At 35.5% G+C, this 120,480-nt stretch overlaps 2 protein-coding genes across 5 annotated transcripts; both read left to right on the plus strand.

The window, feature by feature from the left end:
* Window positions 1-12,547: 12,547 nt before the first annotated feature.
* On the plus strand, window positions 12,548-66,773 carry Ranbp3l (RAN binding protein 3 like). The gene is made up of 15 exons (XM_046422265.2): window positions 12,548-13,136; window positions 46,089-46,147; window positions 47,048-47,087; window positions 47,545-47,622; window positions 48,440-48,514; window positions 50,152-50,223; window positions 50,577-50,719; window positions 51,752-51,855; window positions 53,472-53,553; window positions 56,217-56,319; window positions 56,617-56,747; window positions 58,227-58,347; window positions 60,567-60,709; window positions 63,910-64,102; window positions 65,973-66,773. Exons 1-15 carry the CDS (start codon window positions 13,052-13,054, stop codon window positions 66,014-66,016), a joined length of 1,473 nt encoding a protein of 490 aa, XP_046278221.1. The 5' UTR covers window positions 12,548-13,051; the 3' UTR covers window positions 66,017-66,773.
* A 6,047-nt stretch (window positions 66,774-72,820) lies between these two features.
* On the plus strand, window positions 72,821-119,555 carry Nadk2 (NAD kinase 2, mitochondrial). 4 transcript variants are annotated; one of them, XM_046422346.2, is made up of 13 exons: window positions 72,831-73,307; window positions 86,137-86,225; window positions 87,113-87,201; window positions 88,434-88,515; window positions 94,314-94,397; window positions 96,003-96,139; window positions 100,924-101,002; window positions 104,821-104,886; window positions 106,160-106,255; window positions 112,947-113,002; window positions 113,135-113,188; window positions 115,388-115,511; window positions 117,472-119,138. In XM_046422346.2, exons 1-13 carry the CDS (start codon window positions 73,014-73,016, stop codon window positions 117,608-117,610), a joined length of 1,389 nt encoding a protein of 462 aa, XP_046278302.1. In that variant the 5' UTR covers window positions 72,831-73,013; the 3' UTR covers window positions 117,611-119,138. The 4 variants fall into 4 exon arrangements, with proteins under 4 accessions (XP_046278303.1, XP_046278305.1, XP_046278302.1 ...); XM_046422347.2 differs by lacking the exon at window positions 113,135-113,188 and having other exon boundaries at window positions 72,821-73,307; window positions 117,472-119,555; XM_046422348.2 differs by lacking the exon at window positions 104,821-104,886 and having other exon boundaries at window positions 72,834-73,307.
* Window positions 119,556-120,480: the final 925 nt, after the last annotated feature.

Genomic DNA, 120,480 nt, shown 5'->3' on the forward strand with positions numbered 1-120,480 from the left:
ACCACAACACTTTAGCAACTGACCTTATTGACACGACTGTAGAAGAAATGTTGGAGAAAGAATTTAGAAAGTTCTTAGTAAAAATTTTCAGTGAGCTAAAATAAAGGAGGAATGAAAATACAGGCAGTAAAAGATCATTTTGATAAAAAAGAGATTCTGAAAGAGAAACAAATAGAAATCCTGGAAGTGAAAGATTTAATAAATCACATTAAAAATTCAATGGACAATATCACCATTAGATTAGACCACTTTGAAGGCAGATTCTCAGGGCTTGAAGACAGAGTGTATAATCTTGAAAATAAAATCAAGATAAAGATGTTAAAGACAATGACCAGACTATTCAGGAAATCTGGGATAACATTGAGAAATTAAATCTAAGAATCATGGGCATAGATAAAGGCTCTGAAATACAATCTAAAGGAATGCACAAACTCTTCAATGAAATAATATCAGGAAATTTTCCAAACCTTGGGAACTAGATAGAAATTCAAAAACAAGATGCATATAGAACCCAAATAAACAAAAACAAAAAAGATCCTCCCCAAGACACATTATAATTAAAATACCAAATAGAATAAAGATAGGATTTTTAAAACCTCAAGAGAAAACAGCAGGTTACATTTAAAAGTAAGCCAACTGAATTTCAACTGGTTTCTCAACCCAAACCCTAAAAGCAAGGAGGGATTGGAATAATACATGCCAAGCCCTAAAAGAAATATGGGTGTCAACCAAGATTACTTATTTAGCAAAGTTCTCCTTTAGAATTGAATGTTAAATTTAAAAAACTTCCATGATAAGCAGAAACTAAAAGAATTCATGACCACTAAACCTGCACTATAAAACAGACTCAATGAAATATTTCATGCAGAAGAAATGAAAATTACCATAAGGATGAGTTGCACTACTAGAATAGCCAATAAGGAGAATTGACTCTGAATTAAGCATTAGAAATAAATCAAATTGGCAGGAAATAGAAGTTATCTCTCTATAATAACATTGAATGTAAATGGTCTAAAGTCTCCAACTGAGAGACGGAGATTGCCAGATTAGATTAGAAAAAAAGACCCTAACCATATGTTGCTTACAAGAGACTCACCCTACAGGCAAGTAAGAATGGAAAAAGATACCATGCAAATGGAAACCCAAGGCAAACAGCAATGGCTACTCTTACATCAGACAAAGTATACTTCAAGCCAGAATTAATCAGAAGAGGCAAAGAAGGTCACTTTCTACTGGTTAAGGGAATCATACAACAAGAAGATGTAATTGTAAATATTTTATGCCCCACACAATGGTGCACCTACAAACATAAAACAAACATTTCTCAATATAAAGAATTAAACAGACCACAATACAATAATATTAGATAATTTCAGCACACCTCTCTCACCATTAAATAGGTCATACAGACATAAACTAAGTAAAGACTTTCACAACTAATAAATACCACTAATAAAATGTACCTAAAAGAATTTACAAAATATTTCACCTATTGACAACTGAATTCACTTCCTTCCCAGCAGCACATGGAACTTTGTCTAAAATAAATTGTACTGTAGAGTACAAAACAAATCAGTGTATATATATATATATATATGTATATATATATATATATATATATATATATATATATATATATATATATATATATAGAGAGAGAGAGAGAGAGAGAGAGAGAGAGACTTTTATCTCATCAGATCATAATAGAATGAAATTAGAAACCTATGACAAGATGAAAAACCAAAACCATTTTAACATTTGGAGATTAAATAATACACTTTTAATGAGAAATGGATCACAGAATAAATCATAAGAGAAATAAAAAGTCTTAGAAACTAATAAGAGAGAGAAAGTATACCAAAGTCTCTGGGACAGTAAGAAGCAGTCCTAAGAGGAAAGTTTCTATATTTAAAAAAAATACAAAGACACCAAATAAATAATCTAACATTACACAAAAAGCAGCCTGGTATTTGCATCAACAGACATAGAGATCAATGGAATAGAATAGAACACATAGAAAAAAATCCACATAGAAATCAGATACTTGACAAAGGTGCCAAAAACATTGGAGAAAAGTTGGCCTTTTTAACAAATGGTGCTGGGAAAACTAGATATCCATATGTAGAAAAATGAAACTAGATCTCTATCTCTCACCCTGCACAAAAGTCAACTCAAAGTGTATCGTAGACCCAAGAATTAGACAAGAAATTTTCAAACTGCTAGAAGAAAACATAATATCAACACTTGAACACATTGGTGTAGGCACCAACTTCCTAAATAAGACTCCAAAATGCAAGAAATAAAACCAAGAATCAATATGTGGGGTAACATCAAATTTAGAAGTTTCCTTTTTTTTTTTTAATTTAGAAGTTTCTATACAGCAAAGAAAACAAGTAAGAGCATGAAGAGAGAGCCTACAGAGTAGTAGAAAATCTTTGTCACCTGCTCTTCAGACAAGAAATTAATATCCAAAATATGTAAAGAACTCAGAAAACTGAACACCAAATAAATAAATAACCCAATTGATAAATGGGCAAAAGACCTAAACAGACACTGTTCAGAAGAAGAGATACAAATGGCCAACAGATACATGAAAAATTGTTCAACATTCCTAGCAATCAGAGAAACGCAAATAAAAACTACACTGAGATCTCATCTCACTATAGCAAGAATGGCATTTATCAAGAATAAAAATAATAATAAATACTGGCAAGGATGCAACAAAATCTCCCACATTCTTGGTGAGAAAGCAGTGTGGAAATTCCTCAAAAAACTAAGACTGGAACCATATGACCCAGCTATCCCACTCCTTAATATTTATCAAAAAGAACTAAAATCGGCATACTATAGTGATACAGCCACATCAATGTTTAGCAGTGCCAAGTTATGGAACCAGCCCAGAGGCCCATTAACAGATGAATGGATAAAGAAAACGTGGTAGAGATAAAAATGGAATTTTACTCAGTCATAAAGAAGAATGAGATTATGACATTTTCTGGTAAATGGATGAAACTGGAGAACATAATCCTAAGTGAAACAAGCAAGACTCAAGAAGTCAAGGGTTGAATTTTTTTCTCTCATATGCAGAAACTAAACCAAAATAAGGGGGAATAAAGGTGGAGTGGATGGGAATCCCATGAACATAGAAGAGAGATCAGTGGAGTAGAGGAAAGGGATTGAGGGGGAGGGAGGAGGGATAGGAAACGGGAGGAATGATACAATGAAATTGACTCAACCATCCCAGGTATATATATGAGTATGCCACAGTGAACTTCACCTTTAGGTGTATCTGTAGAGCATTAATTTTTAAAAAATCTATAAATAAATAGAAGGAAGACAAACAGAGTAGAGGAAAAGGATCCGGAGAAGGAAGAAGGGAAGGAATGAGGAAGTACTGGGGACTGAATTGGATCAAATTATATTCCATGCTTGTGTGATTATGTCAAAATGAACCCCAATATTATGTATAACTGTAATGGACGATCACAGAGCTTTCTGACAAGGTTTATTTTGACTGAAAGAAAATGGGAATGTGAAAAGTCCAGAAGAATGAAGCCATTTCTTTCTTGTTTCAGTTAATGCAGATTTTTGAAATGTGCCATCAAAGAAAAATTGTACAAGGTGTTCTGAATCTTGCTGTTGTAAACTCCAGAAGTTTGGCTCAGACATTGTCTTGAATATAATTTCATGGATCCTTCTTCCAGTGAAACTCATTCATCCCCTGTGATGTTTCAGTCTCTGTGCTTCACACTGGAGTCCTAAAGTTTAACTGGACAAATTCCCTATTCTCAGAGAATCTTCATGTCCTCTTTCTGAGGCCCCTATAATCCTAGGACTTCAAATTAGGTGGATCAGAAACTCGGTTTTATCAATTTTTCCCAGGAATATTTACCGTATGAAGAATAGATTTATCGTAAACAAAATCTCACAACAGATGGCTGATATTTCAGAATATGTCTGAGCTGGCACAATACCAAAAGCAACTCCTCAATAATTACCACCCAGGCTGTCTTCTTACCCTGGGCTTATATCTCCACTTGCAACATGGGTCTTCCCTGGATCCACAGGGAGCAAATAAATACATGCATATATCTATGAATATATGTGTATTTGTTCTAAATATAAGTATTTATATATACATTTGAAGTCAGTCCTTGTTACAGATGGAAATAAGCTCACATCAAACCATCTAAATGACCTGTGCTTAGCATTTAACTAGGTTTGGTTACCTCACCTGAGGCAGATTATATAATAACTATATAATACTATTTCGTTTTATGTGATTCGGGAACAGAACCTCACATTGGCTAAGTTGCCCAAGGTCATTCAGCTAGGAAGGGATAAAGACCAGATTCCAGTAGACCTTGTCTGATTTCAGAACTTTTCCAATTCAAGATCTTGACCTCATTTTAATAACATTAAGTCCATCTTTATCTTTTAGTTCAGTTCTATTTCATGCTTTCTCTTGATTCAAGGTGCCAACCATTTAAGATGACCTAATCTACCTGCCCTAAATGACTTTTCAAAAAAAAAATATATATATATATAGATAGATAGATAGATAGATAGATTTCTTCTATTTTGCTACCTTTATGATGGAAGGAACAAAAATTTCCCAATTTGGAGCATATCTTCAATACTTAGATCAAGCATCTTCTCTATGAAATATTTGCTGGCTCCACTTTCTCGAGGATAGTTAACCATACCTTCTTCTAGACTAGAACTATATTTTGAGTGTACAGTTGGTCCTCCAACCCTCATGTTTGTGGGTCTACATCTGCAGATTGAACCAACTACAGAATGGAAATATTTTTTAAAAAATTGCATCTCTACTGAATATGTAGATTGTTTTCTTGTCATTATTCCCTAAGCAATTTGCCTAGTATTTACATTGTATTTGGTATTGTAAGCAATATGGAGATTAGAAAGTACACAGGTCATGTGAAAAATTTTGCCATTTTACATAAGACACTTGAGCATCTGTGGATTTGGGTATCCTGGAACCAACCCTTCAAGGATACCAAGGGGTCCTGGAACTAACCCCCTAAGGACTATTTTGCTAGCACTAGAAATAGTAATTAAGGTAATTATGATTAATATGTTCAATAATTAGAAAATGTGATACAGAATTTCAGAAGGCAAATTTTGAAAAAAAAATTCATGGGAGATTGTAGTTGTGAAAATATGAGAATCTTTAAACCAAAAAAATAGTAATGGAAAGTAAGAACTTAATGAGAGGCATAACAGCAGATTGTACAGGGCTGAATAAAGCATTAGTAAATTGGAATAGGGCCAGATGATTATATCCAGATTGAAGCACAGAGAGAAGAGAACAGAAATAAGTGTACAAGACATTGTTTCATATAAAATTTTCGGTACAGTTTGTGTCAGAAAGAAAATAGATAAAACATAAGAAAATATTTGAAGTAGTGTTTTCCAAATTGATGAAAGATATCAAATCATTGGTTCATAAGTGCTGTGAACCTTAAGCAGAATGAGATGAAGAAAATCATACTTATTTACATTTTCATTAAACTGATGAAAATCAAAGAGAAAGAGAAAATCTTAAAAGATTCCAGAAAAAAAATGAGAGATTGCCTTCAAAGGTGCAACAATAAAGCAGACATTTTTTTCCCCCTCAGAAATATTGGGAGCCAGAAGCAATGTAGCGGCTTCTTCAAAGCCATAATTTTTTTTTTTTTTAAAAAGTGTCAACCAAAAATTTTCCATGTGGCTAAAAAATATTCCAAAGTAAATATAAATAGATATATTTTCAAAAAACTATGTATCAGGAAATAGGTGTTGGGCAGACACTCCACAATGTCTGCTTCAGAATGAATAAGTCTTGGAAAGTAACATCTGATAGATATTTGTAATGAATATGAACATACACATGTGTCTGAAGATGAATATAAGGGGTCCCATTTTCTCTCTCTTCTTTAACATGATTCAGGTCATTACAGGTGATCTGTGCGGCCTTGCAGATAACTTATATGGAGGAGCTTGGAGCAGTGCATATCAAGTAGCAAACTTGCATATTACTGTCATGCAAATTGCCCAAGGTCCCAGCTGGTCAGTGAAGAAGCAGGTAGACCTTCTTAGACTGACCTTTCATGCTTCACCTTGTTCACACACCTTTGCTTTTTTTCTCTGATTTCTTTGAGATTTTCTTGAGACCGATGGCCCAACACCTTTATTGGGGTTCAGGGCATTACCCAGATTTCCCACGGGGAGTTCTAGTTGACGAGTTTAAAGTAAGCAGATATGAGTCCCAGGAGGTCATTCTGGGACTGAAAGATGATTACTGGTTATGTGACATACCTGCACAGTCCGCATGGGAGGTGTGGCGGGGGTATCCATAGGGCCAGTCAAGTAGGTTGTGTCTAGGTGTTCTATAGCGAAGTGGTTACCAGAGAGCAGTTGTATAAGGCAGATGGGTTGATTGAGCACATTGAGGAACCAGAGGGTGAAGGATTGGTATGGAGTTGTAAATTGTGTCAACTGGGCCCTGCTTCTGATACAAAAAGGTTAAACTTATATTCAAAATAGATGCTCAGGTAACATAAACCTACAAGAAGTCACTATAGTCTTTTTAAAGTTTCTATTTAAGATTCAAATCTACACACATTTACTTTTTTTTTTAATGCTGACAATGAAAAAGTACTTGTTTGATGATGTTGCTGGTGTTTGTAATATACAGAATAGGGCAGCAGAAAAACGTACTGGTAGTGTTATCTAATTTTGCTAATAATACAGTTTTAGGTTTCAGAGTTCCTGGGAGAGCTTTACGCTTCCATTATTTAAAAGGGAACTTAAAGGTGCAGAAGTGAACAGTTGACTTTTTTCCTTGAATTTATCCTCCACCACTATGGTTACTACAGCTGGATCCCTGAAACCATGAGAGGATGGCTATATTCTGACCCTTCCACCTTCTTTAAGCTCAGTCACTCTGGGTCCACACTGAGCAAGGAGTAGCTTCAATGGCTGGTATTGCTGCCACTGCTCAGAGAGCCTCCACACAGTCCCAGGATTTCCCACCTGCAGCTCACTAGGTGCTCTTGTTATTTAAAGCTGAAGATCATTGTCTAAGCAGCAACAACACATTCTCCCATGCCAATAGTGAATGCCAGGGAGATGAGTGGTGTGTGTGTGTGTGTGTGTGTGTGTACACATTTATATATCTCTAGGCTAGGAGGCAAAAAGTACTGAAGTAGCCAATATTTATTGAGAGTTGTGGTCAGCCTCCAAAGTAACAAGTGGCATTACAGAGTTTATAGGTATCTGTCTTTAATGCTCCACCACGAAACTAAATTTGGATTAAAAATTCTTCCATCATTGAAAAAGCAACCTCTTCTGATCTGAATTTTTGTTGAAATCCTCACAGTGTGATGGTATTAGGAGGTAGGGCCTTTGGGAGGTCACAAGGGTGGATCCCCATGGATGGGATTAGTGTCCTCATACAAGGAACTCAGGGATACCTCTTTTCACTATGTGAGGATATGATGAGAACACAGTAGTCTGCCACCTAGAAGAGAGCCCTTAATCAGAACTTGACCATGCTGTTACCCTGATCTCAGACTTCCAGTGTCTAGCACTGTGAAAAAAAAAAAATTGTTGTTGTTGTTGTTTAAAAACCACAGTATATGGATGTTTGTTATAGAAGCCCAAACTAAGACACAATCTAATTACATTTTAGAAATAGAATTGACAAAATAGTAATAAAATCAGAAACATAATGTGTAAAAAAAATATTCATGCAATTGAGAGGTGAAACTACTGCTTTGTTCTCTTCAAATGAGTGTGACATCTTCATGTAAGATTCGGCGATGGATGTCTCTGAACTTGATGGCCATATACTTTTGCCAGCAATAAATGTTTGAGAAGTATCCTGGATGGGTTTTTATTGTTGTTGTTGCTTATAAATCATACTCACATATTGCCATAGTAATGTATTTTGAATTATGACACTTTCTATCTTTGTATGAAAAACACAGGGAGTAAAAAGCTATATTTTAAAAAGGAAATTTTAAGAGTTTCTCTCCACACTCTAAAAAATAATCTAGTATTTTGTCATATCCTTTCAATCAGATTCATTAAGAGTAATTAAATTTTAAATTCTTTATTATAAATTTATTATAGAAATTTCAAAAATATAAAAAGTAGATATGAAAGTATAATAAAACCCACTATACTCATTACTTACGTGTATTTACTGCTGTATGGTCCGTCTTATTTCTCCTATACCTCCATATCTCCCTTTCCAATATTATTTTGAAGCAAACACTAGATATGGAATTATTTTATTTTCAATACATTAAAGTTATATTATACTCCATCTAGTTACAAAAAAACGAATATGAGTGAAAGAAGACATAGAGAAGGAAGGGAGAAGAGAAATGGTAGGAACAAAGACCCAACTAAGGATGCAGGGTATGAGAAAGGGAAGAAGTAACACAGGTTGGTTATTGTTTTATTCTTTTAAATATAAATTCAAATAAAGTAGCAAGTTTGACTTTGTGCAAGTTTATTTGCTCTAATTTTAAAAAGACCCCAGTTAGTGCATATTTACCTTCAGAGAGTTCTGTTCTGCCTCAAACCCATGGGTCCTGATGACTGTGCATTTCAAACACTTCTAGATGCTATTCAGAGCCAGGATTATTTGATCCTTCCCAGATGGTGAATATTTTGGAATCAGAACCATTATACTCTGGGTTTCCTTGCCACTAAAACAAAGTAAAAGGGCATTTTTCTGAACTTAGGTGTTATTTTGTTTAAACTCTGGCTAAAAGACTTCAATAAATGTAGAAAGAATGTAAAGCTGTGGAAGAGTAAATACCACCATACAGCAACAAGTTTCAACCATAGGAGGATAATTGGGTAAATTTCCTACCTCCTCAAAAAAAAGCTCCCTTACTAACTGACCCTGGACTCTGCTGACCTCCAGGGGGAGCCCTGTGGCAACAGAATCTAAGACTCCTCAGCAGAAGGGTCAAAATTAGTTTGAATTGCAACTGCATTATTTACTGAATGGGGCAATGTTTCTGATAACTGAAACACAAATGTTGATATTCAATGGATTAAAGACCAATGTTAGCAATTACAGATGATGATAATGGGAATTGAGTCAATTGTATTACCTGGGAAACTCTATAAGCTAATAACTTACAGTAACGTGACTACTGCAGCACAGAAGTCTACCTTTATGGGCGCATTATGATATACATGTTACATAAAGCCAATTGAGATCCTAAAGCCCAACATCCTCATCCACGATGTCTTTGGTTGCTGTATTAAGGAAGAGTGATTTGTGGGGGAGAAAAAAACAAACAAACACTACCTACTATTGTTTGACACAAAGGATCAAGGGATCTGTTACTTAAAATCAACAGAAAATGCCATCTTGACACTAAATCATCAGACTTCGACGACAATAATCATTTAGTAATGCTAATTGCACTTTGGGAATCATATTAAGGCTCAGCCCAAGGGCTCCGGTATTCTAATCTACATTCTGTTGTGTGTCTTTTATTTTATTCTTTGAGCATAAAAGTGAAAGATGCAATTCTACTGCTTTTTACTAATATAGCACCTGTTATTCAAAATAGTCCAAAGGTTTTCAAAGAATAGATGTGCTTATAGACTATATATCATGAATATGTTCAAAACAGGCAGGTTACTAAGCAAGCAAAATTACTTGTTTACTAGAGTCAAATGCATATGTTCTCCTTTTGTAAATATGATTCAACTGAGTCAAAACCATCCTATGAACTCATTACCATTTAGATTATTAAGCCAAATACTATGATGTTTGATATAAATTCTAATCATAAAATAGCATTTTCAAGTTCTACCCTCAAAGTGCTAGCTGCTAAGATTGATTATCTGTGACATGTCATGTCCCTGTACACTTTTGGGAATACAAAGACACAGGTTGAACAGATAGGATATGGCAAAGAAGGAAGAACTCAGATTAAGGAAAGCAGTGGTGTCCTTTGGAAAGGGGCTGGTCACAGAGTGTTGATGTGGGAACAAGGTTTGCTTTATAGGATTCTAATTTAGTTTTAGTCAAATTATGAGTTAAAAAATATTGATGGTTATTGACATGTTTCTTGATCCAACCAGACTTCTGCATTCTGACTTCTTTTTTTAAATTTTTTTTTAGTATTTATTTTTTAGTTGTACTTGAACACAATACCTTCTATTTTATTTATTTATTTTTATGTGGTGCTGAGGATCAAACCCAGAGCCTTGCACATGCTAGGTGATCATCCTACTGGTGAGCCACAACTCCAGCCCCACATTCTGACTTCTTTACAGGTGAAAAAGTAACGCACAGTAGGCCCATTGTGATCTAACTTGGTGGTGTTTCTGAAGGTAAGTAGAGGAAGAGGGAGGAAGTGGGAGTAACCACCCACCCCGCTGTGACTGATACACTGAATGTCACTTTACACACTCCTGCGACACATAGGCACACAGTGCACTATTGAGAGCAGGATTGCAGGGGAGATGGGTGTTTTAGCCTGAGTCAGTTGACTGTTCCTTCCCCTCTCCCTTCTTCCCCCAGCTTTACATACATGAATGAATAAGAAAAATGGAGGCAGCAAGCTGGGGTTGTGATTCAGTGGCAGAGCACCTGCCTAGCTCATGTGAGGCACTGGGTTCCATTCTCAGCACCACGAAAAATAAGTAAATAAAGCAAAGGTATTGTAACCATCTATAACTAAAAAAAAAACAAAAAGCATTTTTTTGTGAAATGGAGGCACCTAAGGGTTCTTCCTTGAAAAATCAGACACGAATTAGGGTATATAGAAAGTAGTTCCCAAGCAAGATTCTTTCAAAGAGGAAACTAGATTGGAAAGGGTTAAAAAAATCAAATCAAGTATATTGTGTGGATGGATTTTTGAGTCCCAATTTGAAGAGGAAGGGAAAAAAACAAAAAACCTATGAAAGTAAATCTCTTAGACACTAAAGAAATAAGAACACTGCCTGGATATTTAATCACATTGAAGAACCATGTTAAACTATGACAGTCTTATTGTGATTATGTTTTTTTAATATTTTTTTTATTTATAGGTGGACACAATATCTTTTTTTAAATTTTTATGTGGTCCTGAGGATTGAACCCAGTGCCTCACGCATGCTAGGCGAGCGCTCTATCTCTAAGCTACAATCCCAGTCATGATTATGTTTTTTAAAGTCTTCTTGTCTTAAAAATACATACTGAAATATTTATGAATTTGGTGATGTCTGGTTGCTTCTAGTCCTGTGGTGCAGTGAAGAGGGAGAGGAAAACGCCCAGATTTGAGACAGGATTGTGAGTTGGCAATTATTGAATCCCAGTAATGGGTGCACAGGGCTTATTATGCTATTCTGTTTATATGTTTTAACAATCTTTCACTAGCTAACATTTTTTTTCAATCCTTTTCTCTCAAGGACTGGCTTATAGTTCTGTGGGCTCTTTACCTATATAATAATATGCTTATTAGTGACGTCCAAAACAATCAACAAAAAATTGATTGCTTTATGTTATTCAGGAAGAAAATACCCTCAGCTTCCACCATGACTTTTTGTACAGGACGAGATGAATATCAGTCATTTAAAGTGGAAACTCTGGGTCTCTAATAAATAACGGGATTCTTTCCAAGTAGCAACACACTTCTATAACTTGTTACACTGTGATGGAGTTAAAACTGCAGTGGATAGGTTCTTAAAACAATAAAAGCATTTTGATAAATCATAGGCACCATAAAAAAAAAACAGTCACACATTTCATAAAGTATCCTTGGGGAATTGTTAATCATCTCAAAGTAAAATGAGGGCACCTACCCAGATCTGGCTTGGACATAACCTTCTCAGAGAGTGTCAAGTTTTGCACCCATTTCCAAATATGCATGGGAAGCTGCAGGGTACAGACTTTGAGGCTAAACAGCTCTGTCATTATTACTGCCTACTACCTCCTTGCTGGCTTCACAAAGAGCTGTGAATCCTAAAGGCCAGGATCTACCAGCATTCATTACAACTTCAGTTCAATTAAAGGTGTTTGGGTTTATGTTTTGCAACAGTAATGAAACAGCAAGCACAAGAAAACACTTGTCTTATGACCTAGAAATAGCAATAGAGAGTCTAAGGGGCAAACAAAGATAAGTTTCTGGAAAAATCGTGTTTTGTGTGTTTATTTTTCTTCCAGAACTCCAAATAGTTGCGTTGGCAGGGAGTCTGCCCTCTCCTGAAGACTAGGAGGTGTTTACAGAAATCGAAAGTTCCAGCAGTATATTTCCATGAGCTCATTACGAGTTCCAGTTGTACCTTTTAGGTTTCACATGTAGAAAAGAATATCCATGCAAGATAAACCCTGTTTTCAGCTTGTGTTTTAATTACAAACAAAGGACTGGAAGTCAGAGATTTAATTACTGTAACAGCAGTAATCACCAAATTCATAATTAGAATCCCTGCTCTGGTCACCATTATTCAAAGCAGGCCACTTCTGGCCTGCCTCTCTATGCTAATCAGCCTAGTCCCTTGGCTCCTCCTCCTTCCAGTCTCCTTTAAGAACTGTACAAGTCCAGCTGTCACTGAGGGCAACTCAGACTAGGCACAGGCTTAGGAATCCCACTTGATTTAACACTGCACCACTTTTTACCTTACTCTAGCAGTCATCTCTAAGTACCGAAGAAATTGGATTTCACATCAGCAGACAAGAATTACCAAACTTACCAAAACTGTAATCTGTTAGAAATAGTGACTTTGCAGGATTTTAGACTACAAGAGAAGAAAGTTTCATTTTGCTTTGAAGTGAAGGGACTAAGTCTCATTTTTAGCCAAATGAACTGGCACCATTTTATGTAGAGAAGTAACATTGGTAAATATTTATTTCAGGAGTCATGACTTGGAAAAACTTGGAAGTTTATTAGCAGAGTAAATGTTTTACACACAAGCCAGGATCTGCGTGTACCTGTGGTTCTGGGTGCCTTCTGGGGACCAGTGTAGGTGACGGGCTGGGGGAAGGAAATGCCCTAGGCAATTCTCCAGCCACAGCTAGACTGCTGGTACCATGTCTACCACACAAAGGAAGGGCAGCAGCCACCTGTTCACCAGTCCGAGCACCTGTCACCTGCAGGAGGATCAGCGACAGCAAGGTGAGTCTGTCTGGCTAATGAGTTCTATGCTCTGTGACTTTCTGTCCATTTTCATTTCCAGAAGAATGGTGGGCTGATGCAGTATCTGTACAGTCTTGTAAAATGATGTACAATCTTGCATCTTTCAACTCGCAGAGAAGGTATAATGATGAGGCATAATCATGGGTTAACTTGGATTCTCTATTGAGTTTCAAAGTATCATCATGAACTGGGAGACCATGAGATCGCATGTTCCTTGGAAACTTATGTGCTTCTATTCACTGTCAGTTTTTAAAAGTCTGCTAGTTTTCTTTTTGTTTGTTTGTTTGTTTTTTAATTCAAAATACCCATGCAGGCAAGGCTCAATTGGCTCCAGGATGGTTTTATCTGAGAGTAGGTTTAAAGTTAGCTTGGAACTGTCTCCCTGTGTCATCACAGTGCACACAGTGGACAAAGTGGCACACTTGTGAGCTTTAAGACTAACTTTTTCTGGATCTCTGACTGATTCATATGTAAAAACTATATATGAATACATAAATATTGTCGATTCTTTCCTTTTTATGGTGCAGAAACAGCTGGAAATGAACTGGGAAAAGTGTTATGTTTCACTTGATGGGCACTTATTCAGAACTAAACTACCCCACCTCTCAGCCATTTTCACCAACAGTCTTTTTAAAATTTCAAATCCATTGCCCACCCAGCTGCACTAGTTAGTGGCAGAGGATTGACATGAATAGACAAGATGATTCTTCCAATCCACTCTATCAGAAACATCAAGGACACTTGTGGGAAGGCTGGGTGCTCCCAGGGGTGACATCATCGTCTCCCAGAGGTGAAGGATATACCAGACATTTCTAACTTCTCCTCAGAAGCTGTGATGGATCTGTTTACATATGGATCCGGGCTAGGAGCTCTTCATTTATTTTCCTCTAGATACAGTTTTAGATTTCGGTGAGATAAAGAATGGTGATTGATGGCCAAAACCTCCCCCTTCCAAGGTGGTGTCTGTGTGCTAACATTTATGTGACAGTGTCCAGCCACCTCTGTGTATGAATGCTGGAGCTGTACAGAGTGACTTCATCACACTGTGCGAGGCTTAGCACAGTGTGGGTAGGAAATATTTCATGTTAAATGAAGATAATGTGAAGTTTTTAGGTCACGCTAGACCATTAAGCCTAAATTAAATTATTTTGAACAAAGTGCCTTAGAGTGTGAAGCCCTGAAGTGCACTGGGGTTTAGGCATGGCTCTGTAAAAAGTTTTTCTTCTTCTATTAGTAGATAACCCTAGTTTATCACAGGCTTTTTGTTTGTTTATTTGCTATTCATTTTGTTCAAAATGTTTAAAACTACCCCACCCCTGGCAATTGCTGATTGAATTTTTATTTTATAAGATTTGGTGAGGGGAGAATAAAGCATCTGATAAAAAAAAATCCCCTGTCACCCCACCACCTGAAGATATGTTATTCTCAACATTTTAATGTCTACTCTTCTAGCTTTTTCTTTTATGCACATGTATAAATCTATATTGCTTGTTTTTTAAAAATAAAAATAGACATTTTGTACACAGTGCTTTGTAGACTGCTTTTTCTTTTAACAACATGATGACCAAATTCCCAATTGCCTGCACCAGGCTCAATTGGCTCCAGGATAGTTTTATCTGAGAGTAGGTTTAAAGTTTTTCTTCTTCAACCTTATTTTTAATGGTTGCATACTATTCCTTCACATGGATGAAGCAAAAATCCCTTAGGCGATTCCCTACTGTTAGACATTGCATTTATTTCTAATTCTTCACTATTATAATTAACACAGCATTGAACCTGAATGAGTGACTAGAAATTTGTTTTGATATAGGATTATTTTCTTGGGTGAAAGTCTTAGAGGTAGAATTGTATCTTCAAAGTATTGAGCTTTCTTTAAACTTTTCTTTTTTTCTTAATTATTTTAATTAATGAACTTATTTTTGGTCAAATAGTTTTCCAATAAGCAGTGAAGGGATATGCTTTCAGTAATACTGGGCAATGTTTTACAAATTCTTTCCCAATTTTGTAAGTGGAAACTAATATCTGTCCTGTTGTTTTAATTTAAGGCAGTCTGTCTTGGTAGGTTCTCTTTTACTCCCATATCCAGAGAAACCTGGAAATATCATTATGAAGACACAGTTCCAAAAATACCAACAAGACTAGAAGTCTGGTTTTCTTTTTCAGACTGAAACTTTTTGCTTAGAATGTTTTGAAAGCAACCATGTTCTTCTACGGCTGAGCCTCAAAAATATCTGCCCACATAAACCACAATTCATGGAGTTGTGAAGCATTGACTGCTACACAAAAAGTCATCTGGAGATCTGAGTTGTCAAGTGACGCTGGGTAGTGTTTGCTCTGCTGTTAAATAGCTTTCCAGTGACTGGAATTTAAAGTTTACATTTATTTCAGTCCTGGAGTTTAAAAGTAGTCATTCAGTGCAGTAACCCTGATTTTTTCTCCAAGTTATATTTACACCTTGCTATTATGCAGAGGTCAGCAAAGGTCCATGGAAGCAAAGCCATTTTGTTTGAGAAGGAGGTCTGGCTGTAGGTTTGATCAAGGAAGCACCCTGGGGTCCTGGCTTTGGCTTCTCCTAGTTAAATCTTCCAGCCCCCTTATTTGGCACACAGACTATGATCAACTGACAGTTAACTCTTCTGAAGAGCTTCTATACATACGTGTTTTCTAACCCTCCATGCTGTATGTCAAAGTGCCTATGTTAATTCCAAGGTATTTGACAATTTCCACCTAGTTATTCACAAAAGTGTACTTTTTTGATTGGCCACATAAATAAAAGTCATTTATTCTCCAGCAATTATGTGACAACAACTATGTGCAAAGAATTGTGCCTATTGCTGGTTGTGTAAATGGAACTACGTCTGCTAAGCCATGATTTCCTGTCTTCAATACATTGACATTTCATGGCCACAGATGCTGTATTTGTCCAGAATAGAAATCTAGGAAGTGCCTTTCCTACTGGTTGCTGTCTTGTAGCTTCTTCTGTAATATTCCAAACCCATTTACCTAGGATGTTGATCCTGTGATCTCCTTTGACTATTAATATGTATGTCTACAAACCTCAGCAAAGCTCTTTACACAGTTCATGTACTAGGCAGGCAACTACCCTCATGCTTTACAGTGCTTTATTTTTTTAAAGTGGTTTCAAATACATTATCTCATTTAATTCTTGCAACAACCAGATGAAATGTGTGTCACAGTTCTCTAGAGAAACAGAACTAATCGTGAGTGTGTGTGGCAGGGGAGGAATTTATTTTATGGGATTGATTGACACAATTACGGAGGTGGCAAGTCCATACGCTGCAGTATGGGCTAACAGGCTGGGGAGATCCAGGCAGAGCCAATATTACGGTTAGACAATGTTACAATTGAAGCATAGTCTTCATTACTCTGGAAGGTCAGTTAGACAATGTTACAATTGAAGCATAGTCTTCATTACTCTGGAAGGTCAGTCTTCTAGTTCTATTCAGGCCTTCAACTGATACATGAGGTCCATTCACATTGTGGAGGGCAATCTGCTTGACTCAAAGTTTACCAATTTAAATATGAATCTTATCCCAAACACCTTCACTGAAACATCCAAAATGTAGATTAACTCTCTAGGTAATGTGGCCCAGACGAGTGGACACATAAAATCAACCATTCCAGATAGGTATCATTAGCCTCACTTTTAAGGATGTAGATACTAGGGATCTTCAAGATCAAGTGAATTTTCCAAGATTTGGCAGTTATTAAGATTTGGTTACAATGTTCATTCTGCTATACACAGCTATTTCATAAAATCTATGATCCTAAGTTTACAATGTGTTTTTGTTTGTTTGTTTGTTTGTTTGTTTTATATCAGAGAAACTCAAGCAGGTACTCAAGCTGCCTTGGAATTCTTCCTGATTTTCTTTGCTCTGATACCAATTCTCTGACACTAATTCTCTGAGTGTCCTATAATTCAGCTTAATTTGACACTATCCAGAATCAGGCAAGACCCCCTGCAACTTAAGGACTCAGTCTCAAAACACTGCCCCATTTTAGACATGACACCAGCCACAAACTTCAGGTGTCCCAAGCCACCTGCACTTCTGCCAGGGCAAACACAAAAAGGCTTCCCACAAGCCCCTCAGATTTGATAATTCTCTAGAATGATTCACAGAATTCAGGAATGTTCTGTACTTAATGATTAGCATTTATTATAAAGGATACAGATGAACAGCCAGATGAAGAGATGTGTAGCACAAGATCTGGAAGGTTCAGAGCAAAGAAGGTTCTGTCTCCCTGGAGTCAGGGCTCGCCACGCTCCCAGCGCATTGATGTGTTCACCTACCAGAGAGCTCCACTGAGCACAAGGTCTAAAGTTTTTATCTGGGTCTCATTTTGCAGGCATGATTGATTAAATCATTCGCCATGTGATTGAACTCAATCCCAATCCTTTTCCCCATCCCGGAGGTTGCGGGGCTGAGGCTGAAAGTTCCAACCTCTAATGGTATATGTTTGGTCTTCTTGATGTGGCAGGGCCTTCTCTTATAAAAATCTAAAGGTCCCTGTGGGTTCGCTCATTAGCATAACAAAGACACACCTATCACTGCAAAAATTCAGAGTTTCTGAAGAACTGTGCTGGGAGTGGGGATCAGGACCAAATATATTATTCATTATATCACACTTTGGCTGTGATTTTATGTATGTGCTTTGATCTGAACAAGCTTTGTTTAAGGCAGTTTCCTAAAAATCACAAATTTGGAAGACAAGAAATAAAGATTAATGTCATCAGCCATTGATTTATTCAACATGTTTCTAATGAATACCTACTATGTACCAGATGCTCTATGAGACACTGGGAATGCAAACATGATCCCTGTCCAGGTTGTTTTCTCTTTTATTACTATATAAATGTTTTTATTAGTATATGATAATTATACATAATAATAGAATTCATGGCTACATATTTGTACATGCACATGACACAACAATATAATTTGGTCACTTTCATTCCCCAGTGCTGCCCCTTTCTCTCTCTTCCTCCTGCCCCTTGGTCCCTTTACTCTACTGGTCTCCCTTCTGTTTTCATGACATCTCCCCCCAACATCCCCCAACACACACACTTCTCTCCCCTGCACCCCAGCTTCCATATATCAGAGATAACATAACCCTTGGCTTTCTGAGTTTGTCTTATTTCACTTAACATGATGCTCTCAAGTTCCATCAATTTTCCTGCAATGAGAAAATTTCATTCTTTACGGTTGAATACAACTCTGTTGTGTATACATGGCACATTTTCTTTATCCATTCATCCATTAATAGTCACCTAGGCTGGTTCCATTGTTTGGCTATTGTTAATTGTGCTTCTATAAACATGGGTATGCATGTATTACTACAGTATGTTGACTTTAATTCTTTAGGATAAATACAAAACGTAGTATAGCTGGGTCACATGGTGGTTCTATTTCTAGTCTTGAGGAATCTCCATACTGATTTCCGTAGAGGTTGCATTAATTTACAATGCCACCAACAAAATAAAAGTGATCTTTTTTTCTCCATATCTTCTCCAGCATTTATGATTGTTTTTATTCTTTTTAAATTTTTTTTTTAGTTGTTGATAGACCTTTAGTTTTTATATGCAGTGCTGAGAATTGAACCCAGTGCCTCACACATGCCAGGTGAATGTGCTACCATTGATCCACAGCTCCAGCCCTTGTTTGTATTCTTGAGTGTTGCCATTCTGATTAAAGTGAGATGAAATGTCAAGGTAGCTTTGATCTTCATTTCCATAATTGCTGAATACTGAACATTTCTTCATATATTTATTGGTCCTTTGTTTTTCTTCTTTTGAGAAATATCTGTTTAGCTCATTGTCCATTTATTGATTGGGTTATTTCTTTTTATGTAAATTTTTTTAATTCTTTACATACCCTGGATATTAATCTTCTGACAGAAAAGTAGCAAGCAAAAGTCTTCCCCCATTCTAAGGCTATCTCTTGACATTTTTGTTTCTTTTTCTGTGCAGAAGCATTTATTAATTCTTGGTATTATTTCCTGAACTTTAGAAGTCCTATTGAGAAAAGCATTGCCTAGGCCTGCCTGTATGTTGAAGTATTGATCCTACATGTTCTTACAGCACTTGATAATTCTGGATCTTTTTTTTTTTCTTCCTGGTACTAGGGATTGAACTCAGGGGCAGTTGACCACTAAGCCATATCCCCAGCCCTATTTTGTATTTTATCTAGAGACAGGATCTCACTAAGTTGGTTAATGCCTCAATGTTGCTGAGGCTGGCTTTGAACTCCGGATCCTCCTGCCTCAGCCTTTGGAGTTGCTGGGATTACAGACATGCGCCACCATGCCTGGCAATATCTGGATCACTGATCCATTTTGAATTGACTTTTGTGCAGGATGATCTAGTTTCATTTTCTATGAATGGATTTGTTTAAATTTTTTATACCATTTGTTTAAAAGACTCTTTTTTTTTTCCAGAGTGTTTTTTGCACCTTTGTCAAAGATCAGATGACCGTATCTTTATGGGTTTGTCTCTGTGTCTTCTGTTCTGCTCCATTGGTTTATATGTCTGGTTTGGCCAGTATCACATAAACCATAAAGCTGTTCCTATAGCTCTGTAGTATAATTTAAAGTTGGATATTGTGATGCCTCCAGCATTTCTTTTTCTTTTTTGGCTTAGAATTACTTTGACTATTCTAGATCTTTTATTCTTCCAAATAAATTTTAGTACTTTTTTTTAGTTCTGTAAAGAATATTGATTCTGCCTATAGATAAATATGGGAAGTCTTTCCATCTTCTAGTGTTTTCTTCAATTTATTTCTTTGGTGTTCCATCATTTTCATTGTAGAAGTCGTTCACCTCCTCAGATTTATTTTAGTTTTTTTTTTTTTGAAGCTATGGTAATAGAATTGTTTTCCTTATTTATGTTTCACTGAATTCATTAGTGCTGTATAGGAAAGCTATTGATTTTTGCATGTTGATTTTGTATACTTCAAGGTATTTTCTAGTATGTGTTTGCTGAGGTATTCAGTAATAAGAAATGAGGTACTAATTCTCTTTGAACTCTTTGGGTGGAATAAAATTTCATTTGATTCCATAAACCTCTAGCTTTGCTGTATTTATTATCATTCTTCATGTTTTAGTCACTGCTTTTGAGGAGTTTGCAAGGCACTACACCTAGCTTAGAACTATGTAAACATGAATTTAAAGTATAAGTAGTGCCCATGTTCTATGTCATCAAATTTGCTTGAATCTAAACCACAAAACACAAACTATACTTAGATTGTTGTGAGTGCATAATTTCCTTAAGTGTTTTCTGTGGATATTCATGAATACATTTAATTTCAAATATGTAGAAAATGTAAGCACCGAGGAATAAATATATAGGCATGAAAATAGGAATCTAATAGTTATTATAAAAATAATGCATTTTATATGAAAAATAACAAGAAAAACTGTTTTACTTTTCAAAATAGATTTGTATTAGATTTCACTTCTGTGATCCTAAACTAGTGTTGCTGAGTATACAACCTGACATCTTTGGGGTGACACATAATTAAAATGGACTGGGATTATATTTCCGTTTTTCTTTCACTAAAAGGGAGCCTCAATGAGGTGCCAATGAGTTTTGGTCTATCTACAAAGTCATTATTGGCATTTATGGAGTAATTGGTAGAGACAAATATAGAACAATTAGAAAAAGGAGAAATCATATCTCTAAACTATTAGACTTGATCATATTCAAGCTCATACACAGTAGAGAAATTCTTTCCATAATAAGCTTCCTTAACAGATGGTACATATGTGAGGATTTAATGTTACAGACTTCAGTTTTTCAAGGTGAAAAGAGTTCTGCAGAAAGGTTGTACAACCATGGGAATATAGTTAATGCTACTAAATTGTACACTTAAAAATGATCAGGATGGTAAATTTTATATACATGTATTTTTATCAGACTTAAAAAAATATTAATGTTTCCTAAGGCCATCCTAATTACAGTTTTGAAGCTAAATTTAACAAACGCAAACCAAAGTATTTCATTCTCCTATTCCTGAAAACAAGCATAGTCTGTTCATCAGTCTGGTTCCCAAAGCTATTTCTTTGAAAATATTAACAAAATTAATAAATTATCTTAATTAATAAAAATATACAAAGTATGTTACCAATATCAAGAGTGTTATAAAGGGTCTCATTACAGATCCTATAGATATCAAAGGAGTAAAATTATTGCTATTACTCCTTAAATAATAATAGTAACCCTTTAATATCTGTAGAATCTGTAATGCGGAAACATGCAGAGAAACCACAAACAAAATTCAACACTAGTTGATACACAAACCCAAAGAATTTGTAATAGAAATGAGTTTCCTCAACCTGATAAAAAATGTTTACAAAAAGGCAAGAGCTAACATCCCTTGATAATAAAAACTGAACACTTCTAAAGACAATAAGAATGTCCACTATTACCACTTATATTCAACATCATACTGGAGATCCTAGCCAGTGTACTAAGTTAAGAAAAAAAAAAAAACTGACATATTGGAAAGAGAAGAAAAACTGTCTTTATTGACATATAATTGATAGTCTATGTTGAAAAATCATAAGGAATCTATTTTAAAAAGATACTAGAACTAATAAATGCATTACCTTGTCAATATACAAAAACAATTATATTTCTATATACTAGTAAAGAAATGGAAAATTTTGAAGTGTTCTTTATAGTAAGAAAAATAAAAGAAAATGCTTATTGGTTAAGACAACAAAATATGTGCAAAGGAGAAAAAAAAACCTGTACACTTGAAACAAACATTGCAGACAGATGCTAAAGATGATTAGATTACAGAAAAGATATACTTCAAATTTATGAATGGGAAGACCAAATTGGTCTATAGTGTCAAGGCCACCGTAACAAAAATTTCAACAGACTTCCTTAAAAAAATGACAAGTGGACTTAAATTTTATAAGGAAATGCAAATAAATTAGAATAATTAATCAACCTTGAAATAAAGATCAAAGTTGATAACTTAAACATCTGTATTTCAAGCTGTAATAATCAAGAGTGTATAATATTAGTGTAAGGATGGAAAAATTGTTTATGGAACAGAGCAGGGAGTCTACAAATTGACCTATTTACAGATGATCGTACATGGTTAATTCATTCATGATTTTTGATACCTTAGTCAAAATAGGAGAATTCATTCATGGTTTTTGACTAAGGTATCAATATATCTCAGAGAGAGAAAAGGCAATCTTTTCTATTATAATACTCAGTCAAATAAACAAACATCACAAAAAAATGTACCTCAATACTAAACTCTCACAAAACTAATTTGAGATGTAATATAACACAAAAATAAATATATAAAGTTTCTAGAAGAAAACATAGGAAAATATCTTTGCCATCAGAATAGGCAGCTTTTGGTACAGACACAAAAAGCTAACCATAAAAATGAATCAATTATACTATCAATATTAAAAATATTTGCTCTTCAAAAGATATCACTAAGAAAAGACTGGGAGGAAATATTTGTGGCAAATATTAGGAAAAAGACTTGTAACCAGAATATGTTAAGAACTCTTACAACTCAATAAAAACAATTTGATTTAAAATGGGCAAATGAGGCCGGGATTGTGGTCTCAGTGGTAAAGCATTTGCCTAGCATGCATGAGGCACTGGGTTTGATTTCTGGCACCACATAAAAATAAATAAACAAATAAAGATATTGTATCCACCCACAACTAAAAAAAATATTTTTTAAAAAAGTGGCAAATGTAGATACTTCAATAAGAAGGTATACAAATGGTCAATAAGTCCATTAAAAGATACTCGACAAAATTAGTCTTCAAAGAAATGCAAAATACAACTACCATTAAGTATCAATTCATATCCACCAGAAATGGTAAAACTTAACATACTGATAATATGATGATTGGAGAAAGATGTGGTGTAGCCAGACTCAATGTTACACTAAGTGAAAAGAAGTCAAAACCAAAAGAGTACATTATGTATTATTCTATTTATATGAAAGTATAGAACAGATAAAACTAGATCAGTGATAGAAATCAGAATGCTGATTGCCCAGAGTTGGAGGAATAACTGGAACAGGATACTAAGGAACTCAGTGGGATAATGGAAATGTTCTATATCTTGACAGAGAGGTTTTGATTACATGAATACATACTTTGTGAAAATCCACCTGTGCATTTCATTGCATGTAATTTATACCTCATTTTTTAAAACGTGAGATTGCCTGGGAGACCTCATATTCTAAAGCTTTCTGGAGATCTTTATTGGCAACTGCACTGAATTAGTGAAGAATGTCTCAGTGAATTTTTGTAACTTCCCAAGAACGTCACAGTGTCCTACTGCAGAATATCCACAGCATAATTCAGGAAATATCAAGCCTTCAAGATGAAATGTTAGTCATTACCACAGACACGCTTAATAATTAGTGGTAATATACTGCTTCATTGGTCCCTGAACCTTAGAACTTCTCTATTAATAACATAGCAACCTAAAATTACCAAACTGATAAGATTAACACAGAATATATATTTAAGCATGATTTTAAAAACAATGGTCTAAAAGCTAGGGCTGATATATTGCTCAGTGGTACAGCATGTGCTTAACATGTGTGAGGACCTGGGTTTGATCCCTTGCACCTCCATTTTATACACACACACATACACACACACACACACACACACATATATATACACATATATATGTATATATATAATGATATAATGGAGGGTGCTAGGGATCAAACCCACATACACACACACACACATATGTATATATAGATATATATATATTTAATATATATTATATATAATGTAATATGTAATATATATATACATGATATAGTGTGTGTGTGTGTGTGTGTATATATATATATATATATATATATATATATATATATATATCCAGGGTTAGACCTCAGTATGTTTTTATTTTAGGCATCTGTCTTTTTATTACTCAACATCCTTTAGAACCAATGATTTTTCTTACATTTCAGAATTCAGTGTTTTATTATTTTAGTCATGACTGACTCATAACTTATTTTTTAATAAACAGCAAAATGGACTATTTCATAAAAATTTTTCTCACCCAACCTTTTTATCTTCCTTTTGCTTGAACTTATGTTCATTCTTACTTCATTTTATTCAACAAATATTTACTGAGTGTTTGCCATTTATCAGGCACTATTCTAGGTTCTAGTGAGCAAAGTCGTCAAAACTCCCTGTCCATGTGGAGCTTCTTTCTGACAGTCAGATGGCAGACAATAAATAAGAAATATATGCAGTGTAAATGGTAATAAAGGAGATGGTGAATATGGAGAAAAATAAAGTAGGAAGAATGGAGAGTGTCATAGTTGGGGTCCCATCTAAACTGCATGTTCAGGGAACACCTCATTAAGAAGAAGAAACTTGAGTAAAGACAAAGAAGAGCAATAGAAATTGAGGGTGAGAGTTGACCAAATCTGGGGAAAGAGCAGTCCAGTCCAGTAAAGATAAGTGCACAGAATGAGATTTAGAAGTCAGTCTCAGCGTATATTTGTTTCATCTTTGTTCTTGATTCGCTTGTGTTAGTGCATTTTTACCACAGCTGTCCACCCTCTTCTGCAGGAAATGCATTCCAAGACCCCAGTGGATGCCTAAAACTGCTGATAGTAAAGAACCCTAAATATCTGTGCTTGTTCCTATACAGTCAATCCATCTTACCCATAATTTCTGTATCTGAGGATTCAATCAACCTTGGATTGAAAACATTGGGGTGGGGATTGAGGGGTTTACATCTGTACTGAACATGTACAACCTTTTCCTTGTCATTATTCCCTAAAGGATATCATATAATATCTATTTACATAACATTTATATTTTATTAGGTACCCTATGTAATCTATAAATTATTTAAATCATACAGGAGGATGTGCTTACATTATGTGTAAATACAACCCCACTTAATAATATAAGGGCATTGAGCATCTGTGGATTTTGGTATCCACCAGGGGTCCTGGAACTGATTTCCAACAGATACCAAAGAATGGCAATATAAACATACCTATGATAAATTTAATTTATAAATTAGACATAGTAAGAGATTAACAACAGTAATCAATAGTAAAATAGAATAATAAAAATATACTGTAATCAATGTTATTTAGAAATTCTGAATTGTTTATTTCTAAAATTTTCCATTTAATATTTTTGGATGGAGGTCGGCTATGGTGACAAATTGGAAAGTTAAATCATAGATGCTTTAGTCAGCCTTGCATTGCTTTGATCAAACTACCTGATAAGAGCAACTTAGAGGAGGACACGTTTTGGGGGTGCTCGCTGTTTTAGGCATCTCAGTCCATAGTGGCCAACTCCATTGCTGTAGGCTCAAGTGAATTAACACATAATGGCAGAAGGTTGTGGTAGAAGAGTGCTTCTACATTCATGACAGTCAGGAAGCAGAAAGAGAGAGAGGAAGGGGTCACTAGGAAGAAGGACCCTTCCAAGTAACTCCCCCAGTGACTCATCTCCTCTAGCCACACCCCACCTATATACTAGTTATCACCTTAGTCAGTCTATTCACACTAGGATGGATTCATTAGGTTAGAACTCTCGTAGTACTATCATTGGAGGACACTTCATATCCAAACCATAACATTCTACCTCTGGCTCCTAAAAGTTCATGTCCATCTCAAAATACAAAAATGCATTTTGTTCATCTCCGAGAGTCTCATAGCCTTAACAGTTATATCATTTCCCAAAAGTCTAAATCTAAAGTCTATTCTGAGACTCAAAGCAAACTCTTGGCTGTGAGCCCCTGTAAAAATCTAAAGCAAATTACACACATATCTAATATACATTGGCACAGAGTAAACATTCACATTCCAAAAGGAAGGCATAGGGAGGGGCATTGAAATAAGGGTTGGAGCCAAAGTGGGACTGAGATCCAGTTGGTCCTAGAACACCATATACAGCATCTAGGACACTTGGCTGTGAGATATTATTTCCAAAGGGCTTGGATGGCCCTGCCCCTTTTGCCTTGCTGGTTGCAGTACACATGGGTTCCTTTTTAGCCTGACTCTTTCCTCAATCTACTATTGACAAAAACTGCTGCTTGTCTTGGAAGAGTGTCTATGTTACTAGCATCTCTTGATTCCTGGATTCTCTATTCCCCTTCAGCTCCACATTTACAGCTTCATGCATCACCCTCTCAGGGGTAATCTGCAGGGACTCCAACCCTGCTACTCTTTATCTGGTCTCATGGGCTTCCTTTGAAATCTCATGGAAACCTTAATGTCCTCTTAACTCCAACATCCTGAATTTCTACAGAACCAGCACCATGTGAATGATACCAAGTTTGCTGCCAGCTCATGCAATAGCTGAGCCCTCTGGAATCATGGCCTCAGTGGCCTGGAAGTGCCTGAGTGGCTGATCATGGTGAAAGGACTTCCTAGGCCCTCTATATGCAAGAAGGGCAGCCCTGTGATCTCTTCTCAAGCAATTTTTGGTTCTAGACTCTTGAGCCTACAGTGGGTGTGGTCTTGTAAATTCCTGGGATTCCTTCAAGCCATTTTTCCTATTTTCTCTGTATAAAATACTTAGCATCCCGTTAGTGGCTATAATTTCTTCAATGACCAGTCTTCCTTGGGCCTCAGTTCTACACTCACTTTTCTGGCCAAACTCCAAATTTTTTAAATCCTTAAGTTCTGATTTCTGCTCCTGATTCTCACAGTAAACCTGGCTAAAAGCTTCCAGCAATACCCATGCCACTGCTTGAATGCTGTTCTGCTTTGAGATTTCCTCTGCCAGTTGAATTAGTCCATCACTTTTAAATTCAGCTTCTCACAAAGTCTCAGGACATGATAAAATGTAGACAAGTATTTTGCCCCTGTAAAAATCTAAAGCAAATTACACATATCCAATATATACATTGGCACAGAGTAAACATTCCCATTCCAAAAGGAAGGAACAGGGAGGGGCATTGGAATAAGGATTGGAGCCAAAGTAGGACAGAGACCCAGTTGGTCCTAGAACGCCATATATGGCATCCACAGCATCTAACATGGGTGGCCTCTAGTTCACTTCGCAATAAAGTTTTCATTTCCCTCTGAAATCTCATAAGCACAGTCCACATTCCTACAGGTATTCTGGTCCTCTGAGTTCCCATCAGGATTGCTTATGAAGCTCTCATTATACTCTAAAGCTTTACATCTCCATACTATCCCAAATGTATCCTGTAAACAATTTTCACAGGTTTCTGAACCACATAGTCAAGTTAGTCAGGTTAGACCCCATTCCTGTTACCAACTTCTGTATGGGTCAGTTTTGCATCACTGAGACAAATACACCTGACAAGAACAACTTGGTGGAGGAAAAAATTTTTTTGGCCCATGTTTTCAGAGGTTCAATCTATGGTCAGCCAACTCAATTGCTCTGGTCTTGATGTGAAGCAAGCATCATGGTAGAAGGGTGGAGAGTGCTCTTCTCACCTAGGAATCAGAGAGAGATAGGAGAAGGGACATCAGAGAATAAAAACCCTTCCAAAGCATGTCCCCAGTGACCCACCTCCTTTAGCCATGCCCCATCTGCCTAGAGATATTACCTAGTTATTCAAATAAGGATGGATTATTTAGGTTGTGGCTCTCATTATCCAATCATTTCACCTCCAAACATTCTTACATTAACATAGGAGCTTTCTGGTGAATACCTCATATCCAAACCATAACAGTAGGTAAGAGGGGACTCCTATATAATAACTTAAGCATTACCTGGAGAATCCCTGCAGAACTTACTGAAGCATAGTTCCCAGGTTTCATACCGACTTTCTATTCAGAAATTCAGGGTTGGAGAAGGAGAGGAAGCTAATTTTTCATTTCCAGTAAGTTCATAGTTGTGCTGATGCAGAGATCACACTTTAAAAAACTCCTGTATTGGAGGGACAAATGAGACCAGAGTTACTGAGTTAGATTAAGTGAGCATCAGGAACTTCGTTGAACAATCAGGGGAAGAGGAAGGAAAAGGCATTGAAATAATGTTATGCCCACTATGGTAAAATCTTTGGCTTTGACTGTGAGTGGAATGGGAGATGTTTCATATCAACTTAAGCTTATTTGTTCATTCACAACCTTTTGGGAGGTAGCAGCCACCAAAAAGTTAAAGATAGGGTAAGTTATTCCTCCACAACTCATTATCATGTTAAAATTAATCAAGTCTTAGATGAAATCCTTTTAGATAGATATTGACCAAATGATCTATTAATAAACAAGCATAAAATTGTTCATATGATGTGCTGAACTCTGTTTTTTAAGTAATCTAATTACATCTTGCCTAAAAGTTTTGCTGAGACAAAACTGCACTCCACAGGCAATATTCTGTGTAGTCAGTCAGTAACCAGAAATTCCTCTGTCCACAAATGGACACTGAACCTGCAGTATAAGCCTTTGGGCGCTGGGTTTAAGAGTATGGGCTACAGGACTTGCCAGATTCTTCTGTCTAGTTTATGTAAGACCAGGCAGTATTCCTAAGATATTTTAGGCCATCTGAAGGTCTTGAATGCCATTGATTGCACTGGTGAAAATTTCTCATGTTCATTATGCTAATTCTTACAGTCTTTGATATTGATTGAGATAGAAAAATGAGGAGCTAGTAATGAAAAGCCTCTGAGATGTGGGTTTCCTGGTGCTGGCATCTACTATTGGGGTATAAATACCCCAGTGAGTCAACAGATACCACCAAAAGTAGTGAAATTTAACTTAGCATATAGATCATACTGTCTTTGTTGGAGCCTTCTAAAGTCAATTCAACTGTCATAACAAGAAGCAGGGTTTTCTCACATTTTTTATAGTAAGGCATATTAAATAAAATAATTAGACGGTATATAGCACATTAAGGTAAAGTCGGAGGTTGACCCAGGGGATGAAGGGCCAACATCTGGGCACATATGCAGCATACACCAGTGTGCTGCCACAGGTGGGCTCAAGAGCTGGCATTAGCACAATTTTAAACATCTTTTGCTATTCTTGTTGTGAAGGGCTATGTACTGAGCATGTCCCAGACACTGTATACAGCAACTTCCAGTAGAGGACCTACAAAATTCCTTTCAAAATTAAGATTCTGACTGGGGTTGTGGCTCAGTGATAGAGCACTTACCTAACATGTGTGAGGCACTGGGTTCAATCCTCAGCACCACAAAAAATAAATAAATAAACAAACAAACAAACAAATAAAGATATTGCATCCACCTACAAATAAAAATATTTTTTTAAAAAAATTAAGATTCTGTGATATGGAGAGACAATGTCAGAAGGAATGAAAGAACTCACGTTGTCCAAGCTTTGAGAACAGAAAAATGGGTTTCTGTCCTAGCCATACCACAGTGTTCATACTTTACTCATAAACAAATCAAGTTTATGGATTGTTTGTTATAAGCTAGACACTATTTTAAGCACTTTTCATATATTTGCTCATTTCTTCAAAAAGTCCCAGAACCTCAGAGCTGGGGTCTTGGACCAACCTCCTAATCCAAAAGCCCTTACTCCAGAGCCCGTACTTCAATCCCTGCTCACTGCCTCTTATGTTGGCACAAACCCTCAGCGAAGCAAGTATAAAGGAACTGACTGGTAGCTGGCCCTTGAACTCGTTTTGTGGTTTGGTTGTTCAAAACAGGATGCTATTAAATCATCAAATAAATTCTATGTAATATATATATGTGTGTGTGTATGTATGTATGTACATATAACTTGGCTTTGTGAGTAGAATGGGATATATATATATATATATATATATATATATATATATATATATCATAATGTAGAAAAAAATATATATATGTATACTATATTATGAAACACATCCAACCATCCTCAGAAGGGTATATTTGACTCTAAAAGAAACAGGTGAGAATGCGCAGATGTATCAATTCTAACCTATCAGTCCAAAGCAAGTATCTTGCTGACTAGGTTAGTGTTTTTGCTAAGTAACTGCTCAGGCTGTATTTCTCACACTGCATGAAGCATATAAGGCAGCAATGTACCATCTTTGGAATTGAGTTGATATGGCCTTAGAGAGATGGTTGGGTTTTTGACAAAATAAACAAACAGGATCCAAAACTTCTAATTAAAAAAGGCTCATAAGTAGTCATATTATAATTAACTTTTTTAATTTAAGCTGGGAACTCTATTTCAAGTGCTGGCATGACTGTTATGTTAAATCATTAACTTGACTTGAAATTTTAATCAACATTTAAGCAAGGTAAGTTTCACACCTGAGTTGCGTTTTAATGAAGTCTGTGGGCAAATCTGGCAAAATATTGAAAAGTCAGGATTTAAAGCAGTAAATGTCTGTATTCAGTTAGAATCTGCATTCCTTGTATTCAATGATCAGACTCCTTGCTCACTGTGGCTGGCAGTAAACAAACAAAAGGTCACAGGATGACACCTAGAGTTTTAACCCCTGTCTGAAGGTGTTGGTGTAATGACCTGTTTAAGCAATTGGCATTAAATCTTTTCTCACTGTTATAAAATTCATAAGGAGGGATATTGCCATTTAGAGAGAGAGAGTAACGTAAAGTGAAGAGAAAGTCTGAAAATGTTGGAAATGGACCATTTTAAAAGGTCTTGGGATGACTGTGTTAGACTTTAGTTGACTTCAGAGGAATGAAGTTGCAGATAAAAATTTGTGTGTGCATGTATATTTATTTTTATAAGTAGAGTATGGGTAAGACACATACCAGTGCTACCGATTATGAAGTTCTGTTTATTTAACAAGACTGACTTTTATTAAAAGGAGGTTCATTCTCAAATAAGGATTAAAGTTTTAGTGTTTTCACCATTTTTTCCCTGAAAACTTTATAAACTAAAATTAAGTAGTAGATTAATTTTAATTGATTGCTTTGATAGTAGGATGAAGCACAGAAGGTTTGAAAGAATTTTTTTAGAAAACAATCCTAGCTACAAACTCAAATATGAAGAAAAAACATAACAATAAAGAAAACAAATCTAAAATATGTCATAACGTACCAAACTTCTTTTACAGTTTCAGTGTTAAGCTCGAAATACTGTTTTTGTCCTTGCTCATGGTAGGCAATTAAATTTTATTAAATGAATCAATACTGTTTTTCCTAAATAGTTCATCCAAGTGATTGACATTTGTAAATTACTGAATGTTAAGAGCTTCAAAGACCACTTAGTTCAACTGATTTTACGTATCACAAATATGAAACCAAAAGAGAAATTAGTACTCAAAGTCAGCGGTTAATGCAGAGCCCGAATTATACTTGTATTTTCTTCTAAGAATTTTATGATATGATGGCCATGATAAGCATGTAAAATGGATAGAAAAATTAGGGAGAGATAACTTTATCTTATTTAAAAATACACATAATAGAGTAGTTTCTTGATTTTTAATAATTATAACATTAGGTTATATAGAGAAAAATCATGAGTATATAAGGGAGAAGGAAAAGAAGAAGAAATGAGGGAGGAGAAGGTGAGAACTACCTGTGAGGAAAAGGGTGTCATAAATATGGGGTCAAATAAAAGCAAATAAAGGAGGAGGAGGAAAATGGGGAAATGCTGAAACTAAACAGATGTATTAAAACGTGTTTTATACAAACAATGGGATATTATTCATTATTCAGCTTTTTAAATGGAATTCTGATACACTTGTGTGAGGTACCCAGAAGAGTCAGATTCAGTTAGAAAACAGAATCATGGTTCCTAAGGGCTGAGGGGAGAGTGGAAGGGGAACTTATTGTTTGATGGTGCAGAGTTCAGTTTGGGGTGATGAAAAATTTTTGAAGACAGTGGGGATAGTTGCACAATCATGTGAATTTACATAATGCTACTTTGCATACTTACAAGTAGTTACAGTGGCAAATGTTTTATATTATTTTATCACCATTTAAACAATTTTTAAAAGTCATCACTTAATTCAAATATTTCTCTCATCTTGTAATCTTGGCTTGTCTTAATTCTTCATAATCATGAAAGCTCAAAGGAAGAAATTTATAGAATTAAAAGATTGTTTTCAGCTTTCCTGAGAATTTTAAAAAATCACATAAATTTTAAGAGTGAAAAATATTTCTTTTGTAATTTTCTTTAGCATGACAAGCAAAATGTTTATTTCATGTATATAAATTACTATCTGGCCTTTACTTCTCCAAACTTGTTCTAGTACAATGTGATAAGATACCTGTGCAGAACCACCTGTGGCAGCCATCACATTCTGCCCATTCTGTTCCTGTCCCTGAGGCCTGGTAGGGTAGCTCCTTCTTCAGACAGAGGAGTAGCTGAGCGAAGCCCTCAGGGCCTTTGCAGGTTTCTAGAGGAGAAGGGACACAGGCCTTCTGGATGCATGCGAGGGCTTGGCTGGCAGCTTGGCTTCTTTTTTTCTGACTAGGACTTCAAAGACTAGTTCTCAGTGGAACAACATCCATTTATTCCTATGAAAATGGGCAAGCAAAAAACCTTTTTCCTTCCTTGCTCAAAGTTCAAGACAAGGAGAAATAAGTTTCAGGAAAAGGGCTCTGGAATTGGAAGACGTTGCAATCCTTTTTCCATCTGGTCTGTGTTTTGGGAATCCATGGAGAGATTTAAAAATAGAGTGTTTCTCCACTGAAGAAGAGTTTAAATTTATCTGCGTTCAATACACAAAGATATTAAATAGTGATTTAATTCTTATTAATATGATATTTTGTGTCAAAATCACCTCTTCAGCTTTCGCAGTAAACACTACTAGGGAACTATATAAAATCAACTTTAAGAATATACCATTCTGAACATGCATCTGTGTCTGCTTAATATATATTTTCAACATCCCTTGGAACCTAGGGTTTATTTCTATTCTCCCATCCCTCAGCAAAATGGAGAGACCCACTTCTAACATATGGGAGCATTTTCACACTGCAATATATTCTGAGGAGAATGTGATTACAAGGGCTGTCAAATGAAATATGCATTTTCAAATGGTACTGGTTGACCACGCCCATTTTAGGACACATTCTTCACCTTTGTTAGCCCTTGGACCTGAATGAGGGAATGATGTAGAGATCTTCCTGGCATTAACAATTCAGAAGTCCCAAATTTTGCTTGATAAAACAAATTCAAATAAAGATGATAAGTACCCTTATCACAAAAACAAACAACAGGGTTATTTACAGACAAAATAACACCTGAAATTATAGATAAATGGATGTGCTCTGTCAAGGGTAATATATTTTTTTGTCATTTTTGCCAGTGGCTAAAAATAAATATTGATATGGAGATTTCAAATTGCTAGAATCACCATGCCATTTGCCTACAGACATTCCTGAACGAACCTCATTGGAGTCAGATTATGAACAAATAATGGCAAGAATAAGAGAAGCATCTTGCATGTTTACAGATGGCGATATGAAAGGGTAGGAAGACCCATATAGATTGGGACCGCAGCTCCACCAGGTCTGCACAGAACCATGGGAGCAGGAGAGAGCCATCATACCCTCACCATGTCACCCCTTAGAACAGAAGAAGCTGAGCTCACAATGAACTCACAGTGGAAGCCCTGAGGGAGGCTAACTTAAAGGAAAAGCCATGAGAGTTGGAGTCATCTCTCATGAGGTGTTTCAGTGTCAGATCCCTAACATTCATGTGACCTGGGGCACATCTTGTCATTTCAGAGCTTTAGTTCCCTCTTGAGTAAAAGGGTTTAATAACTTACCTCTGGAGGATCATATCATGTAATAAGAGCTGCAGCTTACTAAGCATTTCTTACAGCCAGGCTCTGTGCTAAGCATTTGACATGAGTAACCTGGCTTAATCATTACAGTAACTCTGGGAGGTAGACCATATGCTCCCCATTTCACAGACGAGGAAACCTGGCCTCACTCATGCAGCAAATTAAGGGGAGAGGGACTTGAATCCAGGTCCATTTTTTTTTCCAAAACCTAAGTTTTTAAAACTATATTTTCTGGTTCCTAGTAACCATTCATTTATTCACCAAATATTAATATATTTAAATGTTTCATAATAGGTAAAATATGATGCTAATTATAAGTTGTCCTATTATGCCAGCCCATAAAAGAAACATCCTGGGAGATCAGCAAGATTTAATATTTTTAAGCACTTGTTAAGATTATACTAATATTTCAAGAGGCAAAAGTCCTAAGAGTAGTCATAACCTTCACAAGCATCTCATATGCTAGCTACTGTCTTTTAAAAGGCAGAAAAAGAAATAATTCGAAAGTAATGTTTTGACACTGAAACAACTGCGAAATGTAATGGAGCATGTTGGGATATCATTGAAAATGCTCTGCTGAAATACAAAGAAGGTCTCATGAAATCATTCTAGTCCTGATCACTCTCAATACTGAGCACATGCACACAATGACTATGTCTTTGGGGATCAATTACAGAATATTCTCAAAAATTATAAAGCCAATTTCTTCTGACATTATGGTATTTGACAGGGTACTTCTGCCAGATATTCTGTATGGAATGATATAATTAAAATTCTTTGGATTTAAGAACCCGTAAACCTCTATAAAGACATTAGTGAAGGAAATGACTTTAAGAAATGAGAATAATTTTTCTTCAATTGAATTGTTACTGCTGCAACCTCAAGGTTCTACAATGAAAATGAAATTAAGAACCAGGCTATAGCCTTCTACCATGTCTGACTGGATTATAAATGAGGCAGTGCAGTTTGGAGTCAAGATGGGGGTGAGAAGTCATTCAATAGAACTTTCAGGAGTTGGTTCTATTTCCAGAATGGCAAAACAGCATGTGTTTAACATGGCCTCTGAGGTTTCTTGTTCTTGAGCACATTAGATATTTTCTTAACTCTGTGCCTTGGTTTTTCAAAATTGGTCTCTGTCTAGATCTAGACCAATGCACAAATCAGTAAGGAAAAAGTTGAGTCTTTGGAACTTACATGAATGGATCTCTTGATGATTATCAGCAGAAGGTAAGTTGGGGAAATGGGATGGATCAGACAAAGGTCTGGCCAGTGGGACTGAGAGTTCCTTCTGTCCTTTCTAACTTCCTCTTGTGAGATGATTCCCATTCTGAAATGAATGCTTTCTTCATCAACTTGGGATTGACAAGAAGAGTAGCTATTTTCCTCACTTTATTCTCATGTTGATTCTGTTTTCCTCTAGTGTGTGCTTCTCATAAATGAATCCAAACTAAGAAATGGTCGATTTCTTAAAGTTGGCACTTTATAACTTCACTTCCAATAAATACTTAAAGCATTTTTTAAAACTTCAGAATTTGATGAAAAGAAATAAGGGCTTCCCCCTTTTATTTCCTATATGTCTATGGCTTTTTTTTTTTTTTTTTAACAAATAGCTGTTATTGACAGTACATGAAATTGGTCTGAGCTTCAGCAGGGGGGAGCCGGCTGCGGTCATTGCAGGAGGTCCATTCATATGGGGTCTTAAACAGAGCTAGTGCTTTGAGTGTACCTGGAAACTTGCTGTGTAAACTGCCCCCTGGGATCCTGATTATTTTACCTTCAAGTCAGTACAAAGTATCTCATAAAATAGAACCCAGAGAGTCCCATCACAATTAAGAATGTCACCCTATGGTCCCAACACCACCTCTGTAAAGACATATTTTTTTAAAAAATAGTTTTATGGGTAATTTGTTGTTTATTACAATCCTTTTGCATTTTTATAGGACTCCCCATATATGGCTAGAAATAAGTAGAGAATACCTTGTGCTTGTGATTCTTTTGTGAATTGGCACAGGTCCCTTTTTCTCCTGGGGCTACACTTTGTCCTTTGTCCAAACACCTTTAGCAGATTTTAATATAGCTTTGGGCTTTTGTTTGTTCTTTAAAAAAAAAAAAATCAAGATTGTGATGCAAACCCTCTGTTTTTCTTCTTCCCTGGGTTCCATACAAAGATTGAGAGCACATCCTATGATTTGTCTATTTTTTTCCCTACAGATAATGTCATTTTTCACATTTAAGAATTCAGATGTTTCAAATTCTTGTTGAAGAATCTTAGAACTATGACAAATGCTTTTGATGTAATTTATGCTTCCAGGTTAAATTTTTGCTTTGCAAAAACATTGTAATTAACATTTAATAATCTCACACAGTGGCATTTTCTTTTTTTTTTCACTTAAAAAGCCAGATTTCAGGCATATTATTACAACAGAAAACAAACTTTTGCATCTGAGAGGAAATCATTCATGACTTCAAGTGGAAAATCTGAATGGTTAATTTCAATATCAATACAGATATTTTAATATCCTTACTGTAGGGATTTCTTTTTAAGTCATCAGAGTAGCCTTTGGCTTTATCTTACATTAAATTATAATAGTCATAGTATATGGTTTGAATAGAAATTATTTTCTATTTGGGAACACTAGAGTCAGTTTCTATTTCTGCCAGGTTACTCAGAACATCCTCCAGGTTTAGGGTTAGTAAATAACCCCACTAGTCTCCACTACTGTCTTTCTGGATTTGATCTCACTTGACAGAAACCTGGGTATGTATTTGAGGACTCCTTCAAAAATATTTATACGTCCCTAACTCACCCAGGGAATTTGTAGAGTGCATATTCTGACTCAGAAGGCCGGGGCAGAGCCTGAGATTCTGCATCTCTAACAAATTCCCCATCGGTGCTGCTGTCTGTCCGGACCACACTTTGAGAAGCAAGGCTTTCTAAGACTACTTATGGGCCACTGCCTGAGTTAAGAAATTTCCTAATATTAAAAAATAAAAAAAGTGGGTTATGAACTCCCATTTTTACCCCGTATACAGATTCAAATGTATGAAATATAATATGTCAAGAACTATGTAATGTTTTGAACAACCAATAATAAAAATTAAAAAAAATAAAAAATAAAAAAAAGTAAGAAAGGTAGGGGAACAAAAGGGAGAAATGAAGAGGAAACTAGGGGTAAGAATGAGGTAGTGAGTGAAAAGTAAAAGAAAGACTTGAGGAACAATGAGGTATTTCCACCAGAGCTGGGTGAGGGCACACAACACAGGACTAGAGGGCACAAGGGAAAGGCATCCAAGTTTACTGAGTGTCTTCTGTGCACCCTGTAGCCTGACATATTGCTTTGTGCTTCTGGATGTGTATTATGTATAGAGATGCCACATCTGGATATGTAGGGAGATAAGTGCATATGTGGGAGATAGCGAGATATATATAATATATGTATATAAGTAGTCTGCTTTGCTCCAAAAAGGATTGAAGAGAAAGCTGCGCTCACATGCTTCCATTGCTTTAATCTTCATAACAACCCTTTAAAAATACATTCAGAAAGAGAAATTAAAAAGCTAAGACTGGAGTAGTTTTATTAAAACACAGCTCTAGGACTATCTTACTTAAAAGCTCCTCAAAGCTTTGCTTTGACCATCCAGAAAGCCAGATGCAAGCGACAGAGGTTGAAGAAGACACGGACCTAGGAAAAAGTATTGGGGAATAGAGCGTGACAGCACCCAAGAAGAAATTAGAGAAGAGGATGTGGCAGAGACATGTGGAAAGGTCCAAGAAGAAAGGGAAAGGAATGTGCAGAGCTACCAGGGATATAGTCCAAGTGGATCATTTCCAGTCTTGGTAGAAGTTACAAGTGGCCCATTAGATAGGAATTACTGCCATCCTTTTTCTACAAAGACTTTTTCCATAACCTTTTTTGAGCGCTGGCTTGAATACCACGGTTCTATCTAGGGTGGATACCTTCGTTTCCATCTTCCCTAAACTACCAAGCAGCAATACAATGTCTGCCATTCTCAGAGTGGGAGAAGCTGTGTAGCAGATAGTTTGGGGAGTTTTCAAAGTTGCCTGTCTCCCTGTCCACTGGGACTCTGGGCCACAGGTACTCCACTCTTAATGTCTTCTTCAGGTTTTGGGATCTTCTTTTAGTTCACTAGATCTTTGCAAACCCCCTCTTCTGCAATAATTCGTAAACAAAATCCTCCAATTACTTTCTTAGTTGAAATAGTTTCATCAGAGACTTAGTGGCAATCAAAATATAGAAATAAAGGGTAGGAACAACATCTTACTATCCACCTGAAATTTGGAAGGGGGGATTGTGGTACATATTAAAAGTGGGAAAAATAAGTTCATATTTACTAAGAGCACTGACTGGGATGACACCTGGGAATCCAGAAAAACAAAACTATTACATATATGCATAATATTCAGCTAAATTCTTATGTAGTGATTTGATTGAATGTTTTGAGTGAAGATGAAAGCCAGAACACAACATGCTTTCCCAGGGTTTAGATGGCATTATAAAAGAGCAGATCTACAATTATTCTGAGCCAGTAGCAATTGCTTTCTAAATTCAACGATTCCATCTTGCTCACGCCTTTATTTCCATGTATTTTAATGCAAAGAAAAGTAAAACCTAAGAAATAAGGTAATAGATGCTTGCTAGATAGTATAACTCAGTAAGAGGTCTATCCTCGGCAGAGAGCATGAGATTTGTCCTCTAATTATGGACATCTGACATTATGATAGAAAAGGAATATTTTCAAATTTTGATTTTAGTTTTCAAATTTTTTGCATATACATGTGGTTTAAGAAATAAAAATGATTCTATACGACTTTTTTTTTTGGAAAAATAGCAATCTTCTTGTCCTTTTCTTTACTTTCACTTTTCTTTTTTTATATATTTATTTATTTTTTAGGTGTAGATGGACACAACACAATGCCTTTATTTTTATGTGGTGCTGAGGATGGAAGCCAGGTCCCGCCCCTACTAGGCGAGTGCTCTACTGCTGAGCCACAATCCTAGCCCCTTACTTTCACTTTTCTTGATCTCTAGACTCAAGAGCATTCAACCCTCATAGCTATTTCTTTAGATATTTATCTCTGCATCTCCAAATATCATGCATATAGGCTGTTTATCTTATGTCTAGGCATTCTTGATTCATTACTATGAAGAAATTTGACCCCCTTTTATAGATTTGACTGGACCCTGCGATCACTACCACTGCTACCACACACATGCATACCTTCGACTTCCCCATCTTCTCAAAATTGCTCTAAGTTTGATCCCCAGGTCAGTATTTCATATTGACACTGTTGTGACTATGTGGACGCTATGTAACTGAGTCTCGTAATGTATTACAATTACTTTTCCTTTCTTGCCCAACTTTTTGTTTTCTCTGGAGTTTATAGTTGTATCATATTTTTTGTTGTTTTCTTAGTCCTTCATTTACATATCACCAGTCAATCCCCAAATTTTCCTCCAGTTTCCTAAATATCCTTTCAAAATATTCAATCACTTGAGATATGCAACTAGTTTTATCCCTTCTTCTTGAAGGTTTCTATCTTGAAGTCTCCCCCTTTCTGGCCTGGTTGCCTATGTTTGGTATACTGCTGTCATTCTGGGACATTCCCTCACTGTCACCAGGGAGACTGCCTTCATCTCCCTTGAGTGGTGTCTCCTGTTTCTGGGATCCTTAGTCTGCCAGCTCTTTCAGTAGAGCACCTTCTCCAGAAGGATCCTGACAATGGGTAGGTGTGAGGGACATATGTTGAGACCTTGAAGTCTGGAAATGTTTTTATCACATCATCACACTTAACAGTTAATATTAGTATATAATTTTAGGGTGGAAATCATTTCCCCTCAGAGTGCTGAAAACATTGTCCCTTTGATTTCTATTCCCAGTGTTGTTGAGAAACCTAAAGCCATTCTGATTCCTGGCCCATGTATATGTGACCTATTTTATTCCCTTCTGGATGCCATTAGGACCTTTTCATCGTCCACAGTGTTCTAGGATTTCATAATATGCATTGATGTGGTTCATTTTCGCGTCCTCATCACTGAATGGGCTCTTACAATCTAGAAACTTATGCCCTTCAACTGGGGGAATTTTAATGATCTACTTGTTGATAATTTCATTCCCTCTGTTTTCTATATTCTTTTTCCTACAGCTCCTATTAGGCAGGTGTTTAAGTGACTCTTGAGCTGACTATCTGGGTTTTCTCATATCTTTATTCTATTTTCTATTTCCATTCATTTGCTCTGCTTTTTGTGATATTTATTTAACTTTATTTTTTAAATCTTCTATTAATTGTTTTGATCAATATTGATTCTTTTGTGGAATTTACTATTCTATTGTTAAATATAATTTCTAAGGGCTTATTCTTACTCTCTTTTTAAAAAATAGAGCTCTGTGTTTACGTCATGGCTATTAAATATTTGTGAGAGTACTCATGATATATCTGTATTTACATGTGTAAAATCCTACGTAGTCTTTTTCATTCAATTTACTCTTATCCTGTTTGGTTCTTTAATCCCGTGTCCTATGTCTAGTTGTTCTTGACAACCTGCTTGTATTTAAGAGAGGGGCACTGAAAAGCTGTCTGGCAGCTGTGTGTATCTGAAACGGGGACTCAATATCTGGCTGGACCATTCCTTGGGGAACCTTTTTGTCAATAGCTTTAGGAAATCTTCCAGTTCCCTGCTTAGAGGAAATAGACCTGGCTGCCAGCATTCTGTGAGCTGAGAAGAATCAGGGCTGCACATTCTGCATACATCACGGACAGAATGATGTCTCCTTTATGAGTCCTCATGCTAAACTCCCAAACCTGTGAAAATGTGCCCTTCCATGGCAAACAAAAGCTTATGGATGTGATTAAGTTAAATATCTTGAGATGGGAAGATTCTTTTAGATTATTTGGGTGGGCCCAGGGCAAGGATAAGCGTTGTTGAAAAACAAAGAAGGAAGCCAAAGAGTCAGAGTGAAGGAGGTCAAGGCAGAAGCAGAGGTTGGAGTGATGTGGGCCACACTTCTAGGGACAAGAGCAGCGTTAGAAGCTGGCAAAGGTGAGAGGTGAGTCCCCAGCCCTGCCAGCTCGTTTTAGATGTCTGACATCCAGAACTGTAACATATTTAATTGTATGGTTTCAACCACTAAACTTGGGAAAATGTGTTTATAGCAACATTAGGGAACTAATACGGCAGGTAAACTTTCACCTAATTGCACCCTTTTCATTATAGAACCACCACTTTAGTTTGTATCTGAGGCTGATGTTTTATATTTTCTAGGGAATAACCTTCCTATCTTTTTCTAGGTTAGGAGAGGTACAGCTGCTTTGCTGCTGAATAGACAAAACATCTTCCTATGTTCAGCCACACTTCATCCTTCTTCCCAGAGCCCTGAGTGGTACCGATTCCTGAGCTTTGGTGTTTTTGTCGGGGTAAACCAGGTTGCTCTCTGGCATGCCCAATGCTGTCCTGAGTTTGCAGTTCAGCTTTTCTAGTTTGCTAAATCAGTAACTCCTAGCCTTCCACCTCAGCTTCCAAAGTCTGGTTGCTATTAATTGTGTTTCCTTGTCTTTGTAGTGTCCCCATTCCCAAAAGTACTTTATTATTGTATGAGTTCTGATTTCTGGAAGAAATGCAAGTACCTGTGTGTCAATCAACTCTGACAAAGTTGAAAAAGTATATATGCTACTATTTTATACTTATTTTTCCTTGGCATGATGCATATTATACATTTAGAATATGACTTGTTCTGGCAGAGCTGTGTTGGATATGATGTATGTCAATGCTGTAGTTTTGATCTTGAATATGCCCCAAAGGCCATGTGTTAGAAGATTTTTCCCTCAGGAGATGCTATTGAGAGATGGTGGAATCTTTAAGAAGTAGAGCCCAGAGGGAGGTCTTTAAGTGATTGGAAGCAGGCCCTTGAAGAGAAGCTGTGGTACTCAAGCTCCCTCCTTTTTCTCTTTTGCTCCCTGGCAATGAGGTGACTGGCTTTGCTCCACCATGCTTTTCCACTATAGTCTACTGCCTCACCACAGGCCCAAAACAACAGGCCAATCAATCATGGTCTAGAACCTCCCAAACCATAAGGCAAAATAAACCTTTTCTCTTTAGTTAATTATCTCAGGTATTTTGTTATAGCGACAGAAATCTGACTAACACAGTCAGTACGACATGTTGAATTTAAGACCAATAGTTTTGGAGGAGGCAGGACTGGGTTTGATTAAAGGATTTGCCATTGCCAGTGGTATGACTTTGAGCAAGTCACTTAAGGAAGACTTGGTCTTCTTATCTATAAGTTGCAGAAAACAGATTGGATCCACAAAATGATTTAAATTATTATGTTAAATAAGATGACTGAAAGCACTTGACCCACAAGGTACCTCCATTATGGAGCATGTAAACCAAGATTGAGTCATACAGACAGCACTTTATGTGATTTCTTTTACCAGGTACTCAAGGTGATTTTTTGTGGGTCATGTGAATATCTTCTCTTAATAAAGTATTCAGAAAACAGCAACGAATATAGGGATTCACTGAATGCTACATGAACCTTAAAACAGTCAAAACAAAAAAATTAGTCCTCAGGTGTTGAAGTATTTCTTTCCATCCTTTTATTATTAATTCTTATAATAAGACCGTATTTTAAACTTTTAGTTATTTCTGTTGGGATAAAGACAAGTCAGCACCTAGGGAGTCTTGTTCTTCCTGATGGGATAAGAAGGACTCCAAAGACTGTGATAACAGGGAAATGGTGGAGGGGAACCACCTATCCTGGCCTTCCCCCTGCTTGAAGGCATGCTGTGGCCCTCCGTGTTGTCTCCCTGCTGCCACCAGGGAGTGTGTGACTAATAAAATACCCAAGCCTTTTCTGTTGGGTCCTCAAAGTTCTTTCTTTGGGATTGATAAACAGTACACCGAGGCTTTTGTAGCCTGAAGTTGGCCATTTCTTTTCCCTTAAAAAATTACAGATGCAAGATTTTAAGCAAAGAAACAAAGCACCACTACATCCGCTCCCCTCTAGAACGTGGAGCAGCCTTATAATTAGATTGCTTATTTCCTTTCCCTCAGCCCCATCCCCTCTTATCCATTTTCCACACAGTAAGCAGAATGATCGAAGAAGAAGGAGAACAACAACAACAGAGCAACTTCTGTCTTACTAGATTCCCATTCTTCTTAAAAACAAAAAACAAACAAGAAAACCTCCACGGCAGAACTTCAAGTCCTGACAAAGCTCCCACCTCATCTCCAGCCCCATGTTGTAGCATTTGCCCTCTCTCCTCTGTGGGTATCAGCCACACAGGTTCCTGTCATTACTGGGATTTGCCAAGTTCTATTCATCCTTAGAGACGTTCTTCTTGCTTCTCCCTCTGCTTGGATGGCCCCTTTGCTGGCCTCTTCCTGGCTAGCTGTACTTACCCTACGACGACACTTGCCTTTATATCACCTTTCCTGGGAACCCGATCATGATTCCCCAAACAGACAGCTCTGCTGTTGGTCACTCACTGGGAACCTGGTACCTCTCTTTTATAGGCTTTATCCCAGTGGAATTTAAATTGTCGTGCCATGGCTTAGTTCTGTTTCCACTGCTTGAGACCTGTGAGGCAGAGACAACATCTCTATTCTACTGCTTCATTCAAAATACCTTGAAAATGTTTGTACATATTCACTCCTCAAGGCCTATTTGTTGAATAAATGGCTTTAATGACCTTATTAGAAAGAAAAAAAAGGCCAAATAAAACATGATTTTAAGAGCCATGTTTGTATTTTCAAATTCTGCTACTGGTACAGGTAAGAAGTCTGCTATGTTCCCAAAGACTTAATAAATGCTTACTTTGGACACTGTCCTTGGAGCCATGTGAATTACTCTGGAGAAGGGGAGAGAATCAAAGCGGAAGAGGAAGAGTGGAGATCATCTGTTTTGTAACCAGTGTGCTGGGCAACGTCAAGGAGAGAAGGTGGCTTCAGTGAAATTAATACACTGTCAATCAGATCATGTATCAGTGCAGGCACATTTAGCAGTTTAACAAGACCCTGTTTCAAATTTAAAAAAATAAAAAGAAACAGGGATGTAGCTTAGTAGTAAAGTACCCCTGGGTTCAATAACCCAGACTAGGGAAAACAAAAACAAAAAAATGCTCAATAAATATTTTTGGTGGCCTTCTTATATTACCATATATCATCCAAACTATGAGCTGCTATTGAAGATTACTTTTGCATATTTTTAGCCATGTGTTTAATGAAGGGAAAGTCAGCATGTTATTTTTCTAGGCTGAGGCCAAGTCATGCTATTTGAAGGATGACTGTCCCAAACCCAATTCATAAAAGCCCAACTTTTTTATTCTAATTTATATTGCACATTCACACACACACACACACACACAAATAAAACACACGATAACTTTTCAAAGTCACTAAGAATCTCTTGTTTAAATCAAATGTATTTGCTGGATAAGGAGCTTGCTATGAGAAAGAATAATGGATTAAACTGTAGTTTCCTATGAGAATGCCCAGATGTTATTGAGCATTTTTTGCTGGGGTTCTGAGGTCTGATAGTATGGGAAGCGTTTACATTAGGAACCTGCTGGGCATGATGGCACACACCTGTAATCCCATTGACTTGGATGGCTGAGGAGGAAGATTGTAATTTCGTAGCCAGTCTTAACATTTTAGCTGAGACTCTCAGCAATTTGGCAAGACCCTGTTCCAAATTTAAAAAGCAAAAAATAAATGGGGATGTGGTAAAGCACCTGGTACCACAAGGGGAGGGAAAAAAATGAGCACTTTATTTATGTCATTGGAAAAAATGTACCCAAGTTCATGTGGCCCCAGGAGATTCACAAAGGGTGGTCTGTCAGAGTTTCTGATGCTCTCTTATAGGATAAGATTTAGGGAGTAGGAGCTCTTTTTGCATTTAAAGATATAATTGGTCTAGTAGCTTCTTGAAATTTCTCAGAGCTTTCTTTATATATGTCAAGGCAATGTATAGGTGATGGCTATCCTACTGAGAAGAGTTCTGAGGTCATCTTGGGACTCATTAAGAATGTGATGTCATCAGTTAGCAACATCAGGTGTGTGTTTTAGAATGGAGGTTGGTGGTAAGCCAAATATTTAATATTCTTTCTTTAAGACTTTTTTAAAAATTCAATGTAATTATATCTAAAAACTTAATCTTCACATAAACTCTTGGGGCAGATACTCCTAGAACCCTCATTTTTGTTCAAGGTACCCAAGTTGCCAGGAACAGACTCAATTTCCCCAAAGTATATAGCCAATTAACAATCTAACTTACATTCAGAAATGTGACTAACTCCAGAGCCTGAGCTTTAACCCCAGATAATGTTTCCTAAGAATTCTGGAGTGCTGATATTTAAAGCTGTTATCATGCACTTATACCCTAGAATGAAAGAATTTCTATTGTCTTACCTAAAGGATGGGAAAATACAAAAGATTAATAAGACTGGCAGGGTTGAAGACAAACTTTATGTACTTTATAGCACAGTGGAAGACCAATCCTTAATTTAAATACTGAAAGTATAGTTTACTATATGACGACTCTAGTAAAAGAAATAAGAATTATTTTTGGGTCGTTTTAAGGATGGAATGCAGTATAGCTATATCATTTACACCTGAAGATCCAACTCTAGTAGACTTAGCCAGACCCTGTCTCAAATTTAAAAGAAAAAGCAGAAGAACTCTCCTCAGAAGAGATTTTTCACCTGTTGAAACGTTTTATTCTTAAAGATGTTAGACACTTTGTCCTAATGAAGTTCTAAACACAGGCAATTCTATGCTGTTTTCCATAAACATTTAAATCATGTTCTTTAATGGTTTTATCTCTTTACTTATGGAAACATACAACCTTCATTTTTCCCTAAGTATTATTTCTGTAATTAACTATTAAATTATTTATAAATATGAAATGTACAGTAAAATAGTTTGAATTTGCCCAAAGGCAAGGAAAATACAAAATTTTAAAAATTCTCCAAATCTTTTTTTAATCTTTTATTGATTTTATTTTACTTTTTATAAATACACAATAGCGGTGGAATGCATTACAATTCTTATTACACATATAGAGAACAATTTTTCATATCTCTGTATATAAAGTATGTTCATGCCAATCCATGCCTTTATACATGTACTTTGTTCTTTTTCCTCCAAACCTTTTTTAAGTGGCGAATAAAATGTCATTGCATGCTTTGATTTCTTGTCCATTCCTTTTCTTTGACAGAAAAATCTGTCATTGCTGAACCAATATTTGTTTTTGAAAAGGGAGAAAGAACTTTCAAGGTAAGATCAGACACTTTTGTTTTTACTTTGTTTTCTTCTATTTTACTTTGACAAAGAAAATTGTATTTCAAGAATCTAGCAATTAACTTAAGACATCATTGCTGCACAGGTTTATCCTATGTTCCCCAGTAGCAGAATAGTGCTTCCAGAATATTCATATAACTGGGATTTATAGGATTTATAGGTATTAGTTTAGCTGAAACAGGGTACCTTGTCTGGAAGCTGTGGATAAGATGCTGCTTTTGCTAAAATAATGTTTATTTGGAGTGATTTGAAAAGTGGAGGAACTGAAAGAGATTCGGAGGACTAAGGCTCGACATGGGTCCTCACTGACCTGGTCTAAAACTGGGTATAAAATAAATTCTGAACTGCGATGTTTGTTTAAAAGGGTCCTTATGGACTCTATCTGCCTTTTTGAGCATTACACTGAAATCATTCCAATTCAAAGACAAACAAAAGATTAGCAGCAATCTCACTTTAGCTTGTTTTTATTGTCTTGGTATTCATTCTTACTATGCAAGGCATTTGCTGCACCACCCACAAGACAAAATAAAGAAAAGTTCAACCTCTAATCCTTTATGAAAAAAGTGGATTCCTATCCAGTATCAACCATTTCAGAGTCTTGAGAGTGGGTGCCTCAAAAATATGCATTTTAAACACATTCCCACAAGGGATTCTGTAGACATTGAGATCTGAAACCACTGTACTAGACTTGTGGGGTTTTTCCTGATTACAAGCCTGGTGAATAAAGGTGAGTTGTTTTGTCTGGTGTGTGTGTGGTAGGTGGTGGGGTGGTGGATTGAATAACCCTGGATCCTGAGCATTCTTATAAAATGGCAAGAAATCTGATGCTAAAACAGCAAATACTGGGCTCTCACTGGCAGCTTTGTGTCCTTTCAGAGACCTGCGGAAGACACCCCCTTTGAAGCAGCAGAACCTGGTAATGATTCATATTCTGTATTTCAAAATTAATAAGGAAAATAGGCAAGCACAAGCCTTTTGGCATGTGGCAGACTTCATAAAACAATATACTTTCTTGTTTTTAAACATACTTGTAGATTGGTCTTTGTTTTGCAAGATTCATGTAGGTTCTGAGAACATTGATGTGAGCAACCAAAAGCCCATGATCTTCATTGCCTGCAACTTGGCCTACCAAAAACCTTTTCAGTGGAGACTCAGAATGGGTACACAACTTCCTCTTGAAACTACTCATTTCTAGTTGTTTTCTACTAATATAATATGCTTATGGGTTTATAACCACCAATCTATCAATCCAATATTTAAAACTGGGCATTAGGAGTAAACATATTAATCAAACTCTGTTTAACATCCCATATCAGAGTTTGAGGATAATTTATTCTTGCAAGCAGTTACCCTTCCCATTGAATTTCTTGCAGAATGTAATCGTTTCTCAAGAAAGCGTGTACGGTCTTCATCTTTTACTCTGTGTACTGCAGATTCTCCGTCCCAGGGAGGTAGGTATAAAATTGACTGTCAACTATTCATGGCTATGTTTATTCTGAATGTGAAATTAACAAGAAATTTTCCAAAAGGGTAATGTTAAAAGTCTATCCAATGGGCAATGTTTATAATGTATTGTTAATGTGAAAACAACAAGTTATAACATGGATTGTGTAGTGGCTCACAATCCATGTGTTAAGAATTCTTTCAGTTTTGGGGGTAAAAATGCCAAAAGGTCATAACTACACAGTGTTAGCAGTGGTTATCTTAGGTAATGGAATTGCAAGTCATTTGATCCCCCATCTTCACCCTGGCTTTGTGTTTTGCTGTGTTTCCAAATTTCTGTAGTGACCATGTGTTAGTTTTGCAATTAGGGAAAATGGCCCTTATGAAAGTAACCACCTATTTTAAAAAAAAAAAGGATGTCTACCCTTTAAAAAGAACTTTATCACACTTATTCTAAGTAAATCATTGACTTAGTCTGTCTGTCTTCTATATCAAAGCACTTCTCTGATCCCCTCTTAATCGGCCTTATTGCTTTGGGCCTTGCTATACAGTTGGTCTGTCTCCTCACTTTGAGTTCCCTGAGGTCATCTTCATGCTTGATAGTGTCTTACATATGGTCAGCACTCGATAAATATTTATTGAAGGGAAAGGAAATTAGTTTATAATCCCCACCAGAGGCTTTCTTTTTTTATTGATAAAATATGAAGATTTCCTGAATTGGTCATCTAAAATGTTTCCCAAACAGCAAAAATCCAAATCAAAAACAAAACAAGGAAAAACGCCCCTCTTTTCCTTATTGACTCAAGTTTTGCAATCTGCTTTTAGTGTCAACCTTGTCTCAGAAGCGCCTGAGATCTTCGTCCTTCACTGACCTCCCAACCTTCCCCCCTTCTGGTCCAGGTAATAAAGAGCTTCTAGAACCTCAAGCCTGACACTCTGGTTTTTCAAGATCATTCTTATTAATGATGAGGTTTCTTTCTCAACTATTATAAAATGCTAACAAAATCAAATAGAGGCCTTCACAAGGTATGCATAGAAGTATACTCTATGAATCCTAACTCCACAAATCCAGCCAGTGTATGTGTTTATTTGTGGTAGAAAGTTTGAACTTGATGTTCTTTAGAACTTTATGTTTCTGGTAGTATCATTTTATATAAGGCAGATCTATAAAATAAAAGCAACTTCCTTTATTTATTATCCTCCATCTACATAGTTTATATGGAATTCAAAATATTCAATTATACTTTAGGTTCATATTCTAATATTTAATTTGTGATTCCATTACAGATTTTTCAGTAATTAAAACATTACTTCTCTTTCCTTGAAATTTGTAATAGTTTACTAAGTAAAAATATTTTTAAATGATTGGTGCTTTCTTCACATTAAAATGATGCTATCCATTCTTGTGTGATTTTATTTCTACTGAACAAGTTTTTCAAGTTTGCCACTAAGAAATAAAAAAAAAAAATCACCTTTTTTTAAACTAATCCCTCGGTTCCCTGGAACTACAGAATGTTCAAAGGAGTGAATCTGTATTCTTCTTTAATAATTCCAAACAGGACTGAGCAATAGTCTTTCTCACACAGAAGAGACACAAGCTTAACAGACCTCTTCTAAGCCCAACTGACAAGCTACAGACTTTAAAGAGAAATAGGGGGCCTGATTTCAGAGGCAAAGTGTTCTATCTTAGTGTATTTGTGAATAAAGTAGAGGGCTAGCTTTAAGTTATCCCTTAAGTACATAGCTACTACATTTAAAAAATCACACACACATGCAAACAAAGAACATCTAAGGCAGCACAGATATCAGCAATCAACATTCCATTTTATGTTGTGCAGAATATTGATGATGTTGGAAATGAGAAAAATAGTGAAATTTTATATGACCTCTTCACCGTTGATCACAAAAAAATCATTAAACTTTGAATTAGAGAAGCAATTATATCTAAACATTTATGTTATAATACCTTGAAGAAGCAATTTTTTGTCATCTCTATTAATTAAATGCCCTACAGTTGCTGTTTCTGCAATTTGCAATTAGGAGATTTCCTCCCTTAGACATGTATAGAAATTCTAAGCTTGCAGCCACTGCCAGCCTTACTCTACCAACACACTTAGAGAAAAATAAGGATAATGGTCATCTTGGTCTCTCACTTTATCTTCATCAGTGTCAGGGGAGAGTTTGCTAACAGTTTATAACTTCTGTACAAGCTGTATATTCATGCACACAGTGTTTATTACTGATTCAGATTTTATAATCTGCAGAAATTTCCACAGTACTCAAATTTATGATTCTAAATAAGACTGCCTTTTCTGTCAGTTATCTAATTTTCATTTGTATCTCTTAGGGTAATCAAAATTACGTAGCAAAACTTATCCTGTAGTAAGAGGCACTGCCAGTTAGTGCCAATAGCGACACCTACTGGTCAATTCAGACCAGGCTTTTAAACCCCCAATTTTATATGACCTCTTCTGACACTGATTTTAAAATTTTCTTAATTTTAATCTTAATTAATTTATTTTAATCTTTTCTTACAGTGAAGAAAAACAATGTTTTTATGACATCAAGTCTTGTACAAATGAACGCTGACGTGAAAAGTGCGGAACAAGGTATGTAGCTTCAATTTCAAAAACCTCAACAATTTTACATTTTACCATCTTTATTTTCATTTGCATATATATGTATGTTTTTTGAGATGTATGGAGGTAAGGCAGAGAGACAACATATGAAGGATAAAAATATTTGGTAATCCAGGTCCCATGGTCAAAATGAATGCTTTTGGGGCAAAAGCTAGGCATGGAGTGAGTAGTAGGCAGTTCACTGGCTATTTTGACTTTCATTAGTTATTATTAGTCCCTTATTTAATCATGATGTTAGAAAACAGCATTATGTTAGTTTAAAATATGGAAAAAAGGAGAATTTCACTAAAAATATATTGACCCTTTACCTCTATTCTTTTAAGGTCCTGTAAAGCATTCTGAACATGTTCTAAGACCTGCTACTTTACAGCCACCTCATCAAGCTCAAAGCTGTGAAAAAATAGGACAAACATTTGGGCAAAATGCCTTGGAATCCGGCAAAATTAAAGAAAATATGAAACATAAGGTAAGAACTCTCTCTGGCAGGACTGGCTTTAATGCCCCATCCTTCTCCATGGTTGTTTTGAGACCCCCACATCCAGAACCGGGGCTGCCTGAGTTTTCTTTTATTGTTGAAGTAGCTGCCAAAAAATACCAGGATAGACTGCAAAAAAGTGCTTGGTAACCTTGTTAAATTTATTCTCTTAGGTTGGAGAGTTATTCCCTGAAACAAGTCTTGTGGTTGCTCTAAGTGGTAAAACAGTACTGGGCAGTGGGAAACCATAGGTCTTCTTCCAGAGCATTGAGCCCATATGAGAATCCTAGAAGTAGTGAGGTAGGAAGGGGCCAGAGTTGGTCATCAGAGAAGGAAGGGGAATTTACTGCATCCCCAACTGTTCAACAGGTAGTATGGCTTTGTCAGTTTAGGTCACATCAGGGGTTCACTCCAGACCCATCTTCATGGATAGCAAGAGTAGGGAACTTCCTATACAGTGTAATTAGTGCGGGTGGGGTTTGGGTGGGGTGGGGGTGGCGCTGGGAGACATAAAAATTCTCTCCTCTCTTCAAACTAAAAGTTTCTGAGCCACTCACTCTAAGCTTCTCTAGGAAGATTCCCCTTTTGCTCAGGTCATACATTTATGGGTTCGGAGATATTCCACTCCCATAGGTTTAGCTGTTTCTTCCAGCAGAAACAGACACTTAGGAGGAAGGAGACACAAAGTAAGAAGTTGGACTATTAGAATTATTCCATCAGCCATCTGAGGAACTATTGAGGGTTGACAAGTTATTTAAGTTCTTTACCTCAGTTTACTCATCTGAACACAGATTCACTTGCTGTGAGGAGTAAATGAGATTTTATACACACACACACACACATATATGGCATATATATACATATATGTGTTTATATATATGTGTGTGTGTGTGTGTGTGTATATCTCAGGGAATAGGTGGACATAGTAAGCTAGTAAGCTTCCAACATATTTGACATAGCTATCACTTTGTTAAATAGTAAGGCAATTCTAATAAACTTGATGATGGAGATTTTTTCTTTCAGATTTCTGAGGGGAATCCCCATTTTTCAAGTGAAAATTTACCAAGTGCCAGAATTTCAGTTCCGCTTTCTACTAACCAGCAATTTTCAGGTTCAACATCAGTAGGGTAAGTTAATGTTGTTTGAGTATCCCTTATCTGAAATGTTTGGAACTAGATAAAGATTGCTTCAGATTTTCGATATTTTAAAATTCTGGAATAGTTGAAATATCTTGGAGAAGAGATCCACGTCTAAACATAAAATTTATTTATGTTTCATATGCACCTTGAACACACAGCCGGGAGGCAATTTTATATAATATTCTAAGTAATTTTATTCATTTTAATATAATATTCTAAGTAATTTTGTTCACTGTGGTCCACCAGAATTTTCTACTTGTGATGTTACATTGATGCTCAAAAAGTTTCAGATCTTGGAGGATTTTGGATTTCAGGCTTTTGGATTGGATATGCCTAAATTGTAATGACAAAAAAGAAGTGTTTTATTCTTCCTTTCTTTTATCCTTATAACCATTTATGAGAAAAAAATTTTCTCACAGTGTATGGAAAATTACCAAGATTTCCATTTAAAAGGACATTTTATAAGAACACAAGATTAAAATGTTTTAAAAATGTCTCTGATATTTAAATATCATCTTAGTATTGGATTGTCTTAATTATCTCTTTGAGTTGGGTGAGAATGTTTCAAAAGGTATAACTAAAATTTTAGTTAAGTAAGCATTAATTAATTATTTGGTTATTAGATTAGTCTTCCTCTTTCTCTGGCATTCCTTTTCCCTCTTTTTAACTATTTTTGGCATTATCTATTATTTATTGGCATAAGCTGTGTAGACAAAAAGGGAAGTGGTATAAACCTACAAAATGGAAAGCTGTTGTTTCTTAACAGTACTGGTGACAAAGGATCAGAGAGAACATTAAAATCAGCTGTGACACATTGACTCACTTGCTCCATCCAGGTGTCCTAGCAATTGTCTGCTGTGCAGGTTGGGGATGCAATAGAGAACCCTGAACACATCTCCCTACAAAGAGAGGGCTGCATGTCTTCAAGTTTCTCATCTGCAAAATACTTTCTTATTTTGGGCACTAAGGATTAAACTCGGGGCACTTAGCCACTGAGCCACATGCCCAGACCTTTATTATTTTTTTATTTTGAGACAAGTTGCTGAGGCTGGCTTTGAACTTGTGATCCTCCTGCCTCAGCCTCCTAAATCCCTAGGATTACAGGGGTATATCACCTTGCCCAGCTTCTGCAAAATACTTTTAACTTTAAGAAAAAAAAATCTGGGAGGTTAAAAAATTAAAACAATGCATGCTCAAGTGTAATGAACAGGATAGATTAGCTTTGCTTTTGCCCTGATGATCTCTGCTAAAATCATCATTGGCCATTGGGGAAGAGAATGCAGATTAGAGATTGGAGAGACAGGGTAGGGAAAGCAAAAAGGTCCCTCCTGGCTGATCTCTCAGCTAGTGCAGGGAGAACACGAGATTGTTTGTATGGGTGGGCACCAATGCTGTAACAGCTGGTGGATATTTTGAAAACCACATATAAAAGTACATACCTCAATGTTTCCGTAATTTCTCATTAACTTCAGATAAAAAAAGTTAGTGGGAAATATTTATGCTTTATATAATTTTTTTAAGTCATTGGAGTATTTTACTGGCTAAGGCATAAAATGCTCTTATTCATATATTTAAAAGAGAAAACATTTATTTATTTTTCTTAGATGTCAACCAAATGGAAAATGTTCTTTTAAAAGCTGCAGTTTAGAGTTTGTCTTTGGAGAAAACATGGTGGAGAGAGTTTTGGTAAGAATTTGGTATATATTTCTATTACCATAGAGAGAGATGTCACTTCAAATTTCTGAAGACAAATTAATTAAAAGTAATGTTAAATTGGAGCATACTTTTTATCTCCTGGTTCAAAGGCACATTTTCTTATTTTGACTGAAAAGATTCTCTTGGGAAGCATGTCCTAGTTAGAATGCTAGACAGGAACCCACAGAGTAAGGGAACTGCATAATTATAACATTATTACTGATGTGAGATATTAAACAGTTCTTTGACTTGTATTAAACCAAATGTGCCCAAGGAAATCTCAGAATTATCTGTAATAGCTAGATATGCTTAACTGGTAATGGTATAGTTTTTAATAGCATTTTTATAACAAGATGCATTTAAAAATCACTTTACAGTATATTCTTATTAGTTAATCACAACTCTACTCTTCAAGCTCTTACATCAAAAAGCATTATTACAACATTTTTGATAGGTGTATGAGGAATATCAGTCTTTCCTTGCCTAGGGGAATATGTTACAAAGTGAAAATCCCTGACTATTAATACTTTCATCCTTATTTAATACTGAACGTCCCCCTGCATGCAGCAGCTGCTGCTTGGCTCTCCACAGAGCTGATTTCTAAGACAGCATAATCTGCAGTACGGAATTGTACAGTGAAGTGGAGACTGTGGAGCAACTGTGCCTGTGGTTTCATCTGGCCCTTCACACCTTCATGCCTTTTCCCACTTTCATCCAGACCAGGAGCAAGTTTGCAACAGACCTAGGGAAGTGAGCCTGTCTTAGGGTCACCGGTTGCATCAAAAATCCTAAGGAAGTTGCAGAGACTTTAAAATTTGTGTAAAGGCTCAGATTACTAAAAGGGCAAACTCACAATGCCAGTCTATTCCAAGATTTTTAGGACTTTCATAGATCTTTCATTTTTAAGACCTTGATTATTCTAGTCCTGTCTCAGTTTACTCCTCAAGTCTAATAGTTGTATAGTAGCTTTTCAGTTGAAAAACACCCTTCTGTTACTCCCAAGAAGGTCAACTCTACCAGCCCTAGAGCTGCTGACCCACATCTTTGGATCTGAATCAGAATGTACCAAGCTCCAGGGTGAAGTTCCATGAGATATATTTAGGCACATTTGTTCCATATTATTTATTTCTAAGTTTGACACTAGATTAGTTACAGCTTCTGTGAGCTGTCAGACACAATTAAGATGCCTTCTAATCTTCACAGGATCAGCTTAAACATTCAATTCAATTTACCAGTCATGGATTGAGTTCCTAGGTATATGAAGCATTAATCTCAAGTTTGGCTGCATATTAGAACCATCTGGTGAGCTTTTAAAGGATTTCTTATACCTGGGCCTCACCCCAGACCAGTTAGGTGAGCATCTCTGTGGGTGAGGCAAGGTGTCAAGTGATTCTAATGTACAACTAGCTTTGAAAAGTGTCCAAGTGGTTATGTAAAGCCAAAAGAGTCATGTACCCCCAGAGGGACTTAGGATCTGGTAAGAGGAGACAGACAGGTATCTATACAAACAACGGTAGGAACCACAGAGGTTTGTTTTGAGAAAACACTTATGCACATTCTTATGGGAATTTGAAATTTGACTTATAAAAGGACCTGAGCTTCATATCTCTTTCATTTAGTAGTGTCCTAAGGATAATGGGACCTACAGAGATAATGTGTCCTGTCGGTTTCCTCTAATTAGTCTCGAAAGCCTGTGGTTTTGTGATTTGGGGGCCAGGATGCACTCCTGGCTTGTTGGCTGACCACATGATTTTTAAAGAGAATCATTAAACTTTCATACTCAGAGTTTCCATTTTCTTAAAAATGAAAAGTTATGCCAATCTCTACCAATTTTAAGGAACTATCTCGATGTCCAATTAAATCATATGAAAGAATCTTGAGTTCATAAAAGAAAAGATACGAATGTGAGCTCTTAAGTACCATCGTTCCAACTTTTCCTGTTCTACAGGGGGCTTTACATGGTGTTCTTTTTAAATGCAGGCTTTGATTAAATCATATGTACAGAGCCCCAGATATGCAGTCTCAAATGTGACTGTGCCAAATATTGTTAGAGGAAAAGTTCTGATTGTTTCTATAAAGTTGTTTTTTAAGACATCTAGTGGAGTCTCTGAACAACTTTTTTATTTTTATTTTTTTAATTAAGTACCTAATAAGAGTAAATTTCTGGGGCTGGGGCTGTAGCTCAGTGGTAGACCACTTGCCTCACATGTGTGAAGCACTGGGTTCAATCCTCATATAAAAATAAATGAAGATACATGTCCAACTGCAACTAAAGAAATATTAAAAAAAAAAGAGTGAATTTCTGGGAATGCTGAACTACCTTGAAATATAGAGGATAGTTGCACTTCCTGGGAGTTGCTATCTTTTTTGGCTCCACTAGAACTTTCCCCATTGTTCCCGAGGCTAGATCCAGTCTGAAGGAGGCTGGTGGTGACTAGATTATGTTTTTTTGAGGATCAGAACTAAGGCCTGAAACAATAGCGTAGAGCTCCCGGTTCCTCCAACAGGAATACTAGAACCAAAACACAGCAGCTGGGATTGTGTGGGAAATAGAACAACAAAAACATCTTTTGTAAGAAGATACCTGCTAATATACTTGTAAATTGCAAATATGTAGGGATAACATTAAATAATGCATCTTTTTACCTACCTAGGGAACTCAAAAACGAACCCAGCCTCAACTTGAAAATGATTCAAATGCCAACCAAAACACATTCAAATCCATTCTGAAACTCCCTATCAACTCTCCAAATTCAAGTAAGAATTCAACATATAATTACTTTGTCTCCTGTTTTCTATGTCACTTATTTAATAGCTATATATTTTTAAAAAACCAATAATCCAATATTTAATTTTTTTGGTAAAGATTAAAACACGTAAGCTTTAGAAAATGTTTGACTTAATGCTAGGGGGGAGTCAATAAGGAGAAACTCAAGCAGTTTGATTTTTTATTTTTAATATAAGGAGATATGTGCATTAATAGGAGCAACAAATAACCTTCACTACAGAGGAAATGGGACCTTTATGTGGTTTTCCCCTCATGTTTTCTCTTAGGAACAGACTCTATTAACAATGCATCCCTAATTGAATCTGCTGCTGCTTTCTCTTCCCAACCATCTCGAAAATACTTGCTGGAGAAAATCGACATAATAACAGGGGAGGAAGCAGAATATAATGTGTTAAAGGTCTGTATATCATGTATTGCTCTTTCTGGTAGCACTTACATATATGGAATAAAGTTACTCTCAGCAGGGCAATTTAAAAAAATGCTGAAAGAAATATAGTTTTAATTAAGACTACATTGTTTAAATATAAATGTCAGAAGCTTCCAAAGCTCAAGCCAATATATTGTTATCTTCCCACATCTGTATGTATAATTTTCAGAAAAAATGGGTTGTTACCCAAATGGGTAGATCCTTAGAAAGAAGACAGCCAGGGATCCGGTCTCAAAATAACATCAGACTTTCCCTCTATACTTTTCATGCCTGTTTTTATGATCAGCGCTATTATCATACGATTGATTAATTCTACTTACTTACACTGAAAGGTTTTTTTAAAAAAACATTTATTTTTTAGTTGTAGGTGGACACAATACCTTTGTTTTATTTTTATGTGGTGCTGAGGATTGAACCCAGTGCCTCACGTATACTAGGTGAGTGCTCTACCCCTGAGCCACAACCCCAGCCCCTACACTGAAGGTTTTTAAATGGTCATAAGAAGACAATTTCAGTTTAAGGTAAAACTTTTTTTTTTCCTTTTAGGAAGGTTAGACTTGTGTACAAATCAAGAGTTTTATAGATGTATGAAAGTGTCATATTTGAGTGTTGAGTGGTATTCAGGGTACCACAACTTCATCATTTTTCAAGGAGGCAGCGATTTCCCTTTGCCTTTCCCCTTCTGCTTTTCTCTCAAGGTCTCTCCTTTCCTCCATGACCTACAGATACTTTCATTCTAATAAGTGTATCTCAAAGCATAATCCTCGGATTAGACTAACTCCATTCTTATTGAAGTAATTGCTAGGGGTGAGGCCCTGACGTGCTATATTTTGAATAGGGTTGTCTAGCTGATTTTTATACATAGGAGTATTTAAGATCCACTGATAATCACTAAATTATAGTAAGCATTTTATGGTATCACATCATATTTCTCCAAGTTCTCATGCTGACTTTGAAAATTTTTAAGCATGCTAGTAGCTCCATGAATCCTTTCAAATGTCATTCTGTAACTCAAATAATATTAAGATTAATGTAAAAATTAGTATATATAGAAACATGTGAAGTGAAAAGCAGCAAGTATGGGTAGTAATCTACAATTTATAGAAAAAAAAGAGAAGAACAAATATATGAATTGGCACATATATATGTACAGATATTTCTGGAAGGATAAACAAAATGTCATAGTGGTTACCAGTTACAGGGGTGGAAATTGTCAGATGGGGAACAAGGGTTGGGGTTCTTTTTTACTTTGTAAGGGGTTTTGTTATGGAGTTATATTTAAAAATTACATGTTTTTAAAAGTCAGATAAATTTCAAAAGGTGGTGTATAAGTAATCAACAAAGGTTATTATGGTAAAAGATCAAATAGATATGAAAGTGTTATAAGCATAGGAAATAACTTACTTTGAAAAAATTTATATATTTGATTTTTTAAAAATTGTCATTTAGATCAACTGCAAGCTTTTTATATTCAACAAAACAACTCAATCCTGGATTGAAAGGGGCAGAGGAACTTTGAGACTGAATGACACAGCAAGCAGTGACTGTGGAACATTACAGTCAAGACTAAGTAAGGAATCACTTTGTAAAGCAAGCCATGATTTTTCAGGGTAAAATTTCTGACATAAGTACACATGACTTCCTAGAGATGTGTTATAAAACACACCAATAAATCAGACTTCCTGTCAGACTGCATGGGTTCCAGCTCTGGCTCCACCACCGACTAGCTGGTGACCTTGGGCAAGTTAACTTAACCTCTTTGCCCTAGCTGAATCAATTTAAAATGGGGATAACTATATTTCATGACTTTTTGGGATATTGTGAGAATACAGCAAGACACTCCATATAAAGCACCTATGTCAGAGCCCCGGACACACCTAAATAGTCATATTATTATTAGAAGGAATGTGATGCAAATAAGTTTGTGAAGTGAAAAGTTATTCAAAAAGAAAATACCTGTTCCATAATCTGTTCTTGGAATCCCAAACATGGCATGGGAGTTGGGCTGGAGGGTCAGTTTCTAAGGAAACAGGTGTGTGGTTATTGACTCCTGCAAACAGAGCAATGATCAGAAGCTAACATCAAACTGAAAGATCCAAGAGATTTGGTGTGTTAGTCAGCTTTTCATTGTTCTGACAAAACACCTGAAATAAACAACTTAAAGGAAGAAAGATTTATTTTGGCTCATGGTTTTAGTCCATGGTCAACCAACTTCATTGCTTTGGGCCTGAGGTGAGACATAGCATCATCATGGCAGAGAGGCATGGTGGAGGAAGAGAGAGTGGAAGGGGTCAGATATAAGAAATACCCATGCCCTCAGTGATTTACTTCCTCCAACTAGGTCTCACCTTCTAGGGTTTCTATCATCTACCAGTAATGACATTAAATTATTACTCCATCAATAGATTAATCCACCGACGAGGCCAGAGCACTTGTGATCCAGTCACTTCCCAAGAGCCCCACCTCTGAACACTGTTGCACTGGGGACCAAGCCCTCAACCGATGAGCCTTTGGGGGACATTCCAGATCCAACTCATAATATTTGGCATCCAAAAGACACACTGAGCTTTGTTTAAAGGCCAAAACTAAAAGTGAGCACAGGAAGAGAGCCAGGCATAGTGAGTAGGCTTGCCAGTCAGTTTTGAGAGGCCAAAGCTTTGCAGGAGAATACTGACAGGAGATAGGTTCAGGGACATGTATATTTGTTGAGTTTCAAATATTGGGTTCAAGAAATGGATAAGGAATAGAATTCAGATTAAAAGAATAGGAACAGTGTTTTCAGTGACTGGCAAGTAGGTTTCTTTTTTTCTTTTTTTTGGGGGGGTACAGGGATTGAACTCAGGGACACTTGACCACTGAGGCACACCCCCAATCCTATTTTGTATTTGATTTAGAGAAAGGGTCTCACTGAGTTGCTTAGTACCTCACTTTTGCTGAGGCTGGCTTTGAATTTGTGATCCTCCTGCCTCAGCCTCCTGAGCCACTGGAGTTACAGGTGTGTGCCATTGTGCCTGTCCTGGCAAGCAGGTTTCTAAGTAACTCAATCAAATAATATTCCCAAGGCAGTATTAGTTGTTCTCTACTCTGGTTTAATTCAATTGCCCACCAAAAAACAAAACAAAAACAAACAAACAAACAAAAAAACAAAGAAAGAAACAAAACCCCCCAAACAATTTTTCTTTTTATTGTGCAGGTAATATATGTTCACTGTACAAAACAAAAAATGTGGATCCACGAAAAGAAAAAGAAATCACTTAAAGGCCTATCTTCCTGAGAGAACCTCTGAACAGTCCATTCTTGTGGACCTTGTTCTTTGGATACATATACGTATACACAGTTTGTGAAATTTTTGATTCATGCTGCCTTGGAACCTGACATTTTTTCAATGGTCTCCATGATTATCTTTCCATATCACTATATATTTCTGCAGTATTCTTAATGGATTCAAAATATGCTCTTGAAATGCTGCACTGTAATTTTTCCAATTCCACTTTTTGTATGCTTAAAGTTTTTGTTTCAGTTTTCTCCATTATAAACAATTCTTGGACAAATATTCTTTAAAATTTTAACCATTTTAAAATATAGTTATAGCATTTAAGCTAAAAAAAAGCTCTTCAACATAATAAAGCTCAAATATGGTTTGAAAACCAAGTTATAATCTAGTCAAATTATAACTTATTAGTGAAAATACTGTCTGACAAAAAACTACAATATTTAAAAAATGGTGAGTTTCCTGGAAGGCCAAGGAATCAAGAACTGTAATCTGATATATTCAACTTCCTATTATAGTTATGCGCAATCAAGGCAGTCTGAGGCTAATCCTCAACAGCAAACTCTGGGCTCAGATGAAAGTGCAAAGAGCAAATCGGAAAAATTTGCGAATAACGGCTACTAATTTAGAAGACAATAGCATCAAAGTATTTTTAATTCAGGTAAGTGACAAATTTCAGTGATGGAAGATTATCCTACTAATACATTAGTAGATCTCTGCAGTTCCTCTTTTGCTTTTCACTGGTATAACAATCTGTACTATTGGCAAAGAAATCAGCCATTTGTTAGTTATTTGTAGTTTAATATAATTTTATGTGGAGCTCAGAAATTAACATCAAAGTCTATAGTAATCATTTAGTACCTGTCAAAGACATTTGTATTGGGGTTGGGGTTGTGGCTCAGTGATAGAGCGCTTGCCTAGCATGCAAGAGGCACCGGGTTTGAACCTCAGCACCACATAAATGTAAAATAAAGATATTGTGTCCACCTAAAACTAAAAAATAAATATTTTTTAAAAAAGACATTTGTATCATATATGCCATCTAATCTACCTTTCCTTCCACTATTGAAATTGTGCCAAGTATCTTAATAAGTTACCAAAGTGACTATATTGTCAGCAATGGCTCCCAGGAAGAGGTTGGCAGAATCTGAAGCCTGATGTTAATACTGGAAGCTGAGATAACGAAGGCTTTGGGATCACTGGAAAGGAGCCAGTGAGAAATGGAAAAATACAGGGTTAGCAAGTTATAATAACCAATCCAACAGCAAATTCCAATTCTGAACATGAGTCAATCTCCAAGGTAACAGGATCGGAGCACAGTTTAGCTGTTCCTGGCAGGAAGAATGCTTGACCTCAAATACAAGATCCAGACACAAGAAAGCTGCCAAGAAGAAAGCCCCTCTCCTCTTGGGAAAAAAAGCTGGGTTTCCCTGGTGGGCTGAGACCCAGAATACTGGGGAATACTGAATACTCAAAGGATTTAGGCAGATGGAAATAACACAAGTAAATGGGCTTCCATAAAATAATGGAGCAAAAAGTTTGTGCCCAGTGATTAAAAACAAAGCCAAAAAACCCCAAAGGTTTTGAATTTAACTATAAATAAGAGTATTGTCAGGTGCAAGTAATGTTGTGTATTAAAATGTTAGAATGAGATGATGTTCGAACCCTGTTTGCCATTTAGGAAGATACTATTTTATACTCTGCCAGGCCAGACTCCCTTGTTTTGAATGAGAAAAGTAGTGTGCCCCAAACTGAGACTGATAAGACTCTGCTGCTCAATACCTAACCCATGCTGACTTTTTAAATTGTAGGATGTTTATTAGAGATAAGCAAACCACATATAATAAAAATCACTCAAAATTCCAACCTCAGAGATGAGGATTATTATTTTTAATTTATTTTTTGTTTTCAGAGATGATGATTATTAGTAACACTTTGGTTTATATTTACATTGATTGAGCATACCTGATTTGAAAATTTGAAATCCAAATGTTCCTAATACCCCAAACATTGAGCCACATAGATTGCCATATATAGAAAATTCCATACCTGATCTCATGTGATGGGTCCCAATCAAAACATAGGCACATTAAAAATATTGTAATAAAACTGCCTCCTACTATGTGTGAAGGTGTAGGTGAAACATAAATTTCATGTTTAGACTTGGATTCCATTCCAAAGATGTCTTTTATTATGTAAATGCAAGTATTCCAAAATTTGAAAAAAATCCAACTATGTGTATATACATATGTGCCATACTGTATATTGTAAGACTTCCAGGCAAGTTACTTAGACTTCTTTACCCTTACTTACTCATGTGCAAAATAAAGGAAATGATAAAGGACTTTATAAAACTGCTTGAGAAAAATTAATAGCAAAAATGATTATGAAAAACACATTTGTGATTTTTCACTCATCAATGTAAATGAGCGTTTTTATACTATTAAATAGTTGTATGCTGTCCAAAAATTATTTAGTAGATGTAACAGTTTGATTCTATTATGTGTCATAAATGATTCCATTAATCCCAGTGACCTGAATGATAAAAACCTGGGATTCAAGTTTCAGCATTCTGCTGAGTAGCTGTAACTCAGACAAGTCCTTTTACCTTTCTGAGCCACAGTTTCCTCATTTGTAAGGAGAAAAGGAAATAAGTAGATACTGAATATCTTTAATACCTGCTTTTGCTAATATAATGGAATAAACAATGAACCCTCTGATATTATTGTAAAAATTACATAAAGAAGAATAGTGTTAATATTGTACAATGTTATTGTTACCATTATTTTAATATTGATTAAAAAATTAAAAGAAGCATAGAAAAGTACTGGAAAGCAAGAACTGCTGATGTGTTTACTGTAAATATCATAGATTGTTTTCATGAACTTTGCTTTTTCGTCAAGCTATGTGGTGTGGAGAAATGTCTAAGCAAAGTGATGGAAAGAAAATGAAAGTCTTTTTTTTTTCCCCCTTAAAACAGTGGAAGAAGAATGGCCTTAGCAGACTTCAATTCAAACAGAAATCTTAAATGACAGTATTTTACTTTCTCAATTTACTTTTCTATTTTTTTTGTGCAGTGCTGGGAATTGAACCTGGGGCCTTATGCATGCTAGGCAAGAGCTCTACAACTGAGCCATATGCCAGGCCCCTACTTTCTCATTTTAAAATGTATAAATTGGTAGATGAATGGATAAAAAAATGTGGCATATATACACAATGACATATTACTCAGCAATAAAAGAATAAGATCATGGCGTTTGCAGGTAAATGGATGGAGTTTGAGAATATAACGTTAAGTGAAGTTAGCCAATCCCAAAAAACCAAATGCCAAATGTTTTCTTGGATATAAGGAGGCTGATTCATAGTGGGATAGAGAGAGGGAGCATGGGAGGAATAGACAAACTCTAGATAGGGCAAAAGGGTTGGAGAAGAAGGGGGTGGGCATGGGATAATTAATGATGGTGGAATGTGATGATCATTATTATCCAAAGTACAGGTATGAAGACATGAATTGGTGTGAATATACTATGTATACAACCAGAGATATGAAAAATTGTGCTCTATATGTTTAACAAGAATTATAATGCATTCTGCTGTCATATATAAATAAAAAAGTTACATAAAAAAAGAAAAAAAATGTACAAATTGGAACCTATTATTAAATTATTCACTTTAGGATGCAATTTGGTTCAAAATTAATTGGCTTTTTATTCCTTAATTTGTAGGATTGTTTGCATTTATTTACATTCTCTATTTATGCCATACAATTTCCTACTTATTAGTAGGGAAAATTAAAAATCTATCAAATGTAGCTAACATTAGTATGTGATTTGTATTATTAACTTAATGTTCCTAATGCAGGCTAGTGTCAAAGATACAGGATTTCTGTATGCAGCCATACATCATCGTCTTGTTGCACTTCGAAGCTTTGATAAGCTTCAGAAAGATGTCAATCAATCTGAAATTCAGTCAGAAACAGTCCTTCAACATTTAAGCTGTGAAAGCTGTGATGAGGATGAGGATGATTTCACCCAAGTTACTAAAAGTGGATCAGGTAAATAACTTACATTTTGATTAAAAAAGAGATTTAAAAGAAAGAGTTTGAAAAGGAAATATTAAGCACAATCCCTAGATAGTAAATAGACTTAAAAAAGAAAAACAAACTGATCTGTTAAAGTGGGTTTTCGTTAGAGCCCTGGCTATTTGGATTCTAGGAACGGGTTGGAAAATTCCTGTCCTCTGTATGTCGTCTTCATTAGGATTTTACCAAGCCAGCCTCACTGTGACTCATGCATGTCACTTGCTTACACATTGTACCCAAACTATATTTTCATTGGGTATGGTGGCCCATGCCTGTAATCCCAGTGCCTCAGGAGGTTGAAGCAGTAGTATTGCAAGTTCAAGGCCAGCCTCAGCAACTTAGCAAGGTTGTAACCAATTTATAGAGACCTTGTTTCAAAATAAAAAATAAAAAAGGGCTGGGAATGTAGCTCAGTTGTAAAGCACCTCTGGGTTCAATCCCCAGTACCAGAAAACAAAAACAAAAGAAAAAGGAGAAGGAGAAGGAGAAGAAGCAGAAGCAGCAGCAACCACAATATTTTCAATTTTTAAGAATTTATGTTGCTACCTGGAAACTAACCACTTATTCATATTTCTCTTCATTTGTTCTCATTCTCTTATCAACTATCATAGGGGAAATTATAAATACACATAACAGGGCCATGAGGTAAATCTGGCTTCAAACCCTGAAAATCCTGTTTATTTTCCTTTTGAAATTTGGCTACTTGTAAAGATAATTAGGTTGCACATAATCAATCTTCAAGTCTTCCTTTGCCTAGGGTAAAAAAAACCCTTCTATTTCTTCTATTGTGCCAGGATCCACCAATAAACTAAGGTCAAAGTGCAGGCAGCAGTAAATAGATTTTTAGGTTTTGTTTCAGTGCTTGTCTTTATGTGTGTATTTAAAAGTAAAATTCATCAATTTTAGAAGACACATTGCCAAAGAACAGTAAGCTTGACTTTGTTATATGCATATATAACGTATAACATTTCATTCTAATAAGTTATCCAAGAATTTTCAGTCATAGTTTCACTTAGCCCTGAATTCTCTTTTATGGGGGAATGAGTAATATAATTACAAAGATATTGTAGTAATAAGCATTTTAAGACTTTTAATAATTTTTAAGTCTTAAAGTTGTCTAATAATATATAACAACACTTTCTCAAAGAATGCATGTAGAACTGGATAAAAAAAACTTTTTTTTCCTAACTTTAAACATAAATACAAAGAAAAATACATAAAACATGCAATCAGGATGATAGTCTTTTTGACTCAATGAGCCAGAGAACTAAGTGATACAAATTTTTGCTACTTTTAACAAATCTATAAAACAAATGGTTTAATATTGTCTGAAATATATGCATGAATAAATGGGATGGTCTTTTATTAAAAAAATGTCAATTTGAAATAGGTATTCGTGGCAAAATTCTCTGTCAAACAATGAGACCTATTTTTGATATTTATATTCTATCTCAGGAAAGGGTGGCATGTAACTAACTTAATGCAAAACAATGGAAATAATGTGAAGCAAATGTCAATCAGATGAACTTCCCTTCTTTTGCCATTATTTCCCCTTTTTCACTGTCTTCTCCAGAAGGCACTGCAAACAAATGCTAAAATGTTATGGAAGTTATAGAAAGCCTAATTTTTTGGACTTTGTTGCCATGAATTAAGGAATATTTTTAATGATCTGAAAATATCATATTTGAAATTATTAGCAACATTTCTAAATGTTACTCACAAAACAGATCTGTATTTTTAAAATTTCCTTATCAGTGAACATATTCATGTTTAGTTGCATTCAATAATAAATCTGGTCTAAATATAACATTGTATAATAAAATATTTCAAATTTATATCACAGATCCTTCTAGGTGGACCAACAGACAGTCGGTTGCCTGTTCATGAGTACTACCTACCATAAATATGACAACATCTATAAAACAATTGGTCATCCTCCTGAAAAGACCAAACCATCTTAAATAAGAAGATCCTATTCATTCCTTGAAGAGTTTTTACAGAAAAGTTTAAGAAATATAATTTACTGCAATTACAAATGTCTCTTATGTTTTACATTTTATATTTTGATTATTGTGGAGAAAATGACAGAACTTAAGAAATAAATGGACTTCAGAAGTTCAAAATTTATTGTCTTTGAGAAAGTTAATTTAGACTAGGATTGGATAACTACTTTGGACTATTCATCACATTGATGGATATCATACTTAAAGTTGTAAATTGTTAGATTCGATAAATAACTAACTAAAATATTTATTTTTTCAGACATACATTGTCTGGCCATAAAACAAATATTTTACTAAATTTCCAGTCTCATTTCTTTAAAAAATATTATAATTGCAAAACATTTCATTAAATCATGTTTATCTTCTGGGAAATGTATATTTTCACTTGGCATTTGGATTCCCTAACAATATAAGCTTCTACATTCAAGCATGAATTCCTTTGCAGAAAGTTTCTGTTCTCGAACTTGTATCCATTGCATCTTGTATATGCTTGACTCTTGGTCAGCACATGATAGTTATTGAATGAATGAACAAACTATAATAAGTTATCTATATATCAAAAAAGCAAGTATACAAAAAGCCAAAAAATTTTAACTTGTTCTTTGCTTTATTTATGTAATTAAATTGTCATTAATATTCCAGTCGGTGTGGCGTATTAAGACATTTTTAAAATGAATGTACCACATGTAGTCAAATGAGTCTTTCTCCTAAATTCCATTATTATGGTAGACTACAGAAATTCAAACAATTGTGCAACAGAATTTTGGTGCTTTTCTTTGGGATTTGTTTCAGAGATAGTTTATGCACCATACAAGAAAATTAGTACTTAAGCCATATTTCATTTTCAGTACAGTTTGATTACCCTAGGGCTTTAAAATTACTTTTGATGAGGATCCCTAAACAATTCCCCTATTAGAGGACAAAGATTCACAATTACAAAATGATTTCTGAAAATGTTTTGAATGATGACAATATAACTGGAATAAGGTTATAACTTCACAAAGTTCTACATTGAAGACCAATGTTCATTTAGAAATATGTGAGAAGGAAAGTTGCATTACTTTATTACCTTTTATAGTAATAAAAGCAATCTCTCTCTCTATATATAATCTATCTAATCAATATTAAATTTAACCTTAGCTAATGCCTGAAAGGTTAGCATATGAAAGTGGAATTAACTACTTTAAAGACTATGATTTGGTGAATATGTTAATTATTTAAAGTTTTGCTCTTTACCCAGGACTAAGTAACTATAACTTAGTATAGCTACTCAGAGAGGTCAGTTCATTCTTCCATTCTTAGTGCATAAAATCCTTTACTTAAAAACAGTGGCTCAGAAAATGAAAGTTAATGTGGAAAGGAAGAAAGGAAAGGTAGAGAGAAGAAAATAAATCTTTGAAGAGAAGGATATAAATAATTAAAAACAGGTATTTAGACTTTCTCTAGACCTCTACCCTGCCTCCCCTCCCCACTCTAGAAGAGTGATTCTGATGTAGCATACACTCAGTGGAGTCTCACTAGAAACACAACATAAACAGGGAGACATTTGAAGAAGATATTGAAGTATTGGTTCTCTTTTCTCATAAGATCTTAGCTATGTGGGGATATTGTGATTACAGTATAACTGTTAAAGTGAAGTACAGAACAGAAATCTTCTTCATCTTCCTGATGTGATCATTTTTGTCCCTATGCTAATGTGGATATGAAGCAATATTTTATAAATACCCCAAACATTTCAATATAAGTTTAATGAATTCTATCATTTTCTTTGGATTTCTCTGCATATATCAAAGGGAAAAAAAAGACCATCTAATTTGTGCTCTATGTAGAAATACCAGTGCAAGAGAACCAAACTAGGATTAGAATATCAGGAAGGCATAGAGAGAAGACGTGAAGGTGTCTGGACAATGAATATAGAGGGACAGCAGGAATGATGTTTAGCTCATGATCTTCTCAACCCATTTCAATGACAGAAATAAAAAATTTATAGCTTTCCCTTGTCTTATGTTGCATCTAGCCATCTTCTTTTGGCTTTCTATGTTCTTTGACCCTCTTTAATGCGAAGAGATCAAATTGTACAATGGTATTCACTTTCATAAGTTACTTAGCTATGTGACTTCAAAGCCTACATTTTCGATTTTCACAGAGGTTGTTTATATTAAAATTTACTTAACTAGAATAAAATATATTAGTTATCTATGTATAAATCTTATATTAAGATAATTTAAATCTTATCTTTCAATAGGATTTTACCCCAATCTTGAAGCTTAATTATGGGCTGTTAAAATGTTTTTTCTTGAAACAATTATTATTTTACATTTGTTACTATGGAAGCAAGAATACTTAGTCCCCAGGGGAAAACATCCTATAAAAGTCTCAAAGAATGCAAATGTCATAAAAGAGAGGTATATATCTTCATCCTTTCTCCATATTTTTATTGGTGCATTATAATTATACATAGTAGTGGGATCTGTTGTTACATATTTGTACATGCACATGATATCACAATATAATTTGGTTCAATACATTCCCCAGTATTTCCCCCTCTCTCTCCTCCTCCCTTTCCCTGGTCCCTTTCCTCTACTAGTCTTCCTTGATTATGAAAATTGAAGGCTGTCTTTTGTAGAGTCAGCTATATATGAAATGAGATGGACAGTTTCTAGGAATTGGGAAAGATACATCTTATGATCTCTGTAAATCTTTAAATTATGAATATCACAATGATATATAATATTTCCCCCCCAAAAAACTTTGAGAACAATTAAACTTGCTTAAAATGTGGTTATCACTTGGCTGGCTAGGCTCTATATACCAACCTTACCATTGATGAAGTTCAAGTTTGAAACTCTCATTCACTAGAAAAACTCACCAGCTTCATCATAGATGGGTTCAAATTTGAAACTCAATAATATTACAGTGGTTTTCTGTATCAGGGATTGAACTCAGGGGCACTCAACCACTGAGCTATACTGGCAGCCCTTTTGATTTTTTATTTTGAGATATTAAGTTGGTTAGGCGCTTGCTAAGTTACTAAGGCTGGCTTTGAACTTGCCCTCCTCCTGCCTCAGAGTCCTGAGTGACTGGGATTATAGGCATTTGCCACTGTACCCAGTAATTTTTTTTAGTTATTTGAGCATATGTGAAACTGATATTAGATCCATGAATGAATGTCAGAATTCTCCCCCCAACCCCAACAGTCAGATTATAATTATAGTATTAGTTAATTTTTGACTTCAGAGTTGGAGTTAACATGAATATATTTAAAATTTCTATGATATTCACTAACTTTGGCATTGGAGGAATTATTGAAATGACTGGTGAATGTTTAGCTTCTATGGATTTGATGATATAGTTTTCTAACAACCAGAGTATTACTAAGATTTCTTAATTTCTACCAATCAAGTGGATATAAAACATTATTTCCTTGTGACCTTAATTTGTATTTTCCATTAAATATCTTTCCAGGTATTTATTCACTGCTGTGTTCCTCCTAAGAAATTACTCTTCATAATTTTTGCAAAGCTAAAAATTGTCATTTTCTCTTTTTGTTGTTTCCTAACATATACACGATAAAAGCCAAATTCCTACGTATGAATATAACACTTTCCAGGTCTTTACTCCATCTTTAGCTTGAATCCCAGTGTTGCTTATCCCTCTCTAAATTCTCTAGGAATTAAGAAATGCTATTTCATTACTTGTATGCTTCTGCTTATATTATTTCTTTTTGCAAAATTCCTTTCTCACTCTTGATACCAATGCTTCACTCATTCTTTAGAACTTAGCTCCTGGTATTTCCAGAATGCTTTCTCTAATTCTTCTTAGGCTGAATTAAGACGTATTCCTCCAAATTCCTAAAGCACTATGTGGGTAACTCTCTTATTACATAGATTTTAGGATACTCAAGGGGAAGGATTCTTTAGCACTTACCAAGAGATTTCTACTGGTAGGTGTTGTATATATAAAACTCAAAAGAGATATTATCTGATAGGAAGCTAAGAAAGAGGATTTGAAGCCCAAGAGAAAATACTGGCTAAAGTTGTTGGAGTAGATGAAGTCAGGAAAGGGAAAAGGGGTAAATATTTGCCAATGTTTACTTTTTAATGGACACAGGGCTAGGTATTTGTGCATGTATCTACAACTTTCTGAGGTAGCTATTATGTTTCATAAATGAAGAAGTAAGCCCAGAAAAGTTAAACAACCAGTTCAAAGTTCACAAAGCTAATAAATGTTAAAGCTGGGATTTGAACCAAAGTCTTTCAAGGCCTGAGCTCTTTTCATTGCACAACACTGGAGTTCACTCAGGAGTGGAGGGGGCTAGCAAGGGAATGTGAGAAAGAGGGAGAAAAGAAACAAGGACAGAAGATAGATTGTGGAGATGGGTTTAGGAAAAATTCAAAAAGGGAAAAGAGATGGAAGAAATACCATTAGGGACTGATATACAGGGAGACATAATAAAAGACCAGAGAAAAACTGATAACCATTTCAAATTCTGCAAAAAGATCAAGTAATTTAAGGACTGGAAAATGTCTTGAGTTCAGTCACATCATTTGGTAACCTTTGAAATGGCAGTAATTAGTGAAGTAGTGGGACTCTTGATCATAACCAGTTGAGGGCTGAAAAATAGGCAGGGATGTGGCAATGACTGATGAGGAGATACTCTTCCAAAAATCTTTGCTGCAGCAACAGGAACATAGGAAATAAGTAAAAACTAGGGCTTATAAGCTTCTTTCTTTAAAATTTTAATGTTGTAATAGACATGAGCATGTTTAAGTACTGAAGGGGAAAATCCAGTAAGGAGGGAGAACTCAAGATACATGGGAGAGGATAACTTAAGGAAACAATTTTCAAGGAGAAGGGACCCAACATAATAACGGACAAAGGGACATCCTGAGAAGATGTCAATGTATATTACACTTGTAGCGTCAAATGGAAGAGGATCAAAAATGTCTTTATTTGTGAAGTGGAAAAGAAAGAGTTCTGAAATTCACGTATGCCCAACAAAACTCATAACTTTGATCTTAAACAGGTTCTCCTACTTCATTTTTTTGTCAAATGGATTAACTAACATTCACCCGGGCTTCAAAATTCAGTGTCATCTGTGATTTCTCTCTTCCTAATAGCTAATGAATTATGATGTGTTAGAATAGGAAGGATCCTGAGGATATCCAAGTTACAGGTAAGTTACCTGCCACAGAAGTTAATAAGTTATTTTAAGGTTGTTAAAGTCGTAATGGGAAGGAGTCAGTGACAAAAATTTTAGAAGTAAACACCTATCAGACTAAATTATTTACGTTCCCAGCCTAATATGCTACCTGACACACAGGAGGCACTGGAAAAATACAATGAACCAGTTAATGCGTGCCAGTGCTGGTGGCTAGCTCAGAAATACAAGATTCACTGAGTCAATGTGAGCTTGGTAGAACCTTATAATCACCACTTTAATCTCAGTTTACAGTGGAGGAATTTGAGGCCCAGGAAGTATAACCTGCCCAAAGTCAAAAGGTATTTACTGGGTAGTCTGAGGGCTACAAAGTGTAGAAAGAAAGTGTCAAAGCAAGAAGATCTACTGAGCAGAAGGTATTGAACACTAGGATGCCCCTAACACTTGATTCTTTCCTTAGAATATGTCCTTTCCCTTCTACTCCTTTTTTTTTTTTCTTTTTTGGTAGTGCTAGGGATTGAACCCAGGGCCTTAATGCATGTGAGGCAAGCACTCTACCAGCTGAGCTGTATCCACAGCCCTCCCATTACTCCCATTAACCTGGGTCTTTATCTTTCCCTCTGTAACTATTCCAACAGCCTCCTGCCTTCCCCTGGCATCCCTGTCTATTCAACATTCCAAAGCCAGATCAATAGTCACCAAACATTGCTTTCAACTCTTTTTCAGTTAGAAGCTTTCAAAGCCTACAGGATAAAGTCCAACTTACTGTTAACCCTTCATTCTTGACCCATCTAGTTTTTCAACCCTCTCTCCTCATCTAGACATGCTCCAGACGGCCTGATGCCTCTACCTCTACCTCCAAGTTCCTCTGAGGGTGCGACCTTTCTCTCCCCTGGCTGATGGCTCTGGTGGCCAGCAGGGCAGGCAGAGGGCCCCACGCTTAGGACTCCAAGCCCGGCTTAATGCTCTTAAGTCCTCTTGACAGCCGTTATGCCTTCTGAACTAAAGGCTCGGCATCTTCCTTTTACACTACAGCCCGCCGCAAATTGTCAGCTGGCCCTGGGTTGGATACTTCAGCTATCCAACAAGCAATGGTTACAAAGCACCGAGGGCGTAGGGTCTACTGGGATCAGCATAAGGAAAGAACCACAACAAAACAGAGCCTGCTTTCCCGCCAGGCGCTTAAAACCCCGCCCGCAGCCCCCTTGCCGCCTCAGACCGGTTCCAGCTGGATTTCTGGAGACAGCTCGAACGCCAAATAGAATTCCCCCTCTTTTCCCGGTCCCGACCAATCTTCGCAGCCCCTCGGGCGCTGACACCGCAGCGGGCTCTGATTGGCTGACAGAGTAAGCCTGGGGTGGGCGAAGAGCGACGGTAGGAAAGGGGGCGTGGCGGGAGGGAGGGCCGCGGGAGAAGAGGTGACTGCGCAGGCGCCAATGGAAACGGATAAACAAACAAAACCCACCATCCTTGGGCCTCCCGCTCTTCCCCGCCCACCTGTCCCCGGCGGGGACTCACCCTCCTCCCAGTCGCGCCGCTTTCCCCGCCCGCGGCAACGTCTGGGCACGTCCCCCTCGCGGCGCGGGCCACGCACGTCCCTGCGCTTAACCTCTGCCAGTCCGGCGCTAAGTTAAAGGCCGGGACGGTGCGGTCTGCGCGCACTCCTGGAGGCGGGGTGCGCAGGCAGGAGCCCGAGCCTGCAGCAGCGGCCGGGCAGACGATGACTTGCTACCGGGGCTTCCTGCTGGGCAGCTGTTGTCGCGTGGCGGGCGGCCGGGCGGCGCTGCGTGGGTCAGGCGCGGGAGGCCCTGCCGCGCGGCCCCGGCTTGGCGGTGACGGCGACCGGAGGCACCTAGGGCACGGGCAGCCGCGCGAGCTGGCGGGCTGTGGCAGCCGTCCGGAAGGCGGCTTCCGCCCCTCGCGGGTGGTGGTGGTGGCCAAAACCACCCGGTACGAGTTCGAGCAGCAGCGGTACCGCTACGCGGAGCTCTCGGAAGAGGACCTGAAGCAGCTGGTGGGTCGCCGCGGCCCCCGCCGTTTTGACTCTTACCAGCCCCAAGTCGCTCCCTGGCTGGGCCGGGGCTTTGGTGGGTGGCTGCGTCCCTTCGGGGGGGGGGTGGGGAACAACTCTTGGGACGACTTTTCTTCCCAGGGCACCCCTGGCGCCCCGCGTGCCTCTCGCTGTCCTTTACTCCCTCTGGCTTCGCCTGTGAACTCCCTTCGCGCGCGCGTGTGGGGCTTGGATGGGATGGGCGAGGGGACGGGTCCGGGTGAGCGCAGAGACCTCCAGGCAGGGGGGCCGAGGCTGCCTTATTTTGGGAAAAGGGGCTACTGTGTGGCTCCGTAGAGAGGGGCTTGGGGGTTCACTTGTGCTCTCTCCACCGCTGCTGTCATCCCCTCGAGGTGAAAAGCAACTCCAGCCCCCAGAAAGGTGGGTGGGTGGCTTGAGATCCGGGCGCCCTGGAAACAGCTCCCGAAGCCGCTGCGAGAAAGTGGGCCTCTGAGTGCCTTAGTGGGCTGCGGAAAAGAGGGCGAAGGTACTGCGGACACACCCCCTTTTACTTTGCCAGACCGCCCAGGCCTGGGACACTCCGGGAAAGCCCGCTTTTAACATGCTGGAATGGTGGCTGTTAGACAGTGGTCTTAGTTTGTTTTCAAAGCACGGGTGTCTGGTGTTGGGAAGGGCAAAGGAGGAGATTAAACTTCAATATATGTTTTTAAGTGAAAAGTTAGAAAGTAAAAGGAGCAAGTAGCTCGGGTAACATGTGAAATAAAAAAGCCCATGTCTCTAATGTCATGCCTCCACAGTAGACTATATTTAGTATATTAATATCTTTACGAAGTATATAAATACAAGGGGTAGAACACTGCGTTGGACACTGCCACCTCCCCCCCCCTCACCACGCCCCCGGCCTTTTGAAAATTTTTGATTCCATGTCCGTATTCACCAGCTTTTGGAAATGGAGAGTGACTCATACTGCCAAGACCAATATGTTCTGAAAAATCTTTTAGAGATCTGTGCATCAAAGGCTTTGAAACTAACTGCATTTAATTGTTATGAGTTTAATACTCTAGTAGGCCGCCTGTTCTAAACACCTGGTTTTCTTTGTAATCTTCAGCATAGTCATTTTGTAGACATCAAAATGCAACTGTGAATCTTTGCTTAAGTACTAAATCTTCTTGGATGGGTTAATCCAAGAGGGCTCCTTCATTCACCTGATGGAAATTTAGGGGCAGATTTATTTTCTAAGTGTTTGAAGGTAGCAGTTTATATAAAACACCTGGAGCATTTAAAGAATAAAATCAACAGTGAAGAGGAGACTAGGGTAGTTGAGCTTGTGTTAAGAGATTGAAATTGGGGTGAGGTAGGGAATGGTAAAGTCAGATGAAAGTACATTGTTTCTATTTTGGGAAAGGGGTGTGTCTTTTGGATTGTATGCCTAATTTAGCAAGGTTCACTTTTTAGAAACTTAAATGTCAGGAATGCATAGTGTTTTAATACAATTTTTGTCCAAGCTAAAGTAGTACACTAAAACAACAACAACAACAATAACAAAACACCCCAAAAAGAAAGAATTGAAGTAGTACACTCAATGGGTATAATCAAACAGTGGGGGGTTGGGGGTCAGGAGCTCTGGGCTCTGCTTCTGTGTGGTTAACTTCCTATTTTTAACTTCTGGGTGAAAATGATACACTTTGTTTAGTATTTTCAGCTTTCAGTATTCTGTAGAAGAAATGCTAGTATTGGAGTAGATAGCCTTCAAGGTCCTTTCTAGTGCTAACATTTTTCAAGGCTTCAGGAAAATAGGCGGCATCTGAATTGGGATGAACTCTTGGACTTCTGAACAAGATTGCTACTAATAAAAACTATGTAGAGAAATCAGTTAAGTCTTTAAAAAGCAAACTACCAGTGTACCCTCTCTGAATGTGGAAATCGCTGATAGGTAAATATTTGTCTATTGCTAGGTAATTCTGTTTTGAAAAAGAAAGCTTTGAAGTATAACTAATGGACCATAAAATACAGTTTTGTAATCGTCAGGCCGTGGAATAGTTTTTGCTGATGATGGTGTTATAATTTTATTGGATTAGTTCCTAACTAATAATAAATTATTTTACATTTATGTTAAGGCTAATATTCAACAATGCAGTAACATTAGATATAGCTCAGATCAGAGGTCAGGAACAGAACAGGCCAAAGAATACTGGGCTGTGTGAGGTTAACATGGAATTCTTAATAGACATGATAAGAACATAAATGTTGTTTGCTGTATTGTTGGGGTGAATTGTTAAGATATATTAATTATGTGAATTGAATATTAAAGAAATGGCCAAATACTCTTCTGGCACGTGTCACAGTAACTTGATTCTGTATCAAAACATTCTCTTTTGTTGTTGTTGTTTTTAATGTAAAATAGATCTCTATTAGGGTACTTGTTAAAATGCAAATGGCAGATGAAAGTCAGAGTGCCTGTGTACTTTTATACCCCAAGCCTCCTGGGTTTCTAACTTTGTAGAAATAAGCAATTAGAGGAAATATCTTTTTAGTTGATAAAAACCTGTAGAGAGAACAGGATTATGTCCTTCAAGCTGGGTTAAACTTTTGACTTTCAGTTACTCTTTTATACTGCTTTATATTTCTGAGTCTTGCTTTTCTGCCTATTGATTGAACAAATTTTTAGTCAAGGATTTTACCTCTCTTGTCTCATGACTTTGCAATAATCAATGAATCTATTACTACAGTTTATTTGTGTTATGAGAGATGTAGATGTTGGTAGATGTGAAACTTTTAATCAGGTTCCACAATAATCACAAATTATATCTTTAGATGAAACAGAACTAATTTGGAAAGGGTTTTGATACCAGAAACATATCTAATTGGCCAAAGAAAAAATTTGATTTAAATTTCTTTATTTTTTTTTGTAGTTGTGTGTGGACAGCATGCCTTATTTTTTTATTTGTAAGCAGTGCTGAGGATTGAACCCAGTGCTCTGCCACTGAGCTACAGCCCCAGCCCATGTCTTTTTATATATATCAAATAAGGAATCAGTTTCATCAACTTCATTCTAAGTCTCATAATTTCAGAGGCAACTTTAATAGTTCCCCTTTTTAGTTTTAGGTTTTTAAATAAAATTAATAATGGAATAGAATAATTTCATTTAATAGCACCTCTATTATTGTATATAAATTATTCCTATTTATTGCCTTCTTAACTGATTTGGGAGGTGCAGTGCCTTGGATTTGTTTTCTTTGTTTCCTGAAAAAGATCATGCAGCTTAGGTTGTAGCTCTAAGGCAGATAATACTTTTGCCACATGGTATGCAGTAAGTGTATTGTATACAGTGTGAATATTTATCAAATTAAAGAACATCATTTGGAGTACTGCCAGACCCTTCTTTCTAACTGAAGCTTACTCCTCTCAAATCTTCTAGACCCAGGCACCAAAGTGGTCTATCTAAAACTGAACATCTGGTCACTTAGCTCTTCTGCTTACAACTCCTCAACAGCTCCATAACCTTTTGTCACCTAGGGAACTTGTTAAAGTGCAGATGTTTGAATGTTAGCCCACAAGATTTTGATTTGACTGGTGGAGAATTCCCAGACTTTGTTTCTCTGAACCACACCCTTAACATTTCTAATTCTTTGGCCTAATTCCCTGGTTCTGTGTTTTTTAACCAGCTCCCCAGGTTTGTAAGTGGCTCCCTGCTCACACTTTGAGAAACACTGTTGTAGTTTCAACAATGATTCCTTTCTGGACTGGGGTGTCTGTCAGCCTCGTGAGCTTCATTTCTGATCACTTGTCTTGAATTTTATATTTTGGCAATTTTAAACAGTTTTAATTTCCATTAGATGTCATGCTGATATAATTTATTTATGGATCAGTAGCACATTAAAATGGCTCAAAATGTAAAAGATACAAAATATTATACAATAAAGACTTTCTTTTGTCATCTGTCATTCGGTTTTGGTCCCTGCAACTAACATCAGTTTCTTCTGTTTCCTTATAGAAATAGTCTGTATATACACATCAGCAGTGGAAACATTCTTTACCCCATCCCTTTTTACTCAGTGATAACATACTACTTAAATTACTCTTCACTTTTTTTTAGCTTAATGGTATTTGTGGAGATTGGCATAAAGAACACTCTCATTCTTTAATAGTGTCTATTTCATGTTATTCCATTATGTGCACATTATTTAACACTTCAATTGATTTGACCTTCTATTAAATACATTCTTCAGTGAATAAAATTTGTGTTTATATGTGTGTAAATCAAGCTCTAAGATAAATACCTAAAAGTGGAATTGCTGAGTCAAAAGGCACAAGCATATGAAATTTTAGTAAGTATTGCCAAATTGCCTTAAAAGATTATACCAGTTTACTTTAATCAGCAATGTGTGAGGGTACCTGTGTTTTCATAAACTGTTTATCAAATTTTGGAATCTTTACTAACCCAGTAGGTGAAAAATGATATTTTAGGGAGATTTGATTTGCATCTCTCAGTGTCTTTTCCTTTGAAGCTCCCTTTGTGTTGAATGCTATTCTCCAACCTCTATCTAATTCCTGTTGTGAGCTAAGTCTCAGACATTTCTTTCTCAGGAAACCTTGTTAGCCAGTTTGTGTCCCTGTTTCTCTCTGCTACCAAGGTTGGGTTAGGTATTCTTCATTATATTTTCTTAGTATTTATTTGTGATTATTTTCTTCTCAACTGTAAATGGATTTCTGGACTAGAACTCTATCTTATAATCCTCTTTGATTCCTGCCCCCCTCTCTTCCTAGAAAGGGTGGTGAATGTTTGTGATGTTCTTTAATTTTAATTTTTTTCTCCCTGAGGCTGTGGACCAACTTTGTTCCTTTCCAGGGCCTTATTACCAGCTGTGGGTCTTTCAGATGTTAGTTACTAAAAGCTTAAGGCAGAGGTTACCAACACTGGTTCTTTGAAAGGGGTCAGGTTAAATATATTTGAGAAACATCAGTCTAAAGAAAGGTTGATTTTTATTTGACCACAGGATTTTTTGGGGGGGTTGGGGGGTTGGGCAGAAAACAAAATTCTGTGGAACACAACTTAGAAAATAGAGGCTTACGGTAAACACATTTTCATAAATATTTGCGAATAGGAGACTCATAAAGAAGTAGAAGGATTAAATATAACACTAGCTGAAATGCCACCACTCCAGAGCCATTAACTATTAGAGCTCTGATTTTCAACCTTCACTGTGTATGGGCAGTACCTCAGGAAGGATTGTGAAAACTACAAATATGTGGCCAGTCATGAGATTATAAATAACATAATTTTTCATGTTGTCACTTTTCTTGTATTTTTAATTATATGACTTAAGCTCTAAGTAAGTGAAAGTGTTTATTGGGGAACATTAATATCTCAACTGGTAAAATGTAAGTTGATTTTATTTCATTATCAAGAACTTTGTAATATCTTACAGAAATTTGTCCTTTCACAATATAAACAAGTGTGCCAGTTATTTTGTGTCTTAGGAAAATTCATTATCTTTTTTTTTTCCTTCATAATAGGCCATTGGGTGTGTGTTGTGCAGAAAATCAGACCAGCCTTTGTAAAACATTTACATTCAGGGAGGGTTTACCCAGTTGTCTCCCTCTTCCTAAATGAAAGTTCGTACAATTATGTACTTAAAAAAGCACTGATTCAGTCACTTAAATTATACAGGTGTATTACTAAGGTAGATCATGGAAGCGAACTGAAGATTTGTTTAATTTACCTTGGCTTGTATAGTGTTTTTTAAATGATTTTTTTTTGAGGAACCTATACCTTTGAAGTCTTGCTTTTCTTTAAAGAAGTATTTTTGTAATAGGAAAATAATTTTTAAAGTTATGATCTACTTTAAATAATGACAGTGTAGCAGGTATTTTTTAGTGTCACCAGCATCTAGGAAATTTGTTAATTTGTTTTAAGTATCATCTTTATTTATTCATCAAGCCATTTACTGGGCACCTGCCAAACTACCAGGCATCCTTCTAGGATTGGGAGAATTAAGGATGAAGAGAGTTTCCAAATCTATGGAGAAAATATATTACTTGGTATTATAAGTGGTCCATGGGAATACAGAAAATGGAGAGATAGGTTAGGAAGTAGAAGGATAAAGAGAAGAAAAAAAGGAAGACATTTGATTTTTTTTCAAAATTTTAATAGATTTTTTCAGTTATGGTTTATTTTAAATCTATAGAAAAATTTTAGAAACTTAACAAGATACCTGTGTATTCAGTTATCTAGACTTAGCTGATATTAACGTTTTTTCCATATTAACTTCAAGTTTTTCTAAAAGAAAATGTTATAGTTGCAATGAAAGACCTATCTAACCAACTTTTTCTGCTCCCAACCTCTCAAGAATTATACAGGTGTATATCATTCTTATGCACATATTTCTACATTTGTTAATATGTATCCATAGACAGGTATAACATTAGTTTGTGTGTCTTGAAAAGTTATATCCAATGATACATTTTTTTTAGAATATGTGTCTATTCTTTAGAAATATGTTTTTCTTATTTACTGTTGATTTTGAACTTTAGCTTTGTTGATACATGTTCATTTTAAATGCTGTATACTACTACATTGTTTGGATAATTGGGTTAAGCTTCATTTAGAAGTACAAATAATTTTTCCCAGAAGCATTGATTGAGTCCCTGAATCCACACATTTTCACACTTGCTAAATTTTAACATTTTTGCCAGTATGATGAGGGTGAAATGTATCTTAAGATATTTAGATTAAGTATCGAAGAATGTGGAAGAATTTATATGGGTGAAGGGAACTTAACAATACTAGGAAGATAAGGTGAAATTTATTTTGCAGTTAACAAAACCTCAAGCTTTTAAAACTGTAGTCCACCGTCAGAAATATTTTATGTTGTGACTATTTACTTTTGAAATAGAGGAAAACAGGAAACAGGTTAGCCGAGTTACATAGTGTATTTTATTTTCTGTATAATCAGAATGCTAACTGTAATTGTAACCAGCTTAAAATTCATTGTAAGGGTAGCTTGAAAAATCATTGCTCAGGAGTGAGCATATTGAGGCCAGCAGGTAGGCTGGACATGATAAGATGTGAGCTGTCATACTAAGGAGCTAGCTTTCTCTTCTAGTTGGTTTCAAACCTTTTTAACAGTGGAATACCATCCTTGCTCAGACTCTTTGTATTTTCCCACTGGAATGAGGGCATGGGGGCCAATTTTTCTATGACTTCAGCATTTTGGGAATAGTATGAAAACAGACTTCTGATGGTTGGGGGATTGTATTAGTCTAAGACATTGAAGGAGAGACTATTTTAGAAAAACTGAAGACAAGCTTTTGTATTAGCCCTGATAAGAGTTGAACTGCAGTAGTGCCAGTATGCACGTACTGGACACACTTTGGAAAAACAGTTTATGGGAATAATTATTGGACTTCCATCACTGCCTGGCTGTGCAGATTAAGTGGGAGAGAAGAATTAAGGTTTATTCTGTTTACTAAATTAACTGACGTATAATGCCCAGAAGAGCAGAATTATAGGGGGAGATATGTAATCAAGTTTAGATCTTTTGGGGGAGATGTATTTGAACTACCTGTGGGTGAATGTAAAGATAGGCATTTGAAAATTCGAGCCTGTAGCTCAAGAGAGAGACTTGGCGGGGGCTGGGGTTACAGCCGAGTCATAGAGCGCTTGCCTAGCACAAGTGAAGCCCTGGGTTCAATTTCTCAGCATCATATTAAAAAATAAATAAAGTTATTGTGTCCATCTACAACTAAAAAGAAAAATAAATAAAAATTAAAAGAGAAAGACTTAGGCTGACAAGATAAATTTTAAAGTCGCTAACTTTTATAGTACTTGGTAGGTCAAATCCCTGGAGTGGGGAGATAAGGATACCATAGATGGAGCAATACCAAGTATAAGAGAGGAAGTAAACAGAATTAACAAAAGGAACACTGAAGTAGAGAACAATAGGGGAAGTAAAGGTGAGAGTCTGGGAAAAAGAGTAAGTGAATAGAAATCATCCAAGGTAAATATCAGATATATCTAAAAAAAAATCTGTAGGGGTCAGTGCACTAGGCCTGAACATAATAGGTGAATATTGGATTTACTAATTCTTAATTAGGCAATTTTTAGTAATACCGAGTCTACCACTTGGTTAAGTGTGTATGACTTTAAGGATACTTAAATTATTCAGAGTGCATTTATTTAAGCTCTTATCTCAAAAGTTTGCATCTCAGATGTATTAAATTTAAGAAGACAGAACTTCTTCCCTTATTGAGCTTTCATAGAAATTGCTTGAAGTACAAAATAGTAACACTCAAATGAGTGGTAAACCAAGTTTTAAAATTTGTAATTGTAATGTGTTTGTTTGGATTAAGTAAAAAATGTTGGTGATAATTTAATGAAAGTGTCACAGACCACTTAGAAAATTATAAAACTGTAACATCTGACCTTAAAATGTGCAAAGTCTGGCTTTTTGGCAGTTTTTATAGGAGAAAATGTTGCTTACTACTGAAATGTATTCGTCTATAGATATTTTAGATGCACCTTTTTATTGTTTTGAGAAATACGTGACAGTAGGGTGTATTTTGACATATTACAAGGAGTGCAACCTATTCCACTTAGGATCCCATTCTTGTGGTTGTACATGATGTGGAGTTATACTGGCCGTATATTCATATTTGAGCATAGGAGAGTTGTGTCTGATTCATTCTACTGTCTTCCTATTCCCCCCATTTCCACTCCGTTCCCTTCATTACCCTTTGTCTAGTCCAATGAACTTTATACTTCTCCTCCTTACCCTCCCTTGTTATGGATTAGAATCCATATATCAGAGAGAACATTTGGCCTTTGGTTATTTGGGATTGGCTTATTTCATTAGTATGATATTCTCCAGTTCCATTCATTCACTGGCAAATGCCACAATTTCATTCTTCTTTATGGCTGAGTAATATTCCATTGTGTGTATATACCATATGTTATTTATCCATTTAGATGCACCTTTAAGTGTCTTTATATTCATTATTTTTAATGGAGAGAAGGATTAACAAGTTTTGAAAAAATTATTTGGCTACTAATGTGGAACATTGCAGAGATCAGAATGCATTCTACATTTCTTCTCTAACCTTTTGTAAAACATTTTATAAGAATTCATGTTCTCATTTTTTTATGACTAAGATGTTTAAAATTGTTATTTTTAGAAATAGTAAAATTTTTACCAGTTTTTTGCATATTATACAAATGTAAGAGCCAGTTGAATAGTACGTTAAAACTTTGTAGTTGATGCTGTTTAAGTGATTTTCTTAAATGCTTTCTCACTTATCTGCCTAGATTACTTTTGTGTGTGTGTGTGTGTGTGTGTGTGTGTGTGTGTGTGTGGTGCTAGGGCCTTGTGTGTGGGAGGCAAACACTCTACCAACTAAGCTATATACCCAACCCCCTAGATTACTTCTTGTTAATAAAGTTCAGTCAGCCATCCAGCTGGAGCTTTAAGGAAAATAAGTAATACAAAGACCTGTATTTGCTAAATGAATGTTGAACATGATTTATTAGAGAATTAGTTTACAAGAAGAAGTTTGAGTGGGAATAAGAATTTATGAAATGACATTTCTGCTCCAATGCTGAGTATTCTGATACTAAGTGAACTTCATATTTAGACTTGGAATTTAAGAAATTTTAGTGTTGCTAGCAATCATAGAAAAGTTGAAGTTTTTGTTCTCAAAGATTTTTTCCCCCTCAAACTAGATTTTTCACTATCTTAAGCCACTTAATCAGCTGCTGAGTTTCTGAATTTCCTGGAGCCTCCTGAGGACAAGGAAGTGAATTCATACATTTCTAAACAACAAAATAGAATTTACAGGGCTAAGGTTTATATAGTCCAAACCCAAAATTGTAACATATCAAAAATTTGGATGGGGAATTGCAGTTTAAGCTACCCTTAAAAGTTTTATTTGTAGCAGGTCAGAAGCAGTCAATTTGACAAAATGTTGTAATAGACTTATTGTGTGTTTGTATTCATTCTTGAAGTCCTTGGCAACTTTCAGTGCTCCATTTAAAATACATTTGATCGAACTCAACTAATTCTTAAATGAACACAGGGGAAAAAAAGAACACTGTAGTCAGTATATTGAATACATATAATTTTAGAGCTTAATTCTACATAAAGTGTTCACTGTAAAGTGATCGTGAAAAGCAATTCCTGTAACAAAATAATGTACTACAATAACTAATCTTCCTGTGTTCCCTCTTGACCTGTTTTGCACACTTTTGTCACTTAGCTGAGTTATTTTCTACGGCATCTGCCTGTGTCCTATTCTGCTTTTCTGAAACGTGTCCTAAGCAATCCCACTCCCAAAGCTGAAACATGCACGAACGAATGAATCTATTCAATAAATACTTACTTGTCCAGCACCTAGGCGCTGAGGGTACAGTGGTGAACAATATAAGATCACTGCTCTCCTGGTATTTACATACTAGGAAGGGGAGACGAAGAGATTTAAAAAAAATACCCAAGATAATCTTAGGTGTGATAAATGCTTTTAAGGAAGCTAACAGGTTTGGAATGGATTAATTGGCAGTGGTGGCTATTGTAGCTGAGACTGCAGCACCAATAGCTACTGTCCTCACAACCCAAAGTAGAGAAGAGCCAGGATTGTGCTGGGGGATAGAGAACATTCCAGCAAGCAAAGAAGAAACAGCTTTGTGAGAATAAGCCAATGAGACTAGAATGTAGGGAATGAAAAGAGAAAATGAGGTAGGAGAAGGGAGCAGAAGTCAGATCAGCTAGTCCTTGGATAGTCAAGACACCTCCATATCTCTTGGCATTAAGCTGAGAGTGAGACATGCATGGTATGCTACAGGGGCCAAGAGTAGAAGTAGAAGTCGGGAGCCCTGACTAGAGGCTTGTGTAGTGATTCAAATGTGAGATCATGAGAAGTGGTGGTGAGGAGGAAAGATGTACATGTATCAGACCTAGGATTTAGTACTGGATGTGAGAATAAGGGGGGAAAGGATGATTTTTGGCTTAAGTCTTATGTGGAGAATCCTTCAGGTAGAAAATGAAAGGTTTGATGTTGAACATGTTAATCTGAGATGCCTATTAGACATCTTAAGAAAGATGTCAAACAGATAGTTGGATAAATCATGTTGAACCCTAAAGGTTAGGGATAGCAGTTTGGAATCATCTGTACAACATACAGGTTTCTTTTAAAACCTTGAAAGTAGCGATCACAGGAAAAGAGAAAAGAAAGACACTTCAGTCTGTACTTTTGGGAGGTAGGTAGTCCAATTTTGGTCAATCAATCCATGGCTGAGTAATGACAGCAGTAGTCTGAATATTAATGCTTTGTTCATCCATAATTAGAAATTCTTCTCTAAGAATAGTTTTTCAAACCTGATTTATTGATTAAAGTAGATGAAGGATTATCCAGTTATTACCTTGTCATACTTCCCTTCTAAAATAACATTTTGACATTGATTGGCTCTAAATATAATGAGGTTTATGGATAGGCAATAAATTCTTGAACAAACTCTCTAATCTACTGAGAATTGTCATCTATGTATTTTCACAGTAGCCAAATGTTTCTTTAGCTCCTTTTTTTGAGGAATATATGTTATCCTTAGATTATAAAGTGAGGACCAAACTATTTTAATACTCTTAGTATTTGTAGGCAAAAGACTGGAAACACAGGTAACAAAGTATTAACACAAATTATCCCAGAGTAATAAGGTTATTTTAAAATTTTCTTTATGCATCCTCCATATTGTTAATGTTATGTTTATAACTTTAAAAAAGTAAAATGAAAGGGGGACGAGATGGCACACAGGAGGCTGAGGCAGTAAGATCACAAATTTGAGGCCAGCCTAGGCAAGTTGCTGAGACCCTGTCCAGAACAGGAAGGACTGGGATTTGGCGTAGTGCTTATCTGGCATGTGTAAGGCCCAGGGTTCAATCCCTGACAATCCCTCTCCCTCCTCAAAAAGGAAAAGAAAACAAATACTCATTAAGATTATTGTTTAAAATTTGCTTTTACCTTATATGTTATTTAGTAAATAGTATAGTGATTTAAAATAAAGTAAAACACTTAAGATTTTATATTGGATAAGTACTTGAAAAGTTGATTCTGTACCATAAAGAAAGTTATAAAGGAATTTGGAAGAGGGAAGAAAAATAACATGCTTTTGAATTCTACTAGCATTTACTCCAATGTACAGATTTTCTACTTGATTAAAATGGATGTTCATTGAGGATATTTCTGAGCTTCTCTCAACATTTTACTCTGTGGATTCTTTAGAAGACATATACTTTAAAAGGGAACTATTAATGGTAAGATAGTTATACGGTACTACTACAACCAATTAGGAAAAATAAATGTTGAAGGATATGTGACTGTAAGTTAAAAAATCCTTTCTCAGGGGGCTAATCAACTCTGTGTAAATTGTGTAGGGTAAATTTCAAATACAGTTCATAAGTCTGAACACAAGAATAGTAAATCCAAGTGGAATAAAGGTCATCTTAAGTGCCTCTAACAATATTAGTTTGTCTTTGGTCTTCAGGTAATATAGTAAAAAGAAACTATAAGTAATACAGTAAAAAGAAACACTCAAACAAAAAAACCCGTTAAACTTTAAAACTTGCAGTTTTGATATCCTGTTTAAACTTAATGCTATATTTGATATTCAAACTAAATTAAGCTTGTCTGAAATCTGACTTTCTAGTTCAATTTGACCTTGTAGGTTTCACAGATAGTCATTAAAATATACCTATAAGAAAATTCTATATAGGTCTTTTAAAAGATGTAATATTATAACATCATATATAATAAATAGTAAAACAACATTTCTTATATTTTGATATAGCTTGCATTGAAAGGCTCTAGCTACAGTGGACTACTTGAACGACATCATATTCACACCAAAAATGTAGAACATATTATAGATAGTTTACGGTAAGTCTGTGGGATGGGGTCATGGGTGGGCTTTTATGTTTAAGACTTGGAATTTTTTATTTTGTACTAGTAGCTAATCCTTAAATTTTTAGTAAAGACTGTTATGATAAAATAATTTTTTAGAATATTATGTTGAGATTAATGGACCTGATTTTATAGCTTTCTGAAAGTAAATTTTTATTGTACTCTGAAAATTTCATAGGAATTTTCAGTTATTTGGTCTGCCACAGAAGTGCCTTTAATGCAAAGAGTTAATTCAATACACAGCAGGCTACAATTGTATATATATAATGTTTTATTTCTTAAAGAAGAATTGTAGATTATATGGTGTTTATTATAATATTCTTTTGAGTGTTTGAAAATTATTAAGAAATAAGTTAACCTGGGACTAAATGTAGTCATTAAATGTTTATGTGTGTACTAGAGAATCAGTATGAGAACATGAAAATTGCAAAGTATTTTATTCTCTGTTTTAGTGTCTGCCACTCAGTGAAATGTGTTGAATTTCAAATAACAGCTATTAGGTTTTATAAAAAATTGTCTAGTTTTAGTCTTTTGAACCATTTTTGTATCAATACATTTTAGTCTCAGAAGGAGTAGAGAAAATGAGATGAAATTCTGATTGATCAGTACTGTTGTTAGTTATAAAGAATGTTTTTAAAGCACTTTGGAGACTCTGGTGATACCTTTTAGTTTATTCATTTGCCTCCTGACTTATCATAGTTAATTGGCTATTGTTATTAAATGAAAAGAAATTGTATAAAGCTACACATGGATTTGCTTATGCAACATAAAATTATTTTATGTCTCTTTTGCCTCTGAGAAAACCTACTCATTTTATATGTTATCAATGAAAATTTTATAAAACCTTTACTTTTTTATCTTAGGAAAGAAGGAATTGAGGTTCGTCTGGTAAAGAGGAGAGAATATGATGAAGAGACTGTTCGGTGGGCAGATGCAGTCATAGCTGCAGGAGGTAACTGTCTTATAGAAATAAAGATGTTGGATTGTGGAAACGTTCTTTAATACATGTTATTTCCAAATATGTTTTCATATAGCTATTTTCAAGACTTTGGAGTCCTACCGTAAGACAAATTGTTTTTTTGTTTTTTTTTTTTGAGAGAGAGAGAATTTTTTAATATTTATTTTTTAGTTTCGGTGGACACAACATCTTTATTTTATTTTTATGTGGTGCTGAGGATCAAACCCAACGCCCCGCGTATGCTAGGCGAGCGCGCTACCGCTTGAGCCATATCCGCAGCCTCCCCCCCCCTTTTTTTTAAGGATAAGTTTTAAAACAGGCAAGTTTTATTTATTTATTTATTTATTTTTGTGGTACTGGGGAATGAACCCAGGAATGCTCTACCATTGAGATATCCCTAGCCCTCTTTATTTCTTACTTTTGAGACAGAGTTTTACTAAGTTGATGAGGCTGTTCTTGAAGTTGAAATCTTCCTGCCTCCTCAAGTGTCCTGAGTTGCTGGGATTATAGGTGTGTGCCACCATGCCTGAAGAAACATCTCTGTTTTATACAATATTCCATATTTATAATTAATGATCTTACTGTGAGGTTTCACCTATGTATTTCTGTGTGTATGTTTAAAGTGTGCTTTTAACTTCAAATATAATTCAGAGGATTAGTTCTAATTGTATTTTGGTTTATGCTAGTCTTTAAAAAAAGAAAAAATGAAGTTGATAGTGTAGTGAAACTAGATAAATTCTGTCCCTTTTTGGCTCCAATATACTTACACTAATTTTTTTTCCCTGAACTGTATTATTGTTACTGACCATCCATTCTAAACCTTTACATTGACAATAGTTGTTAGAAGACTCTAAAGTTGGACACTTCATGTGTTCTCACTAAAATAATTTGTGAATTTGGACTGGTGTTATAGGAGGAGGAAAGATAAATTTTGGGATTGGAGCAGTGGTTCCCAACTGGGTAGACATGTTGCTAAACATTCTGTATGCACAGGACAGCCCAGCAGCAAAGAATTTTTCTGCTTACCATGTCAGTTTTGCTACCTTTGAAATTCAGAATTACAGTGGTGGGGATAATAACATAGGTAGAGGAGGTAGAAAGGAAGAGGGGGAGGCTCTGGCAGTCAACATGGTAGGATGTGATTGTTAAAACAAAGGTGGTCATTTTGAAAATGATGTAAAAAAACAGGTTGTAAAACATAGGTCTGGTTATGTCTTTTGTCACAGGTGATGGCACAATGCTTCTGGCAGCAAGTAAAGTCTTGGATAGACTGAAACCAGTTATAGGGGTAAACACTGATCCAGAACGGTAAGGAAGAACAGGTTCTTTTTGCATTTTGTTTGTGGTTTTTTTTTTTTTTTTCTTTTCAAGTTATATATACAGATAATTCTATGTTTTTTTATATAGTATGTATGAGAAATCTTAAAATTAGCAAACTACTTTTTATTTACTGTAGTCATACTGTTAGGCTCTGTTAGAGGAATTTTACTGTGGTACATGATATTTAAATAGAAGCATCAGCATTTCTGGCTACCATGAACATTAGAACCATGTTCCAAAACAGTGATAAAAATTTGGCATATAGAATGATTCACCGTCTTTACTAGGGTTGTCTGTTATGTGGTTTTTCAAGGACAGATCTAATTATTGCTCAGACAGAGAAATACATATGCATCTCTCTGGTGTTGGTGTTAATTGTGTTATGGGATGGACTAGTCCTCATATTTAGCTTTTTAGGTTGTTTGAGAGTAGGATCTGTGGTAGAATAGACCTGAGCTCTTGAACAAGTGTATGTTGGGACTTTTGATATGTGCTGAAGAGGGATAAGTTAATAATATTCCATCTTCTGTCCTTCCTAATTATTACATTCCTAATTATGCTGATGGTTCTGATTTACTTCAAGAATAGACCTATCCAAACACTATTGTGTTTATTTAATTTTTTTTCTTTCCCAGCTTCACTGGTATTTAACCTTATTTTATTCCAGTCATTCACAGCCATTACCATACCTGGACTTTATGATCATTTGGAATTTTCCCTTCTTTACAATCCACTCTGAACATAGTCTCCTACCTTAACAGCAGTTTTATTCCCTTATCCCAGTAAATCCGCCCTTTGAATGAGTGCTTAGCCTCCCTTGTTTTCTTCATTTAATTCTTCACTTTATTTACTTTCTTGACAGTTTCTTAAATATTTTTATTCATTCCTAGATCAGTCTGTTATATTCTTTCTACTACTATAATAGGGTTGGAAAGATATCTGGGGAAAGAGATCATAGAAACGTGGGCACTTCCAAGTTGAAGTCTTCAGGGCTTAGAACAGGATCCTTAGAGTTGCCTGTACAGGCAGCCCTGGTCATCTCTCTTTCCCATTTCCTGTGGTGGCTACTTTAAGATTGGCTCCTCAGCTTTTCAATACTGCTCTTATCCCTTTCCTTCCTTCCTTCCTTCCTTCCTTCCTTCCTTCCTTCCTTCCTTCCTTCCTTCCTTCAATAAGACTCTCTTTTCTCACACAAGAAATGAAACTTCCTAATTTTTCTCAGGGGAAAAAAAATCTTGTTCTATGATTTGTTCCTTTTTTCCCCTCTTCTTTTGCATCTACTTTCTCTTAGCCTTAAATCTCTTAGCCAGACTTCTATTTATTCAAGAAAATTTCTCTGTTGTTTATTATCCCATCTCCTTCCCTTTAGCCCCTAGCTTTTTATCTCTGCTTCCTCACTGCCCAATTATTTCTAAATCTTTGCAGTTTTTTTTTCTGAATTTTCCCCTGACTAGTTCATTGATGATGCGTTTGCCTTACATCTCAGTGGCTTCCTAGTTACTGAGTTTACTGGACATTTTAGTCCTTTTCTTACTAGATTCCTGGAAAGTTTGTAGTGTTGACTGTACATTTGCTGCATGTGTACTTCATTGGTGTTTATGATGTGCTTTCTTCTCTATGACTACTTCTTTGTGTCTTTTGAAGGATTTTACTTTTTGGTCACTGCTTAATTACTGTTGTGCTCTGGACCATTTTTTTTTTACTCCTTCATTCTCTATACCATCTTCTTTCTTCCATTCTCATCCTTAGTCTCTTCTTGCTGCAGCTAGCAATGATATTATGTGACTTCTGTACTCAGAGTATTATGGTGATCTTCCTTCTAATTCAGAATAGAATTTAATTCTTTGGTGAGGCTGGCTTGGCCAACTCATTCTGCTTTTCCTAGGAAGTTTCTAATTTTAGCTCTGAAAGTGTTGTATCCCAGGAAATTGTCAGTCCCAGGCAAACTGGGGGACAGTTGATCACAGTGACTCTACATTATCTGGCTCTATATTATCTGGCTCCTTTCTGTACTCTTTCTCTTCTATTATTTTTCCCTTTTTTCATGATATTCTATTTTCATGTATTGAAAATGCAGCATATCAGGGATGGGGTTGTAGCTCAGTGGTAGAGTGCTTGCTTAGCACACATGAGGCACTGGGTTTCGATCCTCAGCACCACATAAAAATAAATAAATAAAATAAAGGTATTGGATCCATCTACAACTAAAAAAAAAAAAGAAATTAAAACAAAAACAAAAGAAAATGCAGCCTATCTACAAATGATTTCTCCTTTTCTCTTTGTCATGCTTGATGAATGGAATCATCACATATGCCCGAGTCACATATATGACTACTTCTCCTTCACTGTATCATCAAATTGATTCTAAGTTTAAGGAATCTTATTCTTGAGTCCATGCCTGGTTGTCCTAGGGCTGCCACTAAGCATAGCTTAAATCATTCCAATAACTCTCAATCTCTCACCTTCCAACCCATCTTTTACACTTTGCCATCTTCTGAAATGTAAATCTGATTATATCCATTTCTTCTGTGTTAGCTCTTTGTTGCTGTGACAAAATTACCTGATAGAACAAGAGTAAGAAAGTTTATTTGGGTTTACAGTTTCAGAGGTTCAGTCCATGGTTGGCCAATTTCATTGCTTTGGTCCTGAGGTGAGGCAGAACATCACACGGAAGCAGAGAGAGGTATTAGGGACAAAATATGAATTCCAAAAACCTGCCCCCAGTGATCTGCTGCTTCTGGCCATGACCCACCTGCCTACACCTACAGTTACTACCCGGTTAGTTCATTCAAATTATTAATCCATCAAATGGATTCATCTATTGATTAGGTTATAGCTTTCATTTCATCTTCATTAACACAGGAGCATTAATACAGGATCACCTCACATTCAAACCTTAATGAAAAGATTAATTCCTTAGTTAATATGTATGATCTTTCAACATCTGTTACTTATCTGCTTTTCTAGTTTCATCTATCCTCATATACTCACAGGCATTCTATTCTTAAGCTACAAAATTATATACACATATTGAAACCCTTCTGGGAACAGCCTAGGATTCTTCCTAAAGGCTTAGGACAAAATCTAACTGTATGAGTATCTGCTAATACCATGTATGGAGGCTCTGAGCTGCTCTTACTCTGGTGAGAAGCTTTGTTGATACATAAAATAGTGCATGATTTGAAAAGGTGAGACTTCTCCAGAATGCCTTTTTTTTTTTTTTGGTACCAGGGATTGAACCCAGCAGTGCTTAACCACTGAACCACATATCCAGGGACTTGCTAAGTTGCTTAGGGCTTCGCTGAATTGCTGAGGCAGCTTTGAACTTGTGATCCTCCTGCCTTAGCCTTCTGAGCTGCTGGGATTACAGACGTGTGCCACCACTGGTTGGAATGCTCATTTTGTATGTGTGTGCTTTTATATGTACCTCTGCCAGCCTATCCTTAGCCATTCCTTTAAGACTGAGTGTACAAATTCATTTCTATAGTTTTTGTTTATTCAAGACCAGTTCCTCTCTTGGGTTCTAACTGGAGTCTGTATCCAGAGAGCATTCCCTTTATATTGTTTTCTGTTTATCTCTTCTGTTAGACTATACATTTAGGACCTTGTATTTTAATTTCTATCATTAGCATAATTTTTTGTGTGGGGCAATAAACATTTGAAAAATGACTGATTAATTAAATGGTCTTAAGGAGCAGGGCTAGGACTTCAATCTAGCTGTGTAAATATTCCCTGAGTGTAAATAATTGAGATCATTAGTCCAATAATTAACTTTTGATTGCCTTCAGGGTTGATATCTGGGATTTAGAATTTCTTAATAGCCTATTTGTATCATTAAGGTATGAGATACTTTAGTAATCATATTTTACAGTTTGTTGAACTATATTTTTCTTTAAAGAGCTGACTTAATATTCATAAACTTGTGGGGATTTTGAAACTGGTAAACAGATTGTGCTAATATAGCTATTTTCTCCCTAGAATAGCAGATTTCAAAAATTGTTTTCTCTTCTTGACACTAGGGGAATATGTTAGGCCTCCTGACATAACATATTGTTATTTAATTCAGATTGTCTCAAATTCAGGTTTTTTCTATATTATTTATGAAATGTTACATAACAAATCACTTGCAAACCTAGTGGCCTTAAACAATTATTTATTATTTCTTGTGTTCCCTTTGTATCAGGAATTCAGGAGGAGGTTGGCTGGGTAGTTTGGGGTTGGGGGTCTCTCCTGAGGTCATAGTCAGACATCAGCTTGGCTGCAGGCATCTGAAGGCTTCACTTGGTATGGAGCATCCACTTCCAAGATGGTTCACACACTTAGACTCATTCATCTAAATTAGATGTGATTTCAGTCTGTCTTCTGTATTCTTTAACTACTCTACTGAGCTTAGTAAATAATGAACATTTGAGTGATTAATATTGAAAATGAGTAGAGGACAAGCGGTAGCCAGCCTCTGGGTATTTATATTCTCTGTGTCCTCTCTCCCTCTGTTTTCAATCAGGGCTGGTCTATCGGACCAACAAAATATGGTTTGACAATGTGAGGATTACAAGGCCAGTCATAAATGGTATATTGCAACTTCTGTATTATTTTTTTGGATTGCTCATGCTGGGGTAAGTCAGTTATATGATGTGAGGTCACTCAAGCAGCCCTTTGGAGAGCCTCTCAAGGAGAGAAATCAAGGCCTCCTGCCAACAGCCAGCAGCAGTTTGCCAACATTGAGCAACCTGAAAGTGGATCTGATAGCTCATGTCAAGCCCTCAGAAACTTGCAGTCCTGATTGAGATGTGACTATAATCTCATGAGAGATCTTCTCTCTACAGTGTTTCAGACTTGCAGTTGACCTCAGGTATTGTTCTAACAAATGATTGTTGAGACCTTTTATATACTTAACACTGTGTGAAGTATTACAGTGAATTAAAAATTTTAAAAACTTAGACCCTGTCTTTTCTTAACTTCAGTGTTGACCCTCTTAGATGAAGGAACTGACTAGTCACAACTTGGCAAAACCTTTTGTCTCCTCACTTTATGTTTATAAATTAATTTAAATTTGTTGTCACGAGTTTATTTTGCCAAGCCTACCTTCAGTCATTCCTTCAAGATCAAAGCAGCATACAAATGATGATGTGTTGTCTTGCTGGACTTTATTGGGGGCCATATGGTCTCATTTTCCTGTAGCAACTTACAGGGAATCTTAACCACTTTGAAATTTGCAATTTGTTTTCTTCTTCAATCTATGAATTTGTTGAAGTTCATTCTTATATATTTTTTTAAATAAATGAAAATTGAATTAAACTTTCTTAGTTCTGTTTTTATTTAAGAATATCTTAAATGACATTTAAAAAGGGATTATGGTTCAAAATGCTTTTGTATAAATAGTTCCTCAGAATAACCTTTCATGATTGATGGTTTTATCATGATTTTAGAAATAAGGATATTGATACTAAAGTGGTTGTCCAAAGGTAATAGTTAAAAAATTTAAAGGTAAAATGAAAATATCACTAAACTATTAGATAACAGAGTAGTTAATAGTAGATTTGCTCTTATTTTTAGTTTCACCATAATGTGGGAACTTTATATTTTGACATTAAAACTGATGTCAACTACTATTTCCATTCTTGTTGAAAGTACAGACAGTTCTGTGGCAAAAAATGAAGTATAGAGTAGAATTTTAAAAATTTTCAAATTGATTTTTGTAGTTTAGTGATACTTTTTGAATTTTTTTCCTTCACCTTTTTTCTTCTCCCCTTTACACCACCCTAAAATCCTCTTTTAATATAAAGGTCAGAGGGTCACTTATGTCTGCCTGTTCGATATACACATTCCTTCCCAGAAGCCTTACAGAAGTTCTATCGTGGTGAGTTCAGGTAGGAATTTTTTTACTATTGTTTTTATATTTAATAAGTATGTACTTTTAGTAATGATGTTTTTTAAATGGAACAAGTCAGATATTTGGATTATTTCATAGTTATAGCAGTAGCCATAAAATGTAATATATCACCTGAGTCATGAACAGATCAGACTTACCTTCCCCTAGTCCACTTGGAATCCTGTAAAAGAACCTTGACAAATGTTACTTGGCCTTAAATACAAGTAGAATTTTTTCTTTTTCAGTGTGATAGAGACCTGTCTCTACTTTCTTAACCTTATAATATGTTTTTAGCAGTTTAATAGAAAAATGGTTAAAACTGTTTGTTAAAATTGAAGGTTCAAATTTTGAGATTTTGTATTTTTTATATTTACTTTTTATCCAGTAACGAACGTAGGGTTGGATTTTTAATCCAGCAGTGCTGAGATTCCTGGTATCTCTGTCTTACATATTATGTGTTTCTTGGGAAGCAGAGAGGGGATTTTAAAAAGTTTCTTTTTACTTCATGTGTTCATAAAAAGAGGCTAGTGGATACAGAACCTGAGATAGGGTTAGCTGGTTATATATGAGATAGGGAAAGCCAAGTTGGACTACTTTTTTGTAGTTTGAAGAAACTTTTTCCCTATGTATTTACAAAATTGTTTTAACTTTTTTTAAAAAAATGTTTTTATTTTGACACATAGTAATTGTACATATTTATAGGATATAATGTTACATTTTGATGTATGTATATAACGTATAATGATCAGATCAGGGTAATTGGCATATTTATCACCTCAGACATTTATTATTTCTTTGCATTGAGAACATTCAAAATCCTTTCTACTAGATATTTTTAAATATTCAATTAATGTCAACTATAGTCATCCTTTTGTGTTATAGAACAAAAGTTATTCTTCCTACTCAACTGCACTCCAAAATCTTGACTTTTCTAGAATCACCACTTTATTATCATTGATTTCAGTTTCTAGGTTATTTCAGAAATTTGATACCTATAGAAATTACTATAACTCCCCAAGTGGGAATATACTTTTGTATGCTTACCCAGCAGAATCTGTCCTATTGGTTTTGAAATCAATTAAACACAATTCCTTTTTTCTTTACTTTTACCAAAAGCATCATATAAGACTTTAGTGTAACATTACATTTGTTACTTTTTAATCTTTTTCCTTTTATTGCCTTAAAAATACCATCATTATGAAATTTTGGGGGAATATAATACAACCACCTTAACATGATACTTTTTTGATTTTAGAATACTTTTTTCTTGTATAATACTTTTTGCTGAGGAAAATATAAGACTATGTCTAGCTCAGTTGTCCAGGACTTAATGGATTCCTGATAAAAGGGTTTCATTTTAGTTCAAATTACTTGGAAGATTTTGTATGAATATATTAGGTATTTCCATTATAACTTAAAAGAAAAATAAACATCCGAATCTGTCTTTGAATAGGAACCTGGATTTTAGGTGTTTCTGGTATAATTTATCATAGAATAGCCTGTTTTGAATATGCATTTTTACTTTTTAAATTTATTATTTTGTCTAATCCTTAGTGTAGTGTATTCTATTTTAGCCTAACTTTCTTTTCTTTACTCTTCTAAGGTGGTTATGGAGGCAGCGTATCAGGTTATACCTTGAAGGGACTGGCATAAACCCCATTCCTGTGGATCTTCATGAACAGCAACTAAGTCTGAATCAGCATAGCAGAGCCTTCAACATTGAAAGAGTTGATGATGAAAGTAGGTAGATTGGAAATAAGAATCAGCGTTTAGGGCAATATTTAACTTCTGGTTCTTTTGACTTCTAATTCTATGGGGTATAATTTATAGTTAACTTAGTGCCCCTGACAATATTTAAGGAAGTACAGTGAAGTCCTTCTGCTGTAAAATTTATTGTAATTAAAATCCAGAGTAAGAAATATAGCATATTTCTAGAGAAAATGTTTTCTGGAACAGGTTTAAAAACTAGATCAGGGAAAGATTATGAAATACCTAAATGAATAGTTGATATTTAAGGGAAGATCTTTGGACTAATCTGGAGAAAATTTCATATTATACCTTAAGGTACATTTACCATAGTTACTGTTATTATTAAATAAAACCTTTTAGCTCAGCACAGGGGCTCAAGCCTGTAATCCCTGTATTTGGGAGGCTGAGACATGAGGATTACAAGTTCAAAGCCAGCCCAGCAATTGGAGGCCCTAAGCAACTTAGCAAGACCCTGTCTCAAAATAAAAAAAGGGGCTGGGGACACGGCTCAGTCATTAAGTGCCCCTGGGTTCAATTGCTGTACCTAAACAAAATAAAACCACACTTTTTGTTGGGAAAATTTGCATTCCAGTTTTAAGATTTGCATTTGAAGTATTTTAAGGAGAATATAAAGGGAAGGTAATTTGTACCTTTTTTATATAAGGGTTAAGGTGAATTCTCAATTGTGAGCTAATTTATGGATTATTATTTAGCTAAATTTTTCTAGTTTTCCAGAAATTGTAAGATTCTCCTGGTGCAGGAAGATCCCAAGAGAAATATTTGTAGACTGTATAAAAAGATACTTTTTTTCCTCCAATGTTTCATTTTTCTGGGTAAACTTATCAGGAATCTATATTTTACTTTCTTGCTTTCTGTCTCTGCTCTGTCATGCTACCTGATGTTTATATCCTTTTTATTTTCTTTCAGAGCTTTTTCATGGTAGTTTATAGATTTATAGTCTAACAAGCTTGTAAAGTGTATAATTTTTGCTAGGTGTACTGGTTCACTCCTGTAATCCCAGTGACTTATTCTGAGGCAGGAGGATCCCAAGTTCCAGGCCAGCCTCAGCAATTTAGTGACTGTCTCAAAATGAAAAGATAAAAAGGACTGGGGATATAGCTTAGTGCCAAAACACCCCTGGGTTCAGTTGCCAGTAAGAGAAGGGAAAAAGTGATTTTTTTTTTTTCCCTCAAATAAAACCCCACTTGAATTTTAAGAAAATTTTAAAGAAATTATATCCTTGTGAATTCTTGCTATTGTTGTTAAAAACCATTAGTAACTATTAATATTTTAAAATCATAGATATTTTACTTTTCACTCACTGAAAGAAGTTACTGCTGTATTCAAAAGATGGTGAATTGGCCCTTTTCATCAGTAGTCATTTAATTTTAAAAAATATGTACACTGATATACAGAGATTCACTACTTAGATACCCACCTCAGATTCAGTGGATTTAGTTTATAAACTAAGTAGTTCATATATAGAAACAAGTACATATAAATTTACGTCCAGGATGTTCACATCTGATTAATGGGAGTTGTACAAAAAGAAGAGAAAAAATGTTCAAAATAAAAAAAATAATACAAGAACTGGGTAATCCGAGCCAGTGGTTTGGGAAGCTGAGACAAGAGGATCGCAAGTTCAAGACCATCGTTAGCAACTTAGTGAGACCCTGTCTTCAAAATAAAAAATAAAAAGGACTGGGCATTGTAGCTCAGTGGTAAAGGGCCTCTGGGTTCAGTCCCTAATACCACCCCCTCAAAAAAAGAATTAAAAAAATTTTTTTTTTTAAAAAGTACATGACAATGTACCCTATAAATTAATAATTTAGTAATTTTCTTATTTTCTAGGCTGGTTGTACTAATTAGAGAGGTGAATTGTTTTGACAAACAATACCTGATATATTTGTGGATTAATGCAATATTTATTTATTTCTAGATCATTTTATTTCTAGATCAAACACTGAGAGGTGTTTAGGCAATCCAGGCTCCTTCCAAATTGTGCTTCCTGCTATATTCTAAGGCCTCTGAGTTTCTATTGTACCCTCTGTTTTTTTGTTGGGTGAAGAATCTAGGCAGGATGAAGGAGCTTAAGAAAGTTTTAAGAGCCAGGCCTTTTCATCACTTTGCCCATATTCCATTGGCCATTACCTGCTCAGGGCTCCAACCCAGTGTGAGCTGATGTGGAAATAAAATCTAGCAGTATGAGAATGTGAGAGAATTACTGTGTGGTAGTCTCTTGTCACAAGTTTAACATTTCTATAGTAAAAAATGGAGTTTAAAACTTCATAATTCATTCTCTTGGACTCATGTCCTATTGAAACAAGTTATAGACGGACAGTTTTGTGATTAGGTAAAGTTTGGTAGTCACTTAGCATGAAAGAAAATATAGGAAGAATTAGATGATTAATGAAACATAAAGTAATTTTATTCTCTCCATCATTTGATTTGACAAAAGTTTTTAAGATGACCACTCAGCAAGCACATACAGTAAAAATGTTAATATGGAGATGAAAATTAGGGAAAATAGGAATAGGGAAAGTCAAGATCACATTTAAAAACATATATGGTTCCCACAGTTCAAATTTATTAGTTACTACTCACTTTTGAATACGTGTAGGAAATTTGTAGGCAGTTGGAAGTTTAAAACAAATTCTTTCAGTTACCTTATTTAAAGAAAAAGAATTTAAGTGGGGCAAGTGGCACAGACTTGTAATCTCAGTGACTGGGGGGATGGGAGGGTAAGGCAGGAGGATCACAAGTTTGAGGCCTGCCACAGCAGTTTAGTGAGGCTGTAAGCAATTTAGTGAGACCCTATCTGTCTCAAAAATTAAAAAAAAAAAAAAAAAAAAAAGGGACTGAGCATGTAGCTCAGAGGTATAGTGCCCCTGGGTTCAATCCCCAATACCAAATGAACCAAAAAAATTTAAACAATAAATTTTAGTGTTTTACATTTGTGAAACTTTCAGGAAGTCATGAATATATCTAGTAGCAAATTAAGATGGTTTCAAAAGTTAGCCTCTTTTACAGTCTTAAGTGCAGTCAGATTTGATAAAGCATAAAGTCTTTTCATATAGCTATTTGTGTCAAACTTTGTCTACTGTAGTATGAGTTCAAACTGATAATTTAGGCAAATAGCAGGTGCTCAAAAGATTGTATTGTAATAACAATATTTTGTATTTGAAGGAATAGTTAAATAAGAAAAATATAATTGGTGTTCTCTTTAGTAAACATAAAAATATAAAATTAGGCTAGCCAGTCAGAGGAGAATAGATCAGTGACTGTTTTTGGTGACATTGGTGCTTTATTAGTGTATTCAGTATCTGTTGTGTATTAGTATCTGTTGTCTATTGCTGTGTAACAAATCATCGCAACATTTAGTATTTTAAATATTTATAATCTTATGTAGATTGTGAGGGTCAGGAATCCAGGAGCATCTTGACTGGGTAGTTTTGGTTTAGGGTCTGAAGATGGGATTAGGACTGGAGAATCGGCTTCCCAGTTTATCACCTGTTAGCATATGGCTTCTGTTCCTTAGCACATTTGCATCTCCAGAGGGCTGCTTGTTGCACACCTTTCCCTAAACAAGTGAGCTGAGAGAGGGGCCAATGTAGAAGCCAGTGTCCTCTTTCCTAATCTGCCAACCTGCCATATTCTATTTGTCAGTTTGGACAACCCTGTTTTTTGATGTAGGAGAGTAGGTGTATTCACAAGGGTCTGAATACCAGGAGGCCTGAATCATTGGGGACCATCTTAGAGGCTGCCTACCACAAAGGGATTGACTTTTAAGTATGGACTTAGGAAAAATGGTAGAAGAGACAGAAAAGTGAACTTGCCACATGGTACTTGTCTATTGTGTGATACTTGAGTGCAATAAATATGCTATTTGTGACATTGATAAGATAAGATTGGCATTTCTATTTGGAAACTGATGAAGTTAAGGGGAGACTCTTGAAGGTAATAATCTCAAGTTTGATCCAAAAAAAAAAAAAACACTAAAAATCTTTTGGAGTTTTCTGGGATGGAGTGATGCTTAAATAATCATCAAGGAAAATTACTTAAACCAAGCACACAGCCTTATAGATTTTAAAAAATAAAAGATGACATGTTTTAGGAGTCCTGAAGGGAGATTTTGTAGTGTTTCTATGATGCTTTTGTAGCTAAAAACCTTTTTTGAGGTTTTATTTGAAAAACAAAATAACTGATTTTATTCTTCCATTTCTAGTTTGGTTTCTAACATGAACCATGCATGTAATTTGATACCTAAATCCAAGCTGGCATTTCTTTAGGTGTACTTTGTCAGTTTTTTAAAAAATATATATTTGCCTTTTTTTACATACCTTTATTTTATTTATTTATTTTTATGTGGTACTGAGGATCAAACCCAGTGCCTCACACATACTAAGCAAGTGCTGTGCCACTGAGCTATAACCACAGCTCTACTTGGTCAGTTTTACCTCTGAAACTTGCAGGGTATAAAGCTGTGACAAGGACTGTGAATTGAATTAATGTATTTTATTACTCTGGAAAAGTTGTTTCAAGAATAAATAAGGTTTAGTCTGGAGAAACAGAAGCTTCATTTGTTTGGTATAAGGTTAGATGACTTTAAGGTTTATATTTTGTATACTTTAAGATATTTACTTTATATGTTAACTGTAATAGGTAATATGATTTTATTAAAACTGTAAATTTTTAATGTTTTACAAATTTTTATTATAATACTTCTAAAATTCAAGGAGCTCTCTTGGTAATTTTTTTCCTTCCTATTACTGCAGGGTCGGAGACTTCAGGACCCCAACTTTTGCCAGTGAGAGCTCTAAATGAAGTCTTTATTGGGGAGAGTCTATCATCCAGGTATTTTTAAACCCATGATCTTGATTATATAATTTAATATGTTAGTACTTTTTGGATATTAATGTCCAAAAGTTGACTAAGATTTGTGAATAATTAATACTGTATAAGTAGTAGAAATTATTTAATGAAAATTTTCCCCAAACCATCATACCTATTGATACATATTAAGGGAAAAGAAAGGTTCATGACCAGAAAAATTTGTGAAACCCTACATTAAACAGTATCAGGTTTCTTTAATACTTCCCAGTATCTTTATTATATTAGGTGCTTTGTAAATATTTAATGAGGGATGTAGTAAGTGTATATTTGCAATTGGTATAATATTCTATATTATAGATATTCCATATTAAATTTTTCCACTAGAGCTGGGTGCAATGGCATATGCCAATAGTCCCAGCTACTTGGAAGACTGAGTTAGGAGGATTGCTTGAATTTAGGAGTTTGAAGCCAACCTGGGTTATATAGAAAGACCTTTCTCAAATAATAGAGAATTTCTCCATTAATTGGTCTTAGTGTCTTAAAGTTGATTTGTTTGTTTGCTTGGCTTTATCCAAGATCCAGTTAAGAATCACATATTGCATCTGCTCATTTGTAGTCCTTTAAAATTAAAAATAGCTCCTTAGCCCCACCTGTTTTGTCATTTATGATATTAATAATTTAGAGTAGTCTAAGCCAGCTGGTTTGCAGAATTATGATTTTTTTCTTTTTTATTTGTATAATTTTGTTTTCACTTCATGATAAGATTCAGATAAGGCATTATTGACAAGAATGCTACCTAGGTGGTAATGTGTTCTTTTTAGTGTAACACATTTGAAGAAAATTATATTGATAGTTTGCTTTAGTCAGCTTTTTCACTGCTGTAACTAAAAGACCCAACCAGAACAATTGTAGAGGAGGAAAAGTTATTTGAGGGCTCACAGGTTAAGAGGTCTCAGTCGATATACAGCTGGCTCCATTCCTTGGGGCTCAAGGTGAGGCTAAACATCCTGGCAGCAGAGTGTGTGGTAGAGCAGAGCAGCTCACATGATGATTAGAAAGTAGAGAGAGACTCCACTCGCCAGATACAAAAACATACCCCAAAGGCACACCCCCCAGTGACCCACCTTTCAAGTCTAAGTTTTTCAAATCTTTTTTCTCTGCTTTCTTCTCCTGATTATCACAATAAATTTGGCTACAATCTGCCAGCAATATCCATGCCACCACCTGACTGCTATGCTGTCTAGGAATTTCTTCCACCACAGTAAGGAGTCCTTTGCTTTAAAAATCAGCCTCACATATAGTCTCAGCACACGGGCAAAATGCAGGCAACTTTTCAGCCAGAGCATAACATGAATGGCTTCTACTCCAAATTCCAATAGAGTCCTCCTCTGATTCCTCTTGAGCCCTGTCTTTACTGTCCTTGGTCCTGTAGATATTCTGGTCTTCTGAGCACCCACCAGAAGTAGAAATTAAGCTCTGCTTACAAGAGTCTAAACCATTTCCAGCTTGTACTACTAAGCATCTCAAAATTCCTCCCACCAATTCTAAGAGCTCCAAAAGCTTCTGAACCACATGGTCAGGTTAATTACAGCAACAACCCCACTCCTGGTACTAGTTTCTGTTTTAGTCAGCTTTTCCACTTCTGTGACTAAAAGAACAACTGTAGAAGAGGAAGAGTTTATTTGAGGGCTTATGGGTTTCAGAAGTCCCAATCTATAGACTGCTGGCTCCTTTCCTTGGGGACTTGAGATGAGGCAGAGCAACATGGTAGAAGAGTGTGGTGGAGGAAGGCAGCTCGCATGATGATCAGGAAGCAGAGGGACTTCACTCCTCAGATATAAAATGCATACCCCAAATACAAGCCTCCAAAGACCGACCTCTAGCTATACCCGAACGGTCTTCAGTTACCACCCAGTTAATCCTATCAGGGGGATTAATTTGCTGATTGGGTTAAAGTTCTAATAGCCCAATCATTTCTTCTCTAAGCCTTCTTGGCTTTTGGGGAACACCATCCAAATCATAATACAGTTCAAAATCATAACCATTAGTAAGAAAAATTAAAGTTAATATGGTTCCTCATTAGTAGTATAAAAATATAGTATGTGCTTTCCTAACAATAAAATTTCTTGTATGGGACCTAAGTGTGATTTAGGCTTATTTGTCAATTTATTATTTTTACTATTTTTTGCATGACATGTATTTATTAACCAGCTAAAAATTGACTTATATAATGTAAAGTTAATATAAAGTTTGGTAGTACTTTAGAACCTGACAGTACTTTAGACCCTATCATTTTTATAGATATCAGTAAGTTAGGGAAAGAAGATTAGTATGTGTTTTATGTCCCACTTACTGCTACCAGAACCCTGTGACTATTTAGGGGCTGTGTAATTGATTCCCTAACTTTCTAAATTCATGGAATTTTTAGTAATTCTTTTGTTTCAAGCCATCTACTTTTGTAAAAAGAGTTTAGTTATGACGAGAAAAATTTGTCTAACTAAAATATATCCACATTGTAGACAATAGTAAATAGCTTTATTATCAACACAAGTTATAGTAAAAAGAATTAAGCTTATTTATTTATTTAATAAGGGCAAGGGATATAACCCAGTGGTAAAGTGCCCCAAGGTTCAATCTCTATACCAAAAACAAAACAACCTAAGTCAGCAGGATGATTTGAATAATCTTTTTGAATTGTTATTTTTTTGTTGTATGTAATATCAAATTTATCCACAAAAATATATCATGTACCTGTTATGTACAATGTGCTAGTCATTGGGGATACAATGTGCAAGTCATTGGTAGTATTTTAATTTTTTGGAGGGTGAAAAATATATAATTTTTAAAAGTCTTAAAAGTAAACCTTATTCTTCAAGGAAATAAACTTAAAAATATACTAACATGTAAAAATGTATTTAACATAGTAAGGTCTATGCTATATAGAAATTGTTTTCTTTGGTTATATATCAAGTTTGAATCAATATGAAGATGAATAGTAAGTATTATGTGATAAAAGAGAGGAGGAGAAAATGTAACCATAACTAGTGATATAATCTGGTTATTATTGCCAACACATAAGACAGCAACAACTTCAAGTGATATTGGAGAAAGTCCATTAAATTAAATAGATGACAAAGGTAAAATGTCTTGTGAATTTATGCTTTGTCTATGCAAGCCACTTGATGGCTTATTTTATTCTGTTTGTGTATTTAATGATTTATGGTTAACTGCTTCAAGCTTCAACTAGCATTGCTTTATTCATTGTACTTAACTAAAAAATAACTTGGAAAAACCTGGGACTAGATGATATATGTGGGGAGGCAGTGAAGTCCCAAGGATAATGTCTCTTTACTATCTTTACTAAGATAAGGGCAGCAGTGAGTTGGTTTCTGATACTATTGAACTTGGTTAAATATTGGGGGTATTAAAACTTACTTTTAAAGATTCTGTGATGTAAGAGCTATAGGGAAAAAATGACCATTTATTGGATGTCTGCTATGTATCAAGCTGTGTATTGTTTGTTATCTCATTAATGCTTACAAAAACCCTATGAGAAAGGTAGTCGAATTTATCACTGAAAAGAAATTAAAATTTGGAAGGTTAAAATAAATTGCCCAAGGTTATATCATTAGTTAGTGTTGGAATTTTTATGTAAGCCCATTATTTCAGATTCCAGACCCTATGTTGAGGCTTTACTATGTTCCAAAAACCTAAGTACTTCACTTGGAAAATATGAAGTGCAGCAATATTATTCCTGCCTCATTTATAATGTTCTTAGATTTAAGAACATTTTAAAAGCCCAATCTCTTTTTTCTTTTCTCTTATTTGTTCTAACCTAGAATGTCTTATTCTTGGGCTGTAGCAGTGGACAATTTAAGAAGAAGTATACCCACTCTAAAGGGACTGTGAGTTTTATTGCTGCCTTAAAAAAATAATTTCTCCAAAACAAAAATTCTTTAAATTGACTAATCTCAATAAACCTGCATGTGAGAATGACACTAAATTTGCTCATTTTTTTGACTCAGCATCTCTTACCCAACTTGCTTTTCTTTCTCTCCCCTTGTACTTCTCTTCTATCCCAACTTACTTCTAATTTCTTGTTTCTACTTGATTCTAGCATAGTAGCAACCATTTCTCTGGATTTGGCTTGTCTGTACATAATAGGCTTCTAACATGAATTTTCTAGGAAGATGTAACAAAACTATGAAATAGGTTAAATGTGCATAGTAGGTGTGCTATTTTTTATAAGAAATGATAACTTCAGAGAAAAAAATGAAAAGGTTGTATTATGTAAAACCACCACAAATGAGGAGATTGCAGGAGAAATTTGAAAGGGTTAGAGTAAGTGATAAATCATCCAGAGTGTTAGTGTTTGCAATCATGTCTAATCATTGTCATTATTTTGAAAAGTTGTTATTAAGATTTAACATTTGTATTTGCTGAAAATAACTTAGTGTTGACACCATTATTTTAAGATAATTTACAAAATAGGCTTTTACACATTTCAGAAGTTCTTTGCATAATTTTAAATCATTTACGTATGCATGGAGTTAAAGAATAGTATCACTTTTGGTAGTGTCAGGAAACCCATTTGATTTCATAGTTATACAGTGTTCTAAGAAATAGAATCTTTTTGAAATTACAGTTGTAATTTTTTTCTTAGTTTTGTCTGCTAATAGAGAATTGGTTGAAATTTTTCTTTACAACTTTAACTGTTACCAATTTAAAAGGTGGTGTATTAGCATATAACTTAAGAAACAAGTTTAACAGAAGCCATTAGTAACTCAAAAAATTACAGATTTAGATATATCAAGGACTAACCATCAAGAATGAAATTTACCTAAGAATGTTATTTTCTTTTTTGAATCCTGATATGAAGCTGTGTTAGATTTCATAAGAGCAGTAGCAACAATGCTAGCTAAAAATGTATAGCCCCTGTTTGAAATATTAAAGATAGAAAGGAGAATATGGATCAGAAAGACATGCAGACATGCAATTTTTTTTCCTTATAACTTTTTTCACATAAATTGGAACTAGTACCTGAGAGATGTGCCTACTAAATAAGATATGTCTTGGCTAAGTTGACTTACTTACTTAGAATTTATCAGTTCTGAAGAAGACTATTTCTTTATTGTGAATCATAAACTTAGCAAACAGTTTTATATTATCAATTCATAGGGCATCCTACTACGAAATTTCAGTTGATGATGGCCCGTGGGAAAAACAGAAGAGCTCAGGGCTCAATTTGTGTACTGGAACGGGATCCAAGGCCTGGTGAGTAGTTTGGGATGTTGCTTATCAAGATTTGTGAAACATTTTAAATGATGTAACTTATTTGGCACCTCATAGTGGGGCATCTAAGGTCTTTGGTGCTTAAGAGGTAGCTGGTGTTATTGTGTAGGTTTGGCCCAGTTTCTGATTCACTCACCACCTGGCTCTAGTAGTCCTGCCTAGACTTCTTAGGTTATGCCTGCAACTTGTATTGGTCATTATTGGGCCTACCGCACTAGGTTTACAAAGATATAAAAGGAAATGGGAAGCGGTTTGGGATATTATATAGTTTTTAAATGTTAAGAATATTTTAAATAGTAAATGAACACAAAGTATAATACAAAAAGAGGCTGGGAGCTGGATACCTGTAGACCCAGCGGCTTAAGGAAGCTGAGGTAGGAAGATCTCAATCTCTTGAGCCCAGGAGATTGAGGCCAACCTGGGTAACAGAGACCCTGTTTCAAACCAAAGGAAACATGCAGATGCCACCCAAACATATTTGTGACTGTCTTCTTTCCCAAGAACATACTCATATTCTAAAATTATTTGCTAGATAGAATGTAAATAGACATCAAATCCAACACATTTAAAACTGAACTTAGTTTTTCTTTCCATGTTCCCTGTGTTGCTTAATACCATCAGTATTTAACCATCTCTATGCTCCAGAGAAAAAACATCACTTCTCAAAACCTTGCTCTGACCTTTCCGTCTTCCCATTCTTCATTCCCCTCTCTGTACAGCCTCGTCTCTAATCCAGCTCATTGCATATTCCAAATATTTGCTCATCTTTTTCAGTTCCTACTGCAGCTTCTTTTGTCCAGGCCCCCATCATTTTAGTGGATGTCTTTGGTGTCTCATCTTTTATTCTTCTGATTGTCCTCTACACACTATTAACAGAGTAGTAACTTCTAAAGTGTAGATAGATTTGCCTCTGTGTGTTCTGCCTTAAAACTTTTCATTGACCCCTGACTGTGTTCATATTACTTAGTTGTCATGTAAGGGCTTATAAAATGTGGCCATGGGTACCTTACTGGCCTTATTCCTGCCCTTACCCCTACTCATCACTAGCTGCAGATACCACAGGCTATTTGCAATTCTCAGCACATATTTTGTTCTCTCTTGCCTTTTTGTTTTTGCTCAATGCAAGTTTTTCCTACTTGGAATGTCTGAGCACTCTCAACTTTGCATCCACTAGCTAAAAAATCCAGTCTTCATTCTCCTTATGAAATCTTCATCAACACACAGTTCCTTTCATAAGCACAATGAATTAATCCCCTTTTTGTCCTTCCCTAGCACTTCTCTCATAGTGCTGTTATGGCATCTGTCACATTCTTAGTAATCTAATATGCTAATACCCAGATAGTTTGAACAACTTTAGGGATTTGAGATGGTGACGACTGTTATTTTCCTGTGTGTGTGTGTATGTGTGTGTGTGTACATAGTGCCTAATATATATTTACTCAAATATTTTTTTTCGAATAAATGACTATAAGCTCACAATAATAGTTAAACCAGTGTTATCAAATTGATTTTAAGTTTGGATGGTTTAATTTAGAGTTTTATTGCCTACTTTTTCAATATGACTTTTAAAACTTTTTGTTGTAGAAAATTTTCAGTTGATGTAAGAGTAGACAAAGTAGTGTAATGAATCCCCATGTATCATTAGGCAGTTCAGTAATTATCAACTAATGCCCAATGTTGTTTCCTCTGTGTACTAGCCTGACCTATGTCTTCTGTCCCATGGTATTTTGAAGTAATTTTCAGATATTGTATAATTTCATTTATTATATCATTTGTCACATTAAGTAACTTTGTATCTTTTAAGGAAAAACTTAGTTGTTGCCAAATAAAATAATATTTTGGGAAAAATAAGTATTATTTTAAAAGATAGGTTAACATTTCATTTTCCTGAGGGCTAGTTGAGAGGAACATTTCTAAAATTACTTTTTCCATAGTTATTTAAAGAAAAATTTAATCATCTAATATCCCATATAAAATTATTTTATGACTTTCTCATAGATTAAATTGGAAACATTGCAACTAACCGCTTTCATTTGTCATAGCAGCAGTTTCTATTGAACATGGTGGGCACTTGTTGAAAATTGGAGTAAGAATTAGAAGTAGTTCCCCAGGTTCTTTCTCTTTTCCCCCAGTATTCTTATCCATAAGAATGTGAATTGTGTCATAATTAAAAAAGTACTTGCCTGTGAGTTAGGAGTGCTGGTTAAACTGCTATCTAGCTTTGCAACCATACACATTTCCTTACCTGCAAGATGAGAGAAATGGAACAGGTGCAATAATATTACTTCTGAACTTCTTTGATTCTGTAAGTTTATAGTCTATGCATTATAATTCAAGCTGTCAGTTATTTAGCCCTTGCTACTTTGTACTGTACTAGATGCTTTTCATGCATTAATTCTTATAGAAGTCTTAAAAAGATACAGTAATATCTCCCTTTTATAAAGGAAGATGGTAAGCTTAGCAAGGATAAATGTTAAGGCCCAAAGTCATGTAACTCCTTTCAGAACTTTGATGCAAGCACAGGTGTGCTTGACTAAAAAACCAGTGCTTTTTTCACTGTATCACTGTTAATTGTGCTACCTTATAAAGGAGAGTCAGCTTTTAAGTAGAGAAGAAGAGGGGTTCTAAGCCATCTCCAGAGGCCACACAATTGAAGGATGAGTCTTTAGGTTGTTGTCTTGGTCCATTTTGTTTTACTGTAACAGAACAACATAGACTGGGTAATTTATAATGAATAGCTCTATTTCTCACAGTTATAGAAGCTGTAAAGTTCAATATCAAGATGTTGAAATCTGGTAAGAGCTTTTTTGCTGTGTTATTCCATCATGGAAGGTAGAAGGGTGATAGAGAGGGGACTGAATTCATCTTTTTATCAGGAACCCACCCTTGAGGTAACAGTATTAACCTACTTGTGAGGGCAGAGCCTTAGATATAATCACCTCTTAAAGCTCAACATTGTTGCACTGGGATTAAGTTTCTGATATATGAATTTGGGGGATGTATTCAAACCATAGCAGTTTTATTGAAGAATTGTTAAGATAAGCTTGCAAATCTTGGTGAAATAGTGCTTTTGCTAAAGGCAGTGGGACTTTGACTTTCTGCCCTGGAGTGTAATTTTGATAGTTTTAGTTTTCCAATTTCCAGTAATGAGAAGAATATAAAGAATGACAACCGCTGCAATGCTCACCCTTTACATGCACCTGTTAGTCTGAGTCCTGTGTCTGTGTTGCATTTGAATAAGTTAGATTTAGTTTAGAATTTCAGCCTTCTCTGCACTGCTTATTAAAACCTATTATCACCTATGCTTTAATAGAGCTCTCTTAACTCTATCCTATTCCTGTCACCTTAGAGGCTCTTTGTCCTATATAACTTGTTTCTTCCTACATGTTCTGCCTCCTCCTTCCCATTTCTGATGATTTTTTTTTTTTGCTATGCTTGATCTTCTCTTAATAAAATGGCAAGGGAGAAGAGAAGCCCCAAGGGTCATAGGGGTTGGGGGGAAAGCTAGACATTTCTATATATCCTGATGTTTTAGCACACTTCTATTTCTGAGCACTTTTTTGGTTCCAAGGTAGTTACGTTATTTAATTTCTCATAAATACTCTCAACGTATATGATTTTAATTTAACAATATAAAATGCCTTGGAAGTTAATTGACTTGCCCCCGACTGTGAAGCTAATAAATGTTGAAGCCAGTATTTAAATTCTAGTCTTAACTTTAAATTGCAAAGTTCTAAGGAGACATTGAAAAGCAAAGATCAGTGTAATCTATTTCTTGTTCTCTTCTTTTAATTTTTTGTTGAGGTGGGGGGTACCTGGGATTGAACTCAGGGGCATTCAATCACTGAGCCACATCCCCAGCCCTATTGTATATTTTATTTAAAGACAGGGTCTCACTGAGTTACTTAGCATCTCGATTTTGCTGAGGCTGACTTTGAACTCTTGATCCTCCTGCCTCAGCCTCCCCAGCCACTGGGATTACAGGCATGCGCCACCATGTCTGGCTCTTCTTTTAATTCTTGATAGAGAAAAGTTTGTTTTCTTAAGTGACCTCAGTCTTTGTCTTCAAAAAGAAATATGGAAATGTAGGACTCAGGTTAGCTAACTTTTTGTATGTAACTAATAAACTCCAAATCTCAGTGGTTTAATATAATAGAAGTTTATTTCTTGTTCTCATAAAGTACAGAGTGGATATTCCTAATTGACAGGTAGCTCCCCTTCAAGTGGTTATATAGGGGGCCAGGTTCCTTCCATTCTGTAACTCTGCCATCTTTTAGACACAGCTCTTGAAGTCGCTGTACTCATCTATATCAAGCCACAAGACGAGGAAAACCATGGAGGGTTTCCTGGAAGGCTGGGGAGCCAGGCTTGGAAGTGTCATCTATCATGATTCTTTTAGCTAGAACTCAGTCACGTGGTTATTTGGCCAGAGGGACTAGAAAATAAAGCCTAACTATGTGTCCAGGGAAGAAAAAAATTACAGGGAATTTCATCTTTGCATTTCTAGAAATTGTTCCACAGGGGTGGGGTATAGTGATTGTCCTGCATACCAAGTGCCCCTGAGCTCTCCCCTTATTGCAGTTCTCTGCCAAGATAATTACATTATTTAATTTTCCACAAATACTTTGGAAGTATGTGATAATTACATTATCTAGTTTCTCACAAATACTCTAGAGTATTTCAGAGTTTCTTCTTAAGACTCTTCCCAGTTCTCCTCCATACATTCTACACTATTAGACTTAAGAGTGAAGAGGTGTTTCTGTGCATGGAATATTAGTAGCAGATGAAGAAAAGCTACTCAGTTTACCTTCCATTTTCTTGTGTAAATTTTTTTGTACCTGGGGATTAAAGCCAGGGGTGCCTTATTATAACATCATCAGTCCTTTTTATTTTGATTTTGATATAGGTCTTGTTGAGGCTGATCTTCTTGCCCCAGCCGCCTGAGTCACTGGGATTACAGATGTGTGTCATTATGCCTGGTTCAATTTATTATAGGTTATATCTGATTTCAAATGGGAACTCTTAGAATGGTGAAGATTTTAGAACTAACAAAAAGTATGTTGTGTCCTAGCTAACACCTGTGTAGGCATACTCTTGGTCTTTCTTTCCTAAAGATAGTTATGAATTCACTAAGGTCTAGATTACAACCATAGGAAAATAATCTTATCTAGTTGTAATTCAGAGGAGTTAGAAATTTATAAAGACTTAAAAAAACTTTAAAAAGACTTAAAAAAACTCCTTATAAATTGTCTTTATTATAAGGACATACTAGTCACTGTCTTTTGCCTATTATATATTGTAATTCAAAAGTCTGAGTGAAGGTAGAGAGGCAAGAATGAAGTTGGTGTGGTTGGAATGTGAAATTGGAGTGTAAATTTTACACGTAAATTTTTGTGTATCTATAGTTTTTCTTGAATATCCAAAGTGTTTTTACATTTGTATACAAATGTGAATGTATAGAGTTAGAGAGTTTAGGGAGTAATTCCTGCATCGAAGTTAAGAGCCACTGATTTAAGTTTAAGTTATGTTGGTTCATAAGTTCATGTAAGAGGAGGTATGAGGCAGTAGAAGTTTAAATTATCTGAATTTTTTAAAAAACCTTTCCTTATGATCTTTATAAATGTCAGAACAGGAATATTTGTAAAAGTTATCTATTTTAGGAGCTGGGGTTGTGACTCAGTGGCACAGTGCTTGCCTAGCATGGGTGAGGCACTGGGTTCGATTCTCAGTACTGCATATAAATGAATAAAACAAAAGTCCATCTAAAAAAATTTAAAAAAAATTAAAAAAGGTTATCTATTTTGTACTAATATTTATTTTTAAGTGACAGAATTTGGCATTGTACAGGTACATTTCTCATCTTCGAGGAAACTATTAAAGTAACATGTTATATAGTACAAAAGGATATATATAGTGAAAAGTTAGTATTTATCATTTCATAGCTCTAGTATGTACACACACCTTATTATAATGCCTCTTGTTTTCTAACTTAATATCTTAGTTATCCTTCCACATCAGCACATATTGATGGTTTGTTTCTCTTTCTCACTGCATCTGTCTGTGTCTGTCTGTCTCTCTCTTGTTCTCTTGTGCTTTACCACTGAGCTACATCCCCAATCTTTTTTATTTTGAGATAGGGTCTCCTTAAATTGTCTAGGACTTTTCTAAATTGTTACTGGCCTCTTACTTGCGATACTCTTGCCTCAGTCTCCCAAGTAGCTCGGATTAAAGGAGTGCACAGCTACACTCAGCAGTTCTTTTTAATATCATATAACTAGTAGCTCTAATATAATTTATTTCATCACCTTCCTCTGGGTGTGTATTTGAGTTGTTTTACAGTTATAAACAGTGCTTCAGTAAGTTTTCCTGTATATATCCAAGTACATTATATTTTGAAGTATATTTTAGGATAAATTGCTAGATTGAGAAGTATGTTCATTTTAAAGTTTGATAGTACATAATTACTTTCCAACTGTAGCTGTTGTATTCCTAACAGTATATGAGAATACTTCTTTTCTAATACCTATATCAAAACATTGTCAGTTGTTAACTGTGTTCATTTGTAACAATAATTTCTAAGGATTCTTTGTGTATTGAGTAGATTGTTCACTTTTCATGTTAAGCATGTTTTTAGAATTAATACAAAAAAGAATTATGTGATTTTTGTTTCTAGGTCATTCAATATTAACAGGGTTGCAACTCAGGCTGTGGAAGATGTTTTAAATATTGGTGAGTACCAAAACAGCTATTACATGTTATAACATGATTGTTATATGCTATATAATGCATATATGATATGTATTAGTTATTATATGATATAAACTATTTAATGAAGATATTTCCCTTTTTATCTTTTATTAGCAAAACGACAAGGAAATTTGAATCTTCCATTAAACAGAGAATTGGTAGAGAAAGGTCAGTAACAGATGATATTCATCATTAATATAAATAACAATTTAGTTTTGAATTAATTTTGAGAATGACAATGTAGAATATTGTTCAATTAGGAAAGCACAGTACTTTTTTGGATTCAAACGTGCTCTTTAATTCATCTTTTTAAATGTAGTTAAATAATATAACTACATTTAAAGTTTAAATTAAAGTTGGACTTTTATTTTGTGAATTTTGTCAACTATGAAATATAACCCTTTTTTAAAAATATTTTTTTACATGTTGATGGACCTTTATTTATTTGTATGTGGTGCTGAGAATCAAATCCAGTGCCTCACACATACTAGGCAAGTGCTCTACCAGTTAGTCACAACCACAGCCCTAAATATAATCCTTATATCAAAACATTGAACTGTAGACATGTAATGGGGTATAGGAAAATTCATGTCCTCCAAATAGGAAAGGCATGCCCTAATTCAGTGTGCCATTATGGAAGGTTCTTCCTTGTCTGTGTTTATCTTTTCATGGCTTCATCTCTTTACAAAAGATTCTGTTATTTGAATTTGAGACCAAAAAGATTATTTTAATTGTGGTTTATCAACTAGCATTAGCATTAAATGTGTATCAAAGGAAGGAAAATTAGACACCCATAATAATCAATTCTTAATTATATAATTTAACTTAAAATATAACCATAAAGTAATGATAAAAGTTTAAGGTGACAGATATGTTAATTACCCTGAGTTGATCACTACCCAGTGTATACATGAATCAGAACATCACATTGTGCCTCATAAATTTGTACAAATATATGTCAAAGACCTAAAAAATATATGTGAAACTGAAGTTATGTCAGACATATAAATTATATATCTAAAATGTATATTTTTATCTTAATATATAATAGCTTTATGGATGTTTTTACTTTGAAGATTTGACTGTCTTATTCAAAAGTAGTGGTGAATGCCAGTGATACAATCCCTGTGACAGATGTTCCTGGAACTATTGTGAATTTTCTGTCAGAGCTAACATGTTTTATGTGATGTGTTCCCAAGGAGGCCAATTTTAATTTTTGTGGGTAGATGAAGTTTTTAAAGAGCCAAATATGGTTTTTCAACTTGATAATGCAAAAGTGTTGTGCATTCAGGAGAAACTGTATTTTGAATTTTGAATATTGATCTTTTCCCATGACAGTGAGCTCCAGCTCCCTATTTGCTATAAGATTGGGAGAGGAACTAGTTAATACCCTAGATTCTGTGTCGCTATGATGTTCAGTGGGTTAGGTGATTTTAATTTACAATATTTTTAGCTCATGGTGGGTTTATAAGATGTAATTCTGTTTTAAGTTGAGGAGTATTTGTAATTCAGATTATATTTTCATAAAAAAGTAGATTATTTGACAGGCTTGTGATTTTTTTTTTTTTTTAACATGGTGCTCAACTAAACTTACTTTCAAGCCTGATTTCTTTATACAGGTGTACCCCCCACTCAAACCTCCTCCTTCTCATCACCTTATTTATTTATTTTTTTTATAAAGAGCTTCTTGCTGTGCTGCCCATAGTAGCCTTTAAACTCCTGGGCTCAAGTGATTCTCTTGTTTTAGATTCTTGAGTAGCTGGGACCACAGGCATGTGCCACTGCACCATCTTATACAGTTGTCTTTAACCACTTGTACTTTTCATGCCAACCTTCCTGTGCCTCTTGGATGGAGAGAAAGCAGGGCCTACTGATTTCTAGAAATATCTTGAGTAATGACAGTTTCATTGAAGAAAGCATGTTGCCTATCATTGTTTGAGACTGCATTTTATATCAAGAGTATTAACCTCAACTCTTTGACATGGAGCTCTGGAAAGAACTTGTCAGGAGAATATGACAACTTGAGTTACATTTTTGAGTGTGTCTAACTAGTTCTGTTTCTTCATTACTAGCTTTATAGTAACTTATCCCAGCACCCCTTTCCCCCCAAACTGTATCTATTTCCATTGTACTGTGGGCTAATAATTGTGGAACCTGATATTTATTTCTAAGGCTTTTCTAAGGCTTTTGTTTTTGGTGTTCTTTTCATGGGATATATGTTGTAAGTGCCAGGAAACTTGCTACCTAACAGACCTTTGGAACAGAGTGCCTTTTTAAATTGGGGATGGCCTTTATATTTCATTTTACCCTTCTCAGAAGTGACTATCCTTTTTGAATGTGCTACTGTTTTTTTTTTCCCCTTTGTAGTAACAAATGAATATAATGAATCACTGCTGTACAGTCCAGAAGAACCAAAAATACTTTTCAGTATTCGAGAACCAATAGCAAACAGAGTTTTCTCAAGCAGTCGTCAGCGTTGTTTCTCCTCAAAGTAAGCATACTTGGTCTGATTTGTGACTCTCTTCATCTCTGTCATCCATTAAAATCACATTTGTTTGTAAGAGTATTCAGCTTCATTAGATTCATTTATTTAACTTACTCTATCAGGAAAAGTAGAATCTGTGCAACTAATGAGGTATCATGCTGACCTGGCTAAAACACTTTCTTTCAAATTTATTGTTATTTTAGGGAAACCAAAATTTAAGTGAAAAGAAGGTGTATATTTATTTAATTGGGTGATGTTGATTTACTGTATTTTTAATGTGTCGAGACAATAAGAACAAATTAATATTTGTTTATTACAGTAATTAGGGATTGAACCTAGAGGCCCTATACCATTGAGTTACATTCTCGGAGGGCCTCACCCCCTTTTTAAAAAAAAAATTTCAGAGTCTTGTTAAATTGCTGAAGTTGACCTCATATTGTGATCCTTTTGCTGCAGGCTTCCAAGTACCTGGGAATAATAGGTGTGTGCCACTGTGCCTGGCTCACAAAGTTAGAGTAGGATTCATTTCTTTTTTTCTATTTTTGATATGAGGGATTGAATCCAGGGGCATTTTAACACTGAGCTACATTTCCAGCTCTTTTTTCAAAAAAATTTTCCATATAGGGTTTCACTAAGCTGCCTAGGGCCTCACTAAATTGCTGAGGCTGGCCCCTATCTTATGATCCACCTGCCTCAGCCTCCCAACTTTGCTGGAATTACTGGTGTACACCACCTGGTTGGAGTGGGGTTCATTTCTGTCACCTTTTCCCTAAAAGTGACTCCCTAATAAATTTAATTATACTAGATTTAAGAATTTCTAATAATCAAAAGATACTATTAAGAAAAAGGCAAGCTGGAGTGAGAAAGCTTTGCAAAACTTATTTGCAGCAATGGGCTCATAGCCAGAACATCCCATCTGAAAATCTAGTTTGTAATGCTTCAGTTTCTTACACTTTGTGAGCACAGACATGAAGATACAGGTGGAAAATTACATACCCGATGTCATGTGATGAGTTACAGTCAAAAATACATACATTCTAGAAATATTGTATACATTTACAATCATAAATATTGTATATATTTACCTGCAGTCTATGTATATATAAAGTATACATAAAACAATTGAATTTTGTATTTAGAATTGGGTCCCAAGCCCATGATATGTCATTATTTGTATATAAATATTCCAAAATCTGAAAAAAATCTAAAATCCAAAACTTGTCTGGTTCCAAGCATTTTGGATAAGGGATACTCAACCTGTATATAAAAATTTCTGCAAATCAATGAAAAGGTAGCCAAACCAGTAGAAAAAGCACCAAAAGTCTTAGGCATTTCACAAAAAGTGGGTATCCAGTAAGCATGAGAAAGGTGCTTGACATTATTGTTCATCCAGGAAATGAAAATTAAACTGATGTACTATGATACCTGTTATATAAATGTTATTTTTACACATTTTACTAAAGTTTAAGAACAGATAAAACTATTACTATTGTGTTAGAAATTAGAATGGTGGATATGCTTGGGAAAGAAGAAGGCAACTGGGAGAGGGCACTGATTTCCTGATTTGGGTGACATTTATGTAAGTTTGTCAGTTAAGTTGTATCTTAGTGATTTGGGCCTCTTCTGTGTTAACCATAAGTAAAAAATTTACATGAAAATAACATTCTTGTTTAATATTTAACATATTTGTAATGGTAATAACTTAGCAGTCATATGAAAACAGCCTGTTAGTTCCATCAGCTCTGCACTTCTTCACTGATAAATATTGGGTACTATCTGGAACATATAAATTTTGAGACTTTGATAGTATGCCTATATTATTTATGTGGTTGCTAATTCTCTCATGCCAAAGAGCAACTTAACTGTTAAAATCAAGTCGAAATTATTTGCTAATTTAGATAAAAATTTAAATCAATTATTGTTTAGGGTTAAGGAAACTCAATATTTAATGTTTCCTTCTACTTAGGGTTTGTGTTCGTTCTCGTTGTTGGGATGCCTGTATGGTTGTGGATGGAGGAACTTCTTTTGAATTTAATGATGGAGCAATTGCTTCAATGATGATCAATAAAGAAGATGAGCTTCGAACTGTGCTTCTAGAACAGTGAAGGATTTCCTCAGATTGCAAATTTTGATTACTGGAAAAATATTTTTACTGTGGAAACAGATCATCAGCCATAAAGGTACACTGTTTTTTTGTTTTGGTGGTTATTAGGACTGATTGCTCCTGGGCTCAAAGGTGACAAAGAAAGTGAGATAATAATCTTCTATTGGATTCTGATAGAAAAAAAAGATATTCTTTCTGTGAGAAAAATGAACTAAATGTATTAGAATTGATAATAGTAAATTTCTCTACTATTTACAGTTGTTAACCAAGAGCGTTGGTATCTTTTCAAATTTAGAGAGGCAGGCTTAAATAAAGGATTCAACGTTTAGGATTTAAAAATTTAACTGTACAAGTTAAATTTGACTGTGTGGTAGTTTTTTTTTTTTTTTTTTTTTTTTTTTGCTTCCCTCTCCCTTTGTGGAATATTTTTTTATAGTACCTGTCAAATTTTTTAAAAATTTTTGATGATGGGGAATTTTTTTAAGTCTTGACATTCACCTAATTGAAGTAGGTTAATGTGTTTTTTAATATGTGCTAAGAATTTTCTAATTCTAGGACACAATGAAGTGGTGACTTTTGATTTAAAAATTTAAATCACTTTTGAAATTGCAGATACTTCCATTTGATGTTCCTTCTAGTTAATTTCAACAATACTGGGTGGAATACACCAATGGGACAAAGTCATGATGCTGTTAAAAATGTTGTAATTATCCAGTACCTATTTTGGGTCAATTTTTAAAAAATGATTTGAGTCCAATAGGTGTTTTCCATCTTTAAAACTCTCTAACATGGATTCAGGAACTAAAAGTAAGAACTGATGGGACATCTTCTATTAGGAGACATTTTCTATTGGTATTATCTTTAACAAATATTTTCATCTAGTGTTAAAATTGTCAGAGGATGGATTAATAAACAAATATGTCTTTGCTTTTCAAAAGCAAGGGCTGTAGCTCAGTATTGAGGTTTTCACTTATTTTCAAATTTTGCATAATAGCTTTGTAGGATAAAATGCCGTGGCTTTTCCCCCCATTGTGAGAACTCCTTTATTTTTGGAGGAAATTATTTTATTCTTTAACCCTAGAATTTTCACAGAATGCTCTTACTGCTGCAAGATGAAGTGGTATTATCATGCCATTTATTCAGTTGTATATTTTTTTCACTTGATGGTGAAAACAGTTGTCATTGATAAATATTTATGAACCTCACTGTGTCATCTATTCTGTGTCAGGTGCTTGATCTACATTAATGAATGAGAGAGACTCCATAGTATTTGAGACTAGTGACCTCAGAAGTAAAAATTCTGTGAAAGCTAAGATATGTAGTCAAATGAGTGCTCTTAGTTTTGCCAATGATTAACATGTTACTTTTATCCATACTTTTAAAAATGTTAATGTACAACAGTGGTCTAGGTGTTGATGTATAATGGAGAAGAATCTGTTTTTCTCTTAATTAAGAGTACCTGCGTAGACTGTCAGAGCAAATTTATTGATACATCAGATGGAAATAAAATAAAGATCAGTTTTCCCAGAGCTGGATCTGATTTTTTTTTTCAAAAAATGATATATATAAGAAAGAAGTTAAATTCCATACTATGGATTAACCACTCTAACAGGTTTTAAATACTTTCTTGAAAAAAATACTTTCTTGAAAAAAATGTCAACTCTGCCTTTAATATTGGAAGGAAATCTGATTATTCACATGTTACCATAGATGTTAATATGTAACATTAATAGGCAACGTATTGTGTGAAATTGTTCAGATGCCATATTTTTAAAGGTTTTAAGAATACTTACTCTGCTCCATTTGCAATATAACTTCTGCTCCATGGTGGGAATTCATTTCTAAGAGATGAGTGGCAAAAGATGTTAGAATAACAGATGTTTTTATGAATGAGTTAACTGTTTAATGGCAACTACATGTGAATAAAATTAAACCTTTGTTAGTTCCTTTTTATTTGATTATTTCCTTAACTCATAGATTATTATTTGAAAACCAAGTTTCTTAAAACACTCTATGAGGTCTGGGGCTGTAGCTCAGAGGCAGAGCATTTGCCTAGCACGTGTTGAGGCACTGGGTTCGATCCTTAGTACCTCATAAACATGAAGAAATAAAGGCATTCTGTCCATATACAGCTACAAACAAACAGACAAACAAAAAACACTGTTTGAAAAGTCTGTCCCCCAGCTGCTATGTATTATTCTGTGTCCTGTAGACTTTGTTCACTGCTAATCTTTGACACAGAGTGATAATGTTAATCAGAGGGGTGAAGTGCTTACCTGGAAAATGTAGTTTGAAGATAATTTTAACCCAATATTTTTGATGTTCTACGTGCATCTGTATTCATGGTCCTAGAACCTCAAATCAGGTTTTACCAAATATATAGTCTTCTCTTTTCAATCAGAAAAATCTTAGTGTAAAATATTCACTTGAATTTAAAAATTTTGTCAAATATAAATTTAAGAATAAATTATTGCTCCTTGTTGACCTGTTGCTCACCTGTGAAAATAGCAATGTATATTTAGAACTATTTAATAAAAATTCATTCCATTGCACCAGTATCCTTATACTTAAGGATAATTAGCTATTGTGTAATAAAAGATCCCAGGGATTACGTAACAACTAAGTAATATGGAAAAAAAAAACTACATAGTGGTGGGGGGATCAAGTAAGTAACTATACTGCTGAACTAAAGAAGAGTTCAGTTATTTTTTTCAAATGCAGTTTTTTTTTATTTTAAACATACTCATGAGGGGCTGGGAGTATAAGTCAGACTTATTTTGTACAATAAGGAAGGTATGAAGTGTTACCTCATAGGTTTTAAGACATTTTTAAGAAAATCACTAAACAAGGAGGAGTCAGATAAAAATGGGC

Source organism: Marmota monax, unplaced genomic scaffold (assembly GCF_021218885.2).
Source record: "Marmota monax isolate L192 unplaced genomic scaffold, Marmota_monax_Labrador192_F-V1.1 WCK01_AAM20220418_F8-fsc00077, whole genome shotgun sequence".
NCBI classification, from domain to species: Eukaryota; Metazoa; Chordata; class Mammalia; order Rodentia; family Sciuridae; genus Marmota; species Marmota monax.

Excerpts from the sequence above, each read along its gene's own strand:
- Ranbp3l (XM_046422265.2), top strand. The coding sequence starts at position 13,052 with ATGTCTACCACACAAAGGAAGGGCAGCAGCCACCTGTTCACCAGTCCG. Across the intron at positions 56,320-56,616 it reads TATCAACTCTCCAAATTCAA|GAACAGACTCTATTAACAAT; the intron begins GTAAGAATTCAA and ends GTTTTCTCTTAG. Across the intron at positions 60,710-63,909 it reads TCAAAGTATTTTTAATTCAG|GCTAGTGTCAAAGATACAGG; the intron begins GTAAGTGACAAA and ends TTCCTAATGCAG.
- Nadk2 (XM_046422346.2), top strand. The coding sequence starts at position 73,014 with ATGACTTGCTACCGGGGCTTCCTGCTGGGCAGCTGTTGTCGCGTGGCG. Across the intron at positions 96,140-100,923 it reads TGAAAGAGTTGATGATGAAA|GGTCGGAGACTTCAGGACCC; the intron begins GTAGGTAGATTG and ends CTATTACTGCAG. Across the intron at positions 106,256-112,946 it reads GGAACGGGATCCAAGGCCTG|GTCATTCAATATTAACAGGG; the intron begins GTGAGTAGTTTG and ends TTTTGTTTCTAG.